Source organism: Acartia tonsa, chromosome 7 (genome assembly GCF_053477335.1).
Source record: "Acartia tonsa isolate MP-2025a chromosome 7, ASM5347733v1, whole genome shotgun sequence".
NCBI classification, from domain to species: Eukaryota; Metazoa; Arthropoda; class Copepoda; order Calanoida; family Acartiidae; genus Acartia; species Acartia tonsa.
This window is the reverse complement of record NC_137266.1, coordinates 25,918,168-26,062,346: the sequence shown is the minus strand read 5'-3', so window position 1 is coordinate 26,062,346 and position 144,179 is coordinate 25,918,168. Positions and strand designations below refer to the sequence as shown.

General features: G+C 33.4%; 2 protein-coding genes across 3 annotated transcripts; both read left to right on the top strand.

Moving 5' to 3' along the window:
• Positions 1-72,316: 72,316 nt before the first annotated feature.
• LOC145325155 (uncharacterized) lies at positions 72,317-133,334 on the top strand. Of its 2 annotated transcripts, XM_080168011.1 has the most exons (31): positions 72,317-72,471; positions 72,691-72,773; positions 73,132-73,202; positions 76,818-76,970; positions 77,754-77,887; positions 78,254-78,327; positions 78,930-79,006; positions 82,326-82,388; positions 102,529-102,640; positions 103,053-103,129; positions 105,012-105,075; positions 106,855-106,965; positions 107,311-107,442; positions 107,701-107,792; positions 117,814-117,859; positions 118,304-118,375; positions 123,539-123,606; positions 123,779-123,858; positions 124,499-124,601; positions 125,137-125,221; positions 125,658-125,728; positions 125,969-125,993; positions 126,153-126,218; positions 126,480-126,539; positions 126,812-126,931; positions 128,268-128,311; positions 128,791-128,857; positions 129,295-129,372; positions 130,841-130,929; positions 131,481-131,561; positions 131,924-133,334. In XM_080168011.1, the coding sequence occupies exons 1-31, from the start codon at positions 72,384-72,386 to the stop codon at positions 132,006-132,008; spliced, it is 2,571 nt and encodes an 856-aa protein (XP_080024137.1). In that variant the 5' UTR covers positions 72,317-72,383; the 3' UTR covers positions 132,009-133,334. The 2 variants fall into 2 exon arrangements, with proteins under 2 accessions (XP_080024137.1, XP_080024139.1); XM_080168013.1 differs by lacking the exons at positions 130,841-130,929; positions 131,481-131,561; positions 131,924-133,334 and adding an exon at positions 130,471-130,647.
• A 5,572-nt stretch (positions 133,335-138,906) lies between these two features.
• On the top strand, positions 138,907-139,659 carry LOC145324476 (peroxiredoxin prdx-2-like). Its single transcript, XM_080167063.1, has one exon. It carries the CDS (start codon positions 138,907-138,909, stop codon positions 139,657-139,659), a length of 753 nt encoding a protein of 250 aa, XP_080023189.1.
• The last annotated feature ends 4,520 nt before the right edge of the window (positions 139,660-144,179 follow it).

Sequence of the window (144,179 nt, the reverse complement as noted above, 5' to 3'; positions counted from 1 at the left end):
AATGCATTCGGCTTTTTCAAACATGTGGATTTTTTAGCGAATTTTAAAAGGATTGAGTTGAACTTTGAATAGAAATTCTTAAGACAATTAGGTACACAGATATAAGAATTTGCATTTTTAAAGTTACTTATTTAGATGTAAGAACTTTTATATCAAGACAATGTAGTCTAAAACTATCGAATTTAATGAGCTTTGCATTTATGAATATTTTCATTCTTGTTAGATTTATGAAATAGTATTTAAAACTACAATATGTGGATAAACATAAGTAACATACAAGGCTTCTTTTTTTATAAGTTAAATTTTTGTCTGGGATTTGTTTGTTTAAATCCAATTGCAAACTAAAGGCAAACTATTTCAGACCTTAATCTTCTATAGCTTTTTTGACTTACAATCCTGACTTTCCATGGATATGTATTGCGAATTTTTGGATATGCTTTAACATTATTCCGATGTCTAGCGTCTGACATAGTAACAGATGGTTCTTTTAAGAATTTTATTTCAATACTATTCTCGGATCATGGAAAGAAAACGAAGTTTCGGGTTTCGCCTTATTTTCACAGTAGCTTTTCTCCTATTTCTAGCCCCTGTGGGGCCTATTTTCTAACCCTGCTGGGCAATCATTATCACTTACCTAACCTAACCTAACATAACCTTTCAAAAGCTACTGTGAAAATGAAACGAAACTCGCAACTTCGTTTTCTTTCTATGACCCCAATTCTCAATTTACAAAATCTTTGCTTATTTCATCTTCATTCTAAATTCCATGTAGGTCTTTTTTGCCAAATTTCTTTGTGTAGATTTATTTTCTCCTGGTAATGTATGTTCTTTATGCTTAAAATAGACTTGATAATTGCAGAGTAGTGCAATGAAATATAAGCTTATAGCATGACATGGCTTACTTATATGAGGCTGGGTGTCCGTACACTTACGCATATCAGCACATTCGCAGAAACATAATAGCAAATAGAATTGGGGGCTCTGATGATAAATTAGGGTAAAATAGGGGGAAGGGGCAGTTTGTACTTTAATAATAAATTTTCAGTTATGATTATTTTATGATATGAAAAATGTGGGGGATTGATTGAACACTATGGGCCCCAAAGTATATGCCAAATCTTAGCTGAGATAAGGAAAAGTTACAAGTATATCCTATAATCTAAAGTAGTATGATGTATTTTTATGCGTAGGTATGTGAATATAAATGTTTATGTCCAGTATGATCTCGTAAATGGCAGGAACAAGATCTTTGAATTGATCATGGGCTCTTTTAGACTGTTATTGCCCCTCCCAGCATTTTGTAAAATCAAAATACAAAATACAAATTGCATAGCTAGACGGAGTAAAAATTGTAAATAAATCACTGAATATGATATAATCGTTAAAAGGTTCTATTGATCTTCTAAATTTATAAAATCCATAAATAAATAAAGAAGTTATCTTACATAACAACATATCAAAGACTCTATTCATAGAGAAGATTCCTCCCAAAAAAAAATATTAACATCAACACTTTGTAATTACTATTTTTTTCAAATATACCAATCCCTCCTTCTTAAGCAGCGAGTATAAAGTTTGATCCGTCAACTAAATATTGGTCTGACCGAATAACAACTATGAAGGAAGGAAGGGCCTTGCTTGCTTGCGAGTAAAAGCGGGAAGTAGATGTGGATTTGGGGGGAAAGGGAAAATGTTCGAAGAAACGCGATACATACGTCCGAGCAAGTCCTTAAACCCAAAATTGTTGCGTTAGTCGCTGTGAATATCTTAAACTGTGAGCATATGTTAGTGATATGTTAAACTTTTAAATTTATATACATGTATATATGAATTTATTTTACATATTTACATCTGTTTATGTATATTAAATATGTTTGTTTGACATTTTAAGCTGTTTTTATTTAGGATATTACTGTATTTTTATATTTTATATCATAACCATAGGCGGAAAATATTTTTTTCTGGTGGTTATTTAATTTAGATTGTGTTTTTTTCTACTTTTAAGAATTGTCTATTAAAATTAAAAATGTATTACATCTTTTATTTGATTTTTTATTGTTACTTTATCAATGTAAGACAACACTCAAAAGTTATTAGAATAGCCTTGAATAGTAGTTATAGGTTTCTAATAGTAAAGCTTATGACATAATATCGGAAAAAAACAAAAATAGTTTCACTTTACAATTTAGTCGACGTAAATAATTAAATCTTTTATCAGCTTCTACGACAGTTCTATTAACCTTTGGCGTTGCCATTATGTCAACACAATAATTCCATGTCACTTTTGTGATGTCAATGAAATCTAGTCTTTGTTGATAACATGTCAGCAATGGCCGCTTTTAGTATCAACATAAACCAACGAAGTTTTATGTCAACATATTTTCCAAGGTTTTGCAGGGTTTGAGGGGGATGTCAAATTGTTTGTGTTTAATTAGTTGACAGGGATAGAGGGTTAGGATAATAGAAGATAAACAAATTTCCCCAATTTCAATCAATGGAAATTAGTCCTTTGATTAGAATTTTGAATGAAATGTGTTAACAGTAACTTTGCCAAACCAACCTTTTTAGGCTAACTAATGGCGTAACGAGTTTGTGGAGGGTGGGGGGGGGGGGGGGGGTGAAATTATTTACAATTCTTAGTCTTCTCTGTCTATGTTATTTGCAAGAAGGGAGGGGGCATTGGACTGTAAATCACACTTGTACTAAAAGCTTTTTCCATGTTATCGTATTCGTTGGCTCAAAACTTAAAACTTAAATGATTTTAATCTAAGGAATCGGTAATTTTGTTTATCATCATCGGGGATGTACATTGTACATCAATTTATCAACATTGTCTTATCCCTTGAGATCCCTGGTTATTTGGCAAGATGTTATAATTAGTTGACACTTATCAAACAATGTTAATCTATTTAAGATAATTAATAGGACACTCTCAGAAATTTAATAACTTAAATTATTAGAAAAAAAGTCACTTATTTATTTTTGACCATCCACGATTTTTAGTGCTTCGCTACTTATGGATGTTGCCATTTTTGTTAACATATGTATAATTGATTATACCAAAGTAAATTTAAACTTCTTAAAAGACAATTTTTTCTTTGCATTACAGCATTAAGGCAGAAACATCATAAATTTATTGCTTTTTATGGTATTATATATTTTCGACAAACAAGTAAGCTAGTACTTTTTAGATGAGAGGCATAAAACCACTCAAATACTGCTTTTAAACACGAATGTTTAAAGATGGAACTCTTTGTTTTTAAAAATGAATAATTGTAAAACTCGAGGTGAATCATTTTCTTTTCAATATTCAGAAAAGAATTTATGAGTGTCCTTTAAACTAAACTTAACCTTGTAGTAAGATCATTGGTGTGTCTTCATTTTCGCATATGAATCAAATTATCAAATCATCAGAACTGCATATTACTTACAATAGCAAAAAATGTCTCTTCCTAAGTTCTTTCCCATTTGCATCTGTCAACAAATAACACCTCCTCTTATTCATTTGTAACTAAAAGCTGCGTCCCTTTCTTCTAGGGAAAAACAGTAAAATGGCCAAGAACATTCTAATATCAAGATTTTTAAAATCACCAAAACCATCCCAGAACCAATGAAGCTTCCTTAAAATGGAAAGCTAAAAATGTAAATAAGAGCCATTGATTCAGCAGTTAGCGAGATTCCTTGCTAAAGATAGATACACATACAATTACTTTAATATAAGAATTATATGATTTTTTCGTTGTGCGAATATATAACTAACTCTATTTGACTGTAATAATATGTGGAAGTGGGAGCACACCATAGAAAGATCATTACTGTTATCATTTATGAGTTAATAACCCCCATAATTAAAAGACAAAAAGTTAAGTACGTCCCTAAATTTATCGGTTTATTTCAGCTAATAAATCCTTTTTGACTGTATATATAATAAGGAAAATTGAATTAAATGTTTTGTAGGCATGCTGCTTTTCTTATATGTGTAGGTTTAAAAAAATACTAAATAAATAAATTTAGTATTAACCTGAAGATTTAGATTTCAATAACCACTGAACTGATTGAATTCTCTCGGGATTGGTTTTAGGCTATTTCATTTTTAGATTTTTGCTTTGTTATAGTTGTTTAAGGTTATATTTTCCCCCCTTCTTACCACTTTAATTACAGAGCACATAGATGCTAGTGGCGCCTTTGCTATATAAGTATACTACCCAGAACTCATACAAAACATCTTTTTATTATGTTAATCTAAATATAAATGTCCTTAAAACCACAAAAAATTATATCACAAATTGTTCCTTATAATGTATTTTCGAAGGATGCATAAATTTAGAAACCCCATATAGGTGATCACGTACATTGACAAAGTTATAAAAAAAGTTAAAAACTTTTTTACAAAAATGAAAATAAAGCTTTAAGTCAAAATTAAGATCAAATTTGGCGGGAATCGCTAAAAAATCACTAAATATGACATTATGATCGGTTAAGAATTTTTGCTTATGTACTAAGTGGGACATATGAAGGACATTAATATTTGCAGGGATCTAAAGGGATAAGCCAATAGGTAATTAATTTATGTACATTATCTAAGAGGATTAAATTACCGCTTCCCTAGATTGAAATTATTTATTGAAAAGTTTAAAAGGTTTTTAAGCCAACAAACTAGAGAACCGGTTTAGAAAACTTTGGGAACTAGTTTTAATTTACCGTACAATGTCCTCTCCTTCCCAGAATATTTTTAAAATTAGATTTTACCTCCCTATCCCTTGGTTAACTCGGACATGCGCTGGGAGACCAAAATTTGGATCAAGTCTGTTACATCCTCAAAAAAAACTTGTCCTCAGTAAGTCGATATCTTTGACATTAGAGTTAAACACTAGATGGAGAAAGGGTTTAATAACTGTATCTCCCCATCGCATCAACCTTGTGCAACCTTTCTATTGGGTCATTGTAAATTAACCAATGTTGTCGCTTGAAAACAGTAAAAGTGTCGAACTATGACGTCAGAAAAAAATAACAATTAACCAATAAGAAGCCAGTATTCACTGTGGTAAAATATATAGCGGCCTCTCATTGGTTAATTGTAAATTTTTTCTGACGTCATAGTTCGACACTTTTACTGTTTTCTTGTCGCTTATATTAACACAACCAAGTAGCATAAAATAATTTAGAAGCAGACGAAAACGGTCATTAAAAAAGAAAGGGAGGTAGTTGACTATGTAAATTGCATATCAGGTGCTATTGTTATAGGGAATCTTCATAGAAAAAGTTTTCTATCTGAAATGACAGCTGAGAAAATCAAATTTACCCAATGGACTGACTTAATGACAGGCGAATGCACCTACGAACAATCGTACTGACAAAAAAATGAATTCTAGAATATCTTCTCTACTAAAAATATCTTACTTTGTATATTTGACTTGATCCCAAAATTTTTCCATCTCACGAGCTTGAGATTAAATTCAGTTGGAGGTGGAGAGGGTGCCAATTTTACTAAATTTTTACACACTCAATTCATAGAATAATATATCTAGAATAGGAGGTAGAATTAACCTTGATTTCTAGAATGGAGAATCTTAGGATAATTAGAAATAACGTTGGCACGGGCTAACATAACTGGTAATAATTTTATGATTTTCATTTTATTATTCGTGAAAAATCACCTATAACACGATACTTGATTTTTCAGCATAGCATAGCTTGTTCTATATCAGTTTTTAAGCCATACTGCATGGAAATATCATTTGAATAACATTGTAATGTAAAGAAATCAATGAAAATTACGTTGTTTATTTATATTCTACCTATTCATTATTCTATGTTTAAAAGATACTGAGTGTTCTTTAAGTTGATATTGAATCCAATCTTCTCAGATGTTATCCCCATGTCCCTGCACAGTGAGTCAGAAAAATTTTCTTCAAAACTTCCAGTTACTGCGGTACTCTTTCCATGCAGGTTTTCACTCCAATCGGGCATTTCTTTACTTACTTTTCCTAGCCTAACCTAAAATAAGCATTAAACCTACTTTTATTTTTAGTCAGATTGTTTGAAATATATTGCCAGTTATGTCTGTTTAATGGTCGATGCATTCACCCTACTATCTAGGAAACAGTAATTATCTTTCCATATGGCTTCGAAACCGATTAATATTCGCTGGATTAGAATCGGTTATAAGCCATATTGAAAAATCATGTAAAGCATCTTATTACAGACAATTTTCCACGAATATCAATATAAAAATCATAAAATCAATACAAGTTTTGTTAGTCTGGACCCTCGGGGCTAACAAAGCTGATTTTAATCTTATGATTTTTCATTTTAATATCCGCGGAAAGCTGTCTATAATAGGATAAATTACTATTCTCACAAATACGCGATTACATTTTCTTGTCTTTAACATATCACCATCCATGGGTAACCATTGCAGAAATGTTGTAAGTAATACTTTTCTAACTCTTATGCTCTTTATTTATTACATTTAAGCACGGTGAGATTTTCTTATTCTGGTAGCCAAAAAAGTTAAGTATATTGCATCAAGGCCAAAGAAACAGCAAAAAATACTTTTTTTGGATCGCGAAAACAAGAATAAAACATTCATAAAATGGAAGTTATCAGGCATCTTATTCGTTTGCTCAAAAACAAAAATCTATGGAATTGGTAATTGGTTAATTATAATTGGGGATGTTTATAGATGTATCACCCATTGTCTTACTCTTAACATAAAAGCAATATAAACAAACTTCGATGTTAATTTGTTCGATTTCATCCAGTATGCTTAATGAGGATGTATTTACATTTATAAAGACTTAATTCAAGAGAAGCTATGCTTATTGTTTACTTTAATTAAGAAAATAAAGCACGGATTGGAAGTAAAAAAACTTTTAAATTAGAAATTGAAGCCGAAAAAAATACTAAAACTTGTGTTTTATGCATAATATAGAGGTAAATCTACGATAAAAGTTGAAATTTGATACAGGCTTTTCAGTTTTTAGTAGCAAAGCTACTCTATAATTAGCAGGGTGGGAGGGTACATTAAGCTTTAAATGGTACTGATAATCATATTAATATAGCTGGTTTTGATTGGTTGGTTTCAAACTAAGAGTGTCCCCAACAACCTCAGTAGGGGTAATTTTGTTTATCATCATTGGGGATTTATAAATCTATCATCAATATATATATAACAATTATTTTTAAAATCATTATTGTTTATTTGCTGCATTAATTATGGACATACTTGTCCTTGTTATCTGGCTGAAGAATTGCAGTGTGTGTAGAGTCTTGTTTTGTCTGCTCAGCTTGCTAATTGTTTGCAAACAAATTCAGCAAAAATTTCTGCACACAAGTTATTTTAATGTGAGTATTCTTTTTATTTCATTAAATTGCAATCAATCAAAAGTTTGTTAGTTAATAAGGTTGTTAATTATGTTAGTTACTGAGATACTATAGGGCATTTTAAGTACAAAATAACAAAGTCTAATTTTATTGATAAAGTGCCCAACATTTTTGAGCCAGTGACTAATATAATGAAACTTTGGGTACTTGTGTAATTTATTGACCAATTTCCCCTTCCTCCCGGAGTATTCAACTTATGAAATACTGAGAAATAAGATGATGATATAGCAAAACTATTTTAATATCCATGTTTAAAGTTTAATCCTGTATGACTCAGAAAAATTATCAGAAATCTAAATTTCCACCCCTCATAAATATTATTAATGTATGTATATTTAAGCAGGGATATATGGATATGATACCAAGAGTAAAAATTATCTTTCAATGCTTGATTGAAGATTTATCTATTGATTATTATCCTTTCCCTCCGGCCCTGATAAGATGATTCACTGAAGTTGCAAATCCAAAAGGGTTGGTTGCATTGGGATTTTATTTTCAGATTTTAAAATTTTAAACCATTTGATATAATTGCTTCTTACACTATAAACCTAATTTTTATTTTAAGCATTTTTCTCGATATATTTCTATGATTAATATTTATGAATTAGTTATAATTGTTTAATAAAATTTTGCTGAATTAATCAACTTTTTTGTTTACATTTACAAAGTACTAGCCCTTATTCTTGCCTACAGACATAAATACATTAGACAGTTAGGTACATGAGTTGATTATTTTGTTTTAGGACAGATAGAATAATAATAGCATTTATAGATTTATAGATAGAGGCACTATGAGTTTATTATTGTCAAAAAACAAACACTATAACTAGCTTTCAGGGGATTTCTACAAAGTCAAATCTTTTGGACGATTTTTTCCTTCAGACATACTTGAACATCCCCAATACACTACAATTTATACATGCGACTAACCGTTATATCCAACAGAACTATGCCTTTCCTATTTCCTAAACTAAAAGGTTAAGCTCCATAAGAAATTTATGATGTGCATTCAGTTCCGCGTATGTATCTCACATTTGCAAATCATTAAATCCGTGTATATTGCTGCAATAGCACAAACTGCTCCTTCCTCTTTTGCTTCAACCTAATTATTGAACACTTCTTTCTATTTATTGGCTGTTTTGTCTTTTTGCGAGAGTGAAACAATATGTGATAATGTGTGAAACTAGAGGCACACCAAGATTTTTCATGAGTGAAATAACACTTTAACCCTTTTTTATACTGATAGCTTTTGCCGTCATGCGAATTGCATATAAATTTTTATTAGTAGCGAATCTTTTTAGTCAATTGGTTTTTCTGTCAGTCAAACTACAGCTTTTATGGAGATATGTGTTATCAACTGCTGTAAAAGCTAGATGTCAAAATTTGTTCTTATGATTCCTCTGACAAATTCCATACTAGAATTGTAATTTTCTCGGCTGCATCTAACGTAATATGTCCAAAATTAGGTTAGCTACTATTTGATGTTGTCATCCTTGTTTATGAATGAAACTCAATAGGCCTTTTATGTTATTGGATAATGGAACATACATTGCAATAAAAGTGATAATTTTAATAAATACCACGGAAAAAAAAACTTTCTTACATACGAAAGTAGCTGGATGTATGTCTGTTTGTATGTCTAATAAGATTTTTTAACGACAATACCGACTTTTTATTAGTATTGAATCAGCAAAAGTTACAAATATATTTTTGATAGAAAAATCATACCAGGAAGCTAGTAAAAGTGGCTGACTCAGATTATGACGTCAAAATTAACCAATGAGAGGCCAGTATACACTGTAATTGACCAATGGTAAAATTTAAAGTGGCCTCTCATTGGTTAATTTTATTTACGTCATAATCTGAGTCAGCCACTTTTACTAGCTTCTCATATCAGCTTATTATTTATTCAAAGTAGGTTTTAGGCTATTTTGAGGGTGGTGGTTTGACCCCAAAAAAGATATAGCACAATAAAAAACTACCACTTACTAATGGAGCTTAGTGAAACTGTTATAGTCCTTAAAAAAGTAAAAGTGTTAAAAATAATAACTGTACACATAAGGACTGTTTTTATTTATATATTTCATCGGGTTAGTTTGCATACAACACAGGGAGGGAGGGGACGTTGAACCCAAAGTTTTTACAATCACGTTTTCTCATTCGTTGGCTTAAATAATTCTGTTAAATCTTGATTAGTGTCAAAACAATAATTTAAGTCTACTGACAGGTTAGTTTGTATTATCATCATAATAGAATTTACACTCCATTGTCTTATCACTGGAGATCCATGAGAAAAAAAAACAGAAGACAGTTTAAAGTAAATATTTATATTAGGGTGTGAATTCAATTCCCCATTTTCTAAAATCATTATTTAGCTAAAATACAAAATAGGAAAGAGTGTTTAAGGATGAGAGTGGAGTAAAGGGGAAGGGCAGAATGTGCTATTGTAAAAAAGCTAATTTGATGATTTAGAATGGGATTCATTTGCGTCATTGACTGCACACCCTATGTTAAAAGCCTGATCATTTTTTGCCATTTTTAGATAATTTTATCTGTATAAGCATGTGTTCTCAGGTGTTGACGCAAAACAGTAAATTTTAAAGTAGCGTAGCTATTTTACATACTAAGTTAATAACAGGATGCTGCCTGTACATATGAAAGGCCGGTGAGATTTCGCTAGTTGCTTAAAAATTTTCAGAGATGTTTTTTTTTGTCCAGGGAAGGTCTATGTTAATTCCTTTTTCTAATATTTGGGGGCTATAAGATCGAGAATAGATTAAAGTTAATTTTTACTGTGTTTTTAACGAACCAGCATGATTTATTATCATTTTCTAATTAAAACGATAAATGCAGATTTTTTTCCCTAAAGATTTTTGCATTGATAAACGGTACTAAAATGATAAATTTCTCAAATAATAACCCCATCATAAAAAGTGAAACATCATTACTGCACATAATTCTTGTTTTTTTCAAGTTAGTCAGTTCATCAAATTATTACTAAAGCACAAACTGCTCTTTTCCAATCATTTAATTTACATTAATTATATTTTTTGCGCTCTTATAACACTTTCAAATTATGTCACTTTGGCGGAAGCTATAACACACCGTAGTAAAAATATTCTTAATGCTAGAAATATTTTATAAGCAAAGATTAGGATAGCTTTGAGAAGTAATAAAAAAAATCCAGTAAAATTAAAGTTGACTTTAAAAATAAGAAATATAATAACCATTGCTCTTGCAGCAATATAAAAAAAAACATTATTAAGGCAATTTTTTTTTACTAAGCTAATAAAGAAAAATGTTATAGAATGCTGAAACCTATAGCATCTAGAGGAAAGAGGGCCATCAAATAGGCTTTTTTAAGACTTTAGCTTGAAATTAAACTAGCCAGAAACCATCTCGTGACCTGTTTAAAGCTTCTCTAAACTGGAGAACTCCATAGGTTCAGGGGTTAGCTATATTTTAACGGACAAACAAAAAACTTATTTATGATAGGAATTCTGTTTTTATGGTCGATTAGATGGACTTAGATGTCATGGAGTAATTGGAATTTATTTTAATAAAACTTATCTACATCCATGGTTAAAGGCTTATATAATGTATTGGGAATGAAAATTCCCTATTTACTGACGTTCAATAAATTATACCATGGGCTTATTGAAATTTATCTCAAGATATTAATGATTTCGGATTTGGGAAAGGCAGATTTCATAATCGGTGCACATTCAATTGCGCTTGTTCATATCGTCGGACACTCATATTATTATAACAGCACAAACTACACCTTTTCTTCACTTTAAGCCATTAATCAGAATTTTCCTATAATTTTATTAGGATTTTTAGTGCTTCGCTACCTAGGGATGTTTATCATTCTTGTTATAGTATTATCTTTTTGGCGAATAAAAAAACACTGATAAATGGGGAAGGAATTGCACACTATTAAAGTATATTTGTTCAAGGTATTTCAAAATAAATTTTGGAAGGGAGAAATCAATAGCCGAAAGATTATCTCCCCCCCACCCTAAAATATTCAATAAATACCTGTCTTAACCTCTTTTCGAGGAAGCTTTGTGTTTATCAAGTTCGAAATTAATTCCTTATCATTATCCTAAAACTAAGCGTAAATGTCGTCTTTTTTGGCTTTCCTTTCATAATGTGGCGCGGCATGGATTGTTTGTATATTTTGATGCGCACGTTCGTTACTTTTGAATGAGATATGAGTGTGTGAAGATTTCGGAGAACAAAATTGGGCCTATCATTGGTCTCATAGTGTGTGAACGACCCTAGTATATCAGGGATTTGAAACCATAAGAACTTCAGGTAGAATTTGTTATTTTTATTAAGAAGAATGGTGTATAGGACGATTATATGTAGTTTTAAAAAGGCTTTAGCCAGCTAAACATGAAACTTAATAATGATTAATATATGTTTTAGTATTTTTTATGTGCCTTTATTTTTGCATTTAACAATGATTTATTAAACCAAATAATTTTCCTTTAAAGCCAAAGTTTCCAAAGATTCTTAACCGTAGAGAAAAATGATTTTTAAAAAGCAATTAAGATTACGTGGTTATAAATAACTGGAATTATGAACTAATTGATTTTGTAATTTCAGGACTTTGAAATAATTTCATCAATAAATCTATATTCAAACCTGCTGTTGAAACTTGATGGTTCCTGGTATTGGGGGTTTGTATGTTCGCCAACAGATCTCGAGAACTTCCCGCTAATTCGGAAGTCAAACTCAACCAAAGTGTCATGGTTGAGACAATTTCAAAGTATCTGATGGATAGGCGTTAGCATTCATCAAGAGATCAATAGCATCCAGTGAATTATTGATGCAATAAACTGTGACAATTTTTCTGTGAAATAAGTACCTAGTGAATCATTATGCCACTAACCAAAAAGCAGAAAATTGAGGGAGCTATCGCTATTGGCAGTGAAAGGCTAGAAGTGTTTGACGAACAGTTAAAAGTGTTTTATGACAATCTAAAAGCCTGCCAAAGTTTTAGTTCATGTGAAAATGTGAATGTAAAATCAATTCGTGACATTTTTAGTGAGGTCAAGGACCAATCTGACCTAATAAAAAGTCTAAAACCTGCCGTGGAGACTAGTGAGCTGCGCGAGTTCAAGCGTGATTTGGATGAAGCTAGTGAGCAGAAAACTGTTGCAGATAAAGTTTATGCGTCGTTGGAGCAGTGTACAAAAATTCTGTACTGGCTTGACAATGATTCAGACGACGCGAGGTCAAGCACTGTCGCCAGGAACCTCGACGTCATTGAGAAGGTGAAGATGGACATGGGAGTGCTTAAAATTTCCGTGGAGTTGCGCCAAGAAGTACGTGATATGTACCGAAGGCTTAGAGAGATGGAACGTCGTTCATCTAACCTGGATGAGAGTGGGACACCTGCCATGCTCTCCAGAAGTATGTCTGCCGTGGATATTCGGAGTTCCAACCCGCAGTATGGGCGCTGGGACAACAGTTTGTTGCCGTCGTTCGACGGTACTGACACGGATTACCCAAACTTTAAACAGGTCTTTAAAGATCTATGCTCTGGTTATGGATTTGCTGACCAGAGGTTAAGTCTGATGTTGTGTATGGAGAAGGTGATAACCAACCCGGAACTACGCAAGCAAGTGTCAGCGATTAGAGATCATAATGAACAATGGTCGTTTCTTGATCAGATGTTTTTATCAAACACTCGCCGGTTCATGAGGATTTTAACTAAGCTGAACAAGATGAAACCTGTGGATAAACCTGTGGACGTGGTTAGCGCAATTGCTACCTTCAAGAGCATGATGCAGGAAGTAGAAACCATCGTGGGTTCTGCAGCTAAGGATTACAATCACCTAACTCTTATTCATATTTTTAAAGACAAGTGCCCTGAAAATTTGAGAGACAAAATTATGATGGAGCTAGGTAGCATGAACCAACCAGACATCCAGAAGATTGTAGAACTGCTGGAGAGGACCAGGGGTGCCATGTTGGCCGGTGATATGTCCTATGACACTAATGCCGGCAAGAGAAATCGTGACAGAGCTGCCGCCGCGCAAGTATCTGGCCGCAGCGACAATAAGAATGGAAAGGCTGGAAAGGACAAGGCTTCCAAGTGGAACAGTGCATGTCCTGTGGAGAGTTGCAAGGAGAAACACCCGATTTTCCGTTGCCTCACGTTTAAGAAGATGGATGAGGTTGACCGAAAGAAAGTTGTCCAGCAGAAGAAGTTATGTGAACTCTGCCTATGTGACGGCCATACTGCTGACAAGTGTAATAAATCGGATAAGCTTGGTGTTTGTGGTACCAATAATTGCGACAGATACCATTCTAGGTTACTCCATGAGGCCAGTGCTGGTGTGAATACAGTCTACAAGTCAAGTTCTGCACCCAGCCCCTGTACCTTCTTACTTCAGTTAGTTCCTGTTGTAGCACCTGACGGCTGCACCTGCCACGCCACTGTGATGTTTGACTCTGGGGCAAATTTGCCACTTGTGTCTGAGAAATTATCCAACAAGTTGAAGCTGAAATCTACCGGCAGATATACAACTATTTCTGTAGCTGACGGCAGTGAGTCTTCCTGCCGCAATGTTGTGTTTTATCTGAAGGATAGGGACGGCAATTTGAGGGAGTTTGAGGCAGCTGTCATGCCTACCCTCGGCGGGGCCAACGAGATGCGCTCGGTCCACCCCGAAACTGCCGCCGAAATATTTAAAATGCCGCCAGAAAGGTTTACATATATTAGTGGAGGCTTAGATATCATCATTGGAAATACACATCCTGACGTGTTTCCTTCAACCTACCAGAAAGTGGGCCAGTCTATGTTGTGGCGAACCATTTTTGGTAGTGGTTTTATCTGTACGAGTGCTGACGGTGGAGCTGGAGATCAAAAGTCGGCATATAAGGCTGTCAGTGTCAGTGGAGGCACCTTGCCAGACTTTCTGACGTCTGAATCGTTTGGCGTACAGCCGCAGGCACTTTGTCCAGGATGTACTGCCTGTCAAGAGTGCAAGGCTATGGCCGACGGCACTACCTGGGACCAGCGCGAGAGGCAGAGGATAATTGAGGCAGGTTTAACACTAGACTTGCAGTCCAACAAGTGGACAGGTCAATATGCTTATATTGAAGATCCTCACACTTTACCCTACAATGAGAGTTTAGCCCGCAAAATTGCTGAAAAGGATCGTGCCAAGATGGTCAAGGAAGGTACCTATGGAATGTATGTGGAGGTATTCAACGACGCCATAAAAAGAGGCGTTTTTCAAAAAGCCACGCCTGAAGAATTGCAGTATGAAAGGCCTAAGTCTTGTTCATCAATAGTGGTTGCTTTCAAGGAGGATTCAAGTTCCACACCCATGAGATTGTGTGCAAATAGTTCTCTGACGTTCAAGGGTACCAGTTTTAATAACATAATGCTGGGAGGCCCGCCGCCAATGCAGAAGATTTTTTATCATTTGATGCTTTTCCGCGGTTACAAGGTTGGTATAACTGCGGATATTTCCAAGTTTTATAACTCCATCCTGGCCACAGAGTTCGACAGCCAGATGAAGAGAGTTTTATTTTCCCCGACGCCAGATGGTCCACTTGAAATTTACCTGACTAAAGTTGTGAATTTCGGCGAGTTGGCTGCGGGAAACTTGGCAGTTACAGCCCTGAAGTTGACGTCCCGCCTGTTCGGCGGAAAGAGTGAAGCAGAGGTCAAGGAGATGTATGGAGAGGGGCAGATAAACGGTAGTGAAATTGTTGCTAAACCTGAATTATGGAAGGAGCCACAAATACCTACCTACCCTGATGAGGAATTCAAGTTACCTCAGATTCCAGTTGCAGTCAAGCTTGAGAAGCACAGCTTCATAGATGACGTTATTTCGGAAGCAGGATCGAAGCCAGAAGCCAAGGAGATGATGAAAGAGGCCGACAGAATTATCGGCAAAGGTAGTTTTTCCTTCAAACAAGTCATTTATTCTGGAGATGATTGCCAGCCTACCAAGGTTCTCGGGCTGATATGGAAGCCAGCCACCGATGTGTTGTCCATCGCCACAAGAGTCAACCAAGATGGTAAAGTAAAGGGAAAGAAGGTGAAAGAGGATGCTGATTTGTACAACCTCCAGGACGCCTTGGACGAGAATCTGACAAAGAAGATGGTCCACAGGTTCGCCGCCCAAACCTTCGACCCGATCGGGCTTTGCAGCCCTATTCTGTTGAGAATTAAACTTGTCCTGCGGAAAACATGTTTGCTGAATTTGGGCTGGCAAGATTTCATTCCAAAAAGTCTACGGGATGAACTTGTTAAGTCGCTGGAGGACAGAGCTGAGGTTGCTAAATTAGAGTTTGACCGTTGTGTGGTCCCGGAGGAACCAACTGGTCTTCCATCCTTGATGATGTTTTCGGATGGGTCATCAGAGGCTTATGCATGTAATGCATATTTGAGGTGGCCAACTAGACAAGGATTTGAAACGTTTCTGCTAGCCACCAAGTCAAGAGTTGCGCCGGTCAAGTGTGAATCAATTCCACGCCTTGAATTGATGGGATGCCAGATGTCCACAAGGTTGTCAAAGTCCATCAGAGATGCCCTGCCCTTTGATATTATCAGAGTGATGTACTTTACTGATTCATCGTGTGTTTTATCACAAATAGTTTCCAACAGTGCTATGTTGAACACATTTAATTCTCATCGTATTGGAGAAATTCAATCTGCAACCAACAAGGATGACTGGAGGTGGGTCCCGGGGACACACAATGTTGCAGATTTGGGCACCAGAAGCACCTGCAAGGTATCAGATTTGGGACCAGGTTCCAGGTACAGATTGGGCCCAGAATGGTTGCGCCAGGATGAAAGCGCGTGGCCGGTGAAAACTGCCGAAGAAGTCAAGCAGGTTTTACCCCCAGAGGAGTTGAATACCAAAATGGTTAAGTTATGTTCAATGAAAGTTGCCGGAGAAGCCGCTGAAGATGTCTTTAGGTTTAAGCACAGGAGATCATTTGGACAGGCCAAACGTATTATGGCAGCTGTCCTGCAAGTTGCGAACACCTGGTTGAAGAAGCTAAAGAGCAGACAAGAAGGTAAGACTACAGCCGCTGGTAGTCATGTAGCAGCCGCAGATTCTGTGTACAAGCCGTCTTTGTACAATTTTATGGCGGCGGCGGAACTTTTCATTGTGTCACGAAGCCAAGAGGATGAGTGGATAAATGACGCTAAAGGCAATTATGCGTCATTAAATCCATTAGTGCATGAAGTATCATTGACCTGGCCTGTCGTTGGTCCCGGAGGAAATTATGTGACCAGGGAGATGAGAATTCTTAAAATGGTTGGTCGTGGAGAGCCCGTCATTGATGCCATTACTGGTGGCCGTAAAATGATATTTGAAGACATGCCAGGTTTAATAATTTTGGAGCCTGGTAATTGGTTAGCTGCTGTTTTTATGAGAGAAGCGCATGTTGAGCTTCACTCTGGAGTCCGTGGAACTTTAGCTGAGAGCCGCCGTTGGTGCTGGATTGTGAAGGCAAGGAGGTTGTCCATCATGGAAGTGAAGAAGTGTTGGCCCTGCAGTGTTGAGAGGGCTAAGGAATGTCGTACTACCATGAAGGATGTGTTACCTGACAAGTTGGTCCCGAGCAGGCCTTTTGAAGCTGTGCAAGTCGACCTGATGGGTCCGCTGGTTACGAGGAGAGCTGCCGCCAAAACGAGGAGTCAGACAGCAACGAAGAAGGTGTGGGTGTTCGTGGTGGTCTGCAGGTTCTCAGGGGCGTTATGGTTAGATGCCTTGGAAAAGTATGATACCAGCAGTATCCTGTTGTCCCTGCGCAAGTTGGAAGCTGTTCATTGTCTGCCGAAGGTCATAGTAAGCGACATGGGCACACAATTATCCGGTGCTCGCAAGGTTTTAGAGCAGAAGTTGGGCAGCCAGGTAGAGTTTTCTTGGTCTCAGATCCCGGCCCGAGCCCACCATTTCATTGGGCAAGCTGAGAAAATGGTGGGATTAACCAAGAGATTGCTGTCCAAGAAGTTGGTGAATAGTTCTGTTAATTTTAACGAGCTCCTGGTGCTGTTGGCGGAGGTTAGCAAGTTGATGAATAGCAGACCTTTGACGATAGAAGCTGCGAACGACGTGGAGAATTGGCGGCTGATTACCCCTGGCCAGCTGCTGGGAAATGTTGACCGCCAGCCGTTGTGCAATGTGGCGATGAAACCGGAGGACCAAATTTCCTCCAGGTTGAAGTTGTTAGAAGATTTGTCTGCCCAGTTTTGGACTGCCTACCGCCAGGAGATCCTACCGAAGATATTACGGATGTCCAAGTGGAAGGATGAGATGGCGGAGCCACTAGCTGACGGAGATATAGTTCTGGTTACGAGTACCAATCCGCTGATGAGATGTTTGAGGATGGGCCGAGTGACGAGAATTGAGGATGGGAGAAAGACTGCAAGAGTCTTGTTCAGGCTGACAGATAAATCTCCCCTGGAAGAACATGCTGTATCAGTCAGGCAGTTGTTAAAAATTATGATTAATAATTGATTCTTATTTTATGGAAATTGAGATTTTTTTTAGTAAAAAGCCGCATTTTTCATATGCCTATTTTTATGCCTAAAATAAGAATCAAATGAAATGCGATTAAGTTTTATTCTATTTCATATACTCAAATTTAATTTTATTGAGTTTAAATTCTTTTTAAAAGTACAATTCATTATAAAACTTACCTGAATAGTTTACCAAAAAGGAATAAATGTGTCGAGGTTGCGTGATTCGATATTTATTCTAAGAAAAAAATCAAGTATTTTTTAGCAGATTTTTTTAAAAATTATATATGAATTTCAATCAAGTAAAACATTTTTATTCAGATCAAGGAATGATTGAAAATTCATATTTAAAGTCTCGTTTTTTTTTTACAAAGAAAAATTGGTATTTTTTTCATAATTCCGATGAAAATTCTAACGAAGATATTATTATTTTGCTATTCTTTAAGTATTAAAAAGTTTTATTGTTGATTAAGATATTACAGTTCTTATTCATTAGGTTTGAAAAACTTTCTGCCCAAGGATTTTGAAATATTTTTTCTTACTACTCTTTTTGATACTTAACAAATTTAGTTTTAAGTACCTATAAATCTTAATTTTCTTGTCTAAGATTTATTTTGTTTTATTTTACCATTATTGTTTACATTTCAACCTGATTTCGTAGGTACTTATTGATTTATTTATAATGATTTATTACCTATTGATTATGAAATGATTATTATTTAGTATAGTTGTTATATTTACAACATCATGATTAATAGGATTATCTATTTTAGGATTTGTGTATGTGATCTTGTGATTGTCATGTGCATGGAATGTTGTATGGTACATACCAATCCCCATCCTTCTATCCTAAAATGTGAGGTATTATGAGTCCTAGTGAGGAGTATAATATTGTGTATGCATTTCACGGGGTTTCATTTAGTTAGGAGCAAAATTGTCACGTTTTCGGGATGTGGCCATTCTCATGTGATTATGGTGAGTTGAGTTTAGTGAGAAATGTTGCTAGTGCTCAGCGCAAAAAAACCTTGAATCTTGTTAAGGAAGTTAATTTGACTTTCAAACGGGGGGTGTGTCTTAACCTCTTTTCGAGGAAGCTTTGTGTTTATCAAGTTCGAAATTAATTCCTTATCATTATCCTAAAACTAAGCGCAAATGTCGTCTTTTTTGGCTTTCCTTTCATAATGTGGCGCGGCATGGATTGTTTGTATATTTTGATGCGCACGTTCGTTACTTTTGAATGAGATATGAGTGTGTGAAGATTTCGGAGAACAAAATTGGGCCTATCATTGGTCTCATAGTGTGTGAACGACCCTAGTATATCAGGGATTTGAAACCATAAGAACTTCAGGTAGAATTTGTTATTTTTATTAAGAAGAATGGTGTATAGGACGATTATATGTAGTTTTAAAAAGGCTTTAGCCAGCTAAACATGAAACTTAATAATGATTAATATATGTTTTAGTATTTTTTATGTGCCTTTATTTTTGCATTTAACAATGATTTATTAAACCAAATAATTTTCCTTTAAAGCCAAAGTTTCCAAAGATTCTTAACCGTAGAGAAAAATGATTTTTAAAAAGCAATTAAGATTACGTGGTTATAAATAACTGGAATTATGAACTAATTGATTTTGTAATTTCAGGACTTTGAAATAATTTCATCAATAAATCTATATTCAAACCTGCTGTTGAAACTTGATGGTTCCTGGTATTGGGGGTTTGTATGTTCGCCAACAGATCTTGAGAACTTCCCGCTAATTCGGAAGTCAAACTCAACCAAAGTGTCATGGTTGAGACAATACCATTGGAAGTTTTAGTGGAACTTTTGAACGATGACAAAATAATCTTTTATTAATATTAATTATTATATTATTAAATATTTTATTCAATTCAGAATTTTGTTTTTGCTATTTAAAGAGAAGATTAATTTATTGTCCATTATTAAAATCTTTAAAAATCATAACATTTGATTTATAACACAACAATTTAATGAATTGTTATATTATTTATTTAATTATTAATAACAAAATAAATCTATGAAATTAAAATTCCAACAATTATTTACGCAATTAGTGTGAAAATATATTAATGATATTATTATATTGTGAAATATGCAATAAAATCCCATATGAAACAAGGATGACAACATCCATAAAAGCGATGCTCAAGACAAATGCTAAAATTAACCTTATAAAATATAAAATCTTTATATTTTTTCTAGATATTTTGTCAAAAAAAAAAAAAATAAGAAGTAAAAACAATAATAGCTATACAGTATACTTGTTATAACGCTCAAAATTTGTGCTTTATCTTTACAAGAATCTCCATTCAATATCAGAGCTATCCGTTACATATATATATAGACTGACGGAAGGAACAGCATAAATGTAAATATGCTGCGCTGTAAGAAACGATATAACTCTATGGCTTCGTAGAGAAATAAATGAAAGAATAGTTATTTCTTTCATCGTATTATGAACTGCTTTCCGCAGATATAGATTGTACAATTATTAGATTAAAACCAGTTTTTTTAAACCCGAGGTGCCGAAGGCACGGGCTAAAAAACTGGTTTTAATCTTATGATTTTACATTCCTATATTCGTAGAAAGCAATTTATAATACGATGCTAGACATAGTTTTTTCGTATGGATGAGAACCGGTTCCTATCCACCGGATTCGAATGAATACGAGAAAAATTTTAATCTGTCTTAATCAGGACTTTAAAGGAATATGCATTTTTTATTTAATGTATCATAGCTACTTGATTTTGTATGTAACTAAGAAATTATCTTAGACTGCATATTAACTGTATCACTTTTAATTTGTTATAATTTTTTACTTTAAAATTTAAATCATTTTCCAATCTTAAAGTAAATTGATCTTTTTATTCTTGAGTTTTCAAGGGGTAATTTTTGTGATTGAATGTATAGTTTTCAAGCCTTTAATTTTGTAGCGCCGAAAATACTAATTAGTGCACCCAATTATAGTGCGCCATTACTTACGTAAAAAAAAGTTAAAAAAAAACGCCCAACTCACAATAGCCGGAATACAAATACCATTTTGATCTGGTTGCATTTCTAGTAATGTTATATTGAGATTTCTAGATTTTGTCGTTTTAAAGTATTGGACTGTAAATTATACTGGTACCCAAAGTTTTATATACAATACATGCTTTCTTCGTTGGATCAAAAAACATGGTTTTTATATTTTTTTTTATGAAATCTTGGTTCATTCAACATTAAAATGCAATGATTTTAATCTACAGAAATGTTAATTTTGTTTATCATCAAATTATTGGGACTGAATATTGATTTATTGTCCATTGTCCCTGGATTTTTATAATGAGAGCTGTAGACGGAACTGATGGATCATACCCCAATGAATTTATTCTTACCGTTTCTAATCAGGAAATGATAGACCCATTCAAAATTTGTCTAAATGGGATTGAAATATTTTAATTTCTTTTGAAATACTTTCCTTCATATTATATATTAGATATATAAATACACTGACATAATGATTCTTAGGACAACATGGTAACTTTTTGGCTAATCTGTTAAGCTTTGCTTTTGTCTTAATTTTACAATACTTTGTTGAATAAATTAAATGAAGCTTTTTATAGTGCCAATAAAAAATGATGTCATACTGGCCTACCATTGATCAAATAAAATGTATACTGGCCTGGCAATGGTAATTTAGTTTGTGTAATTTACCATCATTGGGCAGTTTTTTTTGTATAATGTCATTTTAAGGCTCTATAAAGAGTTTTGAAATAAATAAGAGAAGTTTTAAATAATCTTTTTTCTGTTTATTCTGAATAAAAAGAACTTATTTTGGCAGCTTTTTATAATGTGGAGGTGGCCTATAACAGTATTGTCATTTTCAGGGATTTGGTAATAGTTATATTTGTAACTATTCTAGTTTTAGGATATGTCCGTTTGTTTCACAAGAATAAATTTTATTTTTTAACTGAATTACAAAATTATTGGGTATACAACTATATAAATTCCAAATGTTCTATTGGTTTATACTAATGTACTTGATAGGAAATTTAGCTTTTTAAATTCAGAAGGCCTAAGTTTTTAATTTAAACTAATCTTGTTAATCTTATTGTATGAACTAGTAAGGTTTTTTTTTTGCCTGAAGCTCAAGATCTCAATATTAACTGGATTGATTGGGTTCTCCATTTTGAGGAAAGCTTCACATAGATCCCGTGATGGTTTTATGCTATTTTATTTCAGATTTGGGATGTTTTGAAGCTATTTATCTAACCCCTTTCTGTCCATTTGTATAAAGAGCCTCTAGATTCTAGGGGCACAGTCGCTAGTTATATACAATAGAGTTTGTGTTTGTCTGTTAAAATTTTGGCATAAAATTGAACTATTAGATATTTGTAAAAAACGCCTATCTCAGAAAACGCCTATCTCAAAAAACGCCCATCTCAGAAAACGCCTATCTCAAAAAACGCCTATCTCAGAAAACGCCTATCTCAAAAAACGCCTTTTTCATAAAATGCCTACTACATTTTCAAAAAATAAAGCCTAATTTATAACTAGTATTCAATAGAATAACAAAATACTTGTCATTCATGATCTATTAGGTATTTAAACAGTTATCAAATCAACCAGTCAATAAACTATGTACAAAGATGGATAAAATGGTAAACTTAAGAGTAGCTGCTATTTTAAGAGAATAGAGAAGGTTTAAATATATGGAAAATGGGGGATTGGAGAAAATTATTGGAGGAAAGGGTTTAATTATTGAAGCTTATTCAAAAGTACATCATTTTTGAATCTAATAAAAATAAAAAGGAATATAGGGAAAAGACATTAAAATACCCTCACCCTATTTTCCCCCCAAAATTTATCATCTATGGAAAGTAAGATTTAACAAAATGTTAAATTGCTTTATAATTTATGATAATTATTGTAAACTTTTTTTTATTTTGAGGAACAGCTATATAATTATAATTAATTTATAATAATTATTCTAAATCAATTTTTTATTTGAGGAACAGCTATATAATTCTGATAATTTTAAAGCATATCATACTCAATAAATATTTTGTATATTATTTGTGTATGTTAATAATTATATAACATGAATCTAAAATTTCTTTTAAGCATAATAAAAACTAGAACAAAATTACACAACATCTTTATGAATGTCTCTTAACAAATTTACTAGGCTTAGTCATATTTACAACATTTCAACCTGATATCCTGTTAATTCAAGATATTAGGTCAAATGATAACATAATAAATAAGAATTATGTTTTATAGAGCTAATAGTTGTTCATCTTATTATAATAACTGAAAAGTAAACTGGGTTGTTTGCAGTAGATATATGAAGTAAAGAAACTTAAAAAATTAATTAACTTTGTAAAAGTTTTTGTTATTCAATTGTGATCAATTTTCAAACAGTAAACCTTTAGTATTTTGTTGCTCAAAATGCTTAAAAAATAAAAAGTGCCTAAGGAATGTACATGAGTGATATTATACTTCAGGGATAGATATTTTAATAAGAATATTTATAATGTACATATTGTACAATATTCACAATACCTTAGACTGACATGTTTCACTACAAGACAATTTTTAAAAATGTAGTAGGCATTTTATGAAAAAAGCGTTTTTTGAGATAGGCATTTTTTGAGATGGGCGTTTTTTGAGATAGGCGTTTTCTGAGATGGGCGTTTTTTGAGATAGGCGTTTTCTGAGATAGGCGTTTTTTGAGTATAGCCATTTTATATAGGTACAACGGAGGCTTAGGATAAAATTTAAGATGCCGGTTGAGGCTAGAGGCGCATCCGACAGTTAAAGTCTTAGCAAATAAAAATTTACATATTTCTAGTTCTCTGACTATCTCTGTAACATTATAAATTAGATAATTCTAAGGTTTTCAGTCCAAAAATGATAACAGTACTTCTTGTTTATATAGAGTGGGGACAACAAAAAGTAAGAGAGAGAGAGAGAGAAAGAAATGGGTTATTCATAGTTTTTAGATAAAAGAATTTTACACGTTTTTAGATTAAATTTGCATGTAATGCTTTTAAATTAAAGAGATGTTTCAAACATTTTTGGAATTTTTAAATATTCATAACTGTTTGGGCTGCTTAATCACGAGAAATTGTATTGAAGCTAATCTATATTTAGTACATGCTTTATAGTAAGTAGTAAGGATTTTTGACTGTTCGATCGTTAAGATCGCTCTATCCACTAAATACTGAGTGCCATATTGGTCACAGGATGGTTTTCATATCTATATGAAATGTCATACTAAGTGATTTATTAGCAACAACAAATATTTGATACTTTTTATATGAAATACTTAATTCGGCTTATCATTGTTGTGCTACTTGTATATCATCAAATTTAAGTTTTATTTTGTAACCTTCTGTTGAAATGTATAATTTTATTGTATAAAATACTGAAGATGGCCCAGTTTTTTGGCATGTAGATACCTCCTAGCAAAGATAAACACACTCACATACATTCCTAACCATCAATTTTCTTTTATTACAGAATCCTTTTTTGATGGATCACTTTAGACACTATAGGTATATTATATACTATAATGTGTATTTTATATAAAAGGTCCTATTTTATAATAAAGCATAAAAAACGTGTTTGTTACATAATTTCTAAAGATGTCTAAAATTTTAAATTTCTAAGCTTTGTTATGAAATTATATTTTATCAGCAAATTCGCTTAAATATGATTTAATTTTGTTAGTTTGTTTTACGCTAATTAGAACCTATTTGTCCTTGTTAACTCAATAAATCAATATTAATTTTCCAGTATGGATTCGAAAACGATTAATATCCGATGGATTAGAACCGGTTCTCATGTATAGCATCATATTACCGACAATTTTTCTTGAATATTGAAATAAAAATCATAGAATTGATGACCCATTTGTTAATCTTATATTTTTTTTTATTTTTTTTCCCCAGAAATCTGTCTATAATACGATGCTTTGCATAGATATTCTTAATTTGATACCAATTGTTTAAATCTGCATTTTAGAAGTTAATTAGAAATGATCTTTAGATTGATTTTAAATTCCTCCTACCTCATTTTTCAAAGATGGGGACAAGAATACTTAAAAATATACAGTTTAATCATATGAGAGACCAAACTACACAGAACTGTTTTAAATGATAAAAATGCCAATAATTTAACAACCATCATCGATTATTGACATCAATATAAAGAAATAAGTAAAAGAGTGGAAAGTGAAGTCTAAATATTAATGGATTTATAAGTATTAAGAGATTAGACAATCATCACATCATAGCTTGGTAACTTCAAGTTGATTAAAGGAATAATAAGTTATAAGATAATGTAAAATAAATTGATATATATCTCTGGATCAAAATAATTGGTAGCAATGTTTGGACACTATAAATAAATAAAAGCACCCAACATAAATCAGGCAAAGAACAAAATAACATTGTTGAAAACTTTGGGTTCCTTAGAATTCACAGTCCAAAGTCTGGCTGAAATGTATATGAGAATAAAAGTCCATATCCTGAAGATGAATCAACCTTGGGTTGGCTTCAACTTGAAACATTTCTCGGTCAAATTCAATTATTTCGGTTCTCATCCCAAAAAATATGTGAATAAGGTCATAGTGAGCACAAGGTTAGGTTTACTCGCCTTAAGGTTGGAAAACAAGGGATGTATTATAATTTAGTAGCGAAGCTCATAATAACAAACAATTTATAACAGTTTTAAGAAAAGACAAACAAATTGATAGAATAAAAACATACATAAAGTAGCGAAGAACCAAATTTTTTTGGATGAAAAAAGAGACAATGTAGTTTTCAGAGCGAATGTTCATTGTTCATATTAAAATGGCACCGCGGCTCGCTCACTTACAGAAATGGGAAACTTATAAAAGTTTTACTCAACACACGAAATCGTAACAATTTTCATGAGAAATACGCATTTTATAAGGCATACAAAACGCTCTAATTTTCGTTCTATTTAATGTAATTTTATATTTTTTTTTGCTGTTTATTTTATTTTACATATACTTTTATCATTTTATCAAAAAAAAAAAATTCTTTTTTTATCATTTTTTGGAGAAATTAATGCTTAAACTAAGGATATCTTTAGACGCAAAATTGACGCACTTAGAATAAAAAATGCGTATTGAGTACAAAGGGGGGATAATTTCAAGTCATGAATGTTCTAAAGATATCTTTTTTTCCATAAAATTTTAATGTTTAGTCCACCCCACGTCACCCTGAAAATTGTATATCAATTTAGGAAGATAATTTTTGTAGAATAATTAAAGAATTTACAACTTTATGTACTCTGAAAGTATAGTTAAGACCAAAGGCGTGCAAAAGGTTGGTGTAGGGGTTGTTTACACCACCCTTGTAAAATTAAGGGGGATGGATACACCTCCCTAGGTGTCCACCCATGTCAACCCTCTTGACAAGAGCCTACACCCTCAGATACACCCCTCTATAAATTCCAAGGGGGTGTAAAGGAAATAAATTTACACCCCTTAAAATAAAGTGGGGTTGGGGGTGTTTAAGGAGGGTGTATATAAGCAAGTCACAGATTCAGATAATTATATGCTATCTATTTTTAGATAAATTAATTACCAGACTTTACTAAAATAATCTTGCAATATTCTGTACAACTGTACTGTACAACTTTTAATTAGTAAATTGAGACATGAGGAAGCTCTCATACATATGTAGGGGGGGGGGGGGAGTTAATGCAACCATCCTATAATCAATTAATCCAAATTTTGTTATGAAAATTGGCATGTGTAATCCTTGGTAGGTCTGTTTTTCAAAAGAAAGTGTATCAACTTTTTCACTTTTTATTTAAGATAGCTAGCCGGTTCTTTTAGTAAGTAGTAGATGTAAAAATTTTCATAGAATTCAGATATGCAATCGTTTTTTTGTAGACCTCTTATTTTTAAAGTAATTTAAGTTTAAAAAAAAAAAATTAAGTCGATTTTAAGGTACTAAAATGCAACAAAAAAAAAGGAAGAAAATGGCCATTATGAACAAAAATAGTAAGATCTTTAATTTGACACCTTACTTTTTTAATTCTGTCAAGTAATTATTGAAAAACGATTTTTTTAAACCCATGAGAATAAAAACTTTGAACTAAATTTTATCATTACCAAGGCATAAGAAATAGGCATTATATATACTGTTAGAATGAGAAAAATATTACAAATCCATTCTAAGCAAAATTGAAATAAAAAATTTACAATATAGTTTATAAACTACAATAAAAGGAATTATATGAAAATATTATATTATATGTTGTTGTTGTAGCCATGATTCTCTGAAGTTAGGACTCAGATGCACACGGAGACTGGAAGTGAGAATCCTTTGGCCAATCTTAGATTAATAAGCTTCCCGCACAGCTGATAGTATTCTATGTTACATTACAAGCTGACCCGCAATTCTCGTGGAAGCTACTCAATTATTACATCACCCTGGCCTAGAGTTTTGGCAGGTGTTCCATATTAAGCCACCCTAATTGATGGCACTCTCATACAAGGAGCATGGATGAGGGAAAGCATGGTTAGAGCTGCTTGATTTGTAGAATCCTAACTTCATACAAATCTCCCCCCTTACAACCCTAGGGCATCTTAGGGAAGGTTGCGTGATCATAATCTGACAAATTGCGACAGCATTTGTTAACCAAGTGCAAAGTCTATGTAGGGACTTGAACTCGGTTTCTCCCAACCACAGCATAGTGCGCTAACCACTACACTATGGGACACCTTATATTATATTATACAGGCAACCACCTTATTTTTTGAATTGAGAATAGAAATGGGAAGGGGGTAAAGAGGGGGTAACTAGGGGATGACGAAAGTGTTGCCTGTACAACAAAATACAATAGGCCATTTTTCATTTTTTCATTTTGTATTTTTTTACTTTTTTTTCAATTTTGCTTACAATGGATTCGTAATATTTTTCTGATTCTAGAGGTATATATGAACCCATATTTAATTAAGTTCAAAGTTTTTATTCTCATGGGTTTAAAAAATCAATTTTTTCAATAATTACCTGACAAAATTCAAAAAGTAAGGTTTCAAATTAAAGATCTTGCTATTTTTGTTCATAATGGCCATTTTTTTCCTTTTTTTTGTTGCGTTTTAGTACCTTAAAATCGACTTAATTTTTTTTTTAAAACTTAAATTACTTTAAAAATAAGAGGTCTACAAAAAAACCGATTGCATATCTGAATTCTATGAAAAATTTTACATCTACTACTTACTAAAAGAACCGGCTAGCTATCTTAAATAAAAAGTGAAAAAGTTGATACACCTTCTTTAACAAAAGTTAAGCTTAAGGGGGGGGGGGGGGGGTAAGGCAACCATCACGTAATCAATGCACAAATGGCACTTAGAATTCGAATTTCATTACAAAACTTGGCATGAGTAATTCTATTTTCTCAAAATGGAACAATCCTTTTTTTATAAAAAAATTTTGAAATGTAATAAATTTCTTATGTTAAGTAGTTTTGGTAAAATCTTAATATAATAACCCTTGATTTTAGTTAAAGGGGGCTGTTAAAAGTCATAAGTGGGGTGTCAAAAAATTTAGTTGTTAATAAATTAATGGAATATAACCTGATATTATAAATTTGAAACATATTTTTGATGTACAAAGAGATTTAAGGAACATATATTACACTTTTTTTCATAGAAGAAATTGAATAATTTTTTATTTGTTTTTTTTCAACACAAGGTTATTTGTGTATCTCTTGGTACAAGATACCACCATATTATTAGTTAAATCTATTTTTTTTCATAAATTAAGTGAATCAGTCTGTTAGACCAAGGGTAGAAACTCAGCAGATAGACAGACAGACAGGCAAGAAGAATTATCAAAGTTTGACTATAATAGACAAATAATTAGATAAAATCCAGTAGAGAACCTGTAAATGATCAGACAGACGGAGGGATAGACAGACGGACAGACAGAGGGACAGGTAAATAGTAATAGACAGTCTTTGAGGCATTAACAAATTACAATTAGGCTATGCTAGATGATTCATTGAAATCCAAAAGAGAGGCAGTTAGACAGATAGACAGACAAGTGGTGGAACAGACAGACAAAAGGACAGACAGACAGAGGGACAGACAGACAGACAGACAGATGGGTATTGCCTAAAAACAGTTTAGCTGCTATATGAATCATTAAAACCCACAATAGAAAAGAAATTTACATTAGTTTCTTTTTTCGATACTCAACGCCCCCCCCCCCTCCCCCACTCAAAGGGGTTTATTATTTCTTAAAATCAATAAGTGACTTCTCAGCATAATAAAATTGAATATACTTTTTATTTCATCAATTTATCTTAAATAGAACGAAAGTTATAATCATTTTATTGTCTACAAGAAATATGCTTTAAGTAAAAATCAACCTAATTGTCAGTAAAAACGTCATATTTATGCATATTTACACAGTAAATAAATTTTAAAATTGTACTTTATTGTAATGAATAACTTAAGGGGGTTGTATGAATTATCAAAAACCTAAAAAAAACTAATTTGGTTAAATTAGTCCAAGTAATGATTGATTTAGTACAGCACATATGAATATGTTGTCAATTTCCTATCAGAGTCGCAGTGATGGGAGGGATAAAAAGAAAAAAAGAGGAGTATTTTAGAATATTACATGTATCGTGACGGACGAACTTACAAAGAAAGTATTATTTTATATTAGCTTTGCTAAAAAAATAACTTAGAATATAAGAATCTAAGACCATCACATTTATTTCTTGAAATTCTAATTTCGATCATAGCATAATGTAAAGACTGGCGAACAAAGTAAGTTATATAGACGGTACTGTCTATCATAAATGTAAATGTACCACCAAAACCCCGACCCCTTATTTAGTCTGTTAAAGAAAAAAATATTTTTTTGCCCTATGGGAAGCTTTCCTTGTGTTTTGTTTATTTTCTAACTTTCAGTATAATACTTCTTTAAAACAGAAAGATTTAAATGTATACAGTTTTCCATCCCATACATATATAGTATCATATTAGCTTCATTTACTTTATTGAATTAAATTAGCATGAGCCCTAAGTTTGATAAATTTAAAAGGGTTAAAATCTAAATAAGCAGTTAATACTTCAATTTAATTAAATTTCCTAAATTATGGTTCGTTATTGCTTTGCTTCTTTTTGACATACTTGTCATTGTTTGTAACCTTTTTAAAAATAATCCTTTAAATTAGGGGTGTCTGTCTATTTATTTGTAGCGACCGATATGATTCTTCTATACAGTGAAGCTTCTTATGGGTTTAGGGAAGCTTTATAACTATTTTGAGGAATGATAACTCTAAACTCCCTTAATCGATAAATCGACCCTTCAAAAAATAATACCTCCCAAAAAAGGGTCTTTTCTTTTTAAAACTTAAATCAATAATGAAGGTAAAATTACTCCCATTCCCTTTAGTTCATTTAGAGGCCTCAAGGAGCTTAGCCTCTAGTAAGTATATAATGTCAGTGTACATTATTTTATTTACCCATCCCTTAATCCATGGCTACAGTATACTAAATATACGCATATATGCAACTTTGTGGCATAGTAGAGGTGTGTATTCACTTATGCATATTATCAAATTCGCATTCTCGTTAAAATTCGCAAAAAAGAAAAAAGGAGTGGGTGTTTAATGATGGGCAAGTTCCCAGTTGAGGAGTGAGATTCTACCCCATCTGAAAAATTAACCCCCCCCCCCCCGCCATCTATCAAATTAAACCCCCCCCCGGCATCATGAAATTTTTACCCCATCTTATGATTTTGTCCCCATCATGTTAATTTATCCCCATCTTCATATTTTGTACCTCTCCAAGAGAAACAAAATAATGTCAGAGAAGGGATAAATTACTGAACAGGGGACAAAACTGAAGGATGGGGTCTAAAAAGGAACATGGGGCCATGACTGGAAGGTGGGGTCTTATTTTACAGATGAGGGAATGATTGGCAGAAGGGGAAACAAAATCTGGGTAGGGGGGAGGGGAGAGTCTGGAGGGGTTTGCGAGGTGAGCCTCGCGCGAAAGAATTTATATTAGGGTAGCATAAGCTACCATACTCCACTGTAGTGAAGCTATGCCTTTCACTCTTCTATATTTTCCTATATTTTGAATAAAATTTGAAAATGCCTCTATTTATTTTTTTTATTTCTTTTTTAAGACTTTTTTATACTAAATCACCAACATATTCTAATACTTTACTTTACCTAATATTTTAAGATAAAAATTTGGCTCCATTAAAGAAAAAAAACAATAGTTTGTTTGAAATAGGAACATCTAGTGGCAGATTATTGAACTACATAATATACATTTTTCTGGATGTCAACAAACATGATGATTGGTTGAAAAACACAGATGGGGTAGCAAACAATGCTATGATATTAAAATTGAAGCAAGGGGTTAAAACTCACACATGGTGGTCAAAAAATTAATATGGGGTCATTTTTTCATGATGGGGGTAGTTTCAAGTGCTTATATCTGGAGAACCGTAAGAGATAGAGGCCTAGTTGCTTGACTGTGGTAACTCAGATTTACATAAGGAAGCCATTTATGCACATGGGGGACCAAAACATGATATGGGGTATTTTTTTCATGATGGGGTGTCAAAATTTGATATGGGGTATTTTTTTCATGATGGGGTAGGTTTGAGTGCTTATATCTGGTGAACCGTAAGAGATAGAGGCCTAGTTGCTTGACTGTGGTAACTCAGATTTACATAAGGAAGCCATTTATGCACATGGGGGACCAAAATATGATATGGGGTATTTTTTTCATGATGGGGGTAGTTTCAAGTGCTTATATCTTGAGAACCGTAAGAGATAGAGGCCTAGTTGCTTGACTGTGGTAACTCAGATTTAAATAAGGAAGCCATTTATGCACATGGGGGACCAAAATATGATATGGGGTATTTTTTTCATGATGGGGGTAGTTTCAAGTGCTTATATCTTGAGAACCGTAAGAGATAGAGGCCTAGTTGCTTGACTGTGGTAACTCAGATTTACATAAGGAAGCCATTCAAATTTTGACACCCCATGTGCATAAATGGCTTTCTTATGTAAATCTGAGTTACCACAGTCAAGCAACTAGGCCTCTATCTCTTATGCTTCTCCAGATATAAGCACTTGAAGCTACCCCATCATGAAAAAATGACCCCATATTAATTTTTGGACCTCCATGTGTGATTTTTGTTCCCCATATTTTATATACTTACCCCATATGTAATATTTTACCCCTATAACTCATAGTTTATTACCACCAAGCTTTGTTTTATACATTGAAAATTACAGGGACCAAAATTTAAGATGGGGTACAAATCACATGATGCCGGGGGGGGGGGGGTTTATTTTGACAGATGGCGGGGGGGGGGGGTTTATTTTTTCACATGGGGTAGAATCTCACTCCTCAACTGGGATGGTGCCTTAATGATGAGTGTTAAGCAAATATTTAGGGTAGTTTCTGCACTTGTAATATCTTGCAGTTGCGATGATTTTATAATGTAAAGCATGTGCGCCAATGATTGCACAGCTATATAGTATAGGCCTAGCAGTAAAATGCATACATAATAGTTTGATTGAACAGAACTAATTCCCAGCGACACGAGAGAAAGAACACAGAATGGACAGAGACACTAATTCTTGAAAATAAGGATGGTTGTTAAAAAATGGCATTAAACCCAGCTCATACCAATAACGAAATTAATTCGGAAAAAAATCACGAAACCTATACGTGTTTTTTAGCTGTCGTTGGGGGGCAACACATCGTAAAATTGACGACCTCTCCATTTGCCCCCCAAATATTATTTTAGATTTAATTCCCTTGTTGGTTATACCTTATTCCTGCATTAAACCTACTGAAAAAAAATACATAGACTTTAGTGAAAAGTACTAGTGGTTTCGTCCTTAGTAAAAGAGGAGTGAGTGGTCATAATATAGCATAAAACCATCTCAGGACTTTAATTAAAAAAATAAAATTGCCTAAAACCAAGTTTTCTAGAATGGAAAACTCATTCGGTTCAGTGGTTACAACGAAAAGACAGAAATCCTTACTTGTATATATTATAATTTATACAAATTATTTTACATAATATATTTCCATGAAAACCTAGAGAAGATAGGCAGCGAGAAAGAGAAAAATCTGAAATAGTTGTATATAATAGAATACAAATCTATCGTGAACTTGAAAACACTCTTAAAAATCATGTTATAATTTTAAATTTTTATCAAAGAAGATAAGATTTTTATTCCTTCCGAATAAATGACATCTTAAAAAGAGACAAGCAATCATTAGAAATTAAAGATAAACATTGCTTTTACTATTAGTAAATAAATAAACCTTTAAGACATAATTAAATAATAACTTGTCTTATAGATAACTTGTCTATTTGTTCTAGGAATCAACCTTATAATTTTATCCTATAGTACAATTAAAAGTATGGTACTCTTTTTACATGATACTTTATTGTAACAGGAATCTTCATATAAATAAATTTTATAGTGAATGAAAATATTGAAAATTCTGTTCAATTGTGTAACATGATCTTCTCTATGCAAATTTCAATCACTTTTTTATAACTTTTTTTTCCAAAATTTGGAAGATTATTGTGCAGGGAGGGAGGGAAGGGGACATTGGACTGTATTTTTTTATAACTTCTTACGTTATCTTATCCATTGGTATAAAATACTTTTTTTATTATTTGGTTCCAAATTTGATGTGTCCTAACTTTTCAACAAATTATTTGAATCTAAGGAAGGGGTAATTTTGTTTCTTGTTATATCAAGTCGTTGATAAGGGATTTTAATCTATTTAAATCTATTATACTTTAGAATTTGCAAATGTAATATTGAGAGGGGAAAAAGGGTGGTAGATGATCAGCTCGATTTACAACAATTGTTACATATTCAAATCCATAAGAAATTTTTTGAAAGAATGTTTATTCCTGTAAAGAAAATACATAGTAAGGGGTAAATTAAATTCAGAATGAAAATGAAAACACTTTCACCTCTATCTATTCCTCTCTGCATATGTGTGCATTCACATCCGCAAAGCATCACTTCCACAATAAATGTATAAGTATAGATTTATAATATAGACAACTACATGGCCCAAGTGGTGGAGACCCTTTTCGTAAACTAGCAAATTACTTTCTGTGTTCAAATTAACACATAGTTCTTGCCCCCTTTATTCTTCACCTCAATACATCCACATAGTGCTTATATTCGCAAAAAGACACAATAGAAAATAAAAAAGTAATATAATGGGAGGTCTTACCTGGCTTTGGTGTATATACTGAAGTGGATGATTATGTTGCTTAGAATCCCACAGACAACCAACCATTTGATTTCGTAACATTTCTCAGAAAGTCCTACATACTAATGGTATGAGTTGTGCTTGTTTTGTGATAAAGCATTTCCCTTATACTAAATATTTATGTCACGCACCTGGCATACCATCAGTAGGAATCATCTAAACGTCTTTAGTTATGATGTGGTGTTGAACCGAGATTCGAACCTATAACCTAACGGATGTGCCACTGTATGAGGGTAAATAATGAGAGTTACAAGGGGTGGGGTAGTTTGTGCTTTTGTAATAATACGCTGTTCTGACGATTGTAATATTGTGCAACATACGCGGAAGTGAGTATACACCATATTTCTGTATGTGTATAAAATTAGATCTGAAAATAATAGAGATGGATTATTATTTGGAGAAATTTCAATCTTAAAATATTGTTGTGTAAACTTAAACATTCTGAAAGGGGTTCCTATTGTCAGTGGTAGCGTGTCTACTCTATAATTAGTGAATTACCGCAAGTAGGTTAGGAAAATTGGCTTTTTACCTTTTATGTTAAGGGGCAGATTGCTTAGAGCAGCAAACTGAGTTTTGCAAGAGATTTAAAAAAATTAATTTAAAAAAATATTAACCACAATTTACCTTTGTTTACTTGTACGTTTTTTTTAATCTAAACTATTGACAAACCTATTAATGTTATTTCAATTAAAGACACTTGAAATTGAACTTTTGTTACTATACAGAAATTAATTTGAACAAATTGATGGAAAGATCCTATTAGATTAAAGCTATCTGCATGAGATCTGACAGGAATTTGTACCTCGGCCTATAAATTATCAAACTTGCGATCCTCCTGTGGCCACTTAACCTTTTCTAGATTATCCTTTAGGTCATATCTATTAAAAGTGAAGCTCCTCTACTTTTAGGGTATGTCCGTCCGTCTGTCAGTAACGGAAATCATTTGCCATTAATTTAGGCATATTCATTCCAAACAATGCAATAATGATTATCTTCAAAGAGTAGTTACTCTATAATCATTACCAGAAAGTCCGTACGTCCATTTCAAACATGTTGATAATTATCAAATCAAAATTTGATTTCCTTTAGTAAATACTTAATAAATGCTCTGATTCTCAATAATATTTGCAAATGTTCGTTTGTTCTATTGTCTGATTAATTGAGCTTTTCTATTAAGGATGTTGTCATCCTTGTTTAATACTTATATTTGATAAATATCATCATCATATTATTGGTCTCAAACAAATGTTCAATATTTATTAAATAACAAACCAAAGTAATATTAAAGATTTTAAAATTAAAAATTGTTAAGATTTTTAAGTAATTTAGGTTTTTATAAAGTAGAAGTATTAAGTTTTTTATACCTAATAAGCTTTTTAATTTTAGTATATCAAGATTGCATTCCCCCATTGCAGTTAACATTTTTTCTAGTAGTGGCATGTTAAAAAAGTTGGAGATTATTCTAGAAATATCAATTTTATTAAATTTTGTCATTTTTTTCAGGTAATTGAAGAATTTTGTCAACAAAAATTTATTAAAAAACCTACGGCTCATAAAATTTTGAGATATTTTTTTTTATTAAATACTATTCTAGTCAAAATACCATTATAAGTAAAGTGCTATATAAAAATGCTTTTTTTGCTTCAGAAAAATAGCATAAAACCACCACAAGACATTTATATAAAATCTTGAAGAGATCTTTAACTTCAGACTAACAAAACTTACTACTTTATATTATAAAATAGGCATAATGTAAAAATTGAGGAAAAAATAATTTTTAGAGTTAACCCCTTAAATTGCATATATGTTACATTTTCCCGCTGAGAGCGATAATAATATGCAGTACCGACACATACACACACACATACACACCCTCACACACACACACAAACACACAAACACACATTCATACAACTTTTTGAATATTTTATAAAATTGTCCTCAAAATGTACTGTACTGGTTTAAAAACATTCCAACCCCAAATGAATTAAAGATACATTCATATAACCTAAATATCTTAAGTTTAAGTACACAGTGCCTTCGAAGGTGCTTTGACTTTAGTGTCAGAACCTAAATTGGGACATAGTGCATTTCATTACCCTAGGTTAAGTAACTTCATTTCACTTTTCAGTAAAATCTAAAATGCAGCGGTTTTTGAGAAAATTAGATTAAAAAATTTCAAGTACAATTTTCACCCACTAGGAGTTACCGCATAATCATGACAAGAAAAGCAAAGATTATTTATTTAAAATTTTGAACAACTTTGCTTTTATAAAGTCAGTCATAAAACCTCTTTATATATGATTTATTTAAGGCTGAATTTACGTGACTTTAGCAAAGCAATTGATAAAAACGGCCATTAATTAACTCACTACAGGAGTGGTGTTATGAAGAACCTTATAAAAGCAAAATTGTTGAAAATTTTAAATAAATAATCTTTGTTTTTCTTGTCATGATTATGCGGTAACTCCTAGTGGATGAAAATTGAACTTGAAATTTTCAAATTTAATTTTCTCAAAAACGGCTGCATTTTAGATTTTATTGAAAAGTGAAATGAAGTTACCTAACCTAGGGTAATAGAATGCACTATGTCCCAATTTAGGTTCTGACACAAAAGTCAAAGCACATTCATTTGCACTGTGAGTAAGTTTAATTAGTAGTTTTTTTTTAATCCTAATTTCTTTAGAAGAGAGGGTTGTTTATTTGGCATATTGACCCTTACTCCAAAAAAATATGGCCTAAAACCTGACAAGGATAAATATGTTAGTTTTCTGAATTTTCTAGATCTATGTATATATTTGTTGTTTTGGAGATTTTACGGACGGACAGATGGACAAGCACACATCCAGCTTCTTTATTACATGGGATAGCCTTGTAAATTGTTGTATATGTGTGATGATCCTATTCTTATAAGCCATAGCATATTTTATCCAGAAATAAATTGGTGTGCAATAAATTCCGCATATTTTCGTGTATGTTAATTGTTTCATATTTACAATTTGACACAATTGCTATAGAGGACAAACTGACACCCGAAGTTTAAAAACACTCTTTCCATTTGGTTTGTTTAAAACTCTGAGCACTTTTATTAATCCTAATTGGATGGTTTAAACTAACAAACTAACTAAACTTACTTTTCAACCTATAATTTAAATGTATAGAGAAGAATAAATTGGGGATCTACATCAGTTAATTGTCCATTGTATTAGCTTTCAGGATCCCTGAGTAATGGAGGAAAGGTATTTTGTGTTGAACTTATAAATTGCGGTTCTGATGATAAATAATAAGTTGCATTTATCAGAAATGATGACACACCAAAATAAATTGGTTGCATGTTGGCATATGAGTGGCGGTACTTTTTATAATCTAGGTACAATACTTAAAATTGTACCACCTCCTTTGGAATAATTATTACTTTATTATAGTTTACTGCATTTATTAGGTTGTTATTTCTGTTCTTCTAATGTTCATTATCATATTCATGTCAGGGACCTAAAGGGATAAGACAATGGCCGATAAATTGATGAACAACCCCAATGATTATTCACAAAATTACCCCTTCTTTTCATAAAAATTAGTGGTTGAAACGTTTATACACTCAACTTAAAGAACCAACCAATCAAAATTAAAAAAAAGTACCAAAAGTTTAAAAACCAACGAATAAGAAAATGCTAATATAAAACTTTTTGGACTAGTGAAATAAACATGTAAACAGTATTTATGTAAAAGGTCAAACTTTTTAAGTATCGAACTTTGCACTAAAAATGATTTGGTTGACCCTCTCTATGTGAAAACAACATGTCTTGTTTCTCCAAAAAATTACATTTTTCCGCCATGTTAGCGTTTTTGCACTGAGGCCCCTATATACATTATACGTCCTGTTTTTAATTCAATTTTATAATTAAAGAAAAATTGCTGGGCTTTTTTTCTTTATTGGATATTTTTTGATGCAGGAAATAACCAGGGAAATAACATAGATAAAAGCATTTTTTAAAGATTGAAATAACTATTTCTCGTATGAAATCTACTCTTTAATTGGATGTGTTAGTTTGAATGTCTATCAGTAAACTTATTTCTGGGCTTCTATTTGAGATAGACAGTAAATTTTAGTAAGGATTTCCTAAATTGGTAAGAATCCAGAATGTAATTTACTGGATCCGTTAGTCTATCGGTCATGCTGTTTTTTATATATATACATATATATATATATATATATATATATATATATGACAACAGAACATCAGCTCTGAAAACAAATAAAATTCAACACTTCTATCTTTTATATTAACCAAGAAAATCAAATTTTTGTTATTTGTGCCATTGATTATTAATACTTATTTAAAACCATAAATTTGATATTAAATACATACATTAATATGAGCAACATTTGTGTTTATACTTAATTCTGTATAAATAATGATTATTGAAGAAGATTTAAGTAATGGTTAGATTGTAAACACCTTGAACCCAAGAATAAGATAGCCAAACCCTGTGTGCCTCCCAAATAATACCCAATAGATATAAAATAGATTTGATAGTATTTATGAACATATTTGAAGGACCCCTTTTTAGATTTTAAGGAAAGATCTATTAAGGACCGAAGCTTATCTGAAAAGTAGAATCCTATAAAATTGCAGTTTTTAAGATATTTTGTTTAAGGGGAATGGGGGATAACCTTAAAACACTCCCTCTACTAGAAAAATTATCCTCAAAATTATTTCCTAAAGGGGGCTGGGGGATAACCTAAAAACATTCTCAATCTAAACCAAAGCCTAATTTTCTAGTAGGCGTTAGTTCGATCAATACCAAAATCTAACAATATTTGTACGGCCTTTAAAGAGATTTTTTTGTCTTGTCAAAAGCCATTGAAGTTTAAATATAGGTATATCTATTGTTTTTAACCCAATTGGCAGAAAATTGGTTAAGATGTATTGAAAAATAGAAAGATAAAGAGAAGAGAGAGGGAGAGAAAGAGAGAGTAAAAGAGAGATTAAAAGAGATAGAGAAAGAGAGAGAGAAAGGGTAAGAGAGAAAGAGATACATGGAGAGAGAGAGAGAGAGAGAGAGAGAGAGAGATAGGGTTCAGATGTATGCTAAATAAGGAAAAGATAGAAATTCAATCATGCCTACTATCAATATATAGGCAACCTTTACCCTCCCTTCCTAGTTATTCATATCTTATTTTGCAACATTAGCGGATTTTTAGATTGTTTTTCTGCAAAGATTTTAAGAAATTTATCTGTTTATTATAGTATATGCTAACAGGGACTTTTGGGGAGAGGGTTAAAGGATGATTAAGGAATGATTACCCCCCCCCCCCACCCTTCAAACAACGATCTTTGGGTTGCAGTAGACACCACCAAAGTTTTGGAAAGTATATGACCGGTCATTTTAAAAATTATATTTCAATATTATTATATCAGCCATAACCACTTGTATGACATCTCATTTTGTCGACATAAACAACTTAAGATATATGTCAAGATAATGGTTTCAGATTTTTAGGGTAATACGTTTATCCAGGCACTAATCTAAGAATAGGCAAGGAGGCGTTATAGTGTATTATATTATTATCATGGGTTGAGGGAGAGAGCAATAGAAAATAAATTATTCTTACCCTAATGGACAATAAGACAATGGGCATTGAATTGATATAAATTCTCAATGACAATAAACGAAATTACCCTTATTTTCATTAGACTACTAGTTTGCAACCAACCAATAAAATTTGAGCCAACAAAAAACTTAAACTTGGGGTGCCAATGTAATTTACAGTCCAATTTCTCCTCCCTCCCGGGTTCGACCATTTGCAGGATATTTAGATAAACGATTATATAACAACATTGCATCTCTTATATATTGAGGACAGGAATATGTATTCAAGTATGGCTTTAAAACCGTTTAATGTCTGGTGTATTTAAAAATCATATATAGCATCGAATTACAGATGGCCTCTAGGGACTAACAAAACTGGTTTTGAATCTTATAATTTTTTATATTTATATCCACGGAAAGCTGTCTATAACACGATGAGATAAATAACTGTTATGAAAACACTAATTATAAAAAAAGAAGTTTTTCAATATTAGAACACATAAAATAAGATAAGAAAGTTCTTGGTAGACTATTTATGCTTTAATATTTTAGAGCTTATATAAAAATTTAAGGTTGATGTAAAAATCACAATAAATAACAATATAAGATCTTCCGTAAGCTATATAGATATACCGTAGTTATAGAGAAACTACACTATTTAAAATTAATTATCAAGGTTTTTTTGGCTTCGCTGTTAAATAATTTGTTTTGCGAATGTTTATCCCTGTTTAAATCCCTAAGATTTGATGAATCCTTAGGATTAATGCTTATATAAGGTCATGATGAATTATTAGTATCCCATCCCCTAAACTTCAAGTAAACTGCCTTAATAATGAAAAAGGGGGGGGGGAGTATGTTTCATTGTACCATCCTTTTCGTCTTAATATCGACATCGCTCTGACCTTAGCATCTATGAGATCTGTATTCTAAAGGGGAGCGAATGGTCTAAAATAGCATCAAACCATTCCAATGCTTATATTAGACATGGAATAGCTTAAAATCATAATGGTACCTATGTTAAGCTTCCCTAAAATAGAAATCTCAAACAATTCAGTGGTTAGTGAGATCTTTTTCGAAAAAATAATCTTACTACTTTATATTTTTAATTTTTATTTTTTTTTTGTGTTTTGCAATCGTTGTATTTTGTCTATATTAGTAATCTCAGATTTACATATAATATAGATTTGGCGGTTCTATTAGATTTATTTCATGTTTAAGTGATAGTGTACCTTAAATATTTCTCCCCGCACCCTCCCTTACTTATGAGATAGTATCGAGGGATATCTGATCAATCTATGTAGTGCAATTGAAATTTTAGATAAGAGCATACAACATAACACAAAAACTAAATAGCAAAAGATATTTGATCAAAAAACAGATCTATTGAACAGATCTATATACAGACAACTACCTCTCTTCCTTTTACAATGACCTTTTTCGTCTGTTTCTAAATTATTTTCTGCTACTTCGCTGTGTTAATATAAGCGACACAATTGGTTGATTTTCAATGACCCAATAGAAAGCTTGCACAAGGTTGATGCAATGTGGAGATACAGTTATTTAACCCTTTCTCCCTCTAGTATTTACTCTAATGATCAAAAAAAAACTTTGTATGATATAATTATCTTCATGCACTTGATTATTAACATGGCAACTTCTGTGATGATTAGGAATAAGGAGATAATTGTGTAATTATTTATAATTAATCTAAAAAATTTTCTGTTTTGTTTTAATTTATTCTACAGTTACGTGACAACATACTTCTTAAACCGCTGAAGGAGTTTCCTAACACCCAAACTTATATACAACGAATTAAAAATCACAATAAGCCTATAAATAATTCAAATACAAGCCATTTTTGCCTTTTTGCATTTATAAGTAAATTTATAATTCAAACTAAAAATGTTAATTTTTAAAAAAGTTTACTTTTGATTTTGGAGATTTTAACTACAGATGGAAGGGTATCGCTAGAGGACGTAAAATAAAAATTCTTTAAATCATTTATGGACAAAATTTGGTAGCAAATATTGAAAGAAAGGTTTTCTGTCATTTAAACTCAACTTGGGTATATCACTTTTGATAAATATATGAGTTATTTAAAACACAAGAAGAAACTTATCCTACAGACAAAAACATTTTAAAATATGGTAAAAAAACAATAATGACGTTGGCAAAATTTGGTGAGAAGATTTCAAGTGTTTTTCTTTTTTTATTCTGCCCAAATTAATAGTCAGAATATTTTTTTACAAGGATGACAATATCCACAAAAGCAAAGCTTAACATCATTAAAGTAGAACAAACATAAGAGTAAAACACTAGATGGGGAAGGTGTTAAATAACTGTAAAGCCCCATACTAAGGACCTTGTGCCGACTCTCAATAGGGTCTTTGAAAATGAACCAATAGCGTCGGGAATATTACCACAGCCAAGTAGCAGAAAACAATTTGCTAGCAGACGAAAAGGGTCCTTGGAAAAGGGGGGCAAGTTGTTTTCTGTATAAACGTCTATACTAGTAGCTGGACAAAGTGTCTTAAAAATCACCCATGTTACGTCATAAATATGAGGGAGATGAGAGGAGAAGTGTAAAAGAAAACCCCTAACAAAGAGATGGATAATCCATCATTTTAATTACGTCACAAGGCTTATTTTTTGAGACACTTTGTCCAGCTACCTATTATATAGATCAGTTAATTTAACGAACATTTCATATCAAATACCAAAATCAAAAAGTTGATGTTATGCGTAAATGCAGTAAATGTTTGATTTGGATGTGTTTACATTTTTAGGCCCAATCAAGAGCTACTCTACTTATAATATTTTATCTAATTGTAGTAGAAATTATTATACTTTTACAATTATTAGTTGCCTATATGTGTATACTATCTAAAATATACGTTACTGACGGACGGAAACACTCTAAATATAGAACACCATCACTTAAAAAAATTATATGTTATTGCTTTCTTAGGAATAATCTTTATTGAAGGCCAGAAAAGTTACATATTAACACATTTTTAAAACTTAGAATGGACATTCAAATATTGTTTTAATGCTTAAATCGAATTAAGAATAAGATTTATCATTCTATTATTATACCTAATGATAAATTAAAACCAATAAAAACAGCATTGCTAAAAGTAAGAACAACAAGGATAAAAACATCATTAAATGAGAAGCTCTGAAATGGTAGGACAAACAAACATTAACACTTGTGTCAGAACTGAATAATCAGAATATTGTCTAAAATTCGGTCCAAACTTTTGGGATTTAATTATAGAGATGCTTCGCTTATAACATTGTCAGAGGAATCAGTATTTCAAAAATCAGATCAATCGAATAATTATATCATATAGAGAATTGTTGTTAAAAAAGTTAAAAATCATCATGTTTAAAATGGACGTACGGACATTCTGGTAACGATTATAGAGTTGCTACGCTTTTAAAATCATACTTACCTACTACAGGAATCACCATGCAAACATCTATCGGTTCCAGACGGACAGACTGACTGACCATAATTATAGAAAAGCTCCGCTTTAAAAAAGATTTATCAGAAAAATAATTTTAAAAATCTAACTAAACCAAAGTATTGTTTGTATGTCAATTCTTATGTTTATTAATTTTTGTTTGGTTAAGTATTTATGCTTGTGTATGTTATGTACCATTATTGCATGAGAGGGGGGGTATGCCCACCACCAATACTTTTCAAGGAGGGGGGGGGGGGGGTAACCATTATTATAGGGGGGGGGGGGGGTTAGACGAGGTCAAATATTATTACATTGTCTATCTTCTTCATACAGTCTCATCATTTTCAGGGATATAAAGGGATAAGACAATGGCTGATAAATTGATGTTTATCACCAATAATGATACACAAAATTAGATTACAATTAGTGGTAAAATTTTCGACACTCAACTCGAATGAATGAACTAACCAATAAAAATGAATAAAATTCCCCAGAGTTGTCAATAATTGTTCAATATTTTCTAATTTACCTGAAAATCCATGTCCCTGAAATAGTTGCCCCACCCCTATACCCCTTTATTTGCAGAATGCCCCACCTTGGTGTTATCAGGGAAAGAGAGGGTACAATAAAATTTTCTATTTACATTCTCTTATTCGAATCTTGATAGGGTTGTCTAAATCTAGCTGTGTCCAAACTTTTTTAACAAAAATTTTAAGCTACAAAATTTTTTTATCATAATTTGCTGTATACACAATTTATCGTCCGATGTCTTATCCCTTCAGATCCCTGGTGTTTATCCATATACCATAGAAAAAGAAAGTTAGAAATGAAGAACAGTTATATCCAATATTAGTACATAGAAACAAGAGAATAGCATGTTCTATAATACACTGCAAATTATTATATTGCCTACAAGATTGCTTTTTTTGTTTAGTTAGTAACTTTAACAGATTAAAGGACAGATCTAAGCTATATGTTAGTTAGTGTAAGAGTAGCTGCACTGATTTAAAACTTTCCACTACATGTATAATATTCTAACAAATTATTCTATGTGAATAGTTTAGAAGACAAGCAAATTATTTTTGAAACCTCTGGGAAAGGATATGCGTTTCAAGCGATTATAAAAATTTACAGTTTACACGATTTATAGGCAATTTCTTGATATAAGCAATTAGATTTTCATGAGCATATCAAATTTTTATATACATCTAACCTACACATTTTCAAAGCATTAATCATTACATTTACTTAATAGATAAACAAGGATGACAACATCCATAAGTAGCGAAGCACAAAATTTCGTGGATGGGAATGACCGTCATGGTTGTTTTCTTCAAACAACGGGAAATCTAACTTTGATATCTAAAACAGAAAAAATTTTGAAAATCGGATCATAAACACCAAAGATATGAGGAAAAATGTAAAAAATTTGAAAATAGCCAAAACCCTGCAAAAAGGCAGTCTGAGCATTATTGTTGTTTTCTTCAAACGACGGGAAATTTACTTTTAACATCTTTAACTGAAAAAAATTTGAAAATTGGACTAAAAACACCAAAGATATGGGGGAAAATGTAAAAAAAATATAAAATAGCCAAAAACCTGCAAAAAAGGCAGTCTGACCTTAATAGTTGTTTTCTTCAAACGACGGGAAATTTGATTTTGATATCTATAACTGCTAAAATTTTGAAAATCGGTTCATAAACACCAAAGATATGGTGGAAAATGTAAAAATAGCTAAAAACCTGCAAAAAGGCAATCTGACCGTTATTGTTGTTTTCTCCAAACGACGGAAAATTTAATTTTGATATCTTTAACTGAAAGAATTTTGAAAATCGGACCATAAACACCAAAGATATGGGGGAAAATGTGGAAAATCTAAAAATAGCCTAAAACCTGCTAAAAAGCTGTCTGACCGCCAGTGATGTTTTATAGTTAATTGTGCTCCTTAATGATGGGAATGTTGTCAAAAAATTTCAGAATTCTATCTTTTATAGGAGCTGAGTAAATCCCATTTCCCCCATAGCGTTACGGACTGACGGACTGACGGACTGACGGACTGACTGACGGACTGACTGACTGACGGACGGACAAAGTGAATTATAGAGTAGCTTCGCTACTAAAAATGGTACTATTCATAAAGATTTTGAAAATATTGCTAACTAATTATTGCTGCGTTACTTATGAGGATATATATTTACCAACTTGTATATAGAATTAAAAGAAAAACCCACCCATCTTTTAAAGCAAAGCGGATATAAAAGGAAACAAGGATGACAATATTCAAAAGAAATTAAAAAAAATAAATCGAGGAAAGTCGAAAAGAAGTATATAAAAAGATAGTTATTGAGTAAATGCACATTAGCCAAGACATCTTTAAAGGAATTTCCAGAGATTATTTTGAAAGGAATTTAACTATTACAGAAATCTTACAAACCCTAAATCTTTTATAGCAGTCACGAAAATACGTTTTCAAAAAAAAACTTTTAAGTTTTACGGACATACAAATTTAAGCATGAACAGACTGACGTAACAACCTACAATTCAAATTATATAGTAGCTTCGCTACTAAAAAACAATATGTATATATATTGTACATTGTTAAAACAAATTCCCCAACAAATTGCATTGAAATTCTATAAAGATAAAATATTTATTGTTATGTTATATTCTATTATATTGTATGTTTGCTGTAGCAAAGCAATACTATATTTTACTTTGTCCGTTTGTTTGTATTGCTGTTATTGCTTGTCTTTGTTTCATACGTTTATTTTGCTTTGGTGATTTGCGGTAAAAAGGGAGTGATTTGGTTCTCATAAGGATAAACTTGACTATGTTAACTAGCTCCATTTTTCTGTGATTTGCTTCTTATGGATGTTGGTATCCTAGTTATTTTTACAATGGGCATTATTCATATTTCATCTGTTATTTCTATCATATTTGATGCTAAGACTTAATTTTATCCTTATAATAAAGTAACAGGATGTGGTTTTTTTGTGTGTCTGTTTGTCTGTACCGAAGGATCTCGGTAACCGCTGAACCGCTCAGGCTCTCCTTTACAGGTTATCTTCTCTTGGGTCCTGGGAAGGTTTATAACTATTTTGGGAAGGGTACCCCTTTTGATAAGGTTTAGGCCATTTGAGTAGTAACACTCCTAGGAAATGAGCAAATCAATTTATGTTTAAAATCAAATATCTGAAAGATAAAATCTATAAATACAATGAACAATCATATAGTAATGAAACAAAGAATCATTATTGTTTACTTATGGCATATTCATAATTTGATGAACATTTTTTGCTATATTACAGTGAGGGTGTGCCTTAGTTTCCGCTAAAATATCAACATCGCAAATTATCCTGATATTTTGATAACTGTTAATAACATTAGTACCCAAAGTTTTATAACTCAAAAACTTTGGGTTGTTTAATTACATTTTGATTTCTTGGTTACAAACTTATTACCAATATTTACAATCTAGTGAAGGGGTATTTTTGTTCATCATTATTCGAGATGTAAATCAATTTAACGTCTATTACTTTATTCATTTATATTCCTGGAATTTTAAGATTATATGAAGCTATTTTTTGTGTGATTGTGATTGTACACCTTCAATGGGATAGGTCCAAAGATTGAATATTAAATGTTCAATTACAAATTATAAATCAATCATAAGCATGGTTCTTGTCCATTTTTCAATGTATTGCAGCATGTGAATATTTTTTAACAGCGCAGCAACTCTACAGCTAGAGTATCTAACCTTAAGTCTCACTGTCAGTAAAAGATCGTTAGGAATATTGACTTTTTTTTGATCATTTGACAGATTTTAAATCTTAAATCTTAAATCAAATTCTTTTACTTTTACTTTATTATACTTTTTTTGTAAGATATAATCTAAAAAAATATCAAACAATTGTACAAACGAACATTAAGAAATAAATCTTTTTAAATAAAATGTTTGAAGCGTTCACTATAACCTAACCTAACCTAAAAACAAGCATCAAAAATAAGTTATTGGTCCACTATCAATTGAAGGGAAATTACCCCTCTTGATGTTGGTTATTATGGCAAAGTGTGATAAGAAGAAATTAATATGAATGATGTTTTTAGGCAGGAGAGCTTTATTACAGCTGTAGGATGGATAAAATATTTTAAATGTGGTAGAAGGTTGGTTCAATTGAATGGTTCTTTTTAATAACGCTGTATTTATATCTTAAAAGTTTACCTGTGTTTAAGAATGTAAAAAAAAGGTATATTATTATCTTTTATGCATTTCACGAAAGTGGTTGACTATTCCTCTCTCTCCAAAAAATAGACTTAAACCTGCAAAGAAGGTTTCGCAGACTTTTTAAAATTTTTATTAGATACACTTGCAACGATGCATCTTTATAGTTTATTGAAAAAGAATTTGATAATAACTCTAGTATTTAAAGTTTTAGATTAATTTTCACAATTATAAAAACTCTACATTTTAAAAATATTGCAAAAAAACAAAATATTTTGTTGCAAAAATGAATCATTAAATGGGTAAAAGTTGAGTCATCCTACGGGTAATAGCAACCTTTATGGTCATGTGTATTATGAGTTATGTGTCTAGGAAAGGATGAATGTACCAACACCTCCGCCAAAATCAGATTTATTAAGAAATAGGTTACATCTTAACCCAATAAGATTAATAAGAGTATTGATAATATATTAATATTTGAAATTTTATTGAAAAAAAACAACATTTTTATAATATAATATTAATCATATGTTTTTCTCACGTTTGCGTTTATTTCAATTGCTGATATTTAAACGGAATTAATAGCACACTAAATTAATACATGATATTCTCTTAACTTTAATGGCCCATTTGAGAATTCATGTTTTTTAGTAGCGCAGCTACCTTAAATTTAACTATGTCTGTTTGTCCTTTTCACAATCACACCAGTTTTACATTGATGAAAAATTAAACTTTGGTATCTCATTGCATCTTCAAATTTGCTCTCTCTCTCTCTCTCTCTCTCTCTCTCTCTCTCTCTCTCTCTTTCTCTCTATCTCTCTCTCTCTCTCTTTCTCTTTCAAAATCTTTGCTGCAATTGGACATAATAATAATCCTTGTTACGAGTATAACAATTAAAAAAGATGATTATAATACTTTGTATGTATGTGCACTCATAAAAATTCCAAACATAATGTGCAATTCTTGGCATTTAGAGGCTGGGGCGTGCACAGGTTGTCTCTATGTGAGGGGGGGGGGGTTGTATTAAGAGGAATAAAAAATATTAAGAAGACAAGACTTTCAACTATTCTATTTGCTCAGACTTATGATGAAAAGTACTTTGTGCTCGAAGTGTGCCGAAAATTTTATGATTTTGATGTGATATAAATGTATCTCTTCATTTTTTAGGAAAGTGACAATAACCCCTTTGCACCCCCTTTCTACACTCTCCTGTTTAAAAGGCTAACAAATTCCTAATTAATTTTCAGGACATGTTTAGAAATGCAAGAACATGTAACCAATCTTTCATTCTAAACTCACTCGCTCACTCGAACATTGTTGTTGTCTTCAGTTCCGCATATTAGCAAATTTACATTTTTTTTATATATTTTGCAAGGGTTACACAATCTATAATACGAAGTAGAACGATGTCTGTCTGTTTGTTTGTTTGTAGCGAAGGATCTCCCTAACCGCTGAATCGATTGGGTTCTCCTTAACAGGGTAGTTTCTCATGGGTCCTGGGAAGGTTTATAACTATTTTGGGGGAGGGGACCACCACCCTCCCAATATAAATCTCCCCTAGAAAAAATACTCCAACCCCCCCCCCCCAAAAAAAAAATTAAATACCCCCCCCCCCCAAATTTTTTTTACCTTTCTTTTTTTTTAATCTAAAATAAAAAAAAATGCTGTATCAAATTCAACTCCCACCTCATCAAGTGATAATCAAGATTAAAGTAAAAAAATGGAAATTTTTGCTGTTCTGATGACATCCTAAAGTGATACATGATACATGAGTGGAATTGTATATACACCATGAAAAATACAGTGTATTATTTACTTTGTGCCTATCATTGAAGTTACAGGCATGATGCAATGAGTTGGCTTCAAACTACAAAGATTTTCAAAAAAATACTTTTACATCTAAAACTATATTCACAATTTTTTACCTTTTTACGTTGGGTACCAGTGTAGTTATCAGTTAAATGTCCCCTCCTTCCTTGACTAATTGGGATCATTACAATTCTAGCTTTGTGTGTTATGACAGTACGTAGTCTTGTTTATAAAACATTTGTCTACGCCGTGTAAATTATGATATCTATTTATAGAGTATAAATTTAGGCGCAAATTGTAGTAACTGTCTTTGTTGAAATTACCATCATCTAACCATTTAAACTATTAAGTACGGAATATATAAACATTGAGGTGTGTGCGAGGGTGTGCATCGACTTCCGCTATGTATCATGTAAACCTGTGGGACCTTTACCTCCAGAAAACTAACCCTGCAGGTCCACTCCATACAACATAACCTAACTGAACCTGAACAAAAAATGAATAAAATCTAACCTTATTCTCAATTTATTTCAAAATAAGCTGGGAATGTGGTTAACTGCTCAACAGGGTACTTAATGAGAAATCACATCTTTTTATTTATATGAAATATTATGATATACAGAAGAGAATGTACACCTATTTTCTATCATTATCGTATTAAATCAGGGATCTTAAGGGATAAGACAAAAGTGTTGAATTTATAAACATAAACAATGAAATAAAATCACCATAATGTATATTAAAACTTTTGTAAAGTCAGGACTATGTAAATTCGGAACCAACCCAACAAAATTAAATCTAAGTACCCAACGTTTTTTAACTTTAGGTACCAGTGTAATTTACAGTACAATATCACCTTCCTTCTTGATATTACATGGCTTACACAATTTAATGATAGGTGGCAAATTCTCAAAATTATTTTAAAGTTTACAAAGATTGAAAATAAAACATTAAACTGTAATACAGTAATTGATATATATTATGTTATAGTAAATACTTCAGAAGAAAAAGTCTCACAAGTTTTTAGAATCCTTTTGCTCTTTCGACAACATATTATTGACCATCTCTTATGGCTATCATTTATGCACATATATTCAAACTTCAGTGTGCATTAACTTTCACACATGGATCTCATAATCAATTCAATATAATCGCATATGAAACATTGGACTGCATATTATATTGATACCCAAAATTTTAAAAACATGTTTTATTACTCAAAACTTTGGGTACTTTTATTAAATTCTGAGTTGCACAAACCTTCAATGTCAAATCCTTCCCAACTATGATTTAAAGGGTAAATTTGTGCATCATAATTGGGGATTTATATAAATCTATCTTCCATTGCATTATTCCTTATGTATTTGAGAATGTGTAACACAATGTGGATATCAATGAACACCCCAAAAGATCTTCGTATAAAAAAAACTTGGCTTTAGAGTATTATTCATAAAGATACTAATTATGCAAAGTTAACCTTGATGTCTGACCGGACTTCATCATTCGATTCCTTAAAAAAAGATCAAAGAATAGGTGATCACAAATATTTTTGAATCATAGTGTAATGTATTTTAAAAAATAACAAGGATGACATTATCCATAAAACCATTGGTGGACAAACGGACGAAGTAAGTTATAGAGCAGTTGTTCAGTTTTCAAAAAAAAAAAAGATAAAGAAAAAATGTGCATAAAATCACGAAACGAAATACGTATTTATGCCTTTTGAACCATGACCGACAGACAGACGGACTAAGTTACTCATACTCATTGGCAGAGGGAATTTTTTAAACAACAAATCCAATTTTGAATAAGTTTTTGAACGAATAAATAAGATAACGTTGTTATAAAACTTTGGTTACCAGTGTACTTTATAGTATAATGTCCCCTCCCTCTATGGCGTTTCCTAAAAAGAAACCCAAATCTGTGTTGTGCGCCAAATAGTTAAAATTTTGTCTTGTTTCTCAAATGAATGAGGGAAAGCTGGCATCATTCATTACGGGCATAGGAAAAAGTTTAATAGAATGAGTAATGCCCGATATCTAAAAGTATTTTCTAGCATGGATCCTTCAAAGCTTTTATAATAACCATATCTTTTTAATTACAGACATATATAAACTCTTTTTTATCCTAATGGGTGCGATGAGCGATCTATAAGAAAAAAATCTATTTGCTGAAAGTAGAAAAAAACAGGGGAAAAGAAAATCTGGGGTGATTTATGTAAGGTATGGCAGTTTGCCTTGAAAGTACAAAGTGGGGCACAAAATATCCCCCCCCCACTTTTTTTGAAATAATAATTAGAATTAAGATGAGGACAGTGGTTTTTCGTTTGATTGTTTATTACTTATGGTCGGATTAGGTTAGGTTATTTTGGGTAAGCATTAAAAAATAACCCCCTCTCCAAATCATATATTTTTTTAAAATAAGGGAGGGGGACAGTAAGTCACCAGGCACTTTGAGGGAAAGCATCCGCAGTATTTTTAATTAAGCCATCATATTGCCGCAGGGCATAATATGGTTGAGGCCTTTTAATTAATAATGAAAATAGTCAATCATTTAGTATTAGTTATATAGGTTCAAATTTCAAGGGTTTTATTCGACCCAAACTAAATGTAATAGTAACTACAAGAATGTAAATATCACAAAAAACAAAGCCAATCCAAACATTTCTGAATTTACCATGCCTAATATGGACGTACTTATTTATCAGATTACAATTATAGAGCTGCGCCGCTTCTAACATTTGTCCTAATCATTATAGTAATCACTATTTTCAAATAAATTTGGTAATTATGTTTATAAATATCTTGGAGTCATCATGAACATTTTACGAGCTAACCGGTACGGACGGACTTATAGAAATACTCTAATTATAAAGCAGCTAAGCTACTAACTACTAATAAGTAGTTAAAAGCCAAATCTGGATTAAGCAATAAGCATTAACTATATTTGTAAATAAATCCACCAACCACACACGTCTCTATTTATCCCAGCAGCGCATACCATCAATATTGTGTAGTATAGATCTCAACCAAGATTATTGGCAGCGAAGCTTTTCTACATTTAACGTGTATCGGTCTGTGTATATACAATACATCCGTACATTGCTCTAAGAAAAGCATGAAAATTGACTCAACTGCCTGAGGATTCATATAACAATTTGGTTCAATCCAAGGAAGAGTGGCAACGTTAATTTGATAAATTCTGACGTTTAGTTAGTTTATCATAACTTTCAGTTATATATTTGTCGTGAACTGGTGAATCCTAAGACGATAAGATATGAAAGTAAGATACCCATATTTTAGTCACAGAATATAGGTTTGTTCATATTAAGCATCCTGAAAAGACGGAATATTTTAAACTTTTGTTTAGATTTCTTAATAATATTTTGTTTCTTCAAAATTAACACTCTATTATTGTTAATATTCTTTTAACCAACTGTCTGAGTTGTTAAGCTTCGCTTTTATGGATATTGTCATCCTTGTTATCTTTTATATTTCTAAGAAAATTTATCTTTCTCCTACGGCCTTGACTTTACCAATATTAACAGGGAACTTAAGGGATAAGACAATGGACGATAATTCCCTGATATTGAAAAACAAAATTACCCCTTCCGTAGGTTAAGCCAACTAAGATTAAATTAGAGTAATCTATGAAAGACATGTTTGTAAAACTTTGGGCACCAGTATAATTTATCATCCATTGTCCTTTCTCTCCCTGCATAATACACATATTGCTTTGTTTGGGCGTTGGCATGCTAAAACTCGGGCCTAATTTACATAAAATAGGCCTTTTTATTTTCTTTATATGTTTGTTTAGGTTTCTTTTTAGAAGCGTTTTTATGAGCCCTTACATTTTATTAGCCCTGTTAAGGCTTTAGTTTCAACTAATTTTTCCTGCATTCTTATAAATAACCATGCAGGGTCCTAGATGAAGGTTGAAAAGGACAATTATGGCTAAAAGTTGCGCGGCCATAACAATGAAAAATATAAATCTTTGAAGGTTTACACTAAATTACTAATTATAAAGAATATATTAGATTACAACTTCTTTAATTTAATCAATTTTATGTTTTTATTTATAATAATTCATAAATCTATCAACTAACGATTAAACTAAATCTTACAACCGTAATTATTGAGTAGCTTCGCTTTTTAAATGGCATACCTAATGATTATGAATTTCTAGGTACCCCTTTTGTGGAAAAATATATTTTTAAAAAGGGGGGGGGGAACTTTATAACTTTAGGTCATGATAAGTTATATTGGGGACTGAGTGCTCAACTGGCCAATTGTGGGAAGGCACCAAAATAAGTTTGTTTTGGTAGATTTTCTAAATTTCGTGCTGCTTTCTAGTAAACGGAAATTAAGGTTTTGTTTTCCCAAATTTTTAATTATTAGGCAACAGAAATGCATATCATATCTATAATAAATTATTTTCAAATAACGTTTAAATTTACGAGTTGCAGGAAGATATACTTTTTCCAGTATTGCTTCTAAACCAACTAATATCCGCTGGATTAGAACCGGATCTATGCCATAGGCCAAAAATCATGTATCGTATCGTATTATAGACAGTTTTCAACGAATAATAGAATAAAAATCACAATACTAAACCATGTCAGTACCAATATAATGCAGCCAATTTGGGTTTACCATCTACAGGGAGGGAGAGGACATTGGCCTGTTAATTACAATAATACCTAGAGTTTTATAACCACGTCTCTTTTCTTTAATTTTGATTGATTGCTTCTAAACAATTAGTGTTCAATCTTTTCAACCAATGATTTCAATATAGTGGAGGAGTAATTTTGTTAGTTCATTGGAGATGTATAACAACTTTTCGTCCATTGTCTTATCCCTAAGATTCCTGACTATCTGCCTATCTAGGGCATTTAAAGTGTAATTTTGGTTGCATTAGCTCGTTCCTTTTAATTTTTCCACATTTAGTTAAATTCTAGAATTTAAATATAACCAAAAACAATTACATAAGTATATAAATACATATGTTGCCAATTTATAAGTATCATGTTTAGTTTGAAATTAAGAGTAATTTGTAGCGTAACTACCTTATTACCTTATCTGTCTGTCCTTCTTTTCAATTGATTCAACGGAGTTTAGAATAGTTATTTAACACATCATATTGTAAACAGCTTTCATCGGATATTAAATTAAAGAATCATAAGATTAAAATTTATATTATTTTTATGATTTTTTGATATTCGTGGAAAATAGTCTGCGATACAATGCTCTAAGTGATTTTTAAGTAAGGGTGAGAACCGGTTCCAATTCAGCGGATATTAATCAGTTTCGAATCTCGATGACACATAATAGAAAATATATTATCAATACTGTTTATACAGTATCTATGAAGTCTTAACTCTATAATCCATATGCTTTTTATGTTCTTATTAAGCCAAAAAGAAATTAGCTTTAGCTGCGCTACACGTGCACATACATTACATCCTTTTAATTCAAGATTAATTTGTTTATTTTCCATTTAAGTTAGAGTCATTGGGAGCGAGGCAACTTCATCATTCGTTTAATCAGAAAACTTAGCTAACTTAATAATGTAACTTTTTACTCTTAGTGTATCACTCCCAGAAGCAAGTGTCAAAGTACATTAACTAATTGATAGAAAATTAATAAAAATGAGTTTTATATTTGGTGCCTAACTGATTATGACCTGGTGTGCATTCAATTATGCATATTATTATATCCGCAAAGTGTTTTATTTCGCAACAAGACACAATGGCAATTGATTATTAATGGGTGACTTTTAATGATAGCGAAGCTAAGAAAAGAAGCAGTTTTTTGCTGTTGTAGTATGCTGTTCTAATAATTTTCTGATATTATCATACATGTGCGAGGAACTTAATGCACACCCAATGACTGGCGTCGTATCTCCATTTTGAGTCTTTCTAAAATTAGATCATTTATAATTGTTGTAGCTCTCATACAAGTACATATTTTCATTATAAATCAGAGATATAGTAATGTGTTTCATAAAAATAAGGATAATTTTCCAAAAAGATATCTCTAAATGTATGACACCTTTTAAATATAATTTTCTTCTAATTTCTATGACCCTAAAGACTCTAAAAACAGTATTCTTGTTCTTCGATAAAGTGTGTCTTTCACACTTTTAAAATTTTTCAATTTGTCTTAAAAAATTTGTGAATGTAAGACACCCTCATTATTTCCTTTAAGCGTTCAAAATATAAAATAGATTTTTTTTAGTCTTTTCCGCTTTATTTATCTCTTTATTCCATGTGTATAAAATTGTGCACTAGTAAGTGCATTAAACACATGTGCAGTGTATAATTCTACATCACACAATCTTAACAATATATACTTTGTAAAGTGGGCATATTTCACAAAGGATGTGTTATCAAATGCGCATAAATCTCAACATTTCTAATTAATATTATCAAAAAAATAAAAAGCCTATAATTTTAATATACCAAAAAGTGTTTTAGCCCAATAAATTATCTTAAATCCGCTTATCTAGTTAAAATAAAAGTGTTTGAAGCAAATCATTTTAATTTAAAATTTTAATTTCAGAAGTAAAAATATTTTTTAAAAATTCAAATGCTAAATTTACAATAAAAACATGGAATATTTGGATTTTATCAATTCTTATATCAATATTATATGCGACTCTAAACAGATTTAATGGTGAAGTGATGGCCCACCCTGACAGGGACACCTCCCCTCTTAAACTGACATTTATTGCTCTATTCGAGTTTTTACTGCTTCTAGTTGTAAATTAGGCCCTTTTAAGCACAAAATTAGATTATTTTGCATATTTTCTTCATCAAAATCTAAGTTTGATTATTTTAAAGTTTTGTTGATACTTTATATTTTAAACAAATCAAAAATCACAAATTTTGATATTTTATTTATATTTTGTGTCATTTTTTTGTAAACAAATTTTCAAAATATTAAATTTTAAACATAAATCTTTAAAAAGAAATCCTTATTTTCTTTTTAATTAGCCTAAAGTTAAATGCCTTATCTGTTTTATCAGAAATTTTATCTTTCCAAAGCCGGTGTGCTATGATTTCTGCACAGTACTACATCCAAAGTTTTATATTCCCACTAGTTGCTATGTCTCTAGGGGTTCTTGAAGGAAGGGGGTTAAGTCCACCCCAAATTTACAATTTAAAAGATAAAGTAAAAATGTGTATTGGGTCATTTTTTCGAGGAGTGATTAGTTTTGGGAGGATTAAGTTACTCTACTCTAAAATAGTTATAAACCTAACCTGAACCTATGAGACGCTTCACTGTAAAGGAGGGCCATATCGGTTTGGCGGTTATTGAATTCTTTCAATTTACACATAAAGACATACAGACATCCTGGTACTTTTCTTTGATAAAATATCAAATAAATATGACGGGTTGTATTATGATTGAGTTGAAACAAAGGATAAGAGGGACTTTGTACTGTTGTAATAATATGCAGTTCAGAAGATTTTATAAAGTCATACACATACGGAATTGAATGAACACCATTTGTATCTATTCCAAAGCCATTATGACTGGCAAGAATTTTTCTATCATTCCCAACAGTGGTTAAATACCTTAAATGTGATTTATTTTTGTGTAAAATGAGAATTTTAATCCCCATCTAAACCATTAGGAACTAATATACCATAGTATGGCCAATTTGTTTCCTTAAAAGGCCAAAAATAGTCTAAAATTAAAAAAGATTTCTAAACAGCACGCAAACAATATCTAGTTTTAAAAAAAATCAATCAAAAAGACACACGGCTATAAAAATATTGATCCTATGACATATTTAGTAAAGACAACTAGTAAACTTACTTACTAAGATTAATTATAGAGTATTTTGTATTATTTCTGTTATTAGCTTTTATGTTTTGTAAATTATATTGGTCCCCAAAGTTTTATGATCGATTTCTCACATTCGCTGGCTTAAAAGCTTTGGGGACTTTTAAATTAAATTTTGATTGGGTTGTTCAAACTATCAGTGTTCAAACTTTTCAACCTTTAGGTTCAGTCTGTTGAAAAGGTAATTTTGTTTATTATCATTAGGTATGTACATCGGTTTACCTTCTGTTGCCTTATCCCTTAAGATCCTTGCCAAATCAACCTTTGGACAAACCTACAAAATTAGTTTTAGAGAAGATGTGCTACTCAAAAAAAGTGCATGATGAAAAGAAATGTTTGTGTATATAATAGTGATAATTCTATTTTATAAAATAATCCAGATCCCGACTTATACCCTTTGCCCTTCCCATGCACAGTTTGGGAATATCACAGCAAACTAAGAAATTGAAAAAAAATGATAAAAATTGAATAAATGATTACTGAATGTAAGCACTTACATTTACCTATTTTATAATTTATTTTAAGACCTGGTGAATTGTCTCTATTGTTTTTTGTACATACATATTAACATTTGCTGCTTGCTATTGCTTATCAAATTAATATTATTTCAAATTAAGTTTTGTATAATTTTGCTGTATTATTGTCACACCTGGAAGACCTCAGAATTAACCCATGATATCAATATATTAATATTTTCTCTGTCTGATATTTCTTACAATGTCCGAGAAAATCCGCAAAGTTTTTAGCCTAAAAATGCCTGCTTTACACTAAATTAGTAATAACAAAAGTCGATGATAGACTTATTAAAAGATAACGAGATTCAAAAATTGCACTTCTAAAATTTAAAACCAATAAATTACATTTTCGGTTCTGATATTCCGATAATTTGAAAATATTTTTTTGGCTAATTTGAAGGAACACCATTTCTTTCTACTAAGCTTCTTTAGATAAATTTATGGTTAGCAGCAAATTTAATATCTTTGTATTATATAGAGAAATCTTTAGCTTTCATTTTTGTGGTTTCCCCTAAAAGTTCCTAGCATGCACAAATACATCCCATTATTTATAAAATAAATGAAAATAAGGGGGGAGGGGCATTTTTTCCTTAGGTTAGGTAATATTGGATACAGAATAGCCACACAAGGTTAGGGCAACGCAGGTGTAGAGGCCCACTGCTGGAATTAGGCGTAAAGAATTAAACTACCCCCTTATTTTTAATTTCTTAACAAAAATTAGGGGGTGGTTGGGGATTTGTGCTTGCTAGGCACTTTAGGGAAAAGCAATGTATTTGTTTGTTTAAACTTGAAAACAAGTCATTGTTTATATCAAAAGCACAATCCAGTTATTATCAATTAATTATAAAAAAGACAATTTTCTTTTACAATTTAGAGCAATCATTTAAAAAAACGAAATTCTTTAATAAAGAGGAAGTTCCTGTCCCTTTCTTTAGGGTAATCTAGGTCTGACAGACAGACAAATATAATATTAATTAACTAGTGGCTGTGCCCCTAGAATCTACAGGCTTTGTATTCGAAGGGGTAGGGAAGGGCAAAGCAATAGCCTAAAACCATTTCAAGACTAAACTCTAAAAATAAGATAGCTTAAAACCATCCCTAGACCCATGTGAAGCTTCCCTAAAAACGATAACTCAATCGGTTCATTAGTTATCAAAATCTTAAGGCACAGACTAAAAAACCCTACTACTTTATATTACAGGATATCTTTAAATTTCCATTAAAAAATTATCTTTATCTCAATGAATGTAAATACAGACTTTATTATTAATGTTACATTGATGAAAACTAAAATAGAAATCAATCAATGAAATCATTTATAGAGTCTGGCTATAAATATAAAAAATACAAATAATTCAGACAAGCAAATAAACTTGTATTTATTTATGTTCTTGTCAAGAGAAGCACAGACAAGGATATTAACATCTATAACAGGAAAGAAAGTCGGATAAAAGAACATTTACAAACCGATATTTATGGCGAATTTGGTGAAAAAGAAGCAGATTGACCTTATTGCATGTTTGCCCTAGGAATAACCATAAAAAATAGGACAGTTGTATAAAATGTTTTAAATGATCTTGTATTGATTATTGTAGAGATCCTACGCTTATAAGATAAGTACTTATCTTTAAAGGATTCCTAGTGCAAGGTTGGAAATCAATAGGACAATTCAAACATGCTTAAATTTAATTAAAAACCTTTTAATGGGCTCATCCTGAATGTAGAAAAGCTTCATTGTTTATGAATTGAAAATAGAATTGCTCTCAGATGTTTTTAGTCAAGTCATACAATGTAGGTAGGGATCTTTTATTCAAAGAAAAAATATTTTTCATTCAACCATTTGAATTTATGGTCTTCAAGAAAAATCTAATCTCAAAAAAATTTCTTTCTAAAAGATATTAGTTTAAGGTTTTTCGTTTTTTCTATAGTTATTTTTAAAATTTGTTAAATAATGTATATCTTAAAGGCATTGCTTTTCAAAAGTTGAATTTATACGCTAGTTCAAACGTTAACTGAAAGAAAGAACAAGACAAACTTTTTTTATAAAAAAAAACTTTGGGTATTTCTATTAAATTTCGATTGGTTAGTTTCCCTTGTCTTATCCCTTAGGATCCCTGAAATAAAACCCATAAACATAATACTTTGATTTTACTATCTGTAAAATGTTCGAAATTTCTGGGAAGATTTGTAAACCATTTAGCATTGTAGAGGGGTTAATCTGATTTAAGGAAAGTTTACAACTTATATACATTAAAGTAGGTAAATATTGTTGCGCATTAGTCAAAGTAGAAGATTTAATTTTGCCTTCAATAAAAGAAATTTTATTTTTTTAGTAGGTTGGGAATAAGATCCTCAAGAAAAATATCCTTATCCTTACCAGAGCATAATTGAATTTAAAATTCTTACTTTTTAAAGCTTTATTGGGAATCCTATATCAATCTATAAATGGTGCTTTTATAATTTTACAACTCGTAATAAAATTATTTCCAATTTGGGTTCCAGGACAAACGCAGGAGTCCCAAACGTCGGAGTGGACAAACGCAGGAGTGTTAAAATATTTATTTTATTAAGTATTTCTATACAGATTAGGTAAGGTTAAGATATGAATGAACAAAAAAGCCTCCCGCAGGGGTTAGGCATTTAGAAAGATGGTCTAAAATAGGTTAGGCTAGGTTAAGTGTCCACTCCGATGTTTGGGACTCCTGCGTTTGTCGTAGGACCCTAATTTGAACAAGTATGTGTAGATAATGGTGTGCTTTAACTTCCACAAATGCATCATATTATCAAGTCATCAGAACTGCATATTATTAACACATCAGAACTGCATATTATAGTTATAAACTGCCTGTGCTTCAGTCACACCACATTAAACACATTCATTAGTATATTTGCTACTAGCGGATACGCCCCCCAGAGGCCTCTAGTGGCACTTTAAATGTTTGTTTTTTATATTTAAAATATGTCCGTGTTGCGTTGACGTTCATGTTGCGTTGAACACTCTGTGTAAAATCAAGAAACGTAAAAAAAATCGATTTTTTGTGATTTCTCTTTGGAGGTTGGTGGTACCCTCCACCAAATTATTTATAAACTTTCCCGGTACCTATGAGAAGCTACCCTGATAATGGAAACCCGATCGGTTCAGCGGTTAGCGAGATCCTTCGGTACAGACAAGCACACATCCTGTAACTTTATTATAAGGATTGTGTCTTATTGCTAAAAGTATGTGTTTGTGATTTCATGCGGAATTAAATGCACACCTGATATTTGTTCACTATTAGTTCACTTCTCTGATACTTATCCTAAAGGATTAATAAGGATCTAGACAAGGAGGTACCACAAAATTTCAAAATTATACTTAAACTTTTAAATTAAATTGGATCTTGTTAGATTTAATATATATATTTTTGGGATTACCTAACCTAATCCCACTAAAATAGCCTTAAACCTGTCACGTACTAATACTAAGCTTTTAATGAAATCGTAAAATATTTAGTCAAGTCATTTTTGAGATCTTAAGACACGCACAAACATACACCTAGCTACCTTAACACATAAACTTCAAAAACCTAAAATGAGTACTTGAATTATATTTTAAAATTTTGTAACCTTCTACAATAAATTGTTATGGTTTTATTTAAGCATCAATGAAGTTTAAAGTTGTTGTCTGGATTATGGGTGGGGTTGCATTATTTTCAGGGCTGAAGGGAAAATTGTATAGGTAAATTTGTTAAAAATTTGACAATTTAAAGATTTTTATTGCAGTGTTTTTCTCTAAAATTCGTGACAATATTGATTAAGTATAGCATGAGGTGTTTAAATTTATTTTAAGATTTTCCTTATAAGTAGTAAAACTACTCTACGAGTATGGTATGTCCATCCGTTTCAGACTCATTCACACTCTACGGCTTCTCTCTGCACAGTAAATTAATTAACACAAGCAAATTCGCTTGCTGGAAGGATAAACTTAAATTGGCTAGTTCTTTACTTTTCAATGCTTTCTCGTCATTTGTATGGCCCTTGTTGTATTATTAGTTTTAAAGAGAAGAGGTGTAATTTGTCCAGCATCCTGTATTTTGATAATTTTAAGATAGATATGTACAGAATTTTTATCAAACTTTTAAATAGTGTTGAATATGTTATGCACTTCTATTCTATGTTTGTAAATGTACGTTTTCAGACTTTATGCTACTTGTTATCCTGATCTCCTTGATAAAATTGACATGTGCTAGAATTTAACATTAAAGAATTATAAGTTAAGTGTCTACTTGGGTGTGCATTCACATCCACACATGTACAACATTATCAGATAAATAAAATCGATATAATAATCTTAAACTGCCCGTACTACGTTACCTTAACTCCTATAATAGACTCACTTTCTTACAAAATGAAAAAAGTCTGTTTGATATGTAATCAAAGACTTTTGTTATTATGTTTGATTGTCAAGGAAATCGCCATTTTAAAAATGAATTCCACAGACTAACTCAACTTTTTTTTTCAACTTATACATTCGATATAGTACAGGACTAGATTAGTCAGGGAGGGAGGGGACATTAGGCTGTTTTTACACTAGTCCCCAAAGTTTTATAAATAAGTTTTCTTAATAAATCTGGGGACTTTTAATGTATTTTCTTTGGTTCTTTAGATGTGTATCAAACGTTTTAACCACCAATTGTAATCTATAGAAGGGGTATTACAATGTCTTTTTGGATGGACATCAATTTATGGACCATTGACTTACCCCTTTGATCCCTGAGTGTTTCGGTATGTTTTCTTGTATTCCCTGGCAAGTTCGAACCCATTAATCCCTGTTTCCTTACACCAAATTTCCTAGAGAATGAGTGTGTTACGCGGCATTCCTAACTATCTCCGCGCGGCGCGTGGCTTGTAAACGGACAAAAGAAACGCGCACTTATCCTTTGATTAGTCCCACGTGAAGAGCTACGTGATTGAAAATAATGTATTGCTTGAATATACATGTGCTCTGATGTGTGGAATATCTCAAATAAGCCTTCTGCTTAGTTTGACATCATAATGTGGTAAGAATTTATCTTTAATTCTTAATAATAAGTGTAGTATGGTATATTTTTACGAAGAAATTTAAAACATTAATTTTTCAACAAATAGACCATTTAACTGCTAACTTTTGACATACGAATATTTTCCTTAATTTTATTGATCATTTGAATCTAAAATTATCAATTTCTGATGCTATTTAATATGTTTCGTGCCAATTTAAAGTTTTTTAGAAATTTTATATTTTTAATTAAATTGAAATCACGCAACCTCGATCTACAAAAATAATAAACCATTAATACTATGTAATTAATTTTTATATTTTTGTTTTAGATTCACCGTTTTCATGGTAATAAATACACATTTGTAAACATTCACATGTTGGTCATTCGGAGGGCTTGGAGATTAAGAATTCGTGAACGGCAAGGAATGCGTTCCGAAACAATGAAAACGAGACAGAACAGATGCAGCTAAGAACATTCTGTGAAGTTTTGTGAATGTGTTGGTTGTGATACCTTACCACACATTATTATTATAGTCATAATCAGTACAGTTAACTTTAGTGACAATTATGGGTCCTAAAAAGAATAAAGGTGAACAATTGAGTAAGCGGCTGCGTCCAGCCGTTGATGCCCTAACCAGTGAGCTAAATAGAGTGATGAAGTTGGTCAGTGATACTTCAGAACTTAATGTTAGACATCTCACTAAGGAATCAATCCTTGTCCATGACAAGTTCGAGACATTTGACAGCATCATGGTCGGTTTTAGCAAGCTTGGTTTGAGAATCCAAGAGCTTGATGAGTTTAATGACATTTATTCTGATATAGTTACTGTGCAAAAAGACTATAGTGCCTTGAAAGATGCTCTTAATGCTATAGAAGAGCTTAGTGACATTCAAAGTGTTGTTGATGTTGTTGGTGATAATTTGCCTAACCATCAGGCTGAACTTTATGATCGATGTTTGAAGATTGTGAAAGTTATTAAAGGGCCATATTTTCCCTTACCTGATGCAATTATAAACACTTTGTCTGCTTTGATGAAACGTTTGGCTGAGGTTAAGCTTGAACCTGTGAAGCCACCTACAACGTCGGCGGGTGCCTCGACAGCATCGCCATTTCTGTCGCCGTTTGGCACACCACAGTTCGCCGCCGGTTCTATATTCACGCCAGGATATATGAATCGTGTCGACGAACGTCTTCTTCCCAGCTTCGACGGCCTGGAAGCATCCTACGTAAGTTTTAAAGACACTTTTAAAAAGCTTACTGTAGGACAAGACCCGTCGTATTTACAGTTATTGTTAAGCAGTGAAAAGGTCTGTAAAAATAAAGAGCTGAGACTCCAGTTAATTCAGATTCAATCGCATGAATCTCAGTGGGCCTACCTTGACGCACGTTTTAAGTCCAAAACACGTCAGATGCTCTGCCTTTTCAACCAATGGGAGAAGAAGTCTAAACCGTCGGACTCCAACCAGATTGTGACAGTCTTAGCAGAGTTTGGCGGTGCAGTTAGCCAGCTGGAGCAGCTGACTAAAGATGATGAAGATGATGAAGTTACCACTAGCCAGTGGTTGACTGTGATACTTCTTGAGATGTTATCCAAGAAGTTGCCACGTGATTTTCAAGATAAGCTCAATTTATCATTGGGCTCGATGGATGTCCCAAACGTCCCAAAGCTGTTAAAGATTATTGAAGAACAGCGTGGCGCCATTTTAATGAGGTGTTCGACTGATATGGACACCCCCTCCAAGAAGAAAGGTAACCCTGCGACAGCCGCTACCGCCGTAGGTAAACCTGGTAAATCTAAGATGAAGCAGTCATGTTTTGTTAATGGCTGTAGTGAGATGCATTTACTTTACAAGTGCCCAAAATTTCATGACCTGTCAGTGTCAGACAGAAAGAGTATTGTGGAGAGTGCTGGATGCTGTTGGATTTGTTTGCAAAAAGGGCATAAATCTGTGGATTGCCCGAAGGCAGATGTAATAGGCGGCTGCAAAGTGGACAATTGTGGTCAGGCCCATAACAACCTCTTGCATGAGAGTGTTGATATGGCTGCCGCCGTCTATGAAGTACATACTTCCCCTGAGGCGAACCTAATGTTAATGTTACAACAATTAGACGTCGTTGACATTAATCGCCAGAAGGTCCCAGTGAACGCCATGTGGGACACTGGTTTAACTACCACAATGGTAACCCAGTCACTTGTTAATAAACTTCAGTTACCTTTTACTGGACGTTCAGCAAGAATTTCTCTAGCTGACGGTGAAGTTAAACGTCTCCCGACGGTCAAGTTATGTTTAGTTGATCGACACAAAAATTATCACATATTAGAACCTGTGGTAGTGCCTCTCATTGGTCCAAAAGAGGCGATCTGCTCCATAAATCCTGTGGAGGCAGCTGTTTTGTTTGATATGAAACCTGAAGATTTTACTTTGGTTAATGGGCAGGTTGATTTGCTCGTAGGGCACCTGCACCCATCGATGTTTCCCTACTCTGAACGTTCAGTAGGAGAAACCATGCTTTACTCCAGCCTGTTTGGATCTGGATATTTTGCTGTTAGTGCTAATGGTTTAGCAAAGAGTAGGTATGTTGTCTGCTCAGATGTTCAGCCGCAGCCGACTGTTGGTGCTGCTTGTGATGCTATTATTGAACCTGTTGGTTCTGCTTTTAACGCGGCTGACGAACCTTTTGGTTCTGCTAGTGCCGCAGCCGTTGACAACATGGCTACGGCGGGTGTTGCCGTGGCTAATATTGATAATGATGTTAGTTGTGCTGCAGTTATTCCTGATGATATTGGTAACGATACTGCAGTCGTTGATAACTTTGTTACGGCGGGTGTTGAGCCGCTGAATGATTCGGTTCCAGCCGGACAAGAGCCGACGGGAGTTTCGGTTCCGGCTGGACAAGAGCCGATCAGAGTTTTGGTTCCAGCTGGACAAGAGCCGACGGGAGTTTCGGTTCCAGCTGGGCAAGAGCCGATAAGAAATTCGGTCTCGGCCGGACAAGAGCCGACGGGAGTTTCGGTTCCGGCCGGACAAAAGCTAGTAGATGATTCTAAGTTTTATGACAGCCACACTTTTATTACGTGCCCTGGTGGTGTTATGAATCAAGAATCGACTTGGTTGCTGCCAAGCTGGCCGCCCGACGCAGGGTAAGAGGCCTGCAAATGGCGGTTGGAAATATGGCGGGTGTTGCCGCCAGAAAGTCATTGAAATTTTTCAAACCACACATATCTAATCCACAACATAAACTATTTATGTGACAATGATCTTTAAAGAAAAAATATTGCAAGTTTTATGTTGAGCTTGTGAAAGGAACCTAAATCGGTTCTGTAAAGAATAAGTATTCATTATTCAACTAATTTTTATTGTTCATACCTAAGCACAAAAATTCTACAAAACTGTTTAGACTTTTAAAGCAGATTTTAAAAAAGATTTTGTTTCTTTAAGTATGATTTTGAAAAGCAAAAGTTCGTGAAATGATTTTTGCAGATTTTAAATTGAGAAAAAATAGATTTTTTACAAATTATTTTTCTAGTTTTTTTTTATGGTTCACGTTTACTTAAAAAATGTTATTTCTCAGATTCTCATATGAAATAATGCATTAAAGTAAAGAACACAACATGTAATATTATTATGATAATGTTTAAGATATTCCTCATTATTATTTTAAAAGATTATCGCAAAAAATCAAGATATTTGTTTAAATTTGTAAGCAAATCAAAGATTTTCTTTCATTCCAGAGGCAGAGATTCTTAACAATTCATGTACAAAGTTTTTTTTTTTCGTTCACTCCGGAAGCTGGGATTCCTATTAATCCACGCGTAAAGATTTTTTTTATTCCGAGAGCAGAGATTCGTAGTAATATACGTACCTAGCGATTTCGGACAATTTTAAACCTTGAGAAAATACTTTTAGCAATTATTTTCCTAGGTATATATATTTTTCGTTCATGTTTAAGCATTTATAATAACGAACGCGATGTATGGTATTATTAAAATATTGATTATTATTTTATCTGAATGCCACAGAATTAATTTAAGATAAACTATGCATATTTTAAATTAACTCTACCTTCATTTTTATCGTATATATTAAATACTGCTTCAATGTATTTATTTTTTGTAAAAAGAAATTAACCATTTCTTAAGATTTATAAGTAACGCAAATTTTGATACAATTTCGTTTGAACTTTCAGATCGATGCAAGATTTTTTTCATTTGAAATGCAAACTTAAGTTTTTTATACGTTTACGCAAGTTTTTTCAATGATTTAAGTCTTTTCGGGACCAGGGATTTTTTTCGCGGAAAATTTCCTAGGTACCTGCACAGATATAAACATTTTTATCCTTGTTGGATTGAAATTTGATATGATAAGAAATTAACAAAATGAGAGTTTTACATCATTTAAATATTTCTTTATGATTTATTATAATCACATAAATAATTTAATATAACATGCATATTAAAATTATTACTATTTACCTTTGAACTGATGTACCTAAAGAGAAATTGCAGATTCAGCATTTTAAAGTTCTTTTCTTATATTGAGCTTTTGTTTTATTTTGGTAATTTAATTTGCATATTTCTATTGCAATTTTATTTTACGCAATTTTGATTCACGAAGATTTAAAATTATGAAAATTTGATTTTCCGATGTTTGATGATTTTTACGGTCATATTTTATTTAGATTTAAGTATCTATTTTATTAAACATGTTAGATTTAAGGATCTTACCTATCTTATCTTAAAAATGTTTAGATGTAAGCCCGAGTATTTTTCCGCTGGAAAAAATGCTAATTATTGAGAAGTTTTTTATGAAATTTTACTTTTCTTTTCTAGCAAAAAGATTTAGTAGAAAAAATGTCATTATTTAATCTTTCTTTCTTTTGATGAAAAAAGTTTGAGTTGATTATATAATTATTGATGCGATTTTTAGTATAAAAATCATACACCTATTTTATTATGTAGGTGCCTAATTGAAGTTTAGGTACTATTGATTATTAATTCATGTATTCGCAATTACATGGTCTGTAATTCTAATTTTATTGAGATTATGAGGCCATGATATAATGAGATGTGTGAGTGGTAAATGTGCAATTCATGAATGTTGAATGCTTTTCCCATTCCTTATTCCTATCCTTATGTGGTAGTGGAGTCGGTTTGAGTTATTGTGGTGTTCGTAAGTTACCATAATTAATTTTAGGCCTTATGGCCATAACATTTTAAACTCTTGTGGTTTACGTGTTGTGAGAATGTGATTTTGTGGACACTGTCTGCACGCATATTGCAAAGATGAGGTATTGTGTTCGATTCCCAGTGAATAGACGGGTGTGTTTCGGTATGTTTTCTTGTATTCCCTGGCAAGTTCGAACCCATTAATCCCTGTTTCCTTACACCAAATTTCCTAGAGAATGAGTGTGTTACGCGGCATTCCTAACTATCTCCGCGCGGCGCGTGGCTTGTAAACGGACAAAAGAAACGCGCACTTATCCTTTGATTAGTCCCACGTGAAGAGCTACGTGATTGAAAATAATGTATTGCTTGAATATACATGTGCTCTGATGTGTGGAATATCTCAAATAAGCCTTCTGCTTAGTTTGACATCATAATGTGGTAAGAATTTATCTTTAATTCTTAATAATAAGTGTAGTATGGTATGTTTTTACGAAGAAATTTAAAACATTAATTTTTCAACAAATAGACCATTTAACTGCTAACTTTTGACATACGAATATTTTCCTTAATTTTATTGATCATTTGAATCTAAAATTATCAATTTCTGATGCTATTTAATATGTTTCGTGCCAATTTAAAGTTTTTTAGAAATTTTATATTTTTAATTAAATTGAAATCACGCAACCTCGATCTACAAAAATAATAAACCATTAATACTATGTAATTAATTTTTATATTTTTGTTTTAGATTCACCGTTTTCATGGTAATAAATACACATTTGTAAACATTCACATGTTGGTCATTCGGAGGGCTTGGAGATTAAGAATTCGTGAACGGCAAGGAATGCGTTCCGAAACACTGAGCTTAGTGCTAATCCAAATACTTTTATAATATGGTTTCTATGTGTTTGACTTTATTGCTTTTATAACACATAATGCTAAATATTTTAATTCTTCAAAGTTATCTATTTTAATTGCTACTTATTGCCTTTGGCCCCAACGATCCAGCTAAACCGGAATAAGAAAGATATTTTGAAAAAAGCTATCTTTGATACGATGCGATAAATAAACAATCCGAACATTTTATACAATAAAACAAAACATAGAAAAGCTTCACTTTGAAAAAAAACATTATATCTCTTGATGAGATTTAATCTTGCTCAATTATTGGCAATCCAAATTACTGATTGGTATTTCTGCTTCCTTTAATTAGAACATAATTAACAATTAATTTAATTATAAAATTTATTACCTACAATTAAGCATTAAATCTTAAATACAATTTGAAAAAAGATTGCTTTTTGATTTATAAAATGCTAGCAGATTCAGCCCTAACTTTTAGAAATCTTTGAGAATAAACATCATTTATTAAAAAAAGATTATTTCTAAATTAGGGGTGAGATTTTATTCCATATCCATCTCTAGAATAGCCAAGAACATGACAATCAGAAATGGCATTGAAAGACGAATATACTGATATATCTTAATTCTAGAATAGCTTTGCTGTAAGAAAACACATTAGGGAAGTAGATTAGAATTAAAATTCTTTATTGAATTTAAATTAGACAATCATGATTCAATGAAAAGCAAAATTATTCATTCAGTTTTGTGATGTTAACAACGTAAATTTACTAAAATTGCTTATAGAGTATAGTAAGATGTTTGTTTGCTTGTCCATGTGTTTTACTCAAAAGCTCAAAAAAATTATTCCTTAATTTGGATTCAACATTTGTATTAATCATAAAAAGGAAGGTTTAAACCTATTATGGACAACTATCTTTACACATCCCTCAAGTAAAGCTAATAGCATATTGAACAGTACTAGCATAAAACATAAGATAAAACTTATTATTAAATAGGGCATACAAAAAAGTAAAATCTGTAGTAATCCACCGTTTTTGCAATCAATTGTGTGTTATACAGTACAAGCGAAGGGTCAACTCTGATCTTTTAACCCTTACTACATTTTTTACCATTTTATTTTTCATTTCATTCATATGAATGCCTTTAAAAATGCAAGTTTTACCTATCTAATGAGTTCAAGTATGTCCATGAGTAGCGTGTTAATAAAAGTAAACATATAACAGAAAAAATAACATTATAAAATGTATAAAATTTTCTTCAAATATCAACAAATTTTATAATTCTAAAGTTAGAAAATTAAAAATTGCAGTTAAATTACGTTTATAACACTAGTTATATAGTAGCTTCGCTACTAAAGTAGGCATTTATGCAAAAAAAATGGTGTAAAGTTAACTGTAGGTTGATTATGTACCAATTTCTAAGATTTAAACAAAATGAATTTCTTTGTTTAGCCATTTTTATAGCATTTAATTCATAGTTGGTTTTTAAAAAACTCCATTTCAATATAAATTGAAAAAAACTTTTGGCCAAGCCTCTGACCTACTGCAAAAGCCGTCTACGAGATCTAAGTGGGAAAACAAAAAATATCCAGCTACCTAAATATATAATTTAAGAATTATTTTGATCATGTATGCATATAAAAATATTTGAATGATTAAGCTCTGTGGGTGGGGTTTATATAAAGCTAATGATTATAGTGATTAAACCAAAACATAGGCGATAATTAAAAAAACCCAGCAAGCCTCATTCAAAATTCTTACAGCCCTTCCCTTTTATATGCATGTACTCGGCTTCTTTATTCACAGGCAGAAAAGGTTAAAAATGTGAGACATTTTTCATCTTATATGGGTCCTTTCCCTCATAATGGCTGTAGAGCATTGACCCCCCCTTCCCTTTTATTTTTGAAATGGTGGAAAATAAGAGGTGAATGGTGGTTTTTAATTTGTTATAAAAACAAGAAGGTTTGAGGTTTAGTGTTTAGTTTGTACTTTGAGGGAAAGCACCAAAAAGTGATACTCTTTTCCGGGTTATAATAAAAACAAACATATATAAACACCCTAGTTACACGACCATTATATGAATTTTATAAGGAAAAGCTATTAGTAGGAACTGATAATAGGCCAAGGCATTCATACTTTTCTTAATATCATTTTGCGCAGGGTTCGGTTTTAATATCAAAATTGCGCTTAATAGGTTTAGATTCGAACCCGTTACTTACCTAACTTAGAATATTTAAAGAAAATACTACTTATAAAAATTTAGATTTTGTCCATTTATTTATCCTTTTATTCGAAATTATTTGTTTCATCAACAAACTACGGCCAAAATTTAGCATGAAATTGTGTTTCTGCATGGGAAAAACCGTAAGACAAAAGGACTGTACCAATTAAAGAATAAGATTGTTATTTCTCTTGTAATAAACTTTTTAAAAAATTGTAGATGCGTTAATTTTAAAATAAAATAAAGTATTTATGCAAGTACTAGCATTCTTTTTGGTCTTTTTATACGAAAACTGCTTCAATAAATTTTTAAAAACTTTTTGGTTATTTTTAAGTGAACAGTCTCTTAGGAAACTTTTTTGCATATTTGTTTGTAGTGAGGTTTCTCTATATTATTGGAGCCAGGTTTTAAGTTTGTCCGTCTATCTGTAACTGCACTTAATAGTTATTTAAAATAGAATGCTAATTATTTTTTTGGCGAATATTAGATGCCATTTACAAAGGAGCATCCAGCACACAATTTACTTTGTCCGTCGGTCTGTCATTCATGCTACAAAAGTCTTCATTAATTTTTTGTGGTTTTGTGATTTTCTGTTGTTGTTCACAAATTCTAAATTTAAAAAAATAAGACTTCAGAATATATGTTTAATAATTCAATTTGTCCGCTTGTCCATCCGTTTTTTTTTCTTCGCTATTTATGGATGTTGTCATCCTTGTTTTGATAACTACACAAGTATCTTTTGTTATATATTTTCTCAATCTACTTATCAGGCCCATTTTCCAGGAGGTTTATATCATTTAATTACAACCTTTCTTACAAACAATTACAGTTTTTGTCTGTTTGGATAAAATGATATGCAAATAAGCTAAAAAAATACTTAACACTTTTACTCAGAGTCATAGTAATTGTAACCCAAGAATTATTTCATTATTTCCAAATACTTTTTTACTAACAGGTTTGAAAGATTTTCTTAATTTTAGTTTAGATTTTGTTCTTGTATTTTAAAACTTTGCATTCCGAGTCATAAATATAAAACTTTCATCCTAATTTTCAGCATATCTAATTATCTTTTAACGACTGATAAACAATGCAAAAATATTATAATTAATTACTCTTTTATGTGCATTTTTCTAGTAAACAGTTTTGTTTATGATGAAAAATTAATTTGTCAAATAAATTTCTAATTTATAGTACGATATAATATAAATATATTTTGTTTATTTGTTTGTATATTAATTGACAGGGTATATGTCGACATTATAGTATTGTTAAAAGTGGTTAAATTTGACTAATTTCTTCTTTATGTTGTAAAAGCTAATTTGCCAGTCATTTTAACAATTTTATTATTTTATCTTCAGATATTACCTAAAATTGATTTATATTATGCATTAATGTGAAAATACTTGAAAAAAAATCTACGAAAATGGGAAGCAAACAGTTTGTGTTACCAAGTATGAAGTCCAACTTTCTGCAAGGAGGCAGAATTGCTTCTGTCATCAAAGAACTACAAGGTTGCGTGATTTTTCAAAACCAAATTTTCTTATGCACAACATGTTTTATGGTTTAACTATAAACATGTTTTTATAGTAACTTAAAATAAAAAGTAAAAAAAGATTCACTGTAAACGAGAACCATAAAGATTCAGTGGTTTGATTCTCTGCTATACAAACAAGCAGAGAGACATCTTGTTACTTTTATATAAGGATATTTAAATTATTATATTTTTTTAGGTTCTGAAGAAGGAAGTCAGCGAGTAGCCTACAAGACTTACAACAGAGATTCATTTCTAGCGAGGCAAAATCTTTATAATAAGGTAATTTATTTTAAGAAGTGCAGCTACTTTTTAATTGTATGTTTGTAAACCCATCCGAACGACCAACCATACAATAGAGAGGGGTCATTAAAATGTAAATTTAACTAGTATCCAAATTTTATTTAAATCTAATTTGTTGATTCCAAACTTTTCAACCAATAATTAAAATCTACAGAAGTGAGTAAGTATGTTTATCATCATTGGGGAGGTATATTAATTGTTCATTGTCCATTGTGTTATCCCTTTATATATACTTGTTTACTACTACCCTATATCACATATCTACCATGATATTTTGCTATTATGTCTCTGTATTTAGTTTATTGTTCTTTTCCATTTAATATGAGAATATTTTTAGGATAAGCTACCAGAAGTGAACGAAACGAAGGAGAGACTGGCGAAGAGTAGAGAAGCTTTTCTTGCTAGCAGGTATGGGTAATCTATAATACAAAGTAGTAGGATGTCTGTCTGTCTGTCCGTCTGTCCGTCTATCCGTTTGTCTGTCTGTCTGAAGCTTAAGATCTCAGTAACCACTGAACCGATTGGGCTCTACTCTTCAGGGAATATACCTACTGGTCCTAGAGGCTAGAGGCGAAGCCGCTAGTAAAGTATAAAGCATCCACTAGTTATTTGGTTCCATCCTTTTCACAAACAACGTCAGAAAAAAAAGACGTTGAAACTGGTCCATTTACTGCAATTTATTATCTTAAGCATTAATAACTATAGCAAAAGGGCGTGTAATCAAAGAGTTGATTGTCTGTGTGATTTATTCGGAGTGTATTCCTTTTTCAGAGTATAGATAGTATGAGGGATAGGGCCTGCAGGGGAAAGGAATATGCTTTTGGGGTCGAGGGCAAGAAATACAAATCAAAATAATAACAGAGATTTGTTCCCTTTTTTAGCTGCAATATAATGGATGAAAGGTTTGACATTTTTTATTTGAATAAGGATAATAATGTCAATAGAGAGCGCAACAAGAATAACAATAAATTATAGATATTGGTTAAAGAAAATCAATAAACAAGTATGCTGCTTAGCCTCTAGCCTCTACGAGAGGTCAGTCAAATAAGACATTAATAAAGCTTCTCTGAAAAGTACAACCCATTTTTACCAGCAATTTTAGAGATCTTTAGCGTCAAATATAAAAACTACTTTATATAAATACAGGTTTATTAAACAATTTACTACGAATACGACCGTTACTTACCACGTAAAACCAGGAAACTATCTAGTTGTATAGTTGCTTCACAGCTAAAATTCCAGAGCAGTTAGTAAATATAAAAGTACAGTAAACCAACATAACACCTTTATTGTACTATAGTCCACAATAAAAATAAGATCTGTATTAAAAATATTTGTAAAGCTTTTCTTCTGTATACTTCAACATGTGGTCTATTCTATAGAATAAGTTTAAGACACACAGTATTTATTCTACAATTTGTAAATGTTGTTGTACGTTTTTTTAGTGTCTTCGACTCAGGCTTTGGACTTTAAATAAACATTCCCTAGTAGCAAAAGGTATACACATCCATGCACAGCTTATATCCCAAGGCATAACAAAATTGTATTGGGTGTTGATTTTATATTTAAATGGGTTTTCTTTATAGCCTAAAACCATGATCTAACTCATATTTAAGTATTATAAAAAAAGGTTTAAACCATGGCCTGACCGGCAAATAAGCATTCGAGCGGTTAGCGAAATCTTAATTTTCATAGGTTAGGTTCAGGTTAAATAAAAAAAGCCAATTTAAGTTTTTAGAATTTAAAATAACTAAGTTCTAATCATAAAATAGAATACATAGTACATTCTATTTGCTGTACAAAATTTGATTCGAGTCTTTAAGGCCAAATGTTGCTCTGGTCGAGTAATAATGAAGTTAAGCTCAGATTACAACAATAACAGCAGAGGAAGAAAGAGGCAGCGAAGGAGGGTGGAGGAGGGGGGGGGGGGTTGCGAAGGAGAGAGAGAGAGAATTTATTTATACATTTCAAGTTCAAATTTTTAAAGAATCCATTAATCAAAGTGTTGCCAGAAATTAGAGTATAGATTAAGGATTTTTTTAGTATGGCTGAGAAAAGTAGTTTTAAATCTTCTAATTTTTCCTTAATATATCCGCGGAAAACTGTCTATAATACGATACAATAAATAACTATAACTAAATTTTTATTGAAAAAGAAAAAAAAACATTATTTACCTAGGAAATTTTAAAACTTCAAAAGAAGCAAATATCGTTATATATACAACCTCATTCTTTTTTATATTTGTGCGAAAGTTAAAATTCTTTTTTGTTGTTCTTCTTAATTTTGGGAGATTTTTTATTCCTTAATCCCTGTAAATGTTTGACAGACTATGTTAAACTAACAAAGCCAAATATTACATTAAATTCTCATTTATCATTCCTTTATTTAGAAATAAGTTTATGGGCCATGAATTATTTGGTATTTAGTGTTGCTATTACAAATTTGTTGTCATAACCGTTAATACTCTATAAGTTTTCTATGTCGGTCCGTTGCTTGTTAGCACTATTATTTGTAAATTCTAGTGACAAGTTTTACCTACTTTGATGTATGATGTTTTCGATTTGTGTTAATTTTTTTAGAAGAAAATAGTGATTAGAGTATATACAAATAAATACCTGCCCCCTTTTCCAATTCCTTTTTCCTCTACAAGTAAATTGTTTTCTGCTACTTGGGTGTGTTAATATTGGTTGATTTTCCATAACATATTGATTACATAATATTCCTTCGTGAAAAAAGGAGAGACATTAAATTGAATATTCCTCTGGTTCCCAAGATTTTATGAGCATGTTCTTATTCGTTACCTTAAAAACTTTGGATACTTATATTGTATCTTGATGGGTTGGTTTGAATCTTGCTGTGTGTTTAAACTTTAGAAACAATAAAAATGTAATCTTTAGAAAGTTTAGTTTTATTTAGTATTATTAATCTAGTACATCAATTTAATGTCTAGCGTCTTTTCCCTTAAATCCCCGACGGTCCTGTCTTTCTTGAAATGGGTATAGTATTAATTTTTATCCATTGTGCCATCACTGATAAAAACAAATAAAAAATTCTTACAATAGCAACTTAAGTAAAAGCATTTTAGAGAAATAGGTACTGAATAGCGCACGTTTTAGGCTAATTGTCCTTTTTATGTTTAAAAAATGCATTTTATAACCCATTTTTACCACAGCAAAATAAAACATTTATTTTTTTTAAAAGTAAAATGAATCCAGTAGTTCTCAGCATTGTTAAAAAGGCCATTATAATTTACAAGGGGTGCTGACATACCTACAACTAGTAAAAGTAAAATCACTGTATTTTGTCTATTTCAAAAGTAGGTGTATTATTGTAAAATATTTATTTACTCACCTTTACCAACTGGCATAATCACAGTTGCATTATCATTTTTAGTAAATCAATTAGTTTGTCAGCAGAAAAATAGCAGAAAACGAGCTTGAGGCATTTATGACGTTTCTCTGCAAAGTTCAACCCATATAGACCAGTAATTTCTAAGACCTTTAGCTTCAGAAAAATAACTTACTTATTATAGAATGTAATAGTTATTTCTCGTATCGTATTATAAACGGTTTTCCGCGGATATAGAATGTAAAACTAGTTTTTTTAGCCAGTGCCTTCGGCACCACGGGGCTAAAAAAACTAGTTTTAATCTTATGATTGTACATTTCTATATTCGTAGAAAACTGGATATAATACGATGCTAGACATAGTTTTTTCGTATGGATGAGAACCGGTTCCTATCCACCGGATTCGAATGAATACGAGAAAATTAATTATTAATATATGTAGGTTGTAATAGATAAAAACAAATTTATTAAACTGTACACACTATGATTTTGAGACCAATTACATTTACATTTAAGTTATAGAAAATTAAAGGATAAATTTACAGTACAAGTTTCTTTTTTCACACGGCATACACATTAAAGAGTTTTGCTATTTGTTGCATTGATTTATTTTCTATTGTTCTATCCTTGCCTGTTATAATTCATGCATATTAAACTAATCCTTTAACTATTTCAGGGGATTCCAAGACCACACAGACAATGAAGTACTAGGTTCTAAACCTACCACAGATACGTCCAAAACAGAGGTTGATAGTTGTGCCATTTCGTCGAGCGGGGTATCGAGTTCGAGTACGTCCAGCGGTGTGTCCAGTAAATCTAATACACCCAGGTCAGTTTTAGGATATATATGAAGAGAAAAAATGACGAAGCTCAATCTGTACCACTTTTGCGCCACTTTTTAATTCCTGTGACGTCATAAAATGAGGGAGATGAGAGGAGAAGTGGGAAAGAAAATCCCTAAAAAAGAGATGAAGAATATGACGTCACAAGTGGAGCAAAAGTGGTACAGATTGGGCTTCGTCTAAAAAATAATTACAACTTTAAGTATTTCAAAGTTGAAGATTACTATTTTTGGTTTTTAATTGGAGGGCTGGGGAGAAAATTAGTAATAACCTATAAATCTTATATCTCTAAGGTCCTTAAAGATTTTAAGCCAATAAATGATATAACATCCTTACAAAGGAATGGGTACAAGTATAATGTACAGTACAATGCTCTTTCATTCTTTTACTCTTTATTTAAAAGCTATGATTTTTTTTTGCCTGTATCATTTTCTTGTCTGCTTTGATTTGCATATTATATCATAGTTAATAGAAATATAATCTTAGATTAGAACAGATATGCATCGATTAAAAAGTTATGCAATCTGGATTTTTATTTATCTCTTATTATAAAACTGTCTCAATTGATTTTCCTTCTTAAAAGCTGTAGGAAATTTTTTGATTTTTACATACTATATAAACAGTACTCGACAACCGCTGCGGTTTGATGAATAACCTTCAGCTGTTGCTTTGGTTGAATTTGTGGTTATATTGGCCGCCTTTTTTCTCTAGATGCTGTTGAACATGAACTAAAGTATTTTTTTTATATGTTTTTTTTATGAAACTTTTAGTTGTGAGCGAGTAGAGCAATCAACAGGTTGTCTGACACCGCCCTCATCCACAGCAAGCTACGCCAGTTCAAGCCGGGGCACTCCACCTCCCTCATCAGCAACGTCAAGTCTCAGCAGGGGCGTGTCACCTCCAGGTATGTAGTTTTAAGCTTGTTTTTGAAGATTTTGGGTATTTTTGTAGTATTTTGCTCGAGTTCTACAAAAATTTACTTAGGTATTATAGAAGCATTTTATAAATATTTTACAAATGAACACACCAAGCAATTAAGAGAGAAGGGAGGGTAAATGTAATATTTCAGAAAACTTTGAAAACTGGATTCTTCATTTGATAGCCCAAAATTATAAAGTCAAGAAAATATAACATGCTATTTTTTCCTCAATGATTTATCTACTTTATGGGGAATATTGTCAATCATAATTGGGGGAAGATATATTCATCATCCAAAGTAAAATCAGCTAAAGTTTGAAGAATAACTTTATCATAAATATTTATTTACTAGGAGAAGATCGTCATACACCATCAACAAGCAGAGACCATAGTCCTGTTCATTTTCAACAATACAGAGATTCAAAGGTAACAAACCATGTATTAATTCTATGGCTTTTATTTGTGGATAATTGTTTATATAAATGATTTTTCAGTATGGCTGAGAACCGGTTCTAATCCAGCGGATATTAATCAGTTTCAAAGCCATACTGAAAAATAAGTGTTGACATCAATCATATTACCTAAAAATTATCCAACGCAAAATTAGACGTGAGTTTTAACTCTGAACTCATTGCAACTATTTCTCCAAAAATTATCCCCTCTTTGATATCTTGCATATAGAATACCAGTTTATACCAACAATGAACTTAATTCGGAAAAAAATCACGAAACCTATACGTGTTTTTTTAGCTGTCGTTGGGGGGCAACACATCGTAAAATTGACGACCTCTCCAATTGCCCCCCAAATATTATTTTATATTTATTTCGCTTGTTGGTTATACCTTATACCTGATATAATACAGACAGACAGACTTACAGTCTATTAAATAAGATACTAAAATCATGAGTTTGATTTTTAAATATCTGGATTTTTTCCATATTGTTAAGATTACTGTTGAATACCGTATAGTACCGTTTTTACTGTACAATAAGGAGTTTACATAAATATGTTTATTTTATAATTTTAGCTGGACACTGGTCAGTTTACAAGAATTCCTGCAGAGGGAGTCAGAGTTATTCAAATAAATAACATCGAAGAAGACAGGTACAAATCATCCAATGAAATTTTAAAAAATCTTCCAATTTAAATTTTTGAAGAAAATGTGCTTTTCTTAAATATTAATGTTATTATGGATAATCATGCTGTTGCTATCAATTCTTGTTTACTTTATTAGTAGCTCAACTACTCTATATGTCCTTTCGTCGGTTCGTTCGTATATTTCAACGTTAGTTTATCTTGTAAGTTTTTGTGATCTTTATTATTCCATTTACAGTTTATATACAAAATTTTCTTGGTTTTACCATCTTCCTGTTGTATTTTTTCTTCTTCTAATAACAGCTATTTACTTCCAAGCTAATGGTAACTTCAAGTGCTGTTCTACTTAGAAACATGAATGTCTTTGTTTACATATTACAATCGGCTATGCCCCTAAAGCTAAAGGTCTCTACATTAAATCTTAGTTTTAAAAAAGAATAATTTTAGATAGGGGGAGGATTTTAAGGTTGATTGCTCTTGGGAGGGTGAAGGTACCTGCCCCCAAAATTTGTATGAGCCTTCTCTGACTTAAAAAGAAGCATCAGTGTAAAATAAACTCATATCGGTTCAGTGGTTGGTGAGATCTTTCGGTTCAAGCACAAAGACATAAAAACATCATGATAATGTTATATAAAAATTGGGTATAGTCCTTTCCATGACATCGCTCCATATGTAAGGGGCTATTAAGGGGCGATGGAGAGGCTATGTAGGGGCTATGTTATATAAATTAAGGTAAGGAGCTATTAAGGGGCGATGGAGAGGCTATGTAGGGGCTATGTTATATAAATTAGGGTAAGGGGCTATTTAGGGGCGATGGAGAGGCTATGTAGGGACTATGTTATATATATTAAGGTAAGGATTATATAAATTAAGGTAAGAGGCTATTAAGGGGCGATGGAGAGGCTATGTAGGGGCTATGCTATATAAATTAAGGTAAGGGGCTATTAAGGGGCGATGGAGAGGCTATGTAGGGCTATGTTATATAAATTAAGGTAAGGGGCTATTAAGGGGCGATGGAGAGGCTATGTAGAGGCTATGTTATATAAATTAAGGTAAGGGGCTATTAAGGGGCGATGGAGAGGCTATGTAGGGGCTATGTTATATAAATTAGGGTAAGGGGCTATTTAGGGGCGATGGAGAGGCTATGTAGGGGCTATGTTATATATATTAAGGTAAGGATTATATAAATTAAGGTAAGAGGCTATTAAGGGGCGATGGAGAGGCTATGTAGGGGCTATGCTATATAAATTAAGGTAAGGGGCTATTAAGGGGCGATGGAGAGGCTATGTAGGGCTATGTTATATAAATTAAGGTAAGGGGCTATTAAGGGGCGATGGAGAGGCTATGTAGAGGCTATGTTATATAAATTAAGGTAAGGGGCTATTAAGGGGCAATGGAGAGGCTATGTAGGGGCTATGTTATATCAATTAAGGTAAGGAGCTATTAAGGGGCGATGGAGAGGCTATGTAGGGGCTATGTTATATAAATTAGGGTAAGGGGCTATTTAGGGGCGATGGAGAGGCTATGTAGGGGCTATGTTATATATATTAAGGTAAGGATTATATAAATTAAGGTAAGAGGCTATTAAGGGGCGATGGAGAGGCTATGTAGGGGCTATGCTATATAAATTAAGGTAAGGGGCTATTAAGGGGCGATGGAGAGGCTATGTAGGGCTATGTTATATAAATTAAGGTAAGGGGCTATTAAGGGGCGATGGAGAGGCTATGTAGAGGCTATGTTATATAAATTAAGGTAAGGGGCTATTAAGGGGCGATGGAGAGGCTATGTAGGGGCTATGTTATATAAATTAAGGTAAGGAGCTATTAAGGGGCGATGGAGAGGCTATGTAGGGGCTATGTTATATAAATTAAGGTAAGGGGCGATGGAGAGGCTATGTAGGGGCTATGTTATATAAATTAAGGTAATGGGCTTTTAAGGGGCGATTGAGAGGCTATGTAAGAGCTATGTTATATAAATTAAGGTAAGGGACTATTAAGGGGCGATGGAGAGGCTATGTAGGAGCTTTGTTATATAAATAAAGGTAAGGGGCTATTAGGGGCGATTGAGAGGCTATGTAGGGGCTTTGTTATATAAATTAAGATAAGGGGCTATTAAGGGGCGATGGAGAGGCTATGTAGGGGCTATGTTATATAAATTAAGGTAAGGAGCTATTAAGGGGCGATGGAGAGGCTATGTAGGGGCTTTTTTATATAAATTAAGGTAAGGGGCTATTAAGGGGCGATGGAGGAGCGATGGAGGAGAGATGTAGGGGCCATCAAAGTACAATGTAATATAAATTTGTGGAAGGAGCGATGAAGGGGCGATGTAGGAGCGATGGAGGAGCGATGTAGCAGCGATGTAGGGGCCATCAAGTTGCAATGTTATATAAATTTGGAGAAGGAGCGATGAAGGGGCGATGGAGGAGCGATGTAGGAGCGATGTAGGAGCGATGTAGGGGCCATCAAAGTACAATGTAATATAAATATCAAGAAGGAGAGATGAAGGAGCGATGTAGGGGCGATGTAGGAGCGATGAAGGGGCGATGGAGGAGCGATGTAGGGGCCATCAAAGTACAATGTAATATAAATTTCAAGAAGGAGAGATGAAGGAGCGATGTAGGGGCGATGTAGGAGCGATGAAGGGGCCATGGAGGAGCGATGTAGGGGCCATCAAAGTACAATGTAATATAAATTTCAAGAAGGAGAGATGAAGGAGCGATGTAGGGGCGATGGAGGAGCGATGAAGGGGCGATGGAGGAGCGATGTAGGGGCCATCAAAGTACAATGTAATATAAATTTCAAGAAGGAGAGATGAAGGAGCGATGTAGGGGCGATGTATGAGCGATGTAGGGGCGATGGAGGAGCGATGTAGGGGCCATCAAAGTACAATGTAATATAAAATTCAAGAATTAGAGATGAAGGAGCGATGTAGGGGCCATCAAAGTACAATTTAATATAAAGTTCAAGAAGGAGAGATGAAGGAGCGATGTAGGGGCGATGAAGGAGCGATGAAGGGGCACTGGAGGTAAAGGACTATGGAGGGGCGATGGAGAGGCTATGAAGGAGCCATCATGGGGCTATAGTATAGCCTCTTATCATAAGAGGCGATATTAACGCCCCTTCAAAGGAGCTATTAAGAGGCCATGAAGGAGCTATAGCATAGCCTCTTATCATAAGAGGCGATATGAACGCTCCTTAAAAGGGGCTATCACATCGCTCCATATGATAAGAGGCTATGCTATAGCTCCTTGAAGGAGCTATAGAAAATCATCGCCCCATATGGAGCGATGTCATGGAAAGGACTATACCCTAAAAATTTAATATTTCAGCATGAAGTCAAACCCTACTCAGTTTAACAAGACCAACTACGAGTCTAAGAAAATATCAATAAAGTAAGTTTTTTTAATTAAACAATTAGAAGCAAAACTCTACTTGATGATTATTTTAGGTTTCTTGTCCGTTCATCTGTCCCCAAAATATTTTAGACACACTGAATAAATCGACTCTCTAAAATGTAAGATTTCCCTAAAGGCTTGAGGAGCATACGTTAGTATACCTACAAAAAAATAGTCGTAATTGTCAAGTAATTTAATGAAAACACAATTTTTTTATTATAGAATACTGTTATTTTTACCTATCTTTATTTGATAACTTCGCTGTTTATTGACATAGTTGTCCTTGTTTTTACAACCCTTATTAGAATAAAGCTTTTTTGCCAAAATTTCTTTTCAGCAATTTTTCTTAAATCAATTAAAGTATATCTAAATTTCTTTCTTTAACTTAACGCTGTTTTGATTTTAAATTGAAATAATTTAATTTATCTTTAATTATATCCTTTTACACCAGAAAAAGGTGTTGCAAAAATAATAATACTTACGCAAATTTAACAAGAAAAGATATGCATTTAAGTAGTGCAGTAACATCAAGACAAAACATATTCTTAAAAGGGTGGGAGGTAGATTAGACCTAATACCTTAAAATTGTTCTATCTAAGGAAGGTGGTGGTCCCCTCCCCACTCAAAAATAGATTAAAATCTTCAATGGGTTTTGAGATAGATAAAAACAACAGTTATAAGTAAATCTTCATACTTTATAAATAGACATATTAAAGATGTGACAATTTTTATCATACGATTTTTAAAAATATGCTCATAAACAAGAAAGTTAAAAGCATTGTAGCTAATTTTAATGTGCATGCATTTTTAAACTGTATTTTCTTCTGTGCATTTTCTTGTATTTGTCTTTTAATGTTTCTTTTTGTCTCCAACGTTTACCAAATTCATTTCCTCTCCACATTAAACTAGAAAACAATGCTAGACAAGGATGGCAATATCTCTATAAATAGCGAAGCTCAAGAATATAAATAATTTATGATAAGCCAGCCTTAAAGAGTTAAAGATTAAATGCACAGTTATCGGGGATCTTCACAATTAAAAGCCAGCAGCCTATCTGTTATAAAAATAACAGATTAATTAACATTTTCCCCAAGAAGTTAATTGTTCCTTAGAGTATTAAAGACGTAACGACAAAGTGAGTTATAGAGTAGATGCTCCTTTTTGAGTAGAATCCTCACACAAAGATACAGCCGACTATCTTTGAAAACAACTAAATAAATTACATTACTTTTCTAGGACTAACATGAGCTATAGAGTTGATTTGCTACTAAGAATCCTTTTTGGCAGTAGAAAAAAAGCAATTAAATAATAATTGGCAATTTTTGTTTTGTTTTGGGTGTGGCCGGCATATTTACTAAAACTATGCAACATTAACGCAAACATATTTGCCACAAAACTAAATTGTTTCAGCAAAAACCTAACTGTTGAGAAAAAAACATGGATGAGGGAATGGGTATATAAAGTGATATGAGTATTAATTATATGTTAACAGTCTATCTTGATTTAGAGCCGAGAAAATCACGTTTATGTAAATAACAGACGGACACACTGGCGGGCATTTCGAATTATTGAGTAGCTTTCCTACTAAAAATCAGTATTTCTATACACTACATCTATTTTATAGAAGTAGGGAAAGACAAATAAAATATCTTAGTTATTATGTTAATTTAAAAAGCCTATGTGAAAAATTATAAAATTGTTTAATGTTTATAGAAATAGAACTAAATATGTCATAAAAAAAAATTATTTTCATTCATTTCTTCTTTTTATTGTTCTTTTTATCTCCTTATTATGAAGTGTATACCCCGCATTAAACCCCGCAAAAAAGTACAGTAATCCAAAAATCTAAGGCATTTGTTTCGGTACGCATGCATTGCCGTACACGAAATCTTAATCTCCAAGCCCTCCGAATGACCAACATGTGAATGTTTACGAATGTGTATTTATTACCATGAAAACGGTGCATCTAAAACAAAAATATAAAAATTAATAACATAATATTAATGGTTTATTATTTTTGTATATCGAGGTTGCGTGATTTCAATTTAATTAAAAATATATTATTTCTAAAAAACTTTAAATTGGCACGAAACATATTAAATAGCATCAGAAATTGATAATTTTAGATTCAAATGATCAATAAAATTAAGGAAAATATTCGTATGTCAAAAGTTGGCAGTTAAATGGTCTATTTGTTGAAAAATTAATGTTTTAAATTTCTTCGTGAAAATATACCATACTACACTTATTATTAAGAATTAAAGATAAATTCTTACCACATTATACGTCAAACTAAGCAGGAAGGCTTATTTGAGATCTTCCACGGATTAGAGCGCATGTATATCCATCCAATACATTATTTTTATTCACGTAGCTCTTCACATGGGAATCAACAAGGAAAAAATGTGCGCGCCTTTGTTTGTTTACAAGCCAAGCGCGGAGATAGTTAGGAATGCCGCGTAACACACTCATTCTCTGGTGTAAGGAAAAGGGAATTAATTGGTTCGAACTTGCCAGGGAATACAAGAAAATCATTCCAACACACACCCGTCTAGTCACTGGGAATCGAACACAATAACTCATCTTAACATCATGCGTGCAGACAGTGTCCACAAAATCACAATCTCATAACGCATAAATTACAAGAGTTTAAAATGGCATGGCCATCAGGCCTAAAATTAATTATGGTAACTTACGAACACCACAATAACTCAAACCGACTCCACTACCACATAAGGATAGGAATAAGGAATGGGAAAAGCATTCAACATTCATGAAATGCACATTTACCACTCACACATCTCATTAATCATGGCCTCATAATCTCAATTAAAGTTAGAATTACAGACCATGTAATTGCGAATACATGAATTAATAATCAATAGTACCTAACTTTGATTAGGTACCTACATAATAATAGGCAAATGATTTTTATATTAAAAATCGCATCAATAATTAAATAATCAACTCAAACTTTTAATCAAAAGAAAGAAAGATTAAATAATGACATTTTTTCTACTAAATCTTTTTGCTAGAAAAGAAAAATAGAATTTTCATAAAAAACTTCTCAAAATTAAGCATTTTCTCCAGCGGAAAAATACTCGGCTTACATCTAGACATTCTTAGATAAGATAGGTAAATCCTTAAATCTAACATGTTTAATAAAATAGATACTTAAATCTAAATAAAATATGACTGTAAAAAAAATCATCAAACATCGGAAAATTAAAATTTCATAATTTTAAATCTTCGTGAATCAAAATTGCGTAAATAAAATTGCAATTGAAATATGCGAATTAAATTACCAAATAAAACAAAAGCTCAATTATAAGAAAAGAACTTCTTTAAATGCTGAGTTTGCAATTTCTCTCTGTTTTAAGAAGAAAGCAACTTGTACATATTCATACAGTCAAAATTAAGGCAATTTGGGGCCTCAGTTAGAATGTACCCCTCAAGATACAAACTAACCAATCTTTCAAATATTAATAATGCCATGTTCCAGCTATCCTGACGGACGTTATGTTTTTCCATCACAATTTTTTGATACTGCATAATTTCCGACAGGATTTCTGGCGCAGGGCTCCATCAACTGAAAATAAACATAATTAGTGATGTTTAAATCAAATCAAAAATTAAAAGAATCATGAATAATTCAAGAAACTTTTAGAATCATCAATCAAAGCAATCAAAATAAAATTATCTTATGCTTTAGTTTTGCCGTTCTGTAGTATGTCTGGCCGAGGTAACAGAGCTAAGATACACTATAGAGCGGTCTTATTAAGCTTAAATCTTCGAACTCAAAGAATCTACTTAATTCAAGACGAAAAAAATCTGCATTTTTCTTTAGGTACATCGGTTAAAAGGTAAATAGAAATAATTTTAATATATATGTAATATTAAATTATCTATGTGATTATAATAATTCTTAAGAAATATTTATATGATGTAAAAAATCTCATTGTGTTACTTTTTTATCATATCGAATTTCAATCAAACAAGTATAAAAATGTTCGTATTTGCGTAGGTACCTAGGAAAATTTCCGCGAAAAAATCCCTGGTCCCGGAGAGACTTAAATCATTGAAAAAACTTGCGTAAACATATAAATAACTTAAGTTTGCGTTTCAAATGAAAAAAAATCTTGCGTCGATTTGAAAGTTTAAACGAAATTGAGTTAAAATTTGCGTTTTTTGTCTTTCGAAAAAAATCTGATAAATCTACCGTAAAATAAAATTCAAAGTTAAACAAGAACGATACTTATACTAAACTTTGGGTAGATTGATCTTGAGCAGACGTCTTGCGGAAGTCTCGTTACTCGTGGCGGCTGCGTCATCTGATAATTTGAACTTGCAAACCACGGTCCTCCCACCTGGGCGCACTTCTTCCACACGCCCCAATCTGAACTTCTTCATCAAATTTGTGCTATCGTCGATCAGTACCACGTCTCCCGGCTCGAGCAGCACCTTGTTGCTGCGCCACTTGACGGACTTGAGTAGCTCAGGCATGAGCTGCTCCTTGTACACCTGATGGAACTGACGGGTCAACTCCTCCAAGTTCTCCAGCCTCCTGGTGATGGGCTCTTTACAACCTGTCTCAAAGGTGCAGATTGCATCGTTGGTCCTGCCGCCTAACAGATCAGCAGGTGAAATTATTCTCCAGCAATTGACGTCATCTCCTTGGGTGGCATAGGTCAATGGCTTAGAATTCAGGACTCTTGCAGTCTCAGCACACAACACCAATAAATCATTGAAGGTTACAGTAGCACCAGCCAACTTCTTGTTCAACACACGCTTGACCAGCCCAACCTGCCTCTCCACAGTACCCACGAACGAGTGTGCTGCGGTAGGCACCAGATGCCATTCAAAATGCATTCGGGTATCCTTCAAAAGTTCATCCATAATTCGCTTGGCACCGGCCATATTGGTGCCTCTGTCTGTGGTAACCCTTCTAGGCATATTGTAAAACGCCTGAAGTTTTCTCAAGCCGACCAGCACGGCTTCAGTTGAATAATCAGTCAACACATCAACAAACACAGCCTGTGTAAATCTACAGGCCACAATCAACAACCAAACTTTGTATTTGGTCTTGGAACTCCTGGTACCAACGCCAGGCTTCGTAACTTCGATCGGCCCCGCAAGGTCCATATGCACCTCCTTGAAGGGCACAGAGGGCTCGACACGATCTGGCAGAATATTAGCAATTGCGGGACTCGAACGCTTGGCATATTCAATGGAACATGCAGCACAACTCTTGACCACTTTCATAGCCTCCATGCGGCCATGTGTGATCCATGCATACTTGCGGCTTTGCGCCAACGTCTTACGATGGCCTCCATGCCCCAATTCATCATGGGACTGTTGAAGGATGAGCCGCGCCAGCCTGTTGTGGCGGCTGAGCAAGACAACACCTGGGCTGTCCTTCATAATCTTCCTGGGGCCTCCAGCAGCGGCCTCAAGAGCCTCATCTCCTCTCCCGGACATTTTCAATATTGTAAATGTCCTAAGAGGATAACATCCATCATGACCCACAATGGGCCAACAAACCTGGACCTTGTGATGATACGGTTGAAGGGAGTCAAATTTCCCTTCGGCGTCCATGGTCATCTCCTTCTCTTGGTTGAAGGAAGTCAAAAACAGGTCACAAACAGAATCCATGTATGTATTTGTGAAAGTATAGTTCTCATAATGTTTAGAACTATCATTGTTGCTAACACCATCCTCAATTGTTGCATCGCCACGTTTCTTGACAAGCAGCGTTTTAAAGCAGTTGGCAGCCTTAAGAACTGCGGCAACAGTCCTCCTTGCCTGCCTGTAGGTCCTTCTTGCCAGGGACCTCCAGAAATCATTGTCCACTACCTGTGTGAACATTACCTTGAGCTTCGCCATCTTGGGATTTAGCTCGCTCTCGGGAATGGATGCATTTACCTCACCCGCCGTCTTAACGGGCCACTGGTCCTGTTCCAGGCGCAACCAGCTTGGACCTTCTTGGTATGTAGATCCAGGTTGTACATCCTCAATCGTACACAAACCACGCGTCGCCAGATCGGCGATGTTGTGCTGGGTTGGAACCCATCTCCAATCTTCAGGGCTCGTCAACTGTTGTATCTCAGAAACACGATGACTGTTAAAAACATTTAACATAACACTGTCACTGGATAGCTGAGCTAGGGCACAGCTGCTATCACTAAAAAATACTTTGCCAGAAATGTTGAAAGGTAGAGCTCTGGCTACAGTATCCACAAGTCTGGCCAAAATTAGACAACTAAGCATTTCTAACCTTGGAATAGACTCAATCTTCACTGGTGCGACACGTGACTTGGCGCAACACAAAACTACATCATATCCTCCAGGAACTGGCCATCTCAGGTAGGTGATGGCTGCATAGGCCTGGTTAGATGCATCGCAGAAACCAACAAGCATTGGAAGCCCCAACGGCTTATCAGGAACCATCGAACGTCTGAACGACACATTTCCAAGTGCCGAACGGTCCTGGAGGCTGGACACGAGCTCCGACCTCAACTCTCCAGGTATAACATCATCCCAGTTACATCCATGTATGCAAACTGAGCGCAGACAAAGCTTGGACTTAAGCAGCAATGGCGCTGCTAGACCCATTGGGTCATAAAGTTGTTGCACAATTCTCCAAACTTCACGTTTAGTTATCAACTCAGGTAGACTTCTCCAGAGATCCTCCAGGTCCAGATCCTCTAGTAACTTTCTACCCTTAATCTTCTCGCCGTGGTTGGCTCTGACAGGTAGGAACAACTTATCCTGTTTAGGGTCCCAAACGAGGCCCAGAACTTTTACACTGTCAACATCATCTCCAGAATAAACAACAGATTTAAACTTGAAATTGCCAGGTGCAATCATATCCTCCAGCTCTTGGACCAGCTGGACAGCTTCAGGTTTACTATTATGACCGCTCAAACAGTCATCCACGTAAGTACAAGTCTCCAATTTGACCGATGGAGGATCTTGATACAAAACAAATTCAGAACTGAGTGGTTGCTGAACATCTCTCCACACATCCTGCTGGGCTACAACGTCACAACCTCTAATTTTCTCAGATCCATAAACATCTTGAACATCCTGCTGGGAACGTCCACCAAAAATACGACCAGTGAGTCTGAGGGCGGTCACGGCCATATCTCCAGCCAAGGCCTCACCAAAGTTGATGGTTTTGGTAAGGTAGACCTCTGGCTCTCCATCAACTGTATCAGCGAAAAAAACACGTTTCAGCTGAGAATCTTCATAGGTAGCTAATAATGAATTATAGAACTTCTGAATATCAGCCACGAATGCACACTTATAACTTCTGAACCGGATAAGATTGTGCATCAGAGTAAATAATGGAACTGGGCCGTCCATCATAATACTATTGAGGCTTAGCCCCTTGCAGCAGAGGCTGGAATTTGCGCATATCCTCAACGGCGTGGAAATAGACTCTTTATATGCGCAGACTAGGCTCGAATAATACACGGGCTTAGTATAAGCTAGGTCTTCTGGCGAAGCTTTCTGATACACTCCACGAGACACAGCTTCTTGAAACACTTGGCAGAAGGTGCTGTATTCACCTTTTTTAATCATTCTCTGCCGGTCACGTAAGCAGATCTTATAGGCCTGCTCTGAATTGTCAAATAACACACTTGGCGGCTGCTTGTAGGGATATGAGGCCGTCCAAATATGGTTTTCAAGATCTAATGTCAGACCTTCTTCAATCAGCTGCCGCTTACGCACGTCCAAGGCGGACTGCCCGGCGGCTATGGCGGCGCAATGACGGCAGTTCTTACAACCGCTGCACATTGATGGCGGCTGTATTCCCAAACTCTCAGTACTCAGGAACTCCATCTTGCTGACCTCCAACTTCACAGCTTTACAGGCAACAGGATTAGCAACAGTCCTGCCATCTGCAGACACAACTAAATAGCCTGTACCAAATAAGCTTCTGTACAGTCTAGAATCACCAACCATTTTATCTGCACACGGGAACATAGCTGGTGTTAAATGGCCGATTAAAACATCAATCTTGCCGTCGACCATAGAAAAATTATCAGGCTTCATGTTGAAAATGTCGGCGGCGGCTGTAGGATCAATAGAACGCAACCCTTCTTCAGTACCAATGCTGGGTACTACCGCCGCCTCCAGAATATGTGAATTCCGGTTGCGGTCAACCAAACAAATCTTGACTGTAGGACATGCTTGGCTCTTTCCATCTGCCAGAGAAATAGTAGCTGTGCGACCAGTTGATGGCAACTCTAACTTCTTGGCAATGCTTCTAGAAATCAACGTCAAATTTGCTCCACTGTCCCACATGGCATTGACGGTGACTTGACGTTTGTCAGCCGCCAACGCCGGGACCTGCTGCAACATCAGCATAAAATTGTTCTTGCTAAACAATTGTGACTCATACACTGCCGCAACTTGTCCACTAGCAACCGATTCATGTAATAATGAATTATGAGGCTGGTTGCAACTGTCAATGGTACAGCTGCCAAGCTTATCGGCTCTGGGACAATCGGCCACCCGATGCCCTTTTTGTAAGCAGAGCAAACAGGCGCCTATCTTCTTGATGAAGACTTTGCGTTCAGGAACAGACATATCCCTAAACTTGGAGCACTTAAACAACAGGTGATCAGAGTTACAACCTTCCGACGGGCAAGGCTGTTTCTTCTTGGTCTTAGCTGGAGACCCAGGTTTACCAACGGCTGTAGCTGCGGCCGCAGGATTACCTTTCTTCTTGGAGGGGGTGTCTACATCGAATGAACACCTCATCAAAATGGCGCCACGCTGTTCCTCTATAATCTTCAACAGCTTAGGAATATTTGGGGTATCCATCGAGCCCAACGCCAGGTTGAGCTTGTCCTGGAAATCACGTGGCAACTTCTTGGATAACATTTCCAAGAGAATAATGGTCAACCACTGGCTTGTGGTGACTTCCTCATCATCATCATCTTTAGTCAGCTGCTCGAGCTGGCTAACTGCACCACCAAACTCTGCTAAGACTGTCACAATCTGGTTGGAGTCCGACGGTTTAGGCTTCTTCTCCCATTGGTTGAAAAGGCAGAGCATCTGACGTGTTTTGGACTTAAAACGTGCGTCGAGGTAAGCCCATTGAGATTCATGTGATTGAATCTGAATTAACTGAAGTCTCAACTCTTTATTTCTGCAGACCTTTTCACTGCTCAACAATAACTGCAAATATGACGGGTCCTGTCCTACGGTAAGCTTTTTAAAATTGTCCTTGAAACTTACGTAGGCTGACTCTGAGCCGTCAAAGCTTGGAAGAAGACGTTCGTCGACACGATTCATATATCCTGGCGTGAATATAGAACCGGTGCCGAACTGTGGTGTGCCAAACGGCGACACAAATGGCGATGCTGTCGAAGCACCCGCCGTCGTTGTAGGCGGCTTCACAGGTTCAAGCTTAACCTCGGCCAGCCGTTTCATCAAAGCAGACAAAGTGTTTATAATTGGTTCTGGTAAGGGAAAGTATGACCCTTTAATAACTTTCACAATCTTTATGCAACGATCATATAGTTCAGCCTTATGGTCAGGCAAATTATCACCAACTAAATCAACAACACTTTGAATGTCACTGAGCTCTTCCATAGCATCTAGAGCCTCTTTCAGAGCGTTATAATCCTTTTGCACAGTAATTATATTAGAATAAATGTCACTAAACTCCTCAAGCTCTTGGATTCTCACTCCAAGCTTGCTAAAACCGACCATAATGCTATCGAATGTCTCGAACTTGTCATGGACAAGGATTGACTCCTTAGTGAAATGTCTAACATCAAGCTCTGAAGATTCACTGACCAACTTCATCACTTTATTTAGTTCACTGGTTAGGGCCTCGACGGCTGGGCGCAGCCGTAGTCCCAGTTGAGCGCCTTTATTCTTTTTAGGACCCATGATTGTCACAATAATTAACTGTACTGATTACGATTATAATAGTGTGTGGTAAGGTATCACAACCAACACATTCACAAAACTTCACAGATATTTTCTTAGCCGCATCTGTTCTGTCTCGTTTTCATTGTTTCGGTACGCATGCATTGCCGTACACGAAATCTTAATCTCCAAGCCCTCCGAATGACCAACATGTGAATGTTTACGAATGTGTATTTATTACCATGAAAACGGTGCATCTAAAACAAAAATATAAAAATTAATAACATAATATTAATGGTTTATTATTTTTGTATATCGAGGTTGCGTGATTTCAATTTAATTAAAAATATATTATTTCTAAAAAACTTTAAATTGGCACGAAACATATTAAATAGCATCAGAAATTGATAATTTTAGATTCAAATGATCAATAAAATTAAGGAAAATATTCGTATGTCAAAAGTTGGCAGTTAAATGGTCTATTTGTTGAAAAATTAATGTTTTAAATTTCTTCGTGAAAATATACCATACTACACTTATTATTAAGAATTAAAGATAAATTCTTACCACATTATACGTCAAACTAAGCAGGAAGGCTTATTTGAGATCTTCCACGGATTAGAGCGCATGTATATCCATCCAATACATTATTTTTATTCACGTAGCTCTTCACATGGGAATCAACAAGGAAAAAATGTGCGCGCCTTTGTTTGTTTACAAGCCAAGCGCGGAGATAGTTAGGAATGCCGCGTAACACACTCATTCTCTGGTGTAAGGAAAAGGGAATTAATGGGTTCGAACTTGCCAGGGAATACAAGAAAATCATTCCAACACAGCATTTAATATGAACGGATGGTGCTACCATTTGTATTTTGGTTGCAGGGGTTTAAGTGATATGTAAACTTCATGACTTGAAAAAAGACAGTTTTTATAACACAAAATAGTTTGTCTTTATGTAAATATTTTTAAAAAATATTCGAAGTTTTAAAGAGAAAAATGGCAATGAATCTTATCGACATGGTGTTGATATTCAAATTAGGCAATGGCATTTGTGCAAAGTTTACACCATAAATATCTTATAACCTTTTTTATGTTTTTATCATAAGTTGATAAAATAACAATACACGTGTTTCACAGAATAAATGAGAATTGAAATAAGATTGTTATACTTATTTTCTTCTACTACTTAAAGTTCACTTGAATATCCTTTTATCTGAGCACTTCCTATGATTTAGAATGATGATGCTAAATTGTAAATATTTTCTAGTAAACACAAAGACAAAAGCCACAAGAAGGGGTTAGCGGTTGGGCGGGGGCTGTTGTGTTGTTAGGCGGTGTTGTGGTGTGTGTGGGGGTGGGGGTGTGGGGGGGGGGAGGGTAGTGTTGTTGCTCATTAATATTATTCAACAAAATTGCGGACAAATTTTCTTTTGTTTTATTGTCTTTAACGTTTGGCATTTTGATCTTTGGGGGTAATGGGTTTATCTTTCATAGTGCACCCTCTTGTGGTTGGCAGTTGAAATAATAAGTAAAGTATATATTTTTTGAAAGGGTTAGGGTTCGAGTCAAGTTTCAATCCTTGGAAATAGTTAGAGGATTAAGGATTTTTGAGTTTTTTTAGTTTACTAAAATGGTGAATTAACAGTTTTTCACCTCTTTTCTAACAGAAAATATTTAGTCCTACAGAACTGCAAATATTATTTACTTTATAATTTTGAGCAATAAAATGGTCCAAATTGCGATGAATAATTTTGCTATAATATTATATTTTCTCGTATTCATTTGAATCCGGTGGATAGGAACCGGTTCTTATGAATACGAAAAAACTATGTCTAGCATCGTGTTATATCCAGTTTTCTACGAATATAGAAATGTACAATCATAAGATTAAAACTAGTTTTTTTTAGCCGGTGCCTTCGGCACCACGGGGCTAAAAAAACTAGTTTTAATCTTATAATTGTACATTCTATATCCGCGGAAAGCCGTTTATAATACGATACGAGAAATAACTATTATTTACATTATGTAAGAAAAACATGTTGTAACAAGGATATTAACATCCAAAACAGAGAAGCTCAACAAATTCTTAATAGTAGCCTTAAACATTCTCAAGATCAATACAAAGCTTTCCAGCCGTTGGTGAGATCTTATAGGACATTTACAAACATAAAGCAAATAACTTTTAAATTTTTCTAACTCTAATACAAATTCATAATTTTCCTCGACTGAAAAACATGAAATACCCTTGAAAACTAGCCTATAAATTATAATAAAAAAATCAAGAATTACAACCCGACCCCCTTGTATGCTAAAATTAGGATCTACAATAGGTCTGTCTGAGTGGGGGTATAATCTATGGAAGCTCGTGCCCTAGCCGGCAATAAAATGACTTGAAAACATGATTTAATAACAACGAAAACATCCTCTGTTAGAAATTATGTTGGAGTGGTCAACCTCCAGGGAATTAGGGATGCGTCAATGGACTATTTTTTGTTGAATTTTTCTGAATGTGTGACTCTTATACAGCTTTAAATTACAAATAAAAAACAAGTATAAAGAATGCCCGTCTATCTGTTAAATTCGCAATACCTTAATTTACAAAGAAGTTGATTAGTATACGTATTGTTGTATAGTATTCAACTTCTCCTTGGAGGGTTGAGTTACCCTCCCCGATATTAGTAGTGTAAAGTCTTGGGAGAGAGGGTAAAATTACCCTCCCCAAAATAGATATAAACATTTTCTGGATCTAAAATAAGCTTCACTGTAAAGTAGAATCATATTGGTTCAGTGGTTAGCGAGATCTTAAGCTGTAGACAAATACACATACAAAAGGCAGACCTTCTGTTACTTTTATATAAGGATAGGCATACCAGCACCTTTATCCGTGAAGAAGCGTGCATTGTAAAGTCTATATGGGTCTGATCTGCCCTTCAGACTAAAATATATTCAATTCAAGTTCCTATACATTAATTTTCCTTGTAGGTCTAAAAATATATTTTCTTTTGAAACTTTATGTTAAATTTAATCATTGTTATATTTAGAAGAGATACTGTTATTATGCCTGTCTTAAAAAGAAAAACATTTCCCTTGAGACGTGATTGTGAAGATTCTTTGCTTATAACACCATAGGCATCGCAAATTTAACACCTAAAATATACCAATCTTCTGTTTTATAATAGCTAAAAATAAACTGACCTTTGAATAGAGTTGCTACCCTTCACATTCAAAAAGACGTATACGATATGTCATTGTCTACCTATATTGTAACGGACACATTCTGAACATAGAAAAGCTTCTCTTCAACATAAAATTATCCTTGAGTTGACTGCCCACAATTTTGTTCCTTGTGTGGGTTAAAACAAGGACAATTTGCATATAGATTGGCGTGGCTAATCATTTTGTGCAATTTTAGCATCAGTTGCACTCAGCCACTAGATCATTTGAAAATAGAATTAATTGTAATTACTTCTAAATGCAGCTAGGGCATTCTTAAGTGTGGTTTTCTAGATAGTTTTTTGAAAACACCTCAAACTTTAATTTTTAAAGTAAAATTAGGCAATTCTCTTAAAAATCTTCCCTCAAAATAGTTCCAGGAACTCATAGAGCCATGGCGATTCAGCGGTTAACTTTTGGTTAACACACAGATAGACGAGACGCACATCCTGTTACTTTTATACAAGGATTGTAATTGTAGACATAAACTGTTATGCAAAAAAACTGTAAGTACAAATCAAAATGAAAACTAAATACTTGCATGTACAACTTCCAGGGGTCTTCAGGGGTCTATAGGACGATAAATATATGTATATACATTGCATTGGTACACAATGATTATAAACAAAATTACTCTTTAAAATCATTGGATGAAAAGATTGGACACTACTTTTTTGGCACCACCAAACCAAAATTTTTGAGTCAACGACCTAGATAACGTGATTATATAAAACTTTAGACACCCTTTTAATTTATATAGTCCAATATCCCCTCCATCATTGGGAACTTCAGACACAAACATACACAAAATGCCTTCAAAGGGCCCATTATAAAATTGGTAGAATTGTAGAATGAATATTAAACATTTGATATTTAAAGGTGTGTTTAGGTTGCAGCATTTGTAAGGATTATTATTTGAATTTTTAGTAGCGCAGCTACTCTATAGTTATGGTAACTTTCTTAATAAAGGGCAAATTTATAATATTACTCTTACTATCATTTTTCATTGAATTCTCGCGCGGGGATCTATATTCGAAGGGGCAGAGGGGGGCTATAAAAATAGCTAAAAACCATGCCATGACTTTAAAAAAATATCATATCCTATCATGTGAAGCTTACCTAAAATATTGAATCCAATCGGTTTAGCAGTTATTAAGATCATAAGATTCAGACAAAAATAACGTACATCTTTTCATAATAGGATAACAATTTTGTTGTTTGATTAGAACTTTATTGTTCTTGATATTAGTAAAATTCATTAATTATTTCTTTGGATTGCTTAGTTCCTTGTTAAGGCCCATACAGAATACATACATTAAAATCAGACAAGTAGAATATCATCTTTTTACATTTGATAGACATGTTTATTACAAGAAGTAAACATAGTGCCTTGCTAGATAAAGTTAGGTAGCTCAAAAGAATTGTTTTCATTAAACCAGGATGACAAAAGTAAATCTAAACATACGGCTAAAAGAACATTAACATAGTGACTGTCCTAATATCAAAGAAACTAAATATATTTTAGATTTTGACAAAAATTCAATATTATTCTGTCGCATCATTGCATTGCTTTAATTTAGGAGGCTTATTATTATTATTCAATCCCTATGAGACTTGATTTTAAAGACACATATTTGAATAACGAGGGGAAAAGATTCTTAATTGTTTATCAAATAAAAAGTAAATAAATTTCAATAGTCCTAGCTACAAAAATTTGAAAATTGTATAGAAAAAAACGGTCAAATTTCATGTATATACTTCTACTACAGAAAGTATGGGCAATTATTTTTTTAAAACCACTCATGTCCTTTATGTCAAATTTATGTATGTGAGATTGATATAATGAAATTGAATACATATTTTCTCATCTTCCCAACTGTTCTACATTTAGATTGGCTTTGCCTTACTTGGAGCAAATATGATAATTTCATTTAATTCCGGCTTTGTTTTTATCATTAATAACGCTGCTACTTAATTTTTGCTATAAGCGGCTGCGCTACTTATCCCCTGAAGGCTCAAAATATGTTCAATACCTAGATTTTAAATATATATTTTAGGGTGTTTTAATGCAATGCTTTAACATATAGAATAGCTTCGATTATAAAAATTATGTTTGGCTTTGCAAATTTATTCTGTAACAAAGTAATTTTGTAAAATTTTCAAGGTTTTTCTTATGTAGATATTTTTCCATTTAAGGGCATCTACTCAGACAAATAATATGAATTAATAAACTTATTTTATACTGGCTCTGTATGTAGTATAACTATACATCATATTTTGCTAATGTAATAACTATCTGAGAGCAAGGCTCAATGAAAGTAAAACATCTACCAAAAAAATTACAACATTCATATAAAGTGAGTTCTAAAGTAGATGTTCAGAGCCTTTAAAAAGGAGAGATAGAGAGAAAAAATACTAAATTATAAATTCTAAATTGAAAATTTGTGTATTAATGAATTTTGTAGCAAATCGATAGACCGACGAAACAAGTAAGTTGTATACTAGATGTTCTTCGAAAAAGGGTTTCATTAAAAAAATATCTTAAATAGCAGCTAGGAAAACCACATTACTCCCATAGAGTTAAGAACTAGCGGACTAACAGACAAAGTAAATATAGAATGGCTTAGCTGCTAATTTTATTAATTAGGAAAATTTCCTTTTTTTATGCTGACCTTTTAGTAATTAATTGTTATGTACAATCATAGGGTCAAGGAGAATTTATAAAGGGCAAATTGAATAATTAATTTTAGATGACCATAACTTTTTATCATCCTATTTAAAGCAACAAAATTAGTCTAAAATGCCTTTAGAATTAAAGGTAACGAGGATGACAACATTCATTAAAGCGATACTTTGTAAAATAGAAAAAAACATGAGCAATATAAGAGTATTAGGGCTTTTGAAAAAAAACACATATTTTTTTCTAAACAAAAATTACAAGTAGATATGTTGTAAGTCATAATTACATATAAAGTTTCTATGCCTTTAACGTTGTGCCATATCTTATTAGGACTCGCCCCTTAAAACTCATAACATTAGTGGACTTAAGATTATATCTAATTTTTAAATGAATCCTCATTTAAGGTTATTAATATGAATATTCGGTACTACGTCAAACCCTAGACACGTCAAACAGTAGATGCGACAAACGCTAGACAGACAAACAGTAGGCAGACAAACCCTAGACACGACATACGCTAGATACGACAAACGCTAGAATGCGACAAACACTAGAATATGACAGACGCTAGATTTTTTCTAAAGGCGACAAACAATAGATACGACAAACGCTAGAATGAATCTTTATAAAAAAGAAAATGGATGTTTGTTTGTCTATATTGCAGGATCTCGCTAAATGCTGAACCGATCGAATTCTCCTTAACAGGTTAGCTTCTCATAGGTCCTGGGAAGGATTATAACTATTTTAGTTGAGGGTACCACCACCCTCCCCAGATATTTCGCCCCTAGAAAAAATTACTACCCCCCCCCCAAAAAAAAATAATATTTTAAAATATACTAAAATAAAAAATGAGGTTGGGGGGGGGGGTCAAAAGTTTTATAAGAAAGTTTTCTTACTCGTTGGCTAACCAACTTTTGGTACTTTAATGAATTTGATTGGTTGGTTTAATAAGTTGAGTATTCAAACGTTTTAACCGTTAATTTTTTGCTACAGGGGATGTACATTTTCGGCCAATATCTTATCCCTTTAGATCCCTGCATTGATAGTAATATAAATTTAGTATTTATGAACGAAAAAATCTTTGAATATTTTTTAAGTTTAAATTCTAGCGTATGTCGCTTCTAGTGTTTGTCGCACTTTAAAAAATCTACTGTTTGTCGCGAAATTGAAAATTTTACTGTTTGTCGTAGTCTAGTGTTTGACGCATCTATTGTTTGTCTGTCTAGCGTTTGACGCATCTACTGTTTGTCTATCTAGCGTTTGTCGCATCTACTGTTTGACGTATCTAGTGTTTGACGTAGTACCGAATATTCTAACTTGTCTAAATTAGAGTACAGCAATCTGTCGAGACTCTAATTGTACAAAAGCTTCACTTTTAAAAATTAGTTTAAAAAGCGTACATGATGTTTAAGATAAAAAGTTGAATATAATAAATACTTCCTTGAATTGTAATTATTTTCTTGTTTATAGAGTTGCCTTAGGTTAACAAATTAATTCACTTTTTATATTGTTTTATCACCTTTTTAGTAGCGAAGCTACTCTATAATTCACAATGTCCGTCCGTCCGTCTGTCCGTCTGTCCGTCTGTCCGTCCGTCCGTCTGTCCGTCCGTAATTAATGAATTGGGGGAAACGTGATTTTCTCGGCTCCTTTAAAAGATAGAGAGCTGAAATTTTTTGACAACATTCCCATCATTAAAGAGCACAATTAACTATAAAACATCAATGGCGGTTGGACTAATTTTTAGCAGGTTTTAGGCTATTTTTTATATTTTCCAAATTTTCCCCATATCTTTGGTGTTTATGCTCCGATTTTCAAAATTTTTTCAGTTAAAGATATCAAAATTAAATTTCCCGTCATTTGAAGAAAACAACAATGACGGTCAGACTGCTTTTTTGCCGGTTTTTGGCTATTTTTATATTTTTCACATTTTTCCCCATATCTTTGGTGTTTATGGTCCGATTTTCGAAATTTTTTCAGTTAAAGATATCAAAATTAAATTTCCTGTCGTAGAAAACAACAATGACAGTCAGACTGCCTTTTTGCAGGTTTTTGGCTATTTTTATATTTTTACATTTTTACCCATATCTTTGGTGTTTATGGTCCAATTTTCATAAATTTTTCAGTTAAAGATATTAAAATTAAATTTCTGGCGTTTTAAGAAAGGAAACAATGGCGGCCAAACTGCCTTTTAGCAGGTTTTTGGCTATTTTTATATGTTGATATATTTCCCCATATCTTTGGCATTTTTGGTACAATTTTAAAACTTTTTTGCATTAACAGTTTCAAAATATTTTTCCCATTGTTATGTGCATTTAGTATGTAATTTACTTTAACCATCTTAATCATTCAAAATAAAACAAGGTTTCATGTTTATTTTCTCCAAAAATCTATTATTGGTTTTAATAAATACACTTTAAATCTACTTCTACGTATTCCCATCCACAATTTTTGTGCTTCGCTACTTATGGATGTTGTCATCCTTGTTGTTCATTTAAAATATCCTTATATGTATATTATGCTGAAATGAAACAACAACGAATACATTTAATAAAATCAAAGCTCTCTCAGTAACAGATTAAAAATGATAAAATAATATATCTAGATGGCCCATCTGACCACAAAATAAGGTATACATATAAAGGGATTCCTGAGCTGGATCTTTAAATAATTTTAGTGGTGAATCAGATTGGCCGGTGAGCTAGAGGTGGGCCTGAGTTGGGCCGACGGCGCGCCACAGCCACTGCTAATAAACATTGATTTTTAAAAGAATTTTGGCGCGGTCTGATCTGCGCCTGACAACTTTATAACTTTAAGTGTGTCAGTACGATATTTTATATAAAGGTTTTATATAAAATATCGTACTGACACAGCTAAAGTTATATATTGTTTTATAATAAAACAATAAATAATTTATTTTAAAAATAATAATAGAAATGTTTTCACGATAGTTTTGCAATAAAATATTAAATTAATTGAAAAAAATATTTATTTATTAAATACGGTTCACCCCGATCTGGCGCGGTGGTTACACTAGTGTAACTGCTGCGCCAGAGCCACGCCACTAGGTGAGCTGGTTCACCTATGCCATTTTGATTTAAAGATTGGTATCAGGTGCGCCAATCTGGATCGCCCCAATCTGGCGCACCACTAAATGATTTAAAGATCCAGCTCTGCTGTGCTAGGTAAATTATTTGATTTAATGTCAGATAGACAGACAAATCAACCATACTTATAAAGAATGTTTTCTTAAAGGCAAAAGGAACATTTGCAATAAGTATGTCGCCCTTGCAGAAAACGTTAAGTTTTCATCAACTTATTGAAATTTTTACATATTATAAATAAACAAACTATAAAAATTCATGACTAAGACAAAAACATTAGATAGAATTTAGAGTGCTAGATAGTTGTATTTGAGTATTGTATGTTCAAGATTATTACTATGCTGGCTATAACTAGCTTGTATGTTAAGCCACTTAGCCTAATAACTTTGATATATGTTTTTAAAAGAATAAAACTTTATCAGAGTACTCTAGGTTATTTCTATTTAAATGACATTGTTAAACAAAATGCATAATTTTATGAATTTTATAAGGTCAACAAGTTAAATTAATTGTTAAAATGACTTGGCCCCTAAACAACCCAATTCATTATGATCATATGATATAGTGTAATTAATGGGTTGGCTTTTTTTATTTGTATACCTTTTAAAAAAAGGAAACTATTTATTAATGCTTTATCGTCATTTGTATATGTAGTACCAAAGAACTCTTAAACAATGGTCCCAAAATAGTAGGATGTATATCTATGTGTTGTGTATATGAAAGGACGGAAATCTTTTTAGGTCATCTCAAAAAACGCCCATCTCAGAAAACGCATATATCAAAAAAACGCCTATCTCAAAAATCGCCTATCTCAAAAAAACGCCTATCTCAAAAAACACCTTTTTCATAAAATGCCTACTTCATTATAAGGATTATTTTGAATGTCTAAGAAGGCATTGTAAATATTGTACAATCTGTACATTATAAATCTTCTTATTGAAATATCTATCCCTGAAGTATAATGTCACTCTTGTACATTCCTTAGGCACTTTTTATTTTAAAATGACTTCAATCCCGATTTATATCCGCTGGATTTTAACCGAATCTCAGCCATACTGAAAAATCATAAATAGCATCGTATTACAGACATTTTTCCACGAGTATTAAAATAAAAATCATTAAAATAGTACCAGTTAATAAAACAAATTTTTTTTATTTTAATATCTGCGGAAAGCCGTCTATAATACTATTAATCATTTCAAAAAGGCATAAATTTTTCATGAAAACTAATGTTGTTGTTTTCTTATTTTAGTATGAAGCCGGAGACATCAGATTTTACTGATACAGATGAAGAGAACAACGAGGGGGAACAGAAGAATTACATCAATCATGCTAAAAGATCCATCACCAACATAGATAAAAAGGTAACATATTGATATTTACCACCGGCATTAGGTTTCATAACATTGACTCATTCTTAAATTATATGGTACCAACTCTGTACAAGCACAGTTAGGACGTCCAAGCAAAAGGTCGTAAAAACAAAGGGTTTGTTGTCTGATGGATCTTTCTAAACTCTATCATATAAGGGGCGCTAGATCTTCCCATGACCTATAAGAAGCTTCCCTTGATGTTTAGTGATTTTAATTTTAAAAAAAGCTTAAGATAATATTTGCTTTTAATTAGTCAGGGTTGGGGACATTTACTTTCAATTACACTGGTACCCAAAGCTTTAACCACGTTCTACAGAAGGGCCAATTTTGTTTATCATTAATGTATCTTACATTGTCTTACCCCTTTAGATCCCTGATAAAACTTATATAAACTATTATTTAGGATTCTGTTGGTAATAGTGAGAAGGATCAGACATCAAATTCTGATAACATAAGTTTGGATCTGTCCATTAGTTTCAGGTAAACAATTTTTTATCAGCGAGGCCTTTTTATTACTTAAAGGGTCAGTCTGTCTATCCATTTTGATAACTCTAAACGGTAATCTAGGCATGTTAGAATATTCCTATCAATTTCAAACATCTCATGATGATTCCTGTAACAGATATGTATTACTTAGAACTATATGATCATTAAGCATAAATGGATATTGGAAGCTAGTAAAAGTGGCTGACTAAGATTATGACTTCAAAAATAATTTACCAATGAGAGGCCACTATAAATTTTACCATTGGTCAATATTGTGTATGCTGGCTTCTCATTGGTTAATTTTTTTGACGTCATAATCTGAGTCAGCCACCTTTACTAGCTTCGGATATTGTTATAAGCTAAGCATTTCTACAATAAAGTTTTAAAATGTATTATGCCCATGTAGGCAAGTAACTTTAGAATAAATTTCTATAAAGTTTTCGTTCAAATTTCAAAATAATATTGAATATCAAATGCTCTGATACTATGTATGATTAGTATGTCTTTCTAATTTGTTGAGCTTATCTTTTATGGATGTTGTCATCCTTGTTTTTTGTTTCAATGAATTTTAAAAATGCATATTTTTTTGTATACATGTAATGAATAATAAGAACTTAAACAACCAACTTCTTTACATTAATTTTTAAAGCTTTAATGTCTATTTAAAAATAATATTTTATTCATTTTAAACACAAACTCTATATGTTAATGACCTTTTGTTTAAAAAAATGACAAATGTATTCATATTTGCAGACATCAATTATCACATATGTACTGTCATAATATTAAATAAATCTTTTAAATTATATATTACAAATCTTAACTAACCGCTAATTGATAATTAAACATTTGACATGTTTCAATTTGATGAACTGAAATTAGTTTCCGAATGTGAACACATTTTCCTAGGTGTTTCCCAATCCTATCTCAATATTTGCTACTAGCTAAAAAACCTTCAAACTTCCAAAAAAAATCAAAATTTGAAAAATTAAAACTTTGAATGTATAATGTATAAATTGTTAATACATTCAAATTTTGATTTTTTTTTGAAGTTTGAAGGTTTTTTAGCTAGTAGCAAATATTGAGATAGGATTGGGAAACACCTAGGAAAATGTGTTCACATTCGGAAACTAATTTCAGTTCACCTTCAATTTTATTAATAGCGCAGCTATTCTATAATTAATGGGTGCGTGTGTCAGTAGTTCCGTCCGATTTTCCGTTCATATCCATTTAAGCCTTACACATAATGTAACAAAAATAAATGCTCTATGTAGACTATTATGTATTACATAATCATAATATATTGCTGATATTGTGCTACTTATGGGCATGATTATACTTGTTGTATATTTAAATTTTTAGACTTTATAATTGACCATCATTGCTCTAAGACATATTTTATGGTTTTTATGTATTTAAAACTAATATTAAACAAAACCACATTTGGTCATAAAAACAAAAACAAAATAGTAATAATCAATTACATTACTATGTATCTGTCTACACATTATCAATTGCTTAAACATATATAATTTTCTTGTTTACTGAGTAGCTGAGCTCCTAACATTCTCAAACAAGTTTAAATAATCTAAAAGACTCCATGTGTATGATTAAAAAGTGCAGTGGTAAATTTGATGAATCCGTGAAATTTCCGGTGGATTAGAACAAGTTCTGAGCTATACAGAAAAATCGTGTATCGCTTCGTGTAAAAGAGAATTTTAATAAAAATCCTAAATCAAACCCCAATTTATTTACCCAGGCCTTCGACCCCTTGAGGCCATAAAAACTGGAATTAATCTAATAATTTTTCACTTTAACATCCACGGAAAGCTGTCTGTACTACGGTAGGATGAATAACTATTCTTTTATATTTTAGTGAGAGCGACTCTGAGCCGGATAAGAGGAGCAGCTACCAGCTACAACGGAATTCAACAGTAAAGGTAAATTTTGAGAACTAATGTCTATTTGCCAAGGGAGGGATGGGACAATTGAATTATATATTATAATTACTACCAAGGTTCGTACACTTGTAAAAAAGCTAAAAAAACGTTTGGTGGTTAGAGGGCAATATCAAATATTAATTGGGTTTTAGAAAGTAAAAATGTTCAAATCTTTCCACCAATTATTTCAACCTACATGAGTGGATGTTTTGTTTATCATAATTTGGGGGTAAATCAATTTATTGTCCATTTTCCCATCCCTTCACTTAAGATCTCATCCATATAGACTTGAAGATTTAAAGAAAGAGATTTAATTAGAGGAATTGTTTTAAATAACTAGTATATATAAAAAATAACAAGTGACATACAGACTGATGGCCAAACAGACTACCCGTTTCTCATTCACTAATGCATTCTTTATGACAAACAAAGATGTTTTTAGCTTTAATCAAAGTACTTTTTGTAGCATGCATGATAGACTGATATGCATTATATAGAAGTTGCATTTTAGGAGCATTAGTTTTTGGCTTTGATAATGTAGAATAAATGTTCCGAAGGTTTCAATAATAATTGATCATTTGAGAATGTACACTTTAATTGACATGTACTTTATATTTACAGTGCAGTGGGGTGGTAATAGATTCTAGAAAACAATTAAAAGATTTTTTTCAAAAGAAATTAATACTCTGCTTTCCCTCAAATTGCCTTGTCAAACATAAAACTTTTAAAATAAATTATATAAGGGGAAAGGGAGTGCGGCCTGAAATTGTGGTGCCCCAACTTTGTGGGGCTACCATGTAACTAATTTAACCTAACCTAACTAAACTAAACATACGCAAAACTAACCCTCGCTCCCTCCACAACACTTTATTTTCAACTTAGAACTTTAAGGCAAGGTTTCATTACATAAAAGATACATAATAGATTTTTTATATTTTTTTATTGAACTCATATTTCTATCTTTTAAACTACTACAACCTAAGTGTAATAACATGGAAGTAATTAATGAAGAAATTCAACTTGGTTGAGTCTATTCAAACTTTAATGTCATTTGATATGGTAGTTATTTATTTTTTGTGGTTTATAAGTTACTAGTGGCTGCACCTATAAGAGCTCCTTATTTGAAAGGGGAGGGATGGCCAGAAAAAAAAACTAAAACCATAACCATAAAGATTTGGATATAAAAATAGAGCTTTCTAAAAGAGGTTAGGTTGACCAAAAAAAGCCTTACTGCTTTATATATTTGGATAACATCCTTCTCATTTACTTTAATTTTTACATGGTGGATATATGCCTAAATTAATATCTTAAAAATCAAAATTATGTACTTTTTTCTAGCCAAATAAAACAAACAAATGTTGATACGCTCTTATGCACATACAATTTCTTTTGTATGAATATCAAAATAATTTGCAAACATAAACACGATGTTCTTTATTGCCATTTATTCTGATAGCATGAAATTAAACAAACTTTTATTGTCTTTTATCACTTCATAACAAATTAAAATTGTTTTGCATGAAATAGTTTTATTTCATTCTAGCAATAAAAAATATTATTTTGATTTAAAGTGTACAATTTAAAAACATATTTTATGATGTGAAATTATTGAACATTTTCTTTTAAACATGGACGAAAATTTAATGATTAATTAATAAATCTTTCATTTTATTATACGCGAAAAACTGTCTATAATATTATTTCATAAATATCTTGCAAGGTTTTTTTTTCATTTAAAGTGTTAATGTTATAACCCCACTAAGTTGGATTTTTTTCTAGACTGACATAAGTAAGCTGAAAGGACGTCTGCAAGGGGAAACTTCCCCACCGCCCCCTGTCCGTCCTGGCAGCCAGCTGGCAAGACAAATTAGTAACCAGCCTAACAGACAGGTATGAGTAAACAAGGGCAGGGTTAAACGGTAATTTATACTGTTTAGTTGTTTACATTAGGATTTATGTAGTCTAAATTAGGGAAGGTTCCCACCCAACCTTATGGATAATAGGAGACCAGTATGAGCTTCCTTGAAGGGCAAGACGGGTACTTGGTAATATATCTAGAGAAAGTGACCCTAATCTTAAATTTAAAAATGAAATAGCCTTGAACCATTTCATATTTTGTTAGGCTTACCTAAAATGGAGCACTAAATCGGGTTCAGTGGTTAATGAAGTCTTTAGCTTAAATAAATGAAACCTTACTATGTTATCTAAAAGGATTATAATAATATTTACTTATAGTTGCCCGTGCAAGCCATCAACAAGCAGATAGTGAACACTGCACAGTATGACCAGCAGCCTCTAGCTGACCATCAAGCCTCGCCAGCCCTCACCCCAAGGATGGCCCAAAACTCTGCACTTATTCCTGTTATGGTAGGTTTTTATTTGCGTTATTTTCCTGGCTGCTATTCAAGATAATCGGCTGATGTTTTTGTGAAATTGCCCTATACTAATGAGCACCTAGTATCTGACAGATCAGCGGACATTTTTTGTTTGGTGGGGATATGGGGGGGGGGGGGTTAGTCTACAAGAGGAATGAGCCCAGGAAAAAGTTCATTACCCCAATAACATTAATTTAATTGAAAGAAGCTAATTGCATTCTATGTAGTAATAATTAACTTACAAATTTAGGAATCAGTGCAACGTCCGTTGTCTGCAGGTTCGAGCCCTGTTGTTAATCTGACCAGAAAGAAAACAATTCAGAAGGATCAACCTATCAGATGGTAAGATTTTTTGTTGTTGATATTATTATGAAAATTAAAGCGGCCCTCATTAATAATATTATGGGGGAGAGGGGAAGTTAACCTCCCACCCCGCCGCCATATTATCAGTTTCAGTTTTAAAAAGAAAAAAATAAGAAAATTTTTGGGGATGAAGGTAATTTTTTCTCTTAAGATAGAGGTGGTAACCTCCCTAAAAATAGATAGTAAAGGAGGAATATGTCGGTTTTGTGATTAGCGAGATCCTTATGTACAGACATTTAGACAAACATTTTGTTACTTTTTAAAATTTTTCAACAATTTGGGTTCAATAACTTTTTAACAATTGCCACCAGTAAGAAATTATGAAAAAAATGCAGGAAGGAAAGGGACATTGGACTGAAAATTATACTTGTATAATCCAAAGTTTTTTAAACTAGATCTCTTATTAATTGCATTAAAATTTTTGGGCATTTATCTGAATTTTGATTGTTTGGTTCCAAAATTTACAACAAATAATCTAATCTGTAAAATTTTTGGGAATACTTTCGTAACATCACCCTATTAGGGGCGTTTCGTCGTATTTTTAAAATGGCTTTTTATAGGTCATTTTTGGTTAGGTTAGGTTATATTGGGTTAGGTGATTGCCCCACAGGGTTAGGTAATTGGCCCTGCAGGGTTAGAGCCTCCCCCAGGGGCTAGAAATAAGAGAAAAGCTACTGTGAAAAATACGAAGAATCGCCCCATAAGGTTCGATGTTACGAAAGGGACTATACCCGAATTTTTTTTATAATCATTGGGACTACATTTCAATTTATCTTCCATAGTCTTATCCCTTAAGATTCCTGAATAGAAAGATTCAAATTAAAAAGAAATGTGTTTGGTTTGTTGTACATAATAAGGATGGATAAGAAAGTGACACCAATCTCACAAAACAATTTCAAACTGGTGCCCATACGTTTTAGCTAAATTTTTTTTTTAAATTCCAAATTTAATTGCTATTTTAAACATTTTTAGCTGTTTGATTTACGAGTTAATTTCACATTAATTATCATTTGTTGTCGTAAAAATGTTTCTTTTTTATAATTTTCATAATTTTATAAACTCTGCTTTTCTATAAGTAAGTACATTTAGTATTATTTATTACAGATGATTATAGTTTTGTATTTGAATTTCGCATAAAGAAATCTGTTCATTCGTAATAAGCTTTGGTTTTCTTATTTGTTGATCTTCGCTTTTTAAGATATAATAACCCTTGTTATACTATGGAAACACCTTAACTAAAATGCATAATAGTATTCTAATATGTTGGTAAAAACTTGGCGCATATTTCTATGTACTTAGAACATAAAAAGGGACACTACAAAAATGATCTTTCTATGAGGGAAATATAAAGTAAGTATCTGCTCTGTAACTCACTTTGTCAATATGTCTGTTGATTATGGTAGAGGGGAAAAAGCAGCGGATAATTGTCAGTAGATAATATTGCGAATGCTAAAACTTTATGGATATTTTAACAAGGATGACAACATCCATAAAAGCGAAGCACTGAAACGGTAGGACAAACGGACATTAACACTTGTATAGTATTTGAACTGAAAAATCGGAACATAAATGTATAAATGTCGAATAAAAATTGTAGGTAAATTTGTTGAAAAACTGCTTAAAAACAGGATAATGTTTATGGACATACTTACATTTTTGGACTTGATTATAGAGTTGCTTCGCTTATAATATTGTTCTTTGTTGTCCCAGGAATCAATATACCAAAAATCAGATCAAACGGATAATTAAAACACTTGAAAATTTGTTGTTAAAAAAGTAGAAAAATCAACTTGTTTAAAATGGACGTACAGACATTCTGGTAATGATTATAGAGTTGCTACGCTTTCTAAATCGTACCCAACTACTACAGGAATCATCATGCAAAGTTTAAAATCGATAGGACCATTCTAACATGCCTAAATTAACGAATAAAAGCTATCTATCTCGGACGGACGTACGGACGGACGGACGTACGGACGGACGGACCGACCCTAATTATAGAAAAGCTTCGCTTTTAATAATCATAATTGGGATGTACACAATTTATCTTGGATTGTCATATTGTGGTATCCGCCTAGGGTAAATGGCAGACACCAGAGTTCGAATAAAGACTACGGCAGTGTGAACAGACGTGGACACCTTACTATAGAGAAGCTATGCTTCTCTAGCATTCACTAGACAAGAATCAACATCTATTTCAGTTGTCACTTTATTGAAGGTGTAAAGGATACTGAAGCTATATACAACAAACAATAACTACATGGATAGGAATAAATGATCATAACATAAAAGCATTATAATACATATACAATAGTCAGTTTGGGCAATCATGATTCCCCATCCCTGGAAAGGGTGGGGGGGATTAAGAATACAGTTAACCATAATATAAATACATATGGATTAGGAATAAAGATAGTTAAAGATAAATCATACAGTAAAACATAGATAATTGCAATGGTTAGGTAGATGGCTATCCCTGTCTGGGGCAGGCAGGATAGCCCATGGAGCAGCACAATAGGTAGATAAGCATAGAGGGGTTGAGTGGTAGGTCTGGGTACTAAAGAGGGAAGGTTTGATGATTACTTGTGACAACAACAGTCTGTGTGGGGGTGATTCTATCAGGTGAGGGCAGGTTTAGATCCTTTATCCTCAGGGTTGAGGTGGTGCTGATAACTTGGTGGTGGAAGGGGAAGGTTCCGGTGCTTAAGATGGGAGAGGGAGGGGTAACACCCCCTCCCTCCATTTGCAGGACAACTGAGAGATGAAACCAGTACCGTTATCTGACATATTTTCAGGTGGCCTTATAATTGTAGAATAACAGGATTTAGCTAGGTGCGTAGCATCACTATAATGTCCTGGTTTCTGCATGGTCCAGAGCTGCCGCATACCACAACTCTCCCCTCGGAAGGCTGGAGGGGTTGTCTGCACCGCCAGACTTCCGACAGTGGTTGCGGCCTTCAGTTTGTTGTCCTTGTGGAATGGGTCCGCCCGGATACCAGTTGCTGGACGGTGGTGGACTCCAGCCCTCCCCAGGTCTAACGGAATCGGCTATATCTGCTGGAGTAGCTGGTCCTGTTGGATATTCTGGCCGTTGGATGTGTACCTCTGAGGCCACCCTGTCAACGCGGGCAGGTGGTGGTTGCCATACTGTAGGAGCGTTGCCTCCTTCAGGCTCATTCTGGACATTGGCAGGGTGGTGCATGGCAGTCCGACCTGCGGGGTAGGGAAAGGTAACAGTCCCTCCTTTATGCCGGCGGCTGTCTTGGATCTGCAAGGGTGGCTCCGCTCTAGTTGGCTGGGAGACAGGCCCATCCACGAACACTGCTGCTGGTGGACTGGAGGCACCAGGCTCCGGATTTCCTCCCCTAGCCTGAAGGGGTCCAGGCACATTGTCTCCATCTTGGGTAGACATAATTGTTGGAGATCCTCTACTTCTATGGTTAGGCTCGGCACTTGGCGCACCTAGTTGTGTTACTCCCCAGGCAGCGGTCAAAGCTTCTTCAGTTTGGCTGGTAATGGCTGATACCCTGGCTCCTGGGGCAGATGCAGGGGGCGCAGGCAAGTTTGGCCCAGCCCAAACTTCCTGGTACACCAGTGCAATACAATTACCCTGGCTTGGTTGAGGGAGGTAGACAGCTGGATGCAGTTGAGGGTGTGGGACGGCTGGACTCTCCCTGCTGGCTGGGGGCTCTGGCTGGCTGGGGGTGACGGGTGTCACCCCTTCCTCTGGGGCTGCGGGCTCCTTCCGGGGTCCAGGTATCTCGGTGGCGGCGACGGTTGTCGCCCCAGGCACCAGTGTGGGGGCGCTGGATAGCACCCCCCAGTCTTCACAGGGGTCCAGGTCTCTCGGTGGCGGCGACGGTTGTCGCCCCAGGCACCAGCGTGGGGCGCTGGATAGCACCCCCCCAGTCTTCACAGGTGGCGGCGACGGTTGTCGCCCCAGACATCATCTTGGTGGTGCAGGGAAGCACCTCTCGTTCCTTCCAGGTGGCGACGCCGGTTGGCGTCCCATACATCGACTCAGACTCGCTGGCTAGCGCCTCTTGCCTCTCCCACTCGGCGGCCGCCAGGGCCTCCTCGTCCACCGTCCCGGTGGCGCTGGGTAGCGCCCCTCGGCTCTTGCTGGGGGTGACAGGGGTTACGGACACCGGTCCCCTGTGGTTGCGGCTGCGGTCCAGGCCAACCCGGTTGGGTTCAGCCGCTCCTCCCAGCACGTTGATCCTGGCCACCATGGTCCCAATCTGAGACACAGACTCCTGGGTAGCCGCGGCCCCAGCGGCGGCAGCTAGTTGGGGTGACGGCTGGGCATCTCCCTCCAGGTGGACCTGGGTGGCAGACTGGTTGCATGCAGGTTGTTGGGCGGCCTGGTGTTTCTTCATTGCCCGGTCCCAACCGGTTCTACACTTGGCGGCTGTGTGGCCGTTGAAGCGGCAGCGCCCCTTCGTCCAGCTGAGTCCCATCAGGCCGGCTTCCCCAGGGTGTATCAACCTGCCAGGCCTCTCCTCCTCCAGTTGGGGCACCAGTTGACAAACAGGGTCTCCCCTACTAGGGGTCAGGCGGTGCCGGGCTGCTTGTGGTGGCTCCTTGGTTACATTCAGCCTCCTCCCCATACACACAGGTTCCTTCCATCCAACAGCGGCTCTCCTCCCCTGGGTGGCGAGGCCAGCCTCGGCCTTAGCTTCTGCAGGTGCTTCTCCACATGAGGGATCCTGCCTCTGGGTATGCCAGGTGGTTGGTAGCAAAGGCCGTTGATGGTGCCAGTCGGAAAGGGGGCTATGATCTCTGGGGGGTACCTGTGGCCAGTGTGTGGACAGGTACCCACAGGTGGACCAGCAAGGCCCAGAAGATGCCATACTGATGGTAGCCTGAACTGTATTCCGGACTGTCAGCAGACTGTTGGTAGCCACCTGAGTTGGGCCAGAGTTGCCAGCTGGTATTGCGTCCCTGCCAGGCTCCGTCAGTTGCTGGTGGGGAGCCCCTGCGGTGGTTCTGGTTTTGGCAAGGGGTGGCCTTCTTATTGACTTCCCTGGTTGGAGCTCTGCATCCTGGTGGGCCTCCATCTTCAGCAGCATGGGGGAACTTGGCTGGGACATGTGCAGTGGTTCAACAGAGTAGCGGCATCTGGTCTTGGAGTGTGGGGGAACAGCCTCACTGCTGCTGGTCAACCCTGCTCCCTCCGTGCTGGGTAAAGTCTTCCACTGCAGCAGGTCACCAGTCCCCATCCTTAGGCCGGTCCCCAGTCGTTCCATGCCTGGGGGCTCCCAGGGAGGCTTGGGTGGCGGCTCCCCCACCCCCAGGTACGCGTCGGGCATCTGGGTGAAGAGCCTATTCCCCTGGGACAGCTCCCCATCCTCCAGCTTGGTGAGGCCAGCGCCAGGGAGGACCTTTCCACCCCAGAAACAGGTGGTACTGGCCCTAGGGCTGGGCCCCGTTGGAGTCTCAGTTCTGGTGGTAGTGTCCATCTTGGGGCTGGCCACTAAGTCTCTGAAGCTTGTCACCTTCTCATTAGGCTCAGTTGCATCGTTCAACACCCCCAGGAGGACACCTACAGGTTCAGCAATCCCCAGTCCAGTATTGCTATTTCTCGTGCGTGGAGCACCAACTGAACAGGAGCTGTGCAGCGGACATTCAGTCACCCTTCCAGACAAGGGCATCTCAGGGACCAGGGGTCTGTGACCTGGCATGTGTTTGATGTTCACTGTACTCAACACAGTAGGCCAAAGTAATAACAGAAGTAGTATCTTGTAGATATAGAAGCAGAGTAGAGTAGCCGCGCCGCAAGGAGGTTCGAGCCGGCTCACCCCTAGTATAAATACTATAGCTGTGTAATTAGGGTGGTAGTCCACGTAGCCGTAGGCTCGGTCCTCCTGGCTCAAGAGTTTCTGTGGCTGGCGCGCCCCCATGATAAGTAGCAGGGTGTTGGTCTGTTGGTGCCAGCGTCTTGTTTAACTGTTGAGCCTGAGTTGTTCTCCTTTCCAGTATAGCTCTTGATTTCTGTGGTAACCAGCGGATCTTAGCTATATTCGCCCTTTAAAGGTAACAGGGAATATGTTAGGCATCCACAGATGTCTCTAGGAGCGTATCCACTAGTAGATATATGGATAGGTAGGCTATCTATATATATACATGGCTACACGCCCATATATATATATATATACGTGTATAGGAATATCCCCAGAGCTAGCTAGCTTTTCCTCCTTGCTCCAAAAAAATCACGCTTCCTCTGTATATAGTTCACAACTATGAGGGTCGATGGTCCAGGTACACACCACCACTGCCCAGTGTGGGGCAGCAAGTCAGGCTATGTCCACAGGGTGGGCGTACTTTCGTTCAGTTACCATATCAGTTTCCAGTGTTGTTTGGTGAGGTTAGTATTCACTTGATTGTACCCATGATACAAAAAAACAACATTATTTATCACTTGGGTATTTATATATACATATATTTGTTTCACTAACCACTCAGCTTTGAAGTAGGGTTGGCAGAGCTAGGAGATGTTGAGGGTCTGAGCGGGTTCAAGGAACTGGTTTAGTTTTCCTTATCACACTGTAGACAGGGAGGGAGGAGCTTGCAAGTTTTTCTCCTAAAAAAATATCTCTGATGTATGCTATAGAATGGCCCCTCTCCTGTGTGGGTGTGTGTGTGTGTGTGTGTGCGTGAAATCTCCTGTCCTTGCAACGCGCGTCCGCACCGTCAAATCCGCGCACACGGGGAAAACGCGCTCTCACCCCTCAACTCGCTCTCGCATTGGTCAGCTTCGTCCGTTGGATTTATGATATTTTCCGCACTCTGTGGCGCTACCCGTGAATGGCGCTCTGTGTGTCCGATCGCTAGCCCCACACTACAGACGGACTTAGTCTAGTGTGGGTAGGAAGGGGGAAGCGCGTAAGGGGACGGGGGTAACTCCGTCCGTTCCCCCTGTGAGGGAGGGGGGTAACTGTGGGCTGGTGTAATATTGCCTTTTCTTCTTAATCCTAGGTTTATCTATGATATCACCCTGATTGTATTTGCCTTCAATGGAGAGGGGCTTCTCCCCTTCCCTTGGAATAAGGGGTGTATTGTTATTGTGCTGTGGGCTTGAGATGTTTTGATTGTATATCAGGATCTTTATTATATTACATCTAGATTCTATTTTTGTCCTTATCACAATTGCATAACAGATTTGTTTACCAACTCTGTTCTATTTTTAGCTGTTATCACAATACACAATAATCCAAGCCTGGTCTATTCTTAGATTTATCACAACACAACAATTTGTTTGCCAAGCTTTGCTCATAAATCTATTGTTTGGCCATCACATCAGGGTGGTAATCCCTGCAATGTAACATAATATCTGTTTTTCTAGATGGGTGGCTGCGTTGTAGCTTCTCAGGATACTTGGAGTTGACGTAGTTTTTCTCTGTTCTGGTGAACTACACTCGTATGTTGGCTCGCAGCTTGCAGCTATGTGGCGTGTTTCAGCCTATCGGCGGCAGGGAATGTCCCGTCCTGCTAGCGCCGCTTGCAGCTATGTGGCTTGTTTCAGCCTATCGGCGGCAGGGAATGTCCCGTCCTGCTAGCGCCGCTTATCCAAATCCAGCTGATGGCGGCAGGGAATGTCCCGTCCTGCTAGCGCCACTGGTTCGGATCCTGCTATCTCTTGCAGTAAAATTGGCCTATTTCCAGCCGTTTACACTTATTTGGCTTGTTTCAGCCGGTCCGCAGGCCTGTTTCAGCCCTTTTGGCGCTCAATTCTCCGTTAGATATCAGCGCTGCTCGCGGTTATTCGTCAAATTTCGCTGTCTCGCTTCCACAACTGCCGGATGCAGAGTTAAACTTTGCTGTCCAGGGTGGGTAATTCAGGTTGCTTGCGTCAGTTTTGCCAGATTCACTGCTGGGAGTACCTTAGCCTCAGATACGCGTCTGCTCTACACTTGTGGTTCGCCGTAATCTCACACAGCTGTCACCAAAGTTGTGGTATCCGCCTAGGGTAAATGGCAGACACCAGAGTTCGAATAAAGACTACGGCAGTGTGAACAGGCGTGGACACCTTACTATAGAGAAGCTATGCTTCTCTAGCATTCACTAGACAAGAATCAACATCTATTTCAGTTGTCACTTTATTGAAGGTGTAAAGGATACTGAAGCTATATACAACAAACAATAACTACATGGATAGGAATAAATGATCATAACATAAAAGCATTATAATACATATACAATAGTCAGTTTGGGCAATCATGATTCCCCATCCCTGGAAAGGGTGGGGGGGATTAAGAATACAGTTAACCATAATATAAATACATATGGATTAGGAATAAAGATAGTTAAAGATAAATCATACAGTAAAACATAGATAATTGCAATGGTTAGGTAGATGGCTATCCCTGTCTGGGGCAGGCAGGATAGCCCATGGAGCAGCACAATAGGTAGATAAGCATAGAGGGGTTGAGTGGTAGGTCTGGGTACTAAAGAGGGAAGGTTTGATGATTACTTGTGACAACAACAGTCTGTGTGGGGGTGATTCTATCAGGTGAGGGCAGGTTTAGATCCTTTATCCTCAGGGTTGAGGTGGTGCTGATAACTTGGTGGTGGAAGGGGAAGGTTCCGGTGCTTAAGATGGGAGAGGGAGGGGTAACACCCCCTCCCTCCATTTGCAGGACAACTGAGAGATGAAACCAGTACCGTTATCTGACATATTTTCAGGTGGCCTTATAATTGTAGAATAACAGGATTTAGCTAGGTGCGTAGCATCACTATAATGTCCTGGTTTCTGCATGGTCCAGAGCTGCCGCATACCACAATATCCCTTGCGATTCCTGGACATAGGGCAAAGGATTCATACTCAGCTGCTACATGAGATAGACTTCTGAGAAAAAAATAAAGTGAATTACTTGTTCCTGACATTTTAATCAAATAGGTTTCAATTTAACTGATTAACTGCTTTAAAATCTATTCATTAATATTGTTAAAATATTTTTTACATGTTATTAAAGAGTATCCTTACTCCCACAAAAAAGGGCGGAGTCGACTTAAATTAAGTTACACATCTACTCTTATCAGAGAGGGAGGAGACATTGGACATGAATTTAAACTTATCTTATTATTTGTTAGCTAAAATTCCTTTGTTTCTTGATTGGTTGGTTCAAACTTGCGGTGTGCAAACTTTCAACAAATAATTTTATTCTAGAAAATGGGTTATCTAGTCTCTTATCATAGGGTTTGTACATCAAATTTATCGCCTAATGTCTTATCCCTTTAGATCCCTGACTCTGATACTTTCTGGGTTACTCCACACCACAACTGTATGTCTAGAATTACATAAGACTGTGTTTAGATAGACCATTAACTTTTTTGTCCACCCCTTTACCCATCCAATTTCTTCGTACTGACCAACCCAAATTGATGACAATTTTTCCTCTGTCATAATATCCACGTAAATTTTACTTTCATTCCTACGAAATATAAATAATTGACCAAATCGTAAAATCTTTCTCAGGCTTGCCTGGGGTTTCCTCACATCAAGAACATCAAGACATTTTTTAGGATTTGACCCAAATTTCTAAGATAACTCTATAAATTTAGCAAAGAAATATACAATATAATTTGAATATTCATATATTAAATTTAATCTAATTCCTCCCTATGGCATCTCTTTACCCCTTTTTCTTGTAGCTTTAGAGAGTAAGTTATTTAAATCATAGTTATCAACAGGGAGGGAGGAGACATTGGACAATTAGCACTGGTACCCAAAGTTTTATAATCACGTTATCTTATTCGTTGGGTACTTTTTCTTAATTTGGTTTGGTTATTCTAAAACTAGTAGTATCGATCCAAACGTTTTAGACAATAGTTATGATCTACAGAAATGACTCTTGTTTATCTTAATTAGGGAAGTGAATCAATTTATCATCCATTGTCTTACTGAAGGTCCTTGGTTATCCGAGGGCCCAATTTTGTACACTACATATTATTTGAAATAGGGGTCTACCTAGATTTTTTACACATATTTTTATTTCAGTTCTAAGCCGAGTGGGTATGTAGGATTTGGCAGCCTTCCAGATCAGGTATACTATTTACTATATACTTTATGATATAAAAAATCCTGTTTAGAGGCAAAGGTATTGTGGTGCTTTCCCAATCATTTTTGATGAAGACATGAAAATAAGAGGGTATAGTTTTTATTCCTTTTCCGACCCTGCGTAGCTACTCAGTATCCAATGTAACCTAACATAACCTTTCCTAGAGTTATGAACTGCAAATAAAAAAACTAACCCATATTTTAGATTAAAACTAAGGTTGGTGGTTTTTGTGCTTAACAAGGCACTTTAAGGGAAAAGTCAGCTATGAATAGTTGAATTGCTTCATATAAAGTTAGCTTTCTAGAGAGATACTATATACTCGAAAAAATTTAAGGTGTTTTGTCTGCTGGAGGAGTTCCTTTTTCAGAATTACGAAAAAAGGGGTCAGATTATGCTTCTTGTCTTTATAATTCTATTTTACAATATTAGGTTTACCGAAGAGCTGTGCGGAAAGGATTTGAATTCAGCCTTATGGTCGTTGGAGAGAGTGGTCTTGGAAAGGTAAAAACCTCTTTCCATTATGAGTTTAAAACTGATTAATATTCGCTAGATAAGAACCGGTTCTCAGCTATTCTGAAAAATCATGCATAGCAATATAATCCTTATAATAATGTATCAGTATGTCTATTTGTTTGTCTCTTTGACTTTTTGTCTGTTTGTATATTTGTCTGTTTGTCTGTACCGAAGGATCTATTATTATTAGCAAAAAATAATTGGAGCTAATTTTATTATTTTAGTCATCCTTGTTTAAATCTAATTTATATATTAATATGTAATTAAGATATCAATTATTATATTATGAAAAATAGGCACTTTAACAAGCACCTTGGCAAGAATGCATTTAGTCATAACATAAAAATAAACTAAGATAGTACCAAACTAGCGGATGCACCCCTAGAATCTTACTTTATTTGATAGGATAACTTTTAAATGGATCTATTAATGAATGTGCAAATGTCAGTGCTAGATGTATTTTCGGCAGAGGATTAAAATTGCATGGTTTAGAAGGAGTAGCAGTGAAAAGAGGGACAAGGAAATCAAGGATTGAATAGGGTAAAAAATGTCCGATTGGGTTATTTAGTTCACAAATTTAGTGCCTATTGTTGTAGGTACATGACATTGTTATTACTCCAGAAAATTTAAATTTTACCTCGCATGCTATCAGCTGATTTTCAAAGAATCAATGCGAAATCGGGACAGGGTCCTTGCATTGTTGGGAAAGTTAGATATAGAACTTGCCCCCTCTATTACTTTCATGTTTTAAAACTACAGATATATTTTATTGTAAAATAACCATTACATACATAAATACGTAATTACATACAAAATAAAAAAAACAAAGTTTTATAGAACAAGTTTTGCGTATTAATTCTTATAATAAAGTAACAGGATGTCTGTCTGTTTGTGTGTTTGTATGTTTGTACCGAATTATCTCGCTAACCGCTTAACCGATCGGGTTCTCCTTAATAGGGTAGCTTCTCATAGGTCCCGGGAAGGTTTATAACTATTTTAGGGAAGGGTACAACCACCCTCCCAAGAGAAATAAAAAAATCGAAAAAATATGTGAACGCAACATAGACAATTATTTCTCAAATTAGAAATTTGAAATAAACAACCTTTAAAGTGCCATTAGAGGCCTCTAGGGGCGTAGCCGATGATAAAATATAAAGTAGGAGAAAAAAATTAAAATGATTAAGCCCTATGTTTCATTAGATCTTTATCTTTTCTATATCAGCGTCATGATGGTTTAATTATAGAGTATACCAATTTCAATTATAAATTTTTTATATCAGACTAAGTCACATTATCTAGGAGGTTTTTCTATCCTTATTTAAAAGTAATAGGATAGATGTCTGTATCGCTAACCGCTGAACCGATATAGGTTTCCTTTATATTGTAGCTTCTAATAGGTCCTAAGAAGGTTTATAACTTTTGGGGGGAGGGTACCATTACCCCTCTAAGAGAAATCGTCCATAGAAAAAATAGCAACCAATTATTTTCTTTTAAAAAACTAAAAATTAAAGAAGGGTCGATTTACCCATAAATCAACTGCCTCTAGAAGCTTCTAAGGGCGTAGCCGCTAGTGTATTAATAAACCTTATAATATTATCCAAATAATTATCATAATATTTACACTCTATAAAATCATCAAAAGTTTAAGATATTCTTTGGGAATTAAACGTGTATTTAGTTAGAATTACCTTAATTATATTGATTAACATTCATTCAGATCTCGTATTTGATATCTTGTTTAGTTGAAAGGCCAAAAAATTGTTGGCAAATATTGTAAAGGTTTTTATCTTTTTTTCTTGATTTGTACTAATGTTCTAAAAACTACTTGCAGAGAACAACAAGGAAACTATGTTTAAATGCATTCCAACAAAGAGAATTCATATAAAAAGTAGCCTAGAATGTACAGGAAAAACTTTTGATATATATTCATAGTCAAAAAATTATTCTTAATAAAAAAAGGATAAAGCAAATTAAATTTATTTTTATTGAGACTAGATTTTAAATATATTCGGGTTTAGTCCCTTTCGTGGCAACGCCTCTTAAGGAGCATTTCGTCGTATTTTCACATTAGATTTTATAGGTTATTTTAGGTTAGGTTAGGTTAAGTTGGGTTAGGCGATTGCCCCGCAGGGTTAGGCAAATTGCCCCTCAGAATTACAGCCCCCCCGCAAAGGCTAGAAATAGGGGAAAAACCACTGTAAAAATACGACAAATTGTCCTTAATAGGGACTATACCCATGTATTATTAACTTTCAATAATAAACCAAAATAACTAACTAACTTTGATATTTTTTTTATTAAGAATTGCATAATAAATTAAGGTACAACATATCTTAAAGGCTATTATTTGTATTATTTATTTTTTTTTCATTCTTTTTTAGATAAAGATTGATTTTAATAGATTTAAAGCTATTGTCTTGATTATAATTATAATTGTTCAATTTTTCTAAATATCATTTATTTCTAGGTTTAGTTTGATATTAATTAATTCCTAAACTGAATAGCAATACTAATTGAAAGTGATATGAAGAATGCCTCAAGTGAAAGTTTATCATTAAATTCATTTATTTGACAACATCTGAATTTAATTTCATATAACTATTTCATTGGACAAAGAGAAGCGTAAACAGGGGATAAAATATTTTTGTATTGAATTTAAGATTTTGTTTAAAAATCAATGCATCTACTCTATAAATCTGCAATATGTACGTTACTAAGTCATACGTCAAAGTCTAAACTCTACATATGTTAAAGTCTACACTCTAGATATGTTAAAGTCTAGACTCTACATAAGTCAATATGTCGGTCAATACGTCATTCTGGTACAACTAAAAGTAGATTACATGAAATTACATTATGTAGACTCTAAACATAAGTCAAATCTTGACTCTACATAAGTCAAAGTCTAGACTCTACATAAGTCAAATCTTGACTCTACATAAGTCAAAGTCTAGACTCTACATAAGTTAAAGTCTAGAGTCCACATAATTCAAAGTCTAGACTCTACATAAGTCAAAGTCTAAACTTTACATGAATAAAAGTTTAGACTCTATAATTGTCAAAATCTAGACTCTACATAAGTCAAAGTCTAGAGTCCACATAAGTCAAAGTCTAGACTCTACATAAGTCAAAGTCTAAACTTTACATGAATCAAAGTTTAGACTCTATAATTGTCAAAATCTAGACTCTACATAAGTTAAAGTCTAGAGTCCACATAAGTCAAAGTCTAGACTCTACATAAGTCAAAGTCTAAACTTTACACGAATCAAAGTTTAGACTCTATAATTGTCAAAGTCTAGAATATACATAAGTCTAAGTTTAGACTCTACATATGTCTAATTCAAAATTATAGATAAGTCAATTCTAGACTCTATAAGAATTAAAGTCTATTCTCTACATAACTTAAAGTCTAGATTCGACATAACTTAAAGTCTAGATTCTACAGAAGTCAATGTCTAGACACTTTTCTTTCTTTATATTACTGTGTTATTTATTTAATTTTACATTTTATCTCTTTATTACGTTTTTTTTCTCAAGCAGTTTACTTATCCCATTACCCTGCATCAAAATGCTATACCACCCATTTGGTAATTGAATCAATCATATTCTACAATAAATTCGTGTCTGTTAGCAACCAAGCATACAAGAATCATACAATACTCAAATTATTACCATCATTTCACATTAAATTCAATTAAATGCAAAGATATGAAAATTTAAAGCCCTGGAAGGGAGGTGGCAATGGACTGCAAACTACACTGGTACTCAAAGCTTTACCATCACTTTCTCTTATTTGTTGACTCAAAAAGTTTGGTTACCTTTAATGAATTTTGATTTTTTGGTTCCAATCTAGTAGTTTCCGAACTGTAGATTATATTTATTTACAGAAAGAGTCATTTCTTTTATCATCATTGGGGATGTATATAAATCTATCATCTTTTGTTTTTCTCTGAAGATTTCATTTCAAAATAAATTTAAATGGCTCTAACTTTTTAATTGAAAATTTTTATTTAATTCACAAAAAATCTGCATACTTTTTAAATGAATTTGTATTTTCTCAATAGAAATTCCGTCTTTCCATCACAGACTTCGTAAAAATAGAGTAGCTTTGCTTTTGAAAAGCTAGAACTTGTAATCTAACTATTATTTGATATCTAGTGTTTCAGACAACTATTATTGTACATTTATATATGATATTATTAGTAAAAAAGCTACTCTATTTATATGGTCTGACAGTATGTCTGTCTGTCTATCTTTCTAATTCTGTCTGCATTCCCTCCACGCTTACTCCCTTGCAATACAATATTTACTAAATTTGCCATTTTACTTTCATACAGTATTACAGTTTACTTTATGTTGCTGCGTCATTAATGAGTTTAACCATTTTTATCATATTCATTCGAAACCGATTAATATCCGTTGTCTGGCATCGTATCCAGCTTTTACGAATATAGAAATGTACAATCATAAGATTTTTTAGCCGGTGCCTTCGGCACCTCCTTGGGGCAAAAAACTAGTTTTAATCTCATAATTGTACTTTCTATATCCGTGGAAAGCCGTTTATAGTACGATGCGAGAAATAACTATTCTTATTAATATTGTTGAAAGATAATCTATTAAATTCAGGAATCTTAAGGGATAAGACAATGGACGATAAATTGATTTAAATTCCCAGTATTATTGAATTATAAAATCTGGTAGATTAAATCATTGGATCAAAATCAAGATTGAATCAAAGTATACAAATGTTATAACCATATAAATGAAATCATAAAAACTTTTCGTACCAATTTTCTTTATATTCCATTGTCCTGTCCCACCCTGGTGATATCAAATGTCTTGTCTTTATCTAAATGGGTCAATTATGTGATAGTATTGAGTAGTCTACAATAACACGGTAAAAGGATTCGTAATAAAATTACTTCCGCTAGATAATATTGATTGAAAAGTATAACTTTATTAATATCTTGTAAATTTGTACTTGCCTTTAGAAGGGGTTTTGGTACCCTCTATTTTAAAAGTTACGGACCCATAAGAAACTAAACTGTAAAGGAGAATCGTTTCGGTTCATCGGTTAGCGAGATCCTCCAGTACTCTCAGACAGACAGACACGCAGCCTATTACTTAAATAAAAGGATATATTATTTCTAGTCTACCTTGGTGAACTCGATGTTTTTGACAGATATCTACCAATCATCATTCAGATCGTCTGGACAAAAGTAAGATTTTCAATAAATATTATTTTTTGATATATTCTATTTTTTATCTTTTTTATCTGTTTCTCTCTATTTCGTTTAAATCTTTTAACGCATCCATGATAATTTTTAAATATTAAAGAACTAATATGAAAGGTTTCGTGTTTTTATATGAATTGATAAATTCTTTTTCTAGAACAATTGAAGTAGAGCCCCATACAGTACTTCTAGAGGAGGGCGGAGTTAAATTATCTTTGACAGTTGTAGATACTCCAGGTATATATTTATTATAGTAGAGCTATATACAGTACTACTAGAGGAGGGCGGAGTTAAATTATCTTTGACAGTTGTAGATACTCCAGGTATATATTTATTATAGTAGAGCTATATACAGTACTACTAGAGGAGGGCGGAGTTAAATTATCCTTGACAGTTGTAGATACTCCAGGTATATATTTATTATAGTAGAGCTATATACAGTACTACTAGAGGAGGGCGGAGTTAAATTATCCTTGACAGTTGTCGATACTCCAGGTATATATTAATTATAGTAGAGCTATATACAGTACTACTAGAGGAGGGCGGAGTTAAATTATCCTTGACAGTTGTCGATACTCCAGGTATATATTAATTATAGTAGAGGTATATACAGTACTTCTAGAGGAGGGCGGAGTTAAATTATCCTTGACAGTTGTAGATACTCCAGGTACATATTAATTATAGTAGATGTACATACAATACTTCTAGAGGAGGGTGGAGTTAAATTATCCTTGACAGTTGTAGATACTCCAGGTATATATTAATTATAGTAGAGGTATATACAGTACTTCTAGAGGAGGGTGGAGTTAAATTATCCTTGACAGTTATTGAAAATCTATTTTTTAAATACAAATACCAAAAAAGTTAAATAATTTAGGATTTGGAGATTCAGTTGACAACACGGAATGTTGGGCCCCAGTCATAACCTACATTGAAAATCAGTTTGATAAATTTCTGGAGGCTGAACAGAGAGTTAATAGGTATACAAACTCTATTGACATGAATTTTCCGCCAGTCATTTCTTGATGGAAGGAAGGGTTGTAAATTAATTAAACTAACATTTCTTCTGTCCTTCGAAGTACAAAAAGTTTAACAAATTTTTTCCAAAAATTTTTCTTAATCCGCTGGATTAGAACCGGTTCTAAGTCTTACTAAACAACCATGTAAAGAATCGTATTACAGACAAATTAAATAAAAATCTTAAAATTCATAACAGTTTTGCTAGCCTGGGCCTTCGTCCACAGGCGGATAATAAAAAAGGTTTTAACTATTTTGGGGGAGGGTAACACCACCCTCCAAAGATAAATCGCCCCTAGAAAAAAATTCCCCCCCCCCCCCAAAAAAAAAAATATTTTTTTTTACTTTTTCTTTTAAAATCTAAAATGATAAATTGGGCTATAAAATTCGACTCTCCTCTCCTCAAGTGCCCCTAGAGGCCTCTAGAGGCCGTAGCGGCTAGTATATAATATAACAATTAAAAAAAAAAATCTCAGCCAAATTTTTATTTTGTTACAGGATACAGCTGGTAGACAGCCGAGTGCATGCCTGCCTCTATTTCATTGCTCCAAGTGGACATGGTCTCAGACAGCTTGATATCCAGGTAGTAAATTAAAGGGCTCTGCAGCTGCAATTTAGATGTTCACAAAATCACGTATCTACAGAAACATATTTAATTTATTAAACGCCTCTTAATAGGCATTTCGTCGTATTTTCACAGTAGCTTTCGATTGGTTATTTTAGGTTAGGTTATATGATTGCCCAGCAGGGTTAGGCAATTAGCCCTGAAGGGTTAGAGCCCCCCGCAGGTGCTAGAAGTAGGAAAAAAGCTACAGTAAAAATACGACGAAAAGCCCCTAAGAGGCGTTTCCACGAAAGGGACTATACCCACATCTCTATATCTCTGTAATTTTAAACCACATAGGTTTTAAAAACAACATTTTAAAGGTTGTATCACACAAAATGTATTAATAATTGTAATTGTTTTAAGAGTAATAAGCAGAAAATAAAAATAATAGTAATAAATTTGAATATTTTAGACAATGAAGAGACTTCATGACAAAGTGAACATTATCCCAGTTGTGGCAAAATCTGATTCTTGCACTCAGGAAAATAATCATTGCTTAAAAAGCTAAAAGCAGGCAAAGAGCAGTGAGGCCGTAATATTAATTTATGCTTATATATAATTTGTTGTTACAGGAATCTACATACAAAAAATTAGACTCCTAACTTTCATAGCAACTCAGAAAAGTCTACTTTTAGTTAAAAACTTTTACAATAAAAATAAGTTCAGGTATAATATAGCGGTAAATCTATCTTCAAAATTAAGCAATGTTTTAATTTTATAGGATGAAATCAAGAGATTTAAACAAATTGTAAGTTTCTTTTTTGCTAAGATCAAAAAGCAATTCTCTCAAACTATTTATAAAAAACTTTAAGGTGTACAATTTTTTGAAGGTAGTTGAAGTTTCTCTATTTATACAAGATTATGCTATAATTTTAAACATTTACTATTTTAATCTATTTATTCTTAGATCTTGCAGCAGTTGAGAGAAAACAGCATTAAAATTTATGATTTCCCACCAACAGAAGACCCAGAGGTGAGTAAACTTGTAAAGCAATTTGGTCTTACAACTTTTCTGCCAGCCAAAAAGATGTTGTCAGTTCAGTATCTTATTTTATCTCAACTTATTGTAATTTGTAAGTTTCTTTGATCAAGGCAAAATAGTTTTCTGCGAGTTCAACATTGTTCAAGTGTCTTGTCTTGTTGGGGGGGGGGGGGGGGGGGTTAGTGATCGATAGGCACTTTAAGGACAAGCCCTCTCATTTTCTATTTTTGTGTCTGATTTATTTGATTCTAGGTTGATTGGATGAGAGAGCAGCTCCCCTTTGCCGTGGTTGGATCTAATACTGTTACACAGGTAAAGAAATATGCCCAAAAGGTCAGGGATCTTAAGGGATAAGACAATTGCTGATAGATAAGTATACATCTCCAAAGATGAACCAACCAATCAAAATTCAATTAAAGTTTTTTAGTCAACTAGTAAAGATATTGTGGGTACCAACTTAATTTACAGTCCAATGTCCCTTCTCTCCCGGATTATATAATATTACCTTAACATTAAAAAAGTTAACACGTGCCTTGTATTGTGGCAGTATAACCTGACTTTTCAAGTTCATTTTTTTTCACAAGGACGCTGATGGTAAGCGAGTGCGAGGCCGTGAATATCCATGGGGCACAGTCAATATTGAGGACAGGAATCATTGTGACTTTACTGCTCTTAGGAGCCTTCTGCTGTCACATCATATGCAGGTTAGAGTACTTGTTCCATCGTCGTTACAAAACTAATTGATATCAGTTGGATAAGAATCAGTTCTGAGCCACATGAAAGATCATGTATCGTATTTTAACGAATAATCATGAAGAAGAACCTTTAACTTATTGCGATAAATAATTATTCATTACCTAAATGGTAAAAAGGATGACAACATTCATAAGTAGCGAAGCACAAAACATAAACATACGGACAAATTGGCTTATGCGGCCGATTTTCCATTTTTTATTAAAAAGAGGGGATAAAAAGAAAGACAGACCAACAGATTTAGTAAATTATATTCTAGATGCACATTGGTATGGGGAATCTTTACAAAAAAAAATCCAGCCTTGTGTTTCAAATAGGAGCTGAGAAAATTGCTACTAAGAAACTATTTGTAAAAGATTTGAATAGTGAAATAATTTTATTGGAAAAATGTCATAATAAGGGTCTTTTTCATTGAAATATTTTGGCCTATTTTAAGCCATAGTTATATACAAAAGTAAAAAAATATATTATTTTTGTCGTTTTCAGTGAATAATAATAACGCCTTTTATTGAAAAGTTAAAGTTAGTTCCTTATAATTCTTCAATGTCAAGTTTATTCCATATTTCATGCTTTTAAGCTTTTAATTTTCTTACACGCCCTTCCTACTCATACTCAAGGAGGATCTATTTAAGGTTTAGAAATTAGAATTTACCTTTTAATATTTTATATTATCCTTTTTTAATTATTTGACTTACAGTTTTATTCATTTAGAATTAAAAAATTATATTTAATGGTAAATTATCGCATTGTATCATAAACAGCTTTCAGCGGATATATAAAAATGTAAAAATTATAAGATCAAAACCAGGTTTTAATCTCATGATAGCATATTTTTATATTTGTAGAAAACTGGATATATTACGATAAGATACAAGATTTTTCAGTAATGCCAAGAACTGGTTCTAAGCCAGCGGATATTAAACAGTTTCGGAGCCATACTGAAAATATTATTCTTCCCCTTTCCTTGAAGTATCCTAGGAAATTATTAAAAAAATCGTAGTGACGCTACTCTATAAGTAGCAGTGCATGTATGTCTGTCCTTCTGTCCTTCCCTCTGTCAGTATTACTGCTCTCCAGTCGGTTCTCTTGCATTTGAATACTTTTCTCTCTTGTTTAGTTTAATTTATGCGCGTAGGTATTTTAATTGGATGTCTCCTTCTGTCTAGAAAATATAATCCTTTCTTGATGGTATGTAAATTTGTTGCATATTGCTATAAGCGGAGGAACAGACAGATTGCATTATTGAAGAGTAGCTGCGCTTCTTAAGTTACAAAATTAATATTTTAGGATTTGAAGGATGTGACAAACACTGTTCATTATGAAACTTACAGGTATAGATTTCATTGTCATAAAAGATCTCCAAAACGGCTGGACCATTATTAATTTCTTTAAAAAAACTGAAGGTATATCTCTCCTTCAAGATCCTTCTAACCTATGGAAAAATTAGAATCCAATGAATAGTAATGTTTATTTTTGGTCCTGGGAAGGTTTTTATCCCTTTTGAGGGATGGTGTCTTCATCATCTCTTGCAAAATCAACCCTGATGAAGTAAAATAATCTTCCATTCTAAACAAAACTAAAGTTTAAAGTGGATACTGTCTTTTATCCTTAGTTGTGACCCTCGAGGTCTGAAGGGGCGTGGCGCTTATATTAGATAAATTACAAAAACTTTTAAATTTTCCACGAATAATAACATAAAAGACATAAAATCAATACCAGTTCGATCCCTCGGGACTAATAAAGCTGGTTTTATTCGCGGAGAGCTGTCTATAATACGATCAATGTGATAAACAATTATTTTAAATTTCAGATGTAAGAAGTTGACCGCAATGATGGGCGAGGGAGGACCTAAGCTTGAGAGCCATCCTTTAGCTGAGGTATAAATTTGTAACTTTTTTTATTGAGAAATATTACTTTTGTTTATAGCTATTCTGTATGTCTAATAAACAAGGACGTCCAAGCTTTTTTGTTTAGGTGGGGTGGGGGATCTTTATATCATAGAGGCAAGGACGTCCAAGTTTTTTGTTTTGGGGAGGGGGGGGGGGGGTAATCACCACTTCATCCCACCCTTAGACATCTCTGCTAATAAATGTAAAATTTACTTTCATGTCTATCTAAAATTCTTTTTGGAAAAGTGATTTTCTAAGCTCCTTTAAAAGATAGGCAGTTGAAATTTTATATGAAGATTCCCTGGCCAATGAGCGTCCTGTGCATTATTTACTTGACCAGTTGATGTGTTGTTTTATGTTACAAAAGACATATATATATATTTGTAAAAAAGGTTTCGTGATTTTTTATTTATAAAAATTTTTAGATTGAACGTGAAGTAGCCGCGAGGAGGGTGAAGGTTGACAAGCTGGAGGGAGAGATGGAAGAGGTATTCAACAGAAAGGTAATTTATTTATTTTTAGTTGAAGAAATTCTATATAAGTAACTATGTTTCTGTCTGTCTATACTTATGTTTGTTTGTAAATCTGTCTGTCTATACTTCTGGCAATCTGTACTTGTGTCCATCTAAACTTGTCTATCTGAACTTTTGTCTGTCTGTACTTCTGTCTGTTTGTACCTTTGTCTGTACTTCTGCTTAAAATAAATACTGTATCTACAGATTGAAGAGAAGGAGACAAGACTCCGAGAGGAACAGAGACTCCAAGCTTATAATAAATATTGTATCTACAGGTTGAAGAGAAGGAGACAAGACTCCGAGAGGAACAGAGACTCCAAGCTTATAATAAATATTGTATCTACAGGTTGAAGAGAAGGAGACAAGACTCCGAGAGGAACAGAGACTCCAAGAGTATGATAAATATTGTATCTACAGGTTGAGGAGAAGGAAACAAGACTCCGAGAGAAACAGAGCCTCCAAGCTTATAATAAATATTGTATCTACAGGTTGAGGAGAAGGAAACAAGACTCCGAGAGAAACAGAGCCTCCAAGCTTATAATAAATATTGTATTTACAGGTTGAAGTAAAGGAGTCAAGACTCCGAGAGGAACAGAGCCTCCAAGCTTATAATAAATATTGTATCTACAGGTTGAAGAGAAGGAGACAAGACTCCAAGAGAAACAGAGACTCCAAGATAATAATAAATATTGTATCTACAGGTTGAAGAGAAGGAGACAAGACTCCGAAAGGAACAGAGACTCCAAGAGTATGATAAATATTGTATCGACAGGTTGAAGAGAAGGAGACAAGACTCCGAGAGGAACAGAGACTCCAAGCTTATAATAAATATTGTATCTACAGGTTGAAGAGAAGGAGACAAGACTCCGAGAGGAACAGAGACTCCAAGCTTATAATAAATATTGTATCTACAGGTTGAAGAGAAGGAGACAAGGCTCCAAGAGGAACAACAGAGTGAAGAACAGAGACTCCAAGCTTATAATAAATATTGTATATACAGGTTGAGGAGAACAAGACAAGACTCCAAGAGGTACAACAGAGTAAGGAACAGAGACTCCAAGCTTATAATCAATATTGTATCTACAGGTTGAAGAGAAGGAGACAAGACTCCGAAAGGAACAACAGAGTGAGGAACAAACGCTCCAAGCTTGTAATAAATATTGTATCTACAGGTTGAAGAGAAGGAGACAAGACTCCAAGAGAAACAGAGACTCCAAGTTTATAATAAATATTGTATCTACAGGTTGAAGAGAAGGAGACAAGACTCCAAGAGAAACAGAGACTCCAAGATTGTAATAAATATTGTATTTACAGGTTGAAGATAAGGATACAAGACTCCGAGAGGAACAGAGACTCCAAGAGTATAATAAATATTGTATCTACAGGTTGAAGAGAAGGAGACAAAACTCCAAGAGAAACAGAGACTCCAAGATTATGATAAATATTATATTTACAGGTTGAAGAGAAGGAGACAAGACTCCGAGAGGAAGAACAAACTGAAGAACAGAGACTCCAAGAGGAAACTAAAGAAGTCAATAACATGAGGTATTAACATGGATAAAGGGAGAAGTAAATGGATGATAAATTAATCTTCTTTAAATAATGATAAACAAAATTAGTTTTCAGATAAACATAAGCGTGTATCCAACCCCCTAGCAAATTTAAACACCCATATAAAACAGCCAAGGGGGCTTTCAAGTTGGAAAAGGAGCCCTCCCCCCCCCCATAATTTTTAAGTGAAAAAATTTGCTCTATTTTTTCCTCAATTTGTCAATTAAGAGAGGTTTGTTTAACTTTTGAGTATGTTGATTTTAAATGGGGTGTGGCACTTAGGGGGGTTTATTCAACCCTTACAGTATAATAACATCCCTCTTATTGTCTGTATTTCACTTTCTCTAAGTTTACACCCCCTTGTACCCATTTAATTTAGGTTTAACAGGGGTGTCATAACTCTCTGCACTTAATCTTTTTAACTCTTTAATACCCCTGATTAGGAACCATAGCAGTTAAGAATTTGGTTACCAGAATGATTTACAGCGCAGTATCCCCTTCCCCCGTTATATTAAATTTTTACATACTTTAAAACAAATTTTCAGGGATCAAGTCCAGAAGGATCGTGAAACATTTATGCGCGAATCTGGTTCCTGGCAAGGCGGACTCAATAAGTATAACTTCAGGTGAGAATCAAATAATCAATTTTATCTAAGAGTGCGCGGGAGTTAAACTACATCCCCTGCCATATTTAAATCTTATTTTTATTTTACATCCTTCCCATGAACAATACATCATATAAGACGCATATAAATTTATAGTTTTGAGGGCAATGCAAAACTCATTTTTCATTCTGAAAAGCAAAGTTTTTCATTATTTTACCTCTACACCCCCAGGAAAAGTCGTCCATAGCACCCTCAAATTTTTTGAAAACTTTGAAGTGGAGAGTCGATTGCCCACGCTCCTTCCCCCAAGTGATCTACGGGCGTAGTTTAAATTTATTTCAATTTTGTTAAATTTCGAATTTTAATTTTATAGATTATTTTAGGTCTGTCAAAAGCGAGGAAAGTCTGGCTGGAAAGAAAAAGAAATATGGATTAGAAAGAGTTTGCTTCAAATTCGGAAGGGCATAGCTTTTTAATCAAATAATTCCCATTATAACGAAAATTTAAGTAAAATCAGTACCTCTTTTAAACTATTTTCAATATAAAATGCTTTAATATTATATTTTTAGAAAAGCAACTTATTAAATTTTTATATCCTCCTTTTTATAAACTTTAGTTCATAATAAAGTGAGTTATGATTACCTAAATGTAATGTAAATAAAATTTAAAAATATTAGTCAACGAAAAAGTTACTTTAAGTATTATCATGTTGTACATATTTTAATAAAGTAAGTTTAAAGTATATAATTTAACTATAAATTTTGATTTACTAACATAGAATTTTTAAAAAAAAAGTAGATGAATTTAATTGTAATGTATTCAAAAGATACCTGATTTGCTTTTAATTTGTGTAGAAAACAAGGATGACAACATTCATAAAAGCAAAGCACTGAAAAGGTAGGACAAACGAACATTAACACTTGTATGGTGTCAGAACTGAATAATCAGAATATAAATGTATAAGAGTCGAAGCAAATTTGTAGGTAAATTTGTTGAAAAACTACTTGAATACAGGATAATCTACATTGATTATAGAGATGCTTCGCTTATAACAATGTACTTTTTTTCCTAGGAATCATTATTCCAAAAATCAGACCAATCGGATAATTTTATCACATAAAAATTTGTTGTTAAAAAAGTTAAAAAGCTTCGCCTTTAAAAAAAGGCAGAGTAACGCGGATGGGACAATAAAAAGTAAAATAAATCCACTCAATTTTTTTTTTCAATTACAAATAAAAATGCTTTATTTAAGTAGATTCTTTCTTAATGTTTATCTAAATTTTGAAATCCAAAAATATAATTTCAAATATTGGTAATATTGTTTTTTTTTTGTCCATTGTTCCCCTCCTCCATGTAATTATTTATGTAATTATATAAAACTAATAATCTATTGAGTTCAATGGAAATATGTAATTATTTTATAGTTGTGAAAATCAAAATGATCCTATATATACTTTTATTCTATAAGATTTAAATTTATTTTTTTTGTGAATTTTATATGTTTTAGTCCATAGAATTTAAAAAAGATAAAAAACCGAACTATTAAGATTTTTCTTTATTTTCCCTTATAAGACCTACAAAAATGTTTATTTTATTAAATTAATTTAATCATTATTTCAAATAAATATTATATATTTAGTATAAAGATAATGAAAATATGTATTTTATTTTGTGTTTAATAATATTCAGAAATGTATTTTTAGAAATGCCCTAATTTCTAGTCTTTGTTTAATGTTTATTACTGTAATAAATGTAATACTGTATTTATATTGAAATAAAATATTTTATTTTAAATGTTATTTACTCGACTATTATATATTGACTGTTAATTTTTTTTGCTCAAATTATTTCTACTTGAATGTTGAATGTGTGTATCTGTAGAATATTTTTTTTCTCTCTTCAGATTATGAGACTAAGACTAGGGATTTTTATTTTTATTGATTTTAGTTAAAAGCTTTGTTTATTAAAATTACATATATAATAAATGATATTAAAGGTCGTCATAGTATGAATTTTCTTTACAAATACAAAAAATATCTCTACTCAAAAATTTAAAAATTCTATAATTTGTTTTCAATAATTCAAAATAATTTTTTATGAAGTAGCATCTCTACAAGCTCTATTTACCTTACTTTCCAAGTAACTGACTCCTCCAACCAGTTTAATATTTAACTCTAAGTGGCACTCTATCTACGGGGTGGAGACTCAGTGCCGACTTTCAATTTGGTCTTTGAATATCAGCCAATAGCGTCAGAATTATTAGCACTGCCAGGGCGCTGCAAAAGATGCAGAAACCAATTTGCTAGTAAATGAAAAGGTCCCCACCCCCCACTTGGACCAGGTAGTTTTCTGGGTTATACAACTATGCTTATACATTATCGTGCCAGCGACCGTATTAGGTTTTACGGGGATTAAGATAGCCTAAACCAACCTAAGGCGTAAGTAAAAAGTAAACCAAAAATACCCAGACTTTTGTGAAGCTCTCCAGAAATGAAAACCCCAATAATTTTAGTGGTTAGGCAAGCTATCAAAAACTCACTACTTTATGTTGTAAAATGACATTCTATACCAGAACTTAGACTTCAAACCCTTCTACAATTTTGTTTTCCTTAATATGTATAGTTTGCAGGGATCTGAAGGAATAAAATAATGAATGATACATTTATATACATTCCCAATGATGATAAACAAAATCACCCCTACTGTAAATGAAAATTATTAGTTGAAAAGTATGGACTATACTATTCTTAAACCAGCTAATCAAAATTTCATAAAGATACCCATTGTTTTTTAGTCAACCGATAAGATGACATTGTTTTAAAAAATTTTGGGTACCAGTGTAATTTACAATCCAATGTCCCCTCCCTTCCTTCCTGCCTGAAAGGATATAGAAATGGAAACTGTCATGGGATGAAAGATTGAATTAGAAGAGGAGAGTGACACCTCACACCCAGGTGCCATAACAAATATACAACTAGTGTAAATTTCAGGGATACAAAGTGATAAGACAATGGCTGATAAATTGATGTACAAACTCAATGATAATACACAAAATTATCCTTCGTGTAGATTATAATTAGAGGTTTAAACACTCATCTTAATCAATAAACCAATCAAATATCAATAAAAGTCTCCATAGTTGTTAAGTTATCGAATAATGAAGCATTGTTATAAAACTTTGGGGACCAGCATGTTAAACAGCCCAATGTCCCCTCTTCCCTTAGTAAATATACAGAATAACCATCAAAAATTGATTTTTTGGGGAATGAAAACCTTTTCCGCTTAATTATGAAAAACAAAACATAATTCTGTTTGTTTAAAAATGTAACATAATTTCTCATTCAAAGTCAACTCTAATTATTTCTTATAAACATTAAAAATGTGTATTGGCAAAAATAAAATCTTAATTTTTTCACCTCAAGTACATTTTATTTATTTAATGTTTTAGTAAATTCTTTCTAAAGCTTATATTGAAAAGTTATTAAAGTATAGCGTTAGATTTAAAACACTTTTGAAAACTATTTTTGTAATGCAGCATAAACCAAAATTCAACTTATTGTTTGGACAATCTATATTTACATTTTTGTTATATTATATGTTGTCAAAATTGTAATAAAAAACCAATAGAAATAGAATAAATAGATTTCTCGATTTCATTCGAATCCGGTGGATAGGAACCGGTTCTCATCCATACGGAAAACTATGTCTAACATCGTATTATATCCAGCTTTCTACGAATATAAAAATGTACAATCATAAGATTAAAACCAGTTTTTTAGCCGGTACCTTTTGCACCTCGGGGCTAAAAAAAACTAGTTTTAATCTTATAATTGTACATTCTATATCCACGGAAAGCCGTTTATAATACGAAGCGATAAATAACTATTCAAGTTATTTTTTGAACAAATATGATTGTATTTAAAGTTTTTGTTTTCAAACAAACTAAAAAATTTAAATTAAAAGCTTTAATTATTCATTAATCAATATTTATTCATTGAAGTAAGGAAACAGTCATAACATTTTAACATATTTGCATTAGTTATTTTAAGGATTGCTAGTTTCTAAAAAATTCTTTAAAACTTATAACATTGAGATTTTGGTTTTACTGCTTGATTCTAAAATAATCTTATACCTGGGCCTAGCTAACCTTATGTACTTGAATATGGAACTTTTGCCTGTCCAAATTAGATTTATGAGGAGAATATAATATTCCTTAATATATCAAGCTTAAAAGGTATTAGGTGAATGAATAAAAACTTTTAAATTAAGCTAATCCTAATTTAGATAAAGTATATCTTCTTATATATATCTTCTAATCCTTATAAAACGGTAGGATGTTTGTGTGTTTGAGTCCCAGCCAGAGCCACTTTAAACAATCGGCTCATCAATTTATCCCTGACAAAGCTGAAGTCGAAGCTGCAACAAAAAAAGGCAATTGTAGTCAGGATACCGTAAGCCACCTCCAGACTCTGCCCTTCTCAGCTGTCGACCACTCTTTATATTTAATTTATGTTTATCTAAAAAAACACAACATGGATTCAGGCAGGTTTGGTTTTAAGTTCTATTTGTATAGGTTTTTATCTATTTTAAAGATGTATGGTTCAAAATAGCCCCTAAAATGGAATACCTCTTCGCTGTATCCTAGAATATATCTTACTTGGTTTTATGAAAACTTTGGCGACGCTGCCAGGAATCCGGGATTGGTTAAGACGATAATTTTTTTCTCATAATTTGAGATTTTTTTTCCTTTTAGCCTTTTAAAAATAAATAAAATAAATATACAATAATTGTAACGTTCATTATTAGATTTTATATTACCATAGAAAATCATTTGCCGACTTTTATCAACAGGCCAAAAAACATTATTGGCAAAACATATTAATCTTCTAATAACCAATCCCTGGGTCCCCATAAATTCCCAGAGATTTATTACGTCTCCAATTAACCAAAAGTTAGAAATGTTATATTCAAAATTTATTCCAGAGCGATGTCTCTGTTAAACCCATAAGTATTATATTGACTTTAAATTTTATTATCTTATTTATGCTTGTTATTAGGGTTGGGCCGGATACTTTTTGGCCGGGTACCGGATATCCGACTGATTTCAAATGCCGGATATCCGGTTCTAGTCGGATATATGTCCAACGTTCGATATCTGGCCGCTTAACCGAATCCGGCACTAAAAATAAGCCGGATTTCCGGTATCCGGATAGTTTCAATATCTGGTATCCGGCCGAATATTGAAAATGGCCGGATATCCGGCCCAACCCTACTTGAAATATGGAGGTTTCCCTCAAAGTACCTAATCGAACAGAAAAATCCGTCCCTCTTTATAAAAAACTAGCGGCTTCGCCCCTAGCCTCTAGGGGCTTTGCCCCAAGAGATGACAACAAAAAAAATTCAAAAAAAATATAAGAAGAACTAAAGAAATCTTCTACAAAAGAAATTTTCTACAAAAGAAATCTTCTACAAAAGAATTCTTCTACAAAAGAATATTTCTACAAAAGAATTCTTCTACAAAAAAAAAAAAAAAAAAAAAAAAAAAAAAATGGGGGGGGGATTTTTTTGTTTTTTGGGGGGTAGGGGGTGTCCCACCCCCCAAGAAAATAGCTTAAAACCACCACAGGACCAATAGGTATATACCCTGAAGAGTAGAATCCAATCGGTTCAGTGGTTACCGAGATCTTAAGGGACAGACAGACGGACAGACGGACAGACAGACAGACGGACAGACGGACAGACATCAAGCTACTTTGTATTATAGATTAATTGAAAATAAGGGTGGGGGAGATTCTGTTCTCTTTGAGGTTAAGCAACTAATTTAATAAGAGTAGCTAGAAATAGGAGAAAAGGTACTGTGAAAAATACGAAGAATCGCTCCTTATGAAGGGATGTCGTGGAAAGGACTATACCCGTAGTTTATATAGCTGAAATACATATATAAAATTGGCTAATTTACCTTATATTTACTTCGACATTGTTGGTAACATAACGTATTAATTCACCCAATCAACTAAACAATACTATAGTTTCATGTCGAAACAATAACAGCACCAAAATTCTACTTTGAAAAGTTTTTGTACAGTCATGCTGAAATAAGTTTAATTGCTTTTGAATTAGTTTCAGAGTTGCGCTCTTTAAGTAAAATATATTTAAATTACATACATTATAACATTACATAAGTGCTTTAATATCTTTTCAGGGGGGGATTTTCAGGATTTCATTGCGCAATAAATTATGCTTTAAAGTTTTAAGAATTTTAAAATTATCTTAAAAACTTACAGTACATTTATTAAATTTTGATTAGTTTGTTAAAACCAGCAATGTTTAAACTGTTCAGCCAATATTCTTAGTTTACTTTTATTATGCTGAAGGATTTAAATCAGTTTTTCGCCAATTGTTTTACATCTGATTTTTTTGTGATTTCATTGATTACAAATTAGAATCTGTTTATCTTTACTAAAAACCTAAGACAATAAAAATTATCTATAGACAAACCATGGTTTTAGAGAAGCTTATCTACAACTTAAAGTAGGAAAATAAACTTGATGAATTAATCATTATCCTATATGTACTAAGAAAAACATGTTTCTTGCCCTAAATTAACCTCATTTATAAAACAGTACACCAATAAAGAGAGGTAGAATCCATAAAGGTGCGTGTTTTAAGGCTTAAAAATAGTAGAAGAACGATAATATTTACTAAATATGTGTATTTTTTATTGAAAAGAACTATAGACAAAAATTTTAAAAAAAGTTAACATAAATTTTTATTGTTCTCCTACTGTTTTTAACTTATAACACATAACCTTTACGGATTCTACCAGAAACCTACCCCTCTCATTTATTATTTAGATGTATAACCAGACAACTACCTGGATCCCCCTGTTAAGGACGTTTTTACTAGCTAGTTGCTTCTTGCTCTTTTGTAGTGACTTGGCTGTGTTATCATTTCCGACGCTATTAGTTATTTTTTAAGTCCCAATTGAATTTTAGCACGCAGTTTTCCATTTTAGGAAAGATTCACATACATCGCGAATGGTTTTAAGCTATTACATTGTTGGATTTAGGTCTCTGACTGCATGGGCTATTTTTAGTACTTATCTACCCCTTTGAATAAATAGCGCAATCGCTAGTATTTGAAAACTATTTTTTGATTTTTGTCTATCAAGATATCAGAAACCACTTAAACGATTCTAAAATTTAAAGAAACTTTAAGTTACTTTCAGTCAACTACTTTCCTTTTGTTCTATTTGAAACCAAATTTATAGTGAAAAAATCTTCAAGCAAGAATTATAAAAATATTTTTAAAAAAATCTTCGAAATCAATTTCGAAAAATCTGTGAATTTAAAGTTGAAAACTTGCCATGTTACCCGACAGACCTGCTCCAGATTTTACTCTTAAATCCTTTTTCAACGGAGGCGATACGGAAGATTTTACTCTTTCTTCTGTTAAAGGAAACTGGATTCTGCTACTGTTCTACCCAGTTGACTTTGGTTATGTGACTCCTACAGAATTCTATGAGATTAATAAGTTGATGTCGAAATTCAAAGAAGCTAACTGCAGCATCATAGCTATTTCTACCGAAACTATTGATAGTCAACGAAGTTGGTGGTCTGCCCCGCGCACAGAAGCTGGACTGGAGAGCATGGACAACCTGAGATTTGTTTCTGACCGCCAGGGTCTAGTAGCTGCTTCTTATGGAGTTTATAAGGCCAATGAAAATGTGGCTTTCAGAGCCACTTTCCTGCTGGATCCTGATATGAATGTTGTCTCCATTGAGAAGTGTGACATACCTGTGGGGCTTAATATTGGAGAACAGCTTAGACAGGTTCAGGCTGCTCTTGAAATGGAAAAGAATCCAGGAGCCGGAATTCCAGCAGATTGGCACCCAGGCGATGAAATAAACCCGGATCCATTTATTCCAGAACCAAATAGAGTTATCGGCGACCAATCAGAAGACTTGAAACATACATTCGATCATACAATGTACCAATCACAAGCTAGTAATTATTCAACAAGATCAATGAACAAATCAAAATCTATGAGTGGGTCAACTGGCCAATCACAAGCGAGTTCTTATTATAACAAAAGTTTAAAGAGAACTATTTCATCCTAAATTAAAGTTTTTGCTGCTTAAATTTTGATGTCTTAACTGTATTTTTAATGAAATAAATTATAAAGTGTAAAGATAAAATGAACAATTTGGACTCAATGAATATAAATGTATTTTCATTAAACTAAGTGTAGATGTTTTTTTTAAAGTAAGGCTTTTCTATAATTAAGGTCTGAACGTTAGAATTGTCATATTAATTGTTCTGACAATCTACAAGTGTTAATGTGCGTTTGTCATACCGTCTGATTTTGAGCTTCGCTTTTATAGATGTCAGCATCCTTATTAAAGTATTTAGGTAATTTCGGATATATTTATGCGAATTTTCGTCCAGAGGTAAATTCTTTTTTAAAAATTTGCTTCACTAAAATCAGTTTGCCTCACTAAAATTTTAATGAGGCAAAATTATCTCCTCTAAATTTTTAGCGAACCTCACTGATTTTAGTGGGGCAACCTGATTTTAGTGAAGCAATTTATTTTTAATTAATTCATCTCAGGCTTCTAAATGGTATTATTTGTAAATGTTCTTATGTCTGTGTGCATATGATTTAATAAGCTTTGCTTTTATTGATTTTGTCATCCTTGTTTGTACAAAATCTAACATACATAAAAAACAAGGATGACAACATCCATAAAAGCGAAGTACTGAAATGGTAGGACAAACGGACATTAACACTTGTATAGTATCTGAACTGAAAAATCGGAACATAAATGTATAAATGTCGAATCAAAATTGTAGGTAAATTTGTTGAAAAACTGCTTAAAAACAGGATAATGTTTATGGACATACTTACATTTTTGGACTTGATTATAGAGTTGCTTCGCTTATAATATTGTTCTTTGTTGTCCCATGAATCAATATACCAAAAATCAGATCAAACGGATAATTAAAACACTTGAAAATTTGTTGTTAAAAAAGTAGAAAAATCAACATGTTTAAAATGGACGTACGGACATTCTGGTAATGATTATAGAGTTGCTACGCTTTCTAAATCGTACCTAACTACTACAGGAATCATCATGCAAAGTTTGAAATCGATAGGACAATTCTAACATGCCTAAATTAACGAATAAAAGCTATCTATCTCGGACGGACGTACGGACGGACCGACCCTAATTATAGAAAAGCTTCGCTTTTAAAAACTTTCTCAAATAACAAAAACTTAAAGGACAGAGAAAATATTCTATAAACCAAATTAATAAAACACCTAAACTCCATGGCGAGTAAAATTATAAATTATTTTTCCCTCCTTTCCATTTTATATTTCAGTTTTAATCAAAATTAGTAAAAAAATTGGGGGAGGATAGTGGTTCCATTCCCTTAGATAGTTGATAAGCCTTTTAAGGACCTATGAGAAGCTTTACTGTTAAGAAATCCGGTACAAACAGACTAACTCAAAAACATTCTGTTACTTTCAAATACGAATATAATATATTTCCCTGTCTCTGATAGTGATGCATAAAAAGAGCTTGGATATTGGAAAACTGAAAATTTTACAGCTTAAAGTTTATCCCTCTTTCCTCCATAATAAAAAGGGACACAATAACATTTTATCATTGTTTCATTTTTAAATCATGTTAGAATTGTCCTATCGATTTCAAACTTTGCATGTGGATTCGTGTACTTGTTAGATATAAATTAAAAAGTGTAGCAACTCTATAATGGTTGTCAGAATGTCCGTGCGTTAATTTTAAAAATTATGATTTTAAAAAATATTTGAACACAAAAAATTTTATGTGATACAATTATTCGATTGATCTGATTTTTAGAATACGGATTCCTAAGACAACAAAGTACAGTGTCAAAAGCAAAGCATCTTAATAATCAAGACCTTTTTATAATTGTGATTGTTCATGACACTCTACAAATAATAATGTTCGTTTGTCGTTCAGTTTCAGAGCTTTGCTTTTATGGATGTTGACACTCCTGTTCATTATTAAATTGAATAATTGTAAAAAACTATTGATTTTGAAGTGGTGAATTTTAGGACGATTGAAATAAGTTTGTAAGCAGGACTGTCCTTTTCATGTATATTTTTATGTACACATTTTACACATAGAGATGCTTTTTGTTTGCAACAGGGTCATATTACATTTTCATGGATAAGACAAATTATATCAATTTTTTTTGCAAGCATTCAGTTTTAAGTATTTTATGGAAATTAACAAAAATTATTCAAAGATGTAATGTAATGACATTTACTCTTATATCCAGTCCAATACAACGGAATAAACCATCAACTGTTTAATCGTTATCCCTAGAGGCCTCTATGTACACTTTGATGAAGGGGTGGGGAACTTATAGGAATCTACACTGTAAAAGATATTAGGATAGCGGTTTTCGAGATCACACCCATAAACAATGGACATCCTGTTACTTTTATATAAAATTAGCAGAAGAATAACTGGATCAACTGCAGTTGAGGGTAAAATATTCCTGGTAACGAATATTTCCAAAAAACTATGAATTTTAAAGGCTGCTAGCTGACAAACTGTTTAACGTATAGATCATGCCCGCACATCGTATTAAGCGGCATAAGAAGCCCTACAAATAATCTAGAATAGCCAAGATCCAATGAACAGGGAAAGCTTCACTGAAGAAAAAAGCGTAAAATATGTCTTTTTCGTGCATTTTTCTGCACTGCGATATAATTGTGCATAATTGATTTGTGGCTATTTCAGATTATTTGTAGGCCTTCTTATGCCGCCTAAAACGGTGTGCGGGTATGATCTATACGTTCAGCCGTTTGGCAGCTAGCAGCCTTTAAAATTCATAGAGTTTTGGAAATATAATAATAGGAATATTTTACCGTCAACTGCAGTTGATCCGAATATCTTTTCAATTATTTGGTTATATAGCCAATTCTAAGAAATTTTCAAAAAATATTTTCTATATTTACTTCCAATAAACTAAATCTCACTTCTTTTTTTTCAAATGGTTATTAAAGGATGTGCCAAAGTCAAATTGACTTAAAATAACAAGAAAATACTTTCGGGTATTTCTGTTAATCTAGTATGTACATTTATACTAAATTAAAACCAGTTCTTCACAAAACCATCTCATTTTTAAAAGCGACAATTTTCTAGTATTAGGGTCGGTCCCTCCAGTCGGTACATAACGGATAGCTACCTTCATTAATTTAATCATGTTAGAATTATCCTATTTATTACATAATGTCTTTTTAATAGTTACATACAATTTAGAAAGCGTTGCATTTCTATAATTAGAAAGTCTGTCGGGACAACAAGGTTGAATGTTTTTAACGATTCATCCCTATTATAAATTCTTAAGATATAAGAAAAAACAAACTATTTTCATTTATACAATTTACATACTCTAAACCTACATACTTATGAATGCAATATAAACACGAAACAATGTATGAATAAATTCTAGACATACACATGAGATAAAAATAAAGAATACAAACAAATCTTTTATTTTAAATTCTTTTTGTTCTTTTTATCATGCTGTGATGTCTCGTCCAATATATTGAATTTTCCAGACGTCAGCCATCTCTAATAGGAAACATAGGACACACTAGTTATAGAGAAGCGCAGCTAATCTATAACTAGGTTATGTTTGTTTGTCTGACTGGCACTCAATACTAAAGTGTATTTTCCTCTCTAAGAAACTCAACTGACTCATATACGAGCACGCTTACAGTAGAGACAATGGTTATTGCGCAAATCAAATAATGTTCTTTCGTTTAATATTGCTTTTTTAATATAACTTGTTATTTTTTAGTCTTTATTACATAACTTTTTACTATATATCAGTTTATTGCCTTATTAAGCTTGATGATGCAGCGCTCCTTATTGACATAATTTTTCTTGTTAAAAATATTATACAACCTGTCGGAGTAGAGATTGCTTTGTCTCGTTCAAAACAAGAACAATATTGTACTAAAAAGTTCAGATGCAATAAAATTTGGCAAGGAGAGGGAGTGCCCAAATATCAAGGTAAAACAATAGAGGGGGCACGATTTATAAGTTACTTTCCCTTGGGATGGGGGGGGATACTCTGTGCTACTTTCTATTGGGTCATTATAAAGCAGCCAATGGCGTCGGAAATATAAACACAGCCGAGTCGCTACAAAAGGAACAAAAGGCATTTGGCCACCACTTGGATTATACATCTGTACTTATACATTTATTGCCTAACTAAACCAACTCTTATATTGCCATTATTTACAGTCGAAACCATGTACATTATGATAATATGTATGCCCAGCGGCGAAGAGGAATGTCAAGTCCCCCTCTTAAAATGGAAATTGGGAAGGCCTGCCTTTCCCCCTTTCACCCCATAATGCTTTAACACCCTACCAGCAAATTGTAAATTGCAGCATTAGCTAAATAAAAACTTTATCTTAATCTAATGACATTTAGTTCTAAAAATGGACAAAATTTCTAGAAATGATCTATAGAATGTAAATCTTATTACAGATTCTAAGTACATACACTGATACATCAATATTCTATGACAATAAATGATTTTCTTGGACATTTATTATACAATCAATGCA

Bases quoted from the DNA above. Each gene is read 5' to 3' on its own strand.
- LOC145325155 (XM_080168011.1), top strand. From the start codon at position 72,384: ATGGGAAGCAAACAGTTTGTGTTACCAAGTATGAAGTCCAACTTTCTG. The intron at 72,774-73,131 runs GTAATTTATTTT...GAATATTTTTAG, and splicing joins GGCAAAATCTTTATAATAAG to GATAAGCTACCAGAAGTGAA. The intron at 107,443-107,700 runs GTAGGTTTTTAT...TTACAAATTTAG, and splicing joins CTGCACTTATTCCTGTTATG to GAATCAGTGCAACGTCCGTT.
- LOC145324476 (XM_080167063.1), top strand. From the start codon at position 138,907: ATGTTACCCGACAGACCTGCTCCAGATTTTACTCTTAAATCCTTTTTC.